Source organism: Pteropus medius, unplaced genomic scaffold (assembly GCF_902729225.1).
Source record: "Pteropus medius unplaced genomic scaffold, Ma_sr-lr_union100, whole genome shotgun sequence".
NCBI lineage: Eukaryota > Metazoa > Chordata > Mammalia > Chiroptera > Pteropodidae > Pteropus > Pteropus medius.
The window spans coordinates 1524232-1663289 of record NW_024342468.1 but is presented as its reverse complement, the minus strand read 5'-3'; the positions used below and the strand labels follow the sequence as shown (position 1 = coordinate 1663289).

The 139058-nt window shown below is 53.3% G+C and overlaps 5 protein-coding genes, 1 non-coding gene and 1 pseudogene across 14 annotated transcripts in view; 2 read left to right on the top strand and 5 right to left on the bottom strand.

Moving 5' to 3' along the window:
• The window catches only part of AK8 (adenylate kinase 8), a 106155-nt gene extending 90318 nt beyond the window's left edge, over positions 1 to 15837 (top strand). For 4 of the 6 annotated variants that reach the window (XM_039862956.1, XM_039862954.1, XM_039862952.1 and 1 more), the window contains 2 exons: positions 13719 to 13799; positions 15499 to 15837. In XM_039862956.1, coding sequence (XP_039718890.1) covers positions 13719 to 13799; positions 15499 to 15736 — 319 coding nt within the window. In that variant the 3' untranslated portion in view covers positions 15737 to 15837. The remainder of the gene's footprint in view (positions 1 to 13718; positions 13800 to 15498) is intronic. The other 2 variants (XM_039862961.1, XM_039862955.1) reach the window with 1 other exon arrangement.
• Positions 15838 to 22613: 6776 nt separating this feature from the next.
• On the bottom strand, positions 22614 to 42563 carry GTF3C4 (general transcription factor IIIC subunit 4). Of its 3 annotated transcripts, none has more exons than XM_039862931.1 (6): positions 42485 to 42563; positions 34270 to 36093; positions 32820 to 32950; positions 30154 to 30242; positions 26850 to 28513; positions 22614 to 25055 (listed from the first exon to the last, which is right to left on the bottom strand). In XM_039862931.1, exons 2-5 carry the CDS (start codon positions 36013 to 36015, stop codon positions 28449 to 28451), a joined length of 2031 nt encoding a protein of 676 aa, XP_039718865.1. In that variant the 5' UTR covers positions 36016 to 36093; positions 42485 to 42563; the 3' UTR covers positions 22614 to 25055; positions 26850 to 28448. The 3 variants fall into 3 exon arrangements, with proteins under 3 accessions (XP_039718865.1, XP_039718863.1, XP_039718864.1); XM_039862929.1 differs by lacking the exon at positions 42485 to 42563 and adding an exon at positions 41334 to 42105; XM_039862930.1 differs by lacking the exons at positions 22614 to 25055; positions 26850 to 28513; positions 30154 to 30242; positions 42485 to 42563 and adding exons at positions 33221 to 33258; positions 41334 to 42105.
• On the bottom strand, positions 29856 to 29974 carry LOC120602767 (5S ribosomal RNA). The gene has a single exon (XR_005652834.1). It is a non-coding gene; the product is annotated as a 5S ribosomal RNA (ribosomal RNA).
• DDX31 (DEAD-box helicase 31) lies at positions 41075 to 108899 on the top strand. 2 transcript variants are annotated; one of them, XM_039862933.1, is made up of 20 exons: positions 41075 to 41137; positions 46947 to 47203; positions 47311 to 47386; positions 48265 to 48308; positions 49285 to 49355; positions 50274 to 50338; positions 55718 to 55762; positions 57066 to 57107; positions 58002 to 58066; positions 59574 to 59693; positions 59823 to 59929; positions 61075 to 61310; positions 62025 to 62201; positions 65445 to 65504; positions 74060 to 74110; positions 75706 to 75845; positions 80331 to 80412; positions 86334 to 86445; positions 91934 to 92102; positions 107345 to 108899. In XM_039862933.1, exons 1-20 carry the CDS (start codon positions 41090 to 41092, stop codon positions 107547 to 107549), a joined length of 2172 nt encoding a protein of 723 aa, XP_039718867.1. In that variant the 5' UTR covers positions 41075 to 41089; the 3' UTR covers positions 107550 to 108899. The 2 variants fall into 2 exon arrangements, with proteins under 2 accessions (XP_039718867.1, XP_039718866.1); XM_039862932.1 differs by lacking the exon at positions 41075 to 41137 and adding an exon at positions 42201 to 42407.
• On the bottom strand, positions 70458 to 70575 carry LOC120602766 (uncharacterized; annotated as a pseudogene).
• A 3011-nt stretch (positions 108900 to 111910) lies between the features above and the next one.
• On the bottom strand, positions 111911 to 119396 carry BARHL1 (BarH like homeobox 1). Its single transcript, XM_039862864.1, has 3 exons — positions 118739 to 119396; positions 114607 to 114829; positions 111911 to 112905 (listed from the first exon to the last, which is right to left on the bottom strand). Exons 1-3 carry the CDS (start codon positions 119202 to 119204, stop codon positions 112611 to 112613), a joined length of 984 nt encoding a protein of 327 aa, XP_039718798.1. The 5' UTR covers positions 119205 to 119396; the 3' UTR covers positions 111911 to 112610.
• Positions 119397 to 128164: 8768 nt separating this feature from the next.
• Positions 128165 to 139058, bottom strand: part of CFAP77 (cilia and flagella associated protein 77) — a 110767-nt gene continuing 99873 nt past the window's right edge. Inside the window, exon 3 of the mRNA XM_039862928.1 lies at positions 128165 to 129017. Coding sequence (XP_039718862.1) covers positions 128895 to 129017 — 123 coding nt within the window. The 3' untranslated portion in view covers positions 128165 to 128894. The remainder of the gene's footprint in view (positions 129018 to 139058) is intronic.

Sequence of the window (139058 nt, the reverse complement as noted above, 5' to 3'; positions counted from 1 at the left end):
CGACTCCAGGACGCTGTCAGGCCAGGCTGGCGCTCGGACGCGTTGGGTCATCGTTCTGTACATGGTGTGGTCTGCGTGAGAACCTGGTCCGATCATGTGCCGTCACCATAATGCCCGTCCTTCCGCCTAAAAGTGACAGTTCTCCTCCTTAAATAACCTTCTTTTCTCATGGTTTTCATCTTTAGTGTTTTTCTTAATTATAGAAATAGTTCGTTCTGATCGTAACGGAAAAATAGCAGACATCTAGGAAGTAAAAGGCTCTTGTTTTATCTCCCCTGATCCCTCCCCCAAAATAATCATTATCGCCAGCTTGATGTACATCCCTCCGGAATTAGTTCTCTTGTGAAACATAAGCGGGCTCGCACGATACATTGTTATATAACTATTTTTTAATTTACGATCGTGTCTTAGACTTCACTCCAGTGTCAACACCCTAATCTACCTTATTTCTTTCTAAAGCTGCAGAATAAGGCTATGCCACAATTTGTTAAGCCTTCCTGTACTTGTGGATATTTACGGCGTGTCCAGCTTTTTTGCTGTTATAGGTGACTCAGCAGTGGGGAACTGTGCCCAGGTATCTCCGCACTTGTACAAGTATCTGCTCAGAAGAAATTCCTGAACCAAGATGCTCCCTCGTCTTGATGTCCCTGTTTAGGCACTGAGAATACTCACGCTGACATTTACCTCGCACGATCCTATAAGGTCATGTTTAGAAAGCATCCGGGGCAGTTAGTTGCACATAGTGAGCCTCTGACAAATGATACTTTGATTTTATTTTAAACTAGAACACGTTAAATCCAGCCAAATCCAGCCGGACTGCTGGTTACATTTAAGCTTGGGACCCAAGGGGATGTTTTAGGCTGAATTACATTACTTTCCATTAAACCACAACCGGCCCCCCTTCCATCCTTGACGTGTGGCCTTTGGGGCGCTGCACTCACCTGAGGTCCTTGGATTCCTACAGCCTTGTCCTCCTGGATCTGGTCAGGGAGATGCCCTCGCTTGTCACAAGAGGTCCTGCTGACTCGGTGGCCTTCTCGTAGATTTCAGTGGCTGCTTCACGTGCAGTTGGGGGGCGGAGGCCAACCCTGCCCATCTGTGCGTTCGCGGAGGAGGCAAACGTGAGCGTGGCCTCCTTAGTGGCACTAATTGAAATCTCTACTATTCCACGATGATAATATCGGCCAGAATAACTTGGGCAATTATTACGTGCCAGACAAAATGCAAAGCACATGGATTCGCTCTTTTAATCTTCACTACCTGTGACCATCCCATCCCCATCCTCATCTTAGAGATGAGAGCCTGAGGCTTGCCCAGGATCACACAGCTCTGGGTAGAAAGTGGGAACAAACCAAATTCTTTCTTGGGCATCCACAGGGGGATTGAAGACGTTCACCACAGGGTCTTTAATTAGTTTACTGACTCTGTGTGTGTGTGGGGGGGGCTGTTGGGCCCAGCAGCTCATCGACGAGGGCTCCAACAACCGACTGGGACCCTCGCAGAGTGTCTGGGCCTGTCGGTCCGAGGTGGCCCCGCCGCATCAGACACCCTGCCGCTCCAGCTGGGAGGTCGGCCGCATCATCGGCGTCCTCTGCCCTTCCGCCCGGCGCCGTGGACGCGTGCCCCTTCCGAGAGCCCGGGCGACCACGGCCCCCCTCCGGGTGGGTTCTTTCGCTCTTCTCTGCGACTTCCTTCCCGCTCACATGTGACAGAACTTCCAGTGTGGGTCCAAGTTCGCCACTCGTAACGTGATGCAGCCCCAGGTGGCCACCTTGTGCGGAGGGACAGAGTCAGAGCTGGAGAAAACCGTTAGCTCTAGGAGCACCCCAGGCGAACTGCCCTTCTGGGGGGACCCGCGGGACCCCTGCACCCTGGGTGCGGTCTTGGTAAGAAACAATACCGGGGGCTTCCCACGCCCTGCTCCCCTACTATGACGGAGGCCAGGCCCCGAGCGCTGCCACCGTCACGGAGCCGCCACCCGGGATTGTCGGAGAAGCAAAAGCCAATCGCACGCTGAGCCCTGTTAATCACCTAATGGCCCGGACACCCGAAGCCCCAGCTCAGGTGTCTCGGCCACGGCCACGGCCCCCGTAACTGCAGCCAGGTTTGGCTTCTCCGCGTTGCAGCCTCGACACGGACGCGCACGATTGAAGGATTTGAGAACAATGAAATATGCATGGCTATCCGTGACAGCGCCATAAAGTGCAGCAATTAGCCGCGTGATCCGAGAGAGGGAGCCGGCCCTCGCAGCCCGTGGCTCCCCATTAGTTAAATGCATTTTGTACGTCCTCATCCCATCAAATCAACTAACACTTCCTTTAATTGGTTCATGAATTATACAGCCGCCGCGCATTATAATTTAATCGCCTGTAAACATTCATAGGGCCCCACTGTAAAGCGTATCGCGCTCATTAATTCGTTAATTTCAGCAGATGGAAGGAGAGACGGGATGAACAGAGCGCCTTGGGCAATGGAAGAAGGAAAAAAAGGTGGGGGGCCATTTAGGTTTTTTAAGGGCTGTCAGAAACTCAATCTGTGAGCTGTCAGCCGCCCGGACCTGTCCCCACCCCCTCCACTCCACCGAGTGCGGGAAGTGACTGGCGGATTCATACGGAGCCTTGTCAACCGTCTTTAAAACATCAAGCCAGCGGGTAAACCGAGCCCAGTGTAAATTAATTCTTGTCTTACGGGCCCCCCTTTCTCTGTCCCCATGAATATTTCATGGCGGGCAGCATAAATATTAATTCTAATAGCTCTGCACAGTGGTTATTATTTCTGTTTTATGACAAATAATCATAAAATATTCAGGACTCGCTTTTAGAACATTTACACAGTTGATTGTGAATTTTCCCAGTTTCCTGGGGACACTGTAAACATATTGGGGTTCTCTTGATGGACTTTTCCCCCTTAATTAATACCACTGGTTATTAATATTTAATTAGATTTAGGTTTTTCGAGAAGTGAAACCTATTAGATCGGAGGGCCGAGGGCACCCCCCCGCCCCCGCTTCAGTCTGTAAAATGGGAGGGGCTGCTCTTCTTGACACGTGGATGATCTGACAAAGGCTAACCTCGCCTTTTTATTTTGAAAACAATATCCATCCCTTCTGTATGTGTCTGTCTCCTCTTCCTTTCTAAGCGAGATCTGGCGGCAGCCCAGCCTGGTGTAGTGGAGCCCTTGGCAGGTGCCGCTGCGGTATTTACGCAAGGATTTAACGTAATTTCGGCGTAATTAAAGTGTGGGTTTAACAAACATGATGGCAGATTCCTTAGGCCGGGCAGCTGCTGCGATCCGAGATGAAGGATCTTTTGGAATCCAGGTGATTTATCTTTAACCCCGAGGGGCAGCTGTGCACGAAGTCCCTGGGGAGGCACACTGAGGAGGGGGTCCCAGCCCAGGGGGAGCCAGGTGTCCCCTAGGTGATGGAGGACACAGATGAGGGGGTGGCTTTGGCCTGCAAGGGTCTGAGGGGGCAGTCAGGCGAGCCTTGTGGTTTGGGGTGCCTACGCAGTGTCAACCCCACCCTCGCCCCACGAGCTCTCCCCCTAAATCGCTTTAGGGTTCACTTTCCATTTGCTGGTCCTCACGGAGGCTTCAGGAATGCTCTGAACTGCAAGGGATGAGCCAAACTTATTTTATGTAGGAAGCGGAAGGCAGCCAGAGAGCACCCAGAGTCCCCGGACCCGGAGCCCAGCCCGGCGCCTTCACCTCGGGGCCCTGAGCTTTTCCATCCTCAAAGTGGGCCTGATCACGGGACCCGGGTCCTGCGCTTCTCGTGAGGGTTAAATGGGACGGCACGCGTGTGTAATACGCGCAGTGCACGCGCCTGGCACGCAGTAGGTGTGCAAAGGTCTGCGGTGACAGTGACGATGGTGGCGTTGCAGTTAATGGGAGGCCAAGGCGTACGTAACGCGCTTTCGCAGAGATTCGTGGAGGAAAACTCCGGCGGTGGACGAGGTTAAGGCAGCGCCCTGTCTGCAGCGCCTTGAACATCTGGAGTGGGAGAGTTCAGCACAGGGACGTGTTAGGTGACTCCAGGGGCAGGTGTTCATGCAGCGCTTGTCCCTGATGGAGGCTGGCCTGGAGGAAGGAAATGTGCAGTGAGTTGGCCTGCAGTGCCCTGGGCGGGGCGGGCGGGAGCAAGGCGCCCGCACCATTTCCTGCCGTGACCCCCCTTCGGCGGGTCGGCTTAGTGGAAAGCGAAGGCGTTGCCTGCAGCTGGCTCGGAACCTGGGACTCTGAGCAGCTGCCCCAAGGAGCTGCCACTGAACCACGCATCCGGGCTGAGTGTTTGGCACTGAGCCGGGGGACGCCAAGAGCGCCTTCCTCGCGCCCCCCGCCCCCCACCACCTCTCCCAGGTTCACAGCCAGCAGCCTGCGTTTGCATCCTGTCTCTGCCCTGTATTATCAGTCAGGCTTCTCCTGGGAAGCACGACCAGCAGGACACGCATTGTATACATAGAAATAGGTAAGGAGTTGGCTCCTGTGCTCATGGAGACTGACAAGCCCCAAGGTCCGTAGAGTGTTTGATCCTTAAAATAACCTCGTGCGGTCCTCCTGTTTTTCCCTTCCTTCTCCTAAATGGAGAGTTGGCGGGCCACGTATGATTCCATTTACATGAAATGTCCAGAACAGGCAGATCCGTAGAGACAGAACATAGATTAGCGGCTGCCAGGGCCTGGGAGCTAGGGCATGGGGAGGGGCTGCTCATACGTTCGGGCTTTCCTTTGGGGGCGACGGAAACTTAGATCGTGTAAGTATACTAAAAATCACTGCACCGTGCACTTTTAAGAGGTGACTTGTATCTCAGTAAATTAAAACAGCAGCAACAGAGGGTTCAAGTCTCTGAAGATAGAGCTGGAGGCTGTCAGGCGATGCTCCTTATCCCTGAGCCCCAAATTCTTCCTTGAGGGAGGACCCCATGGAGCCCCTCGGTGTCCCCACAGCAGGAGGCGCTGACAGTGTGTCCACCAGCCCAGATGCTCCTTTGGGTCTGAACTTTACCGCTGATCTGTGACGATCGGCGTTCCCACTGTCGGGGTGCCTGTGCGGGCAGGTTGGGAGTGTAGCTGTGGTGCTCTGGTAAGTGAGTGTGGCTTCTGGCCAGTGCTCAGAAAAGACAGTGGGATTCTAGGGTGTGCAGGGACTTCGTGTCGTGATCACACAGGAGGGTAGGGAGCCAGGCCCCCTCGAACACAGACGTGAAGCCGAAGGGTGCCCAAGGGCAAAGCGAGTGATGAGGGCAGATGCCGAGTGGGCCCCGAGAGCCACACGGCTCCCCCAAGGCAGGTGCCCTGTGCCGATGGCTGCCTTGCCGAGTGTGCATGGGTGTGACGGGCATCGGGGAGCGGGCCGTGCTGGCGAGAGCCTGGACACAGGGCTTTCCTGGAGCCAGTACTAGATCCCAGCCAGAGCCTTAGAGTGCGCCTGTGTCCCCACACACCCGGGCCGAGAGCCACCGGCGTGGACGGCGCCATGACCTGGCACAGACTAGCCAGGCTTGTGCTGCGGCTCCGACAGCTTCCCGCTGTCTGCCATCACTTTTGCTTCAAACACATTTGCCTTTCTCTTCGGGAAGAGTTTGCAGAACTTTCTGGCTTCCAACAGTTTGCGTTTCTCGCGAGGGAGTGTCTGGGTGGCCGTGTGCAGAGGGACGACTCTCTTTCTTCCCCGTGGTAAAGGAAGCAGAAATTTTAAGACGACTTAAAATTGAAGACTGATTATGCAAGAATGTGATCCCCGGGTCCTCCTTAAACCAGACGGCTCCATTTTGTTGTCACGTGGTGAGTGGCCGGGAGTACTCGCTAATTTACCAATTAGTGACAGTGACGGAGAGTTCTCGCCCCTGGAGAGATGTTAGACACAGCCAGAGTAGATTTGCCGCTATCAATCAGACAAAGTTTTAAGCAAGAACTGGCCAGCGGGACCCCCTTTTTTTAAGGCGTGGGGGGCGGACGTGAGGGAACACAGCGGCTGCTGCCTGAGGGCAGGAGGCACAAGGCTTTAAAATGCGGTTGAGATGTTTGGCCTTTAGTTTGCAAATTGGACTCTTCTTAGAGTAAAAACATATACATAGTAAAAATTTTTTAATTCTGGCCAGGGCCTTGTCCAGACTCCAGGGAGCCCACGGGTCCAAGCTCTCTCCCACGCGGCGACCCCTGTTTACGGTCCTGCGACGGGGGTGTGCGGCCTGCGGGGAGGACCAGGGGCCTCTCTCTGAGATGGAACGAGGCCTCCCGACGGGCCCTGCACGACGCAAGGGGGCCCAGCGCCTGTCCTCGGCCCAGGCCCAGTGGGCTCAGAGGTGCAGATCCTTCTGCGGGCGACTCCGTTTTTACTCTTCATTTGTGATCGTCTCCGCATAATTCACGTGCCCCTTCCATCCCGCCCCGGCTCGTCCTGATGAGCGCGTGTCCTCTGGCAGCTCGCCCCCTCCTCACTGCCATCCCCAAAGGCGTCGTCTCGGACACGGATGCCGCCTCCGTCTTCAGACCAGCCGAGGTCTGGTCCTGGCCAGTCCAGACAACTCCTCTCTGTGCCGCGTGAGCGTCCCGCAGGTCGCCCTTGGACGAGGACGAGTTTGGCAACGGCGTCTACGTCACTTTGCGTCTCCGGTGTGTCGTGGACGCGCGTTTTGGTGAAACGCAAGCAGACCGTTCTAAGTGTTCACGTATGGCGCCATTTTGCGTTTTTCTCGATGGTTCTCCATGCTCTGTGGTTCCCTGTTTTGTGATGGTCACTGCAAAGTCCCCCTTGAGAGAAGACCCCCGGAGAATATGTAAAGCCAGACCCCCTGCAGCCCTCCCGGAAGTGTGCGCTCTGAGCGTGTGTTCCAGCCCCCAATGGGGCTCCGAGTGACAGAAGCCGAGTCTTCGCTGAGAGCTGGAGAAGCACCACTGACTCCCAGCGGACTCGATGCGACCCCCCAGCCTCTGAAGAGACTGGGAAGGAGGAGGCGCTTTGAGCCTTTTTCAGGAAACTGTTTTCCTAGACCAGACTCCCCCTGTCTGAATACTAAGGTAGTAAGGGGTCCACGTGTGTCCCCCAGTGGGCGTGAAGTGGTATCTCACTGTCGTGACCCCACAGTGCTTTGTATAGAGTTTTGCACATAGTGCGTCGTTTCTTGGACATGCAGTTCATACTTCTGGATGTATCTGGATACTGCACATGTTCTGGATAGAAATCCTTTATTAGATAGGTGTTTTGCAAATATCTTCTCCCGGTCTTTGGCAAATCTTTTATTTTCTTAATGCCTTTTGAAGAGCGGAAGATTTTAATTGACTTTTAATGAAATCTAATTTGTCAATTTATTCTTTTACGGTCACGATTTTGGTATTATACCTAGGAAATCTTTAATCCAAAGCCACTCACAGTTTCTTCTAGAAGTTTGATGGTTTTAAGGTTTATACTTAGGTCTACAATCCATTTTGATTTAAATTTTGTATATGGTGTGAGGTATGGGTCAAGATTATCGTCATCGTCATCGTCATCATCATCATTATTTACATTATTACACTATTGGGTGAGAAAAAATGTCCTTTTTCCATTGAATTGCATTGGCAGCTTTGTTGAAAAGTAACGGGCCGCACTTACATGAGTCCATTTCTGCACTCTCTCTTCTGTTCCTTCAGTCTGTGTGTCTATCCTGTGGTACCTTGATGACTGCACCTTTGTAGTAAGCCTTGCTATCAGTTTGTTCTTCTTTTTCCACATTGTTTGCACAATTCCATTTCTCTTCCAGAGGCACCTCCATAGAAATTTTAGAATTAGCTTGTATAGAATCTTCAAAAAGCCTTGTTGGAATTTTGCTTGGGATTGCATCGAATCTATAGATTTGTTAGAGGTGGACCGACATTTTAACGATATTGAGTCTCCGACTCCATGAACATGGTACAGCTCTGCATTCGTTTGTGTTTGATGTCTCATACTGATGCTTTGTGGTTTTCAACATACAGCTCTTGCACATACTGTGTTACCTTTATACCTAGTATTTCATTTTCATGCTATTATAAATGGCACCTTTAAATTTCCAGTTGCTTATTGATGGTATCGAGAAAGTCAGTTTGGTTTTTGTATGTCGATGTATTTTTGAATGCACTAAATTGACTTATTCTAGTGCCTTTTTTGAAGATTCTTTGGGACTTCTATTTAGATGATCATCTCATCTGCAAATAGAGACAGTTTGTTTTTTCCTTTTCAGTTGTATGCATTCTATTTCCTTTTCTTGTCTTATTGCTCTGTCCGGGACTTCTGATATGATGCTGAATGGGAGTGGTGAGGGTAAACATCCTTGCCTTGTTCCCAGTCTTAGGGGGAAAACATACGTTAAATACAATGTTAGCTGTAGTTTTTGGTAAATTCCCTTTACTGTTCTGAGGAAGTGACTTAGTATTTCTAGTTTGCTGAGAGTATTCATCAGGTATTGATGTAAGATTTTTGTCAAATGCTTTTTTTTACATCTATTGACGTATTGGATATCTGTGTATATTAAGAATCTCAATAAATTATAACTTTTTCCAAGGCCTGAGAACCACCCCTTCTCTCCTGCCTTTACCATATGTCTGGTCACTGCATCACAGTGCTTTCTCTGTGTGTGCGCTGACATACACATACCACGGAGTTCTCTGTTTTAACCATTTTTAAGTGTGCAATTCTGTGACGCTTAGCGCGCTCACATTGTTGTGCAGACGCCTCCCCCATCCATCTCCAGAACTTTCTCATCTTCCCATACTGAAATTCTGTCCCCATTACCCACACTCCCCATCCCTCTCCCCCAGCCCCTGGCACCCACCATTCTGCTTCCTGCCTCTATGAACTGGACCACTCTAGATGCCTTATGGGAGTGGAATCGTGCAGCAGTTGCCATTTGGGGCCTGGTTTATTTCGCTTAGCACAGTGTCTTCAAGGTTCATTCGTGTTGTGGCACGTGTCAAGATCTCATTCCTTTCTAAGGATAAACAAAATTTCATTTTATACGCACCCCGTTCCGTTTATCACATTCGGGTCACTTCTGTTTGGGTCGTCGGCTATCGTGACCAATGCTGCAGTGAACGCAGGTGTACAACGAGCCGTCCCAGTCCCTGCGTTCAGCTCTCTTGGGCGCCTACCCAGCAATGGAACCGCCGGGTCACGTGGAAATTCTGTTTTAAGTTTTCGGGGAACCGCCATACCATACTCCACAGCAGCTACGCCGTTTTACGTTCCCAGGGGTTCCTCTTTCTCCACACCTTTGCCAACACTTATTCTTTGCTGGCGTTTTGGTAGTAGCCATCCCAGTGGGCGGGAAGCGATATCTCACGGTCGTGACACCACAGTGCTCTGTATAGAGTTTCGCACATAGTAGAGGCTTATGTCGAGATCAGGAGGCTAACGAGGGCCGGCCCCTGCCTCCGGGCCGGACCGGATGCCGTGCTTAAAGTCACTTCTTGTATGTCATATCTCGTAATTTGTCAAATCTGCCCTTGGGTCCAGAGAACGTTCTATCCCTCACTTTCCAGTGCGTTTATCTCTGGAGCAGGGGCGAGCTTCGAGGTCTTTGGGGAGGAAACCAGTGTGGCCTTCCCAAACAGAGCACCAGGCAGTGTGGCCAGAGGGGCAGATGAGAGTGGGTAGAGAGATCCCAGATGTCACTGGGAATCTGACAGCAATACCCCGAGTGACAGAGTGAGCCCTGGCCGCTCTGGGACTCAGTTTCCCCATCTTGTACACTGAGCAGATTGGATGAGAGCAGTTGTTCTCAACCTTGGCTAGATGCTACAATTGCTCAGGAAACTTAAAGATCTCCATACCCAGGCCTCACCTCGGGCCATTGTATCGGCACCTCTCATGGTGGGGCCTGGGCCTCAGAATTCTCAAGGCTCTCCCAGTGGTTCGAGGATGAGGCCGTGGATTACAGCCATGCTCCTCATACCTGCCCGAGCTGCTGATTTACAAATGAGGGTCTCCCAGCCCCTCTGCTGGAGGTCATGGGGAATCTGCATTTCAGAGAAGCCCTCCAGGTGATTCCCAATATCAGACACGTCCTGGCAGACGAGACCAGAGCGGCACGTCTCCAGCCTTGATGTGCACACACATCACTGCGAGTCTTGTCAAGCGTAGACTCCGATTCAGTGGGTGGGGGCGGTGGGACTCCCAGGCGGTGCCACGCTGCCTGGCTGGGACCCACTCTGAGTGGCGAGGGACCCACCAGCCTGGAACCCTACCGTCCTCGGTGGACCCGCGCCACGCGCGACGCGTACCCCGCAGCGTACCCCGCAGCGTCCCTGCCCAGCGTGCCTGGCTGTGGGGGTCCCTCGCTTGCTTTGCTTTCAGCCCCTCCCTTCCCTGGCCGTGTTACTGTAAATGAGCAGCGATAACGCCGGGCGGCTGGGGGCCGGCTCTGGGCAGCGTGTCCCCACTGCACCGCCACCGGGCTGTCGCTTGCACGCACCGTGGCCCCGGGAGCCTGGCTGATCAGAAGCTTCCGGTGTGAAGGCACAGCTCCTCTCCTGCAAGGCTTTTCCCAGTGACGTGTTTCAAGTACCAGTTTGGGGTCCTCGTGCTTCTGATCTTGCCAGCCTTTCACAAGCCGTTCGCTTGAATGACGACAAGTGGTCTTGATATGCTGGGTTAAAAACCTTTCAGTTGGGGCTTGTTTGTTTACGAAGCAGCCTCCATTATCAGGGGTTTCCTTTCTTCTGGCATCCGGGGTGGCACCGCCAGCTACCAGCCGCGGTGACAGCCACGTTTCGGTGTTGCTGTTGGGCTTCGCAAGTTTCGGGGGGTTGCTGTGGGGGGCCCAGCATGTTCGAAGTGTAAGGGATAAAAGCACGCTGGAACACTTGTGCTCCCCGAGTTCTGACTCCTCGATCTCACACATCTTATTTGGAGGCTGTTACTTGGTGGCACGTTGCGAACTGAAGTCATTATCGAGAACATGTGCAGGGTGAGGTGGGTTCTCGGGGCTCCGGGCCCCCCAGGCTGCTGGGGGACCACTGCACTCACTCTGCAGAGGGGCGGCTGCAGCTTCCATCGGTACCAGCGAGGAGCTTCCAGAGGCTGGGCTCAGCTTCAGGCGCGGCTTGCTCCAGGGCCCCAGTGTGTCTCGGCACCTGTCTGCTCTCTCGGGTTGGGTGATTCTCAGGCAGGCTTTCTCTGGGTGCACCCCCAGCAAAAATGAAGCCCTTTCCTCTCTGGCAAGCCATGGGCAGCCTCTCATCCTCCCTTCCTGGACCCACCAGCATCTGGACCCGATTCCTGCGCGGGAAGAGCTGGCACTCAGATGGCCCCCTGTGGGCCTCTCTCAGGCCCAGCCCTACAGCCCTGGGGTGAGTTAACTCTAGATGGGTCACAGGGATGAGAGGGGATCAGTGGACACCGGGGAACCGAGGGAAGCAGCAGGTGTGAGGACAGCGTGTAGCATCGGGGACAGCCTCGCTGTGCCACCTCCTCACAGTCGGCCGTGGCTGCGTCCTTTGTGTCCCTGTAAAACACGAGGTTTTAACTCAGACCGGGGACTCACAACCATCTTTGAGAGCTGGCACCCTCTGAGGATCTAATGAAAGGCACGGACCCATCTTTCCCCTCTCCTGGAAAACATTTGCAGTCAACAGTTGGTATCTAATTTCCAGGGGTCGCGGGACCCGCAGGGGTGCCCGGTTCAGAGTCCTGGGCCCAGGTGTTCTCCGAGGTGGCAGGTCCCAGTATTAGGGGAACACTGGGCTCCCTCCAGCACCTGCAGAATCAGCATTTCTGGGCAAGGAGTGTCGGCATCCTGTACGGTCACAGGCTCCCCATGGGATTCTGATGCAGGTGGCTCCTGGGAACGAGGGGGGCGTGTGGGTCTCCCCCAGCCCTGGCACGTGGGAAGCATTCTCACTTCCAGCAGCTAGTTTGGCTCTTAGCTAAGATGGATAAAAATCAGGCAGTAGGTGGAGAATTTAAATAGCCCACTAGAACTACGGACTACAGGTTCATTTTTTTCATTTTTCCACAAATGTTACCTGAGTACTTGCTGGGTGTCTGGATACTGGCGGGGATCAGGCCTTACTCTAGCAGGTGGCACCCGGGCCCGAGAGACGACGCAGGGGGCCAGTGTCCCATTGGACCCACTAAAGCTTGGCCTCTCGACAGCCTGCTCGACACTTCCGGCGAATCCCTAGGATGACGGTGGCAGGCTTCTTTGTTCACTGAGTTGGAGGAGGAGCGAACCCACCCTAAAAGGCTCCCATTCTGAGGAAAGTCACGTGTTTGCACATTTATCTTACGCTTAAAGAAGCCTCTGCCGGCGTTTACTCACTTAAAAGTGAAGCAAACACGGCTTCGGGTACACAGGGAGTGTGTGTCGTCACTGATGTCGTTGTCACTGATGTTGTCCCCAGTGGAAGTTGCACACATCAGTCATCCAACCCTGATGCCAGCGATGATGAGTCTATTAATAATGTCGAGTCTGAGCTCCGTGCGAAGGGCTGGTAAACACGGGAGCTCACTACAGTGCCTGGCACGCAGCCGGCACTCAATCAATGTGCGTACGGATTAGATAAAGAATGAATGAGTAAACGGCAATGAGCAGTGGAATATTCCAGAAGTTATTTTAAAAAACAAACGCCAAGATGTTTTACCACTAGAGGACAGGACCTAGGTTGGGTCTGAGCACCCAGGCCCTCGTCTCTCCACCCTGGGGCAGGGCACGCTGGCCTGGCCTGATTGTCTCAAACCCGGCTCTGCTGACAAGAGTCAACGTTAAGGGCCAGAAAATCCTTCGTGGTGGTGGCTGTTCTGTTCACGGTGTGACATTCGGCAGTATCCCCGGCCTCTACCCACCACGTGCCAATAGCACCGCTTTCCTCGTGGTGACGACCAAAAATGTCCCCATATGATGCCAAAATGTCTTCTTGGGGCAAAATTACACCGAAATGAGAGCATCTCGCCTTGGGTTTTGTGTAAAGAAAGCATTTCATTACCAAAAAAGAAGGGGTTAAGACACTTGAACCAGGGCTTCCGGAGATGTGTTCCCAGGCGCTCCCAGGCCGAGCCCCGAGCTGGAAGTGAGGGCTGTGTCTTTCCCGCTGGGCTCTTGACTTTGGACCTCCCATTCCCTTGGGCCTGGGGCTCCGCTGTGAAAGGCTGAGAATGGACCCCCCAGCCCCCCACGGAGGGCTTCAGGCCGGGAGCCGGAAGTCCCGGGGAGGGCATCCTGTGAGAATGGCGATGGTGTCACAGCACGTGGTTGAGCTCCGAGGAAGCATGGACCCTGCTAAGTGGGCGCACACGTCACCCCATTAAACCATCAACACCCGTCAACTGCTACGAGCCCCGTTTCTCAATTGAGGAACTTCGTCTGAGAGGCCGTGTTGGTGGCCCAGGTCACCCCGCAAGTCCGCGGTGGGGGCGAGATTCTAACTCGTCGAATGACCCCAGGAGAGCACTGTCCTCCCAGAGGACTGGTCGTCTGCTCCCCTGCAGCTCACCTGACGATGTCCCCCGGGAACCCCACGCCCAGGAGTGATGGGGGCTGGGAGCCGCCCTGAATCGGGGGTGCGGGAGCTTCCGCAGCAAGGGGCCCCGCCTGCATCCTTCCCAGGTGACCTCTGAGAGCTTGGTCCCCGGAGCCTCTGACAGGTGGCTCCTGAAAGTCCACTCACTTTTTGCGGCTGATGCAGACCTTGGTCTGGGGGATGAGAGTCTGGCGCAGCCGGGGAGTTCTCCGGCTGACCTTGGGGCTTGTTCTTTCTCCTCAGGGTGTTTTTCCTGAATGTGCCGTTAGATTCCATCATCGAGCGGCTGACCCTGAGAAGAATCGACCCTGTCACGGGAGAGAGGTTTGTGCCAGGCTCTGGTGGTTGGCTGTCTGAGGGCTTCTGGGGCCAGGTCCCGCTGGGGAGCTGCCTCTCTCCGTCTGGCCGGCCGACGCCGCAGTGGGATTGCTCCAGGGGTAACACTGGTGACGACTGACGGAAGAGTCTAGAAAGGGGGTCCGTCCAGCTAGCTCCTTTGGGCTACGTCTGTCGACCATCTTCGCCCGGAAGAGTAATCGGAAAATGGACGTGGGAGGTGCCGCAGCGACTGCCGTGGTGGCCTCTCCGACCCCCGCATGGGAAGTGGCTGCAGGGCAGGTGTCGCCTGTGTGAGTCGGGGGGCCTGTGCTCGCACCACGATGCTATACACGTCTCCGTGGGAACCAGTTCGCCTCTGAGCCTTAGTCCCAGGGGATAAAGTCGGTGTTTGAATCTGCACTCTGACCAAGTGCGGTCACGGCGTTCATGCTGAAATGCAATTTCAAGTCCCCGCAATCACACAGGGGTAAAAGCTTCCATCCTCCCTGGTGACCAGGACGTTTCTCGGTAACCAGGGCCACCCCAGGAGTGGAGTGAGGAGGGGCCGGAAGGAAGTACCAGGACTTTTATGGACTATGGCCCTGATCTCCTTACAGCGGCTGCTGGAGATAGGACGGCCTTTTGCTGAGGCACGTCGAGGATGATGGCCTTCATGTGGCCCTGTCCCCAGAGTTCCTCCCAGCAGTGACCGTCATGTCTGTCGTCTCCGCTCACATCTGTTGCCGTAGTGTCCCCTCCCCCATTTCACTGTAAGCACCGCAGACATAGCGTCACCCTCTGTCTTGCTTGCCATCGTGCTGTCAGTAGCAGATGTCACATCAGACCGATAGCAGATGCCTGACGAACGTTGCTTGGAAGGAAGAAGAGAGGAAAGCAATGAAGGAGAGGGACCCGGCACTTGATATATTGTTCTGTTCTGTCTCCTAGTATCACCGCACCCCTCTCCCCTGGCAGGGGCCATGTTTTGTCTCTCTGTAGCTCCCATGCCCAGCCGAGGTCGTACTCACAGCTGGTGCACAGTAAATGTTTGGTGATGGTGGTGATGGCGATGATGGTGGTGATGATGATGATGGCGATGATGGTGGTGGGTGATGATGGCAGATTGATGGTGATGGTGGCGGAATGATGGCATGATGATGATGATGGTAATGATGGTGGTGGTGGTGGCGATGGTGATGATGGTGGATGATGATGGTGATGATGATGGCATGATGGTGATGACGATATTGCGGCGGTGGTGGTGGTAAGATGGTGATGATGGCGATGTGATGATGATGCGGTGGTGGTGGCGATGGGGGATTAGAGATGATGGTGATGTAATGATGGTGGTGGTGGGGTGAGCTGGCAGAGGAGGAGGATGATGATGATGGCGATGATGGTGGTGGTGGATGGTGGTGATGAGGATGATGATGATGATGGATGATGATGGTAACAGATGATGGTGGTGGTGGTGATGCGGTGAGGACGATGGTGTAGATGAGAAGATGGTGGTGGTGATGATGATGGTGATGATGATGATGATGATGATGGTGATGATGATGGTGATGATGATGATGATGGTGATGATGATGGTAGTGGTGATGATGGTGGTGATGCAACTTGGTTAACAGTAGGACTCAGGACTCTTTCTCCCCTGCCCTCTGGGCTGGACTGTGGGTCACTTGCTTCCCCTCCTCTGTCATAGGTACCACCTCATGTACAAGCCACCTCCGACCATGGAAATCCAGGCCCGACTCCTGGAGAACCCAAAAGACACGGAAGAGCAAGTCAAGCTCAAAATGGACCTGTTCTATAGGAATTCGGCCGAGCTGGAGGCGTTCTACAAGCAGGCCATCACTATCAACGGGGACCAGGACCCGTACACGGTCTTCGAGTACATAGAGACTGGGATCATCAATCCCCTTCCCCAGAAAGTCTTCTGATGGGTGCAGAGCAGGGAGCACCCCCAGGGAGACGAAGTTAACCCCCACCCCCACCGTCTGGAACCTTAGCCAAGCCAATAAAGAGTGCTTTGCTGGGTGCAGTGTCGCGTGTCCTGTGGGTGAGGTGTTTTGTCGTCTGGAAGCGCAGGACCGGCGGAGCCCAGGGGGCAGTGAAGCAGAGCTCAGTGGGCGTGTCGGACCTGGGCTGAGCTGCAGCTCTGGCACCAACGTGCCGGGCGCCCCTGGGTAGGTCGCTGAGCCCTCAGAGCCTCTCTCTTCTCGCAACCAAGACGGGGATTAAAGGAGCCGATGCAGGCAGAGCTCTCAGCACGGTGCCTGGTGCACAAGAAGCCTTCGGTGAATGTAGTTAAAACACCATCTCTAGAGTAGTGCCGTTTAGTAGAACTCTCTGGAATGGCAGCACACTCTCTCTCTGTGCTGGCCAAGACGGTAGCCACCAGCTGCAAGCGGCTAATGAGCACTTGGAACGTGGCTAGTGCAGCTGAGGAGGTGGTTTTTGATTTAATTTTCACTAAGTATAAATAGCCACGCATGGCTAGTGGCTGCATGCTGGACAGGGTGGTTCTAGACATGCTCAGCCACTTCTTAAAACTTGCTAGAAGCCCTTAGAAGCTACGCCTTCAGGTCCCACGGAAATAGCCCCTCTGGAGCCTACAGAGCCCACAGCGCCAGGAGTGGCCAGAGGGATAGGACAGTGACACCTTAGGCTGATGGAGCTTGTGACCCCCTTCCGGAAGCCACCCCCATTCCCATTATTACCATTTACCTTGTTAGGAAGGTACTTGGGTGATCCCTCGTCAACAGACGAGGACACTGAAGCCGCAGAGTGTAAGTGACTGGCCTAATGTCACTTAGACGCATGGCTCGACCTGAACCCAGTGCTCTGGTGCATTCTGCCAGTGGGGCCTCAGCACGCCAGGCCAGCCTGGGCCCGAGGCTGAGAAGCTCGGGGACCCCGGGCCTGAAGGCTAAAACCCCTTCTAGCCTGGAGTAGCCCAGAGTCTCCCAGCAGAAGTCTGACCCTGGCACCGGCAATAGTAGCCAGCAGCTGGTGCCCAGCGAGCCGGGCCTCCCGGGTCTGACCCCTGCTCTGCCCCAGTCACAGGCAGGTCGAGCCCCGGGCCTGCTGCAGCCAGGCCTCCAGCGGTGGTGACCTAACCTCTGCCCTTCCTCTCTGCCGGTAGCTCAGGCACTGGGGGCCACCTCCCGAAACTCCATCAGGGGTCTCCCCTGCCCAGGCCCCACTTCTTTCCAACCCCCAGAGGGAAGACGGTGGCTACCTCCTAAGTCCCCTGACAATGGGCTCCTGCTCATTAGGCCTCCTCAGACCCCAGGGGGCCCCAGGAGGGGTCCCAGTTACAGACCGGGTTGCAAATGCTCCATGTTACACACCCAGCATGTACTTTGCCTGCTTGTATCCAGCACCCCCAGATTGGAGGAGAAGTGAACTGGAAAGGTGGCCTGGCTCGGGGACACATCCCTAACCCCGTTCTCCCCTCTGCCTGTCACTTCAGTACTGGAGAACGTGGTCTCACTCCTGGAACTCAGTGAAACACCATTTGGGTGTAAATTCTGAGCCAAAGACATCATAAAACATTCACATATTTAGTTAACATAGCAGTGCTGATGTGAGCCACCGACTCTGCCCCACGTTCACGCCCACACGGTCAGCCTCCTCGTCTCCCCTCACTCCCCCACCTGCTGCACTCCCCCACCTTGCTGCACCCCACCCCTCTGCCTGCTGCAGCCCCTCCTCAGAGCAGTCACGCCCGCTCTGCACCCACTATGAGGCAGGTGACGTCCCCCACAATAGCACGAGCTGTGAAACCGAGCGCCTGGGTCCTCGTGCTGCCATGTGACCTTGGACACGTTACTTAACCCCCTGGGATCCTTGTAAAATGAGGACAAAACAGTCGTTGCCTCCCAGGCAGGACCGAGCAAGTGTCGAGGGATGGAAAGAGTTAATGCATGAGCCGCGCACAGGGCGCAGGGCGCAGGGCGCTCAGTGACCGCGCTATCGTCCACGGCACCTCGTACTCACGACTCCCGCGGGGTCAGTGCTGTTTCACCCCTAAATGCGGAGACTCGGGCTCCGAGTTGCGGAACTTGCTGAAGGCTGCAAGTGGGGAGGGGGCTTGTGGAAGAGGGTCACCCGGGTCACGTCCTGTCCCTCCTCATCCACTCGGGGCGCGGTGGACTCTGCAGGCCCCAGAGGACCAGAAGGTGGGCCTTCTAAGGGGTTCTAGCAAGTCTTAGGAAGCGGCGGAGCGTGTCTAGAACCACCCTGTGCAGCACGGCAGAGCGGTCGGGACCCGGAGCGCCACGCGATGGCGGAGAGGGCCCCCGCTTTCCCGCCCGTTGCTGTCCGGGTCGCAAGAGCATCCCGGCTCGTGGGGACCTTGCCTTCCCCTCAGCCCTGCCTGGGCCCCTGCAGGACGCCGGCACCAGAGGAGCTGGTCACCGCCACCTCTCTTGGCTTCTGGCATCCAGGGTTCCTCGTGCCGGGTGTTGATTGGGCTCGGGCACCACCGTGCCACGGGGACAGCGCAGGCTTCATTGAGATGAGCTGGGAGCGTGGGGCCAGGTGCCGCTCGAGCGTGTGGTGGCCTAGCGCACCGGCAAGCTTGGCCCGACACGCTCCTGCCTGTGCAGTTCGCTGCCTCCACCGGCCCCAATCCCAGCAAGTGGCATCCATCTCCTCCCCGAGACCGGCGGCCCCTCCCCCGGCCTAGCAGCAAAGCTTCCCACGCCTGACGGGGGGCTGTGGGACCACGGGGCTCTTCTAACTGGCGTTTGTTAGCATCCAGTTGGTCTGGGGCCCCAGGTGGGAGCGGCCATTCGGGGGCTGGAGGGCCAGCCTCGTTCATACCCAGATAGCGAAGTTCACCAAGGTCCGATTAACTTGCAAGAGAACAAATCACCGGTCACTGGTCATTGTTGTCATTGTTGTCGTTAAAGTGGCCCCTTGGGGCATTTTCAACCCCTGTTACCATAAGTTGTCACCGCAAACCGTCAGCTGGTCTGCCTCTACCGTGCACTGGTCAGAAGCCCTGGCTCCCGCCACGTCGGGGTCGATGGACCCGCCGGCATAATTTACTTCTCCGCCAGCGGGTCTACCAGTGCGAGGCACCCCAGATCGACGGGCAGCGGTCACAGCTCTTGGGCCGTGGAGCCCTTCCCGTGTTCCCCAGTGGAAAAACATCCCGTCCGGGGACTCAGAACCCCTCATTCCACCAGGCCTGAACTGCAGCAACAGGGGTTCCCTGGGAGTGCGGTGGAGGGACCCACCCTTCCCCCTGCTGGCTTCCAGACTCATGAATTCCACTGCGGGGCACTCAGCACCCTGCAAGGCTATCGTTCACGACGGCTGTTGCATCCTGGATCTCGATGTGACAGGACCCAGCTCTGGCCGTGTGGTCACTTGGCACACGGTCAGGCACTCGAGTGCTGCTTTTCAGACAGAGTGGCATCCAATGGCAGGGCGCAGCCTTACTCCAGGGCCTCGGGGGCCGTGTTGCCACTCTTTAAGGCCTTTTGGTGCCTCCACGTGGCACCCTAACCTACAAGGATGAGCCTTGCTCCACAGGGTCTGCTGGGTCACATGCCCAAGTGGCAGGACAGCTTGTACCACAGCCTGGACCTGCTGTGCAGGCCTCCCTTGCCGTGGACCCCACTGGAAACTGGCAGTCTTTGAGTTTCTCAGTAAATATGCAGAGCTGTATTCCTGGTCAAGGTGGCCTCTGATCTGAAGAGACCCAAGCAAGCCTTTTTCTTTCTCGGTGGCAGGAGGTACGAGGTGCGATGACTTGTTCTTTACCTCAGAGGGACAGTCACAGCATGCCTCGGGCCACTGGATCCATCACCGGCGCTAATAGGGCAGGACCCAGCATCCCTGTGGGAAAATCTTCCTCCTCCTGGCACACACAGGGTCAGGTAGTTGCCACTTCCTGTTTACCAGGCACACAGGGATGCCGTCAACCTTTGTAATGGACCAGAATAACGTTTGTGGATGACAAGACGAACGTCTTTGGACTACAGCGTGATGAAGAGCAGGTGAGTGTTGGGGGAGCAGGGAAGAAACAGAGACGCAAAGTAACACACCGGTTTGTGGATAGCGGATTTAGTTATCGGAAAACAAAATACTTAAACGCACGCGAGTAGCCAGTAGGTGGGTAGAAAGTTGCGGTGGATTTTAGCTCTGTGGACGTGGAATGAGGGCTACAGTTGTCACACGTCAGCCTCGCTTTAATAAACAGCAGATATTTGTGTCAGTAGTTACACTGAGCTTACTTTGATGCCCCGTTTTTTGTAATTTTTTATCAGGCTTACTCTGATACTCTGTTCTTTTATAATTCTTCATGGGGCTTGTGCTGATACTTCGGTGTTCATAATTTTGTATCAGTACCTCCTACGGCTGCCCCCTACAGTGTATCTAATATGTACGATTAGTCACATCCTTTAAAATTCCTCGACATTAAGCTCTGTTTCCCCATACGAGGAAACAGAGTGGCTGTGACCTTCAGCCTTTCCTAGGCGAATGCAAACTGCGGCTGATCCTCGCCTCTGATGGACACCGAAACAAGGCCTTCGCCTCGTCAGTACATCGTCGATCGTCAGAAGCTCTACCTCCCTGTTCTAGCGGGTGTCACAATTGGCTACGACTTGATGACGTTTTGAGCTGCCCGCTATCATCCGTGGTGACCACCTGGCTTTGCAGGGCCAGCCTGGTGCTCTGGACAGAGATGTGATGGAGATCAGCACGCCACAGTATTTGTCTTTGAAGGTGACATTAATCCGTTTTAAGTCCTCGAGTTACAGCACCTGACCTGCTACCTGCACCTGTGGCAGCTGTCTCAGGGGCTTCGCCTGGCCCTTTGTCACAGGTCGGAGAACCGACGTTAGGTACAACCACCCACATACCAACTCCGGGGCTGCGGAAATGACTCCAGTGGGCTTTCAAGCCCACCGGCCCCCATTTGGGTTTAAAACCAAACAGTGCTCTCTCGTCTACCCGTCGACCTCACGCATAAGAACCCCCGTCTACTAGCCACAGCCACAGAGCCCCGTATGGCAAGGCTGGTGTTGCCACTCCAGCCCGCCCGTGGTACTAATTGTACTTCCTGTCCCTTAGCAGCTCAGTACCACCCCTGGGTCTGCGATTCTGGAATCGTGTTCTCGGCGACACTAGGGAGTCCCATTCCTTGGCGGCAACTCTTGCTGTCAATCCTGGCCTGGGGACAGCCACCATCGTGCTCACACTTAGTGCCACCGCTTTACTTCAGCCAAAAGGGAGTCCCCATGATAAGATCAGTGCCATTGTAAGAGACGCCAGGGACCTTGCTCTCTGCACTCAGGCACGAAGAAGAGGTCCCGTGATCACACCGAGCGAGGGCAGCCATCTATCGGCCAAGAGAAGTGGCCTCAGAATGAAACTTACCTTGCTGGCCCCTTGATCTTGGACTTTTCAGCCTCCAGAACTGAGAGAAGTAAATTCCTGTTGTTCAAAAGCCACCTATGGTATTTCGTAATGGTGACCTGAGCTAAGGCAAGTGACTATTTAGAACAAAGCAGCTTATATGTTGAGTTTATAATGTACGTCAAACAAAACTATAAGACAATGATAGCATGCAGCCTGGGGGACATAAATGGACAATCAACTACCTTTGCTTAGATTCACGGAGTTCACTGTAGCATCCTTTAACTCTTCCTGTATCCTTGTATCTTATGGTTCTCACTTATAAGCAACATGGTGTGTTCGAGACCAGCCTGACAATCTTTGCTTTAACGAATCATTTGTCCATTGACATCCAAGGTAATCACATTTTGGGTGTAAAGCCATTATCTTGTTTGCTTTTCATTTTCCCATCCTATTCTGTTCGTTGCTTTTCTCCCTTTCGGGTTATTTTCGAACCATTCCAGGCATACCCCTCTCTCAGCTGAGGAAACCTGCAGTCTCATCCAGACGAGCGGCTTCGCCTGCTCTGCCAACGCAAAGGTTTAAAGGCGCCTGACCCGGGGTCACGCCTCCCTCGCGTCTCTCAGAAGACGCGTGTTTCGGTGTCACAGCGTTTCCCACCGGTTCTGCCTTGTCGATGTTCGCTCCCGCCGCTGCTCCGGACCGCCGTCCCCCCGCCAGGCCCTGCACGTCGGCCTTCAGCGCTGCTCTGCGGGCGACGCCTTACTGTCCGTTTCCGTTGGTCCGAGAATGTCTCTCCTGTCCTTCTTAAAGGACATCTTTTGCCGAGTTCAGGACCCTAGGTTGGCAGTCACTTTCTTTCAACGCTTGGAAGGCGCCTTCCGTGGCCGTCTCGCAATCATCATTCCCAGCCAGGATCCAGCGGAACGGCTTATCCCTGCTCCTTTTAAGGCGATGTGTCTTTTTTCGCTCACGACTTTTTGAGTTTTAGCGGTTTTAGTCTACGTCGAGGCGCGTGTTTCGTGCCGTTTATCGTGTCTGGCGTGTGCCCGGTACTCAGGAGTGTGGTCTGAGTTACGGAGTGGAATCCCTGCCCTCGGTACTTGGTCTGAGGTCTCTGCGGGTCCCATTTACCTGACGCTCGCACGTGCTCTCACACCACCGAAGCTCCGCTGCTCACTCCCCCTTACGATTCTCATACGTTTTCTGGCAAATGATCAAAGACACACGGAACTGATCCCGAGGCAGCTGCTCATGGCCGTTTCTCTCACGCACATGCGCACGCGCGCGCACACACACACACACACACACACACACACACAGCTCCTTCCCGCTCTGCTCACATCTGGGCATTACTCGCCCCTGCAGGTGCTGCTCAGGCCTCAAGGTTTCTAAGCTTCACTACGATCCACGTGAGCCCGATAAAACAAGTACGCCATATACAAATAATTCTGTTGTTTATTTATTTTGAATACAAAAAGTGGCCAAGATAACAATACTAGTGGCTCTGCATACAAAACACGAGATATCCGAGGTTATTTCACATTTACAAAACTGCCATTATGTACAGCACTGGATATTCACAGCAATGTTATTCAACTCTAAGGACGAGACTCATATGAGCAGTTCGGGGGCATTCAAAATGGGAAAAAGCTAAAAACCAATGGTCTTTCATTAACTGGAGAGTCGGCCAACCAGCTGTCTGGTAAAGAAAGAGAGGACCTGGTCCCCTATTCTTTACTGATGACTAAAATAAGGTTGCCCCCCACAGGGCTGAACACTGACAAGCACCCTCCAAAATTCCCATTTCATTTGCTCTTCCCCACTTCAAACTTCCCCAGAAACGTCTGCCCTAATATTAGGTAAAAGCTCAGGACACTGATATATCATCTTCGGGAAAAGAAGGCTAAAGAGTGCTAAGGACATGGCCTGGTCTGGGTCCATCGAAGCTCAGTTCAAACCCAAGAAAGAAATTGACCCCCTCCTGGTCATCGGTTTGGGACTCACGGGGAAAAGTGAGCCATGCTTCACCTAGAAGGTGGCAGGAAGTCACTCACTCGCTGTACACGTCACGAGCACCTACTCTGTGCAAGGCACTTGGCACTAGGTGCTGCAGGAGCCACCAAGACGAAGCGGACAGTCCCTGCCCTCAAGGAGCTTACAATCTAATCGTGAACGCTATGTACATCTATACGACGGGAGAAGCAGCCAGTTTTTCCGGGGCAGGGGTGGGGGTGGGGGTACGCCAAGCAAAATGCGGTGTTATTCTTAAAGTCATTTTATTTAAACGCTAAAAATCTGTAACATGCCACCTAATCAGATGGCAAACATTAAAAACCATCTCCTTTTTATAACCTTAAGTATTTAGACGTCTGTTCTTTTTATTTCCAAAAACGTCATATGTAAACATACACGAATTCGAAGCCGAGCACGAAGATCAGCACAGGCGCGGGTAAACATGAAATATATTCGCTATACACAACACAGACTTATTTTTCTATACAGTCTTATTCCTGTATAAACGAGTTTGATATTCACTGTCCTTTCATACATTAAAGTACACATCTGAGTCGAAGTCTTGAAAAACACAGAATTCATTTTTGCCTTTAATTCGGCATTAGTACCAAAATTAAAACACCCTAAACCCTAGCGGCCTGTTAGCCAAACATAAATGGTAAAGTATGAACCGTCTGAAAGCCATCACAGCCTCTTACGCTGTCCAATATGACCACTTTACAGGATCTTTTTACGAAAGTAACGGGATCCTGTGATGGGAGGTAAGCAAAATCTCACCTTAGAAGTAAACATAACATTTAGAGTTCTGGAATTTAATTCTACCCGACCCATTTACAGCATTTCAACTAGGCAGCCTATACCGGGTGTCGGTATGAGAGTCTCATCATTCCCCCTTTTCAGCTCCTCCCGAGCCTGCAATGAATGAACACAGCACATTGGTAATCCATATACCGTTGCTCCAAATAAACTCGCTAAGACCTGGGATTGTATACTAAGTCTCCCCCTCCCCCCATCCCAGAGCATAGATACGAATGACTCAAAGAAAACGCAAGATAAGAAAAGCTGAATCACCTACCTGGGTAAAGAGGTTGGGGGAGAAATATCCATTACCAAAAGGATTAACTTCTTGACAGGACATCTTTATAAACAACCATTCCCGTGTTAAATGTGTCGATTCCCACACCAAGTTTTCAGAACAGCCCTGTCTTAAAACAAACTCTCTGCATGCACATGAGAGGCTGCAGCCTAGCTCCCAGACTCAGCCTCGCCAACGAGTCCTAATACTGATCTGTGTCTGTGCCCTAGAAACGAGTTCGCAATCTTCTGCAAAATCCTGCTGCGTCACCAGGACTGCGATGCAACAGTGCTTCAGATGTCACGGGGAGCAACTTTCCATTCTGCAAATTTGACTTGATTCACTTTGAGACGGTCAGATTTCACATGCTCTCTAATCAGTTTGAAGAGCAGACATCATGTCAGCAGACGTGAAGATCTTAACTCCAGAAACCTCTTTCGGCTTCAGAAAAGAACATTTAAAAGCTATGTGACTCTGAGGCCTGAGACAGACAGTCTAAAACTCTGCTTGAAGCTGCCAGTTGATACTCAAACTCGTAACTAAAATGAAGCAGCTCTCTCTGGTTGGCTCCTTGGAGGCATTTTAAAACTCCGACAACTTGAAGGGAAAGGTGAGACCCCTGAGACACTCTGCGGACTCACCGCAGGCTAAACGCCACCTACACACGGAGGGCGGGCCGAGAGCATAAAGGTACAGTCGCCAGGAGTCACAAAGCCACGCACGGACTCGAAGCAGTCCACGTGGGCTCACTGTAAAGATTCATTTGTTTTGCTGTTTGTGCTGCCCAATCTCTAAAAAGAAAAACGGGGAGAATATACATTTCCCTTAAAAAATTTAGGACTGCTGACTCTGAATACAATCCAGTCAGCTTAGCTTTGCCCAGAATTTTTGCTTGTCAAGAATAACCCTGGTAGAGGGGCGGGGACAGGGAGCTAGAATCTAGCACACTCCAGCCCAAAGTCCAGGCGAGAGTTATTCCACACTCTGAGAAAATAAAGTCCTGAAGGAAATCAGATAGGACTTATCAAGCTAACAACTAACGCGATCACCTTTAAAAAGAAAAATTACCGTTTAATGGTTTCTTCTAGGAATAGAGACACAACTACGTGATTCGGCTTTTAGAAATTTTATCACCAATCTATTTTTTTTCCAAACACGAACTCTGTTAACTCTGAGTGTGTCTTGAAGCTGAGCAAACAGGAGGAGTGGCTAGCGAGAGGGAGAGGGAGGCGGGAGGCGGGAGGTGTCAGGGGCAGGCGGGAGGCACAGACGCTCGGCATCACCAGTGATGTGACTCCCGGGTCTTGCTGCAGGCACGGCCGGCACCCACTGAGCTCCAGTGCGGTTTAACCGCGGGTGCGCCGTCAACCAGCGCCGACAACCTCCCTCCCGCTTACCAAGCACCGACAAGTGGCAAGTTCTCCACTTCCTACCTGACGCCGTGATGATCACGACAGAAAACGTTTTAATACTGATCACCTTTAACGTTCTTTAAACCTGACTAACCTGTGGAACTCACTCACAGGTCCAATGTACGTGCTTCAACAGCAGCATCCTCAAAACCTTCTTAGGAGGGAGAAGTGGGAAAATGTCACACCGAGCCGCGAGCTTGGCCAGTGGTTCTAACAGCTTCTGACACTGGAAAATAACTGGTAGTTTGGCAGATGGAATAGACAGAGATTGCCTGAGATCTGGGTGGTAGATGCAGGAGGATTTCAGAGTAAATATCGGGCATAACAGGCTATCAATTTCTTATCTGGAACAATAGCAACAAATTAACTCTAGGCAGAGAAAGTGTGATACAGGTGTGGGGTTCTCAGACTCCCCAAATGCAACAGTGTTGCCGCTTAGAAGGACTAATTTGTATAGACTCTGCCCCTGCCCTTACACAGAGCGGGCCTGTCGCGTTCTCCGGCTATTCCTGACCCAGCGATTACAGTGACAGCTGGAACACCCTGACCAGAGCGGGGACGTTCCAGGAAGGTCGAGGGTGCGGCAGGCTTCAAGCAGGAGATGTGGCGCGTCCGAAGACACCTGGTGTCGCTCCCACTTCCCACTGGGCAACGCCCTATCACCAGGGGCGCTGACCCTGAGTGAAAGCGAGAAGCGCACTGTTTGGGATGCTGCCTCTTATTCAAAATCTCTCATTCTCACAGGTCAGTGGCTTAACCTCCGCGAGTGGGGGCGGGCAGGAAGGGGGGGTCCCCCAAATTTCTGGGTGGGCAGAAATTCAGGCTGAGGCAGGTGCTGGCGGGATTTCAGAGTCAAGAACGCCGCTGGGCCCAGCCCCTGCAGACAGAAGCCTCGTTCTAGTAAAGCGGTCACCATGTTTATCCCTACACAGACCCACGGAATAATTCGGCAGATCCTCTTTAGCTAAACTCTAAGAGTTATTAAACTTCCTTCAAAACGCACAAGCGCTTTAAATAAAAACTTAATGTAAGTTTTAGACGGCAGCAGCAACACATCCCCCAATAAGAACAGATCAACCAGTGACTCTGATTAGGGACAAACACATAAGCGAAACTAAGCATTTTGTGATTATTAAAACTGCAATACTTCCTTGACACGACCCCAGTGTTTACTGTAAAGTGAAACAGACACAAGCACAAACTACTGCGACTGCCCGGCCTCCTGACGTGTGTTACTCGGCCGACTGCTTCTTTCCTGTGCGTCACTGAACAGGCCGGATCGGACCCGAGGGTCTGGACAAACGCCACTCTTCAAATTACCACCGAAATGAGAAAGGCGAGCGGAAGACTCCAGCAAATACATAATTACGGATTAGAGGCAAAGCATCGTTCTGAACAGGAAACAAAAGACGTTTTCAAAGCGGACTGCTGGGAGGGCCCCTCAGGGGCGCTGTCCCCACTGCATGCGGGGGAGGGGGAACACGAGCACCGTGTGTTCCCGTCACAATGCCACCCGTTAGCAGCTGTTTCGAGAGCGAGGACAAAATGTCTTTCACTAAGGACACGAAATAAAAGCAGGAACTGTTAGAATAAAGGCATGTAGTATGAGTCAGAATTTCACATTTTGTATTTCCCATCAAATACATGGTCCGGAAGCATGTACCATTTTAAGATGTGTGCATTGCAGCCTTGTTGATTAGCACCAATCCCTGGGATACTTATTTTAAAAATCCCAAAACACTGTAATTCCCAGAATGTCTATTTTTTCCTTTAGGTTTTACAACCGGTCAACATCTAACATCTCTTAACAGCCTGCAGAAAAAGCCTGCGTTACGAACACCAGACTTTCGCACAGAGAGACCCCCGGCCCTGCCAGCCGAGCCGCAGGCACTCACAGCACTGAGCGGTGTCCACACCTCGGGGCTGCCCATCTCCTTCCAGAAGTCTCTAGGTAGACTCTGCACTCCTATACCGGACACAAATGACACGTCTGGGAGCGTTGACATTAAAAATACTACGAGTTTTAATTTAATACTAAAAGAAGAAAATATTTTTTCCTCTTTTGTAGAAACATCTCATGGAGGTTGTCACAGTTACGTCTGAAGCAGGGACGTGACACGGGGGAACTGGAATACTTGACATCCTCAGACACGTTCAGGAGTCGGAGCAGGAAATGGGACGACCTGGGAGATCGTTAAAATAAGTCATAATTATTAACTTATGAGAGTCACCGGACCTTTCGATACATTAAAACCAATTTTAGTCTTGGCTTCAATCTCTCAAAAATAACAGCTTTAGGAAAATGTTGTCAATATGCAGGGGAACTAATCGGCGGGGCACAGATGTGCAGCTGTGTGTTGAGGACGCCGCCGCTGGCCACGCGCTCAGACGCTCAGCTTCTGCTGGTCATTTAAGCTCCCGGAGCCACAGGCAGCGCCAGGCCACGGTCTGGGATTAAAGCCCAATGCGGCCCAGCAAGACCCTTTTCCCCAGGCTCCAGAAGAGGTCGTTCTGTTCCCAGAAACAAGAGGGCATTGCTTCAAGCCGCTTCGGCCAAGGCTCTCGGACAGTAAGCGGTCCTCACTGGGTCCGGAGTGGGGCTGACACTCATCTCCAAACGACTGAAACCTCGGCCTCCGTCATTTTCAAGATATGCTCTAGTCCCTGGAGACAGACGACGCCCTCCGAAGGGGTCCCCGGGGCACCGGGTGCAGTCGCGAAGAGCACCTCCCTTCCGCTCAGGAGTCCGGGCCGCTCCGTCTCCCGCCGCCGTCAGAACACAGGAGAGTCGCAGAAAGGGCAGGGGCTTTGCAGCAGCCTCTTGATCCAGTCAGGATCTGCCGGAGGAAGACAAGTGGGCTGAGTGTCAGCTCAGAGGCCAGGCAGACGGGACGCGGGGCGGATGGCCGCGGTGTCAGGAGGTGGCGCCCGTGGGCCAAGCACCTCACCCCACCACTCCCGAGGAGGCTGAACTAAACCTGTGGCTCCCAGAACTGAGTGGGATGAAATTTCCTTCAGCAACGACACAGGAAAATAAGGGTGCTGGGTGGGTGCTCAGCACGCTAAATTTACGCAGTTTCAAGGACTGCATTTTTTCCTGAGACTGGATCCTACATAAATTGTTAACATCAAAATATCCTTTTATACGATTATAGAAATAGTAATACTAAAAAATGCATTACTTGGAGAAATCGGAGCACGATAATACCGAGGCCACACCTCTTCCCCTTCTAGAAGCCCTGGTCTGGGGCCTGCCCTGTGCCACCGCCCTTCGGCTCCCACGCAGCCCCGGGCTCCCCAAAAAGCGGCACGTGGCTCAACGCAAAGTCAGCTGATGGGTGTGTGTTTTTTAAATCTGTTCCAATCTTTTCCTGATTTTCTGCCCAAATAACATACTAATTTTCATTTGCAGTGGGTGTTTATAAATTCCCCCAAATTTGTTTCAAAATAATCCAGTAAGAGGGGGGAAGAGAGTGGGGACTACAGGTGAAACACAAAAGGCTGTGAGTTGGCAATTTGGGCAGTTGACTGATGAGTGCGTAAGGGTTTATCAGACTCTTTCCTGTACTTTTGTACGTGATTGCATTTTCTAGAATAAAAACTTAGAATACAAGCTGCCAACACACCGACTTCGCAGAACTGGGAAGTGTTAACGTCAGCCAGTTAAGGTAAAAAATAAAGAACCAGGGTGTACTGCACGAAGAACGTTTCCGCTTTACTTCCCTGCAGGCAGAGCCCCCCTCACACGCATGGAAGTGTCCACGCGCGTCTGCGCTCAGCTCGTTCGGTTGGAGTGTGATGTTAATGAACCTTGGGTCACAAATGACGTCATGTGGCATTGACCTCACTAATCCCTCGCCTACATCTTATTTCCAGTGAGTTATCTCAGAAATGTGGGCTTTGTCACCAGGCTGTTGGAAAAGAATAAAGATCAACCAGAAAAAAGCCCCATCGTGGCTCCAGAAGAGTAACTCCAAGTGCGCACCCTGTCACTGGTTTGGCTATGCTGGCCTCGTATACACGACCACCCGCAGAATTTTCATTCAAATGTAATCTGTACGTGCCAAGTAAGACAAGTTCTGACATTTTTTTGAATGAATCATTTGTTTGCAGTGACAGAACAGCAAACTTACTTCCTAAAATGCAATATATACTTTAACGTGACATTGTTTTTTCCCACGCCTACAGCACCTGGTCTTCCTGGGTGGTCTCCCATCTAAGTACTAACCAGGCCCCACCCTGCTTAGCTTCCGAGATCAGACGGGATTGGGCTTGTTCAGGGTGGCATGGCCGTAGACAACATGACCTTTACGAAGTCTGTTTTTAGCGAGTTGCAGCTTCGTGCTAATACCGGGCGCCACAGGACGAGCCTCTCACTGCCCGGTGGCCTCAGACTGAGCGACTAGAAGCCCGACCGGCCACTGGCCGCCGGCCACCATGCGGCTGGCGCTCAGCCTCCCGAGGCGGGGACACTCACCTTCGGGGGCAGGGTGGCGCGCGATGCTGTCGTGGAGCAGACACCTCCGGTAGATCAAGCTCTGGCAGGACTGGTAGGTTAAGAAGCACCTGGGAGACAGACAGACGCGCTCGTCAGCTCTACGGACGCCCGGAGGGAGGGCAGCGTGGCGCCGCGGGTGACTCGCCCAGACCGCTGCCCTCCGCCACACGCTAAGGAAGCGAACGGCAAAACGGTCCACACGCTCGCGCGACAGCGTGTCCCTCTGCACAGCACGGCGGCTAGACCCACGCCACCCATGCTGCGAAGGAGAAGCGCGACATGCAACGTCCTCTCCGACCGGCCCTGCGGCCCCTTTCGGGCCGTCGGCAGCTCTGGGACAATTCTGTCCGCCCGAACCCACCTGACTCTGAGCGTTCGGCACGTGAAAGACATCGACCCATGTTATAGTGACAATTCTTCTTGGCAGTGGTTTGTAGGATCAGGTGTAAGAACCTGAGTCCAGTGGGGAAAGCCACAGGCTACTGATGTAGACGACGAAAGAAGGGACGGGACCAAACGCCCACAGGTTCCACGCCACCCAGTGGCTCGTCCCTGAGCACCCCCAGGACCAGGCCCAGCAGGGACGGTGGAATGCCCCGAGGCGGGGGTGTGCACTGGGTGCTGCGGGGAAGGTTTCTAAGTTCAGCGACCAAGGAGCATAAAAATGCAAAGAGGAGGGAGACACCACGCAGGTTCGCTTTGGGTAAAGACTCGGGTGTCCAGGAGAGACGGGCTCTGATGGGGGCGGGCGGGGCAGTAGGCCCTTCTCACATGGAGAAACAAGGTGCTCTGGCCCCGACTCCAAGCAGCAAAAACGAAAACACCTTGTTACCGCGCTTGTCTGGGAGACGGTAACGCGTGGCGGCTACGCAGGGGCACTCGGGCCCGCGGGCCAGGTTCTGGCTCTGTCACCAACACCTCTGGGACGGAGCAAATTACTTAACCTCCCAGGCGCCTGCTTCCACCTGTAAGTACAGAACTGATGGCGTTAGCGCTCCGGAGAGTCACAAGTCGACTGTCCCTACAAGCGCGGATCCTACTCTCCCCTGGAAACGCCTGAGCGGTCAGATTAGAAACAGCATAGCAACACGATAAAAACTGGAAAATAATCCACGATCCATCCGTAAGGGAGTAAACGATGCAACATCCACACGTGGGAAACCCGACAGCCATTAGGAATGGGACGTGTGAACTGCTGTGGGAAGCTTGACGAGAGAACTGGCGAGTTGTGGGGCAGTGTGTGCGTCGCGATCCTGTTCTGGTTAAAAATAAATTTAAAAATTAACAGTTCCTACTATGTATTAAGCATCGTTCTCGAAATAGTCATGAAAAATACAAACATTTCCTGTCCTCATACAGCCTCCTATTAAACGAGGGAGAAAAACAAGAAGTAAAAAATATATTAAATGGTGATAATTGCTAGATATGAAAAAGCAAGAGCGACCGAGAGGGGACGGGTGTCAGCAGGGTGGGACTTTCGGGTAGCGCAGGCAGAAAGGCTTGACTGACAAAGGGACACTTGAGGGAGCCACGTGGACACCTGCTGGGAGAGCATTCCAGGAAGAGAGACCGGCCAGCGTGGCCCTCCAGAAGTGGGAGGGGTGCCTCGTGTACCTGGGGGACAATGACGCCGGTGCGCCTGGAGTGAAGTGAGCAGGACAGAAAGCTAAGAGATGAAGCCGGGGTGATGGGGGCCGGCTGTGCAGCCTCGGTCACCGAGGAGATTCTACTTTTACTTATCAGAAACGGATAGCCACTGGAAGGTTCTGAGCAGAGGGTGACATGACCTGACAAGGCCTTACCAGGATCATAATCAGGGCGAAACTGAAAACAGGCTGGGGGGGACACAGATGGAAGGCGAAGCCCAGGAAACTGTGATAAACTGGGCAACAGACGATGGCGTGCTGGACCAGGGCTGTGGAGGTGGCGAGCAAGGCTGGTCAGATCTGAAAGGCCTGTGAAACCTCCAAGCTGCCATACTGAGGAGACGGTGAGGTATGTGAGTCTGGACTGCGGGGGAGAAATTCGGGCTAAAGCTCTATGTTTAAGTCACCAGTGTACCGAGGATACGCAACCGCCAAGGCGGTGCCGGCAGAAGAAAAACAGGTCCCAAGGTGGACGTCGGGAGTGAAGCAGAGTCAGCAAAGACAACGAAGAGCGGAGAGTCAGAGGCAGGAAGGGAAGCGGGGGGCCGTGGCCAGGACAGGGGTGAAGTGCTTCGAGGAGCCACTGCGTCCGTAAAAGGAGGACACGCCGCGGTCCCCTCTGAGAGTGGCACTGAGGGCAGACGGGAGGAAGACGTCTACCTTCTATTATGAAGTTAGACAAAGTACATGAGCGCTTTTATGGTCCACTCACTTCAACGGGTATTACTTTTAGAATAATAATTTTTTAGAATTTAATGCTACTTTAAAGGAAAACAGTATGACCACAATCCACGCCTACGTCAATCAAGCAGCAAAAACTGCCGTCAAAGGACGCCTTGCTTTTATCAGACTGGAGAAAAAAGTCAGGGCCAGGGTTAATAACAGCAGCTTTTCACCAGCCTAAGGGCCCAGGCGGCGCACATCTTGGATAAATACAGCGCTTCGTGCCACACAGAACTGCTGAATGAGCAGAAGCAGGATGTGACTTAAACGACTTACCGAAGCCAAATGTGGCCATTGGAACAGACGGCCTGCTTGCGGTCTGTGAACGGCAAGATCTCTTTACACAAACTGCAGTGCTCGGGGAAAGTCTGTTTGTTCATCTTCTTTGAGATGTGTCCAATCAGCACCTGGCGAGACAAAAGCGGCGGCAACGTTTAGCGGGCCGGGCCGGGCCTCCTGCAGAAAGCCCAGTGACGCGCAGGAGGGGGACGATCGGGCAGCCCTGTGCCCGGGACGGGGGCTCTGCGTTTCCGTCACGCTCTCTGAAGTGTAAAGAGGCCTCCGACATGTGTCGGCTGGCTGGGGAAGAGAAAGTCCTTCAGGGGCCCTGTGACGACAGGGTGGGCCGGAAGCACTAAAGGAAAAACTCTTCTGAAAACCAAGATCTCGTTACTTGCCTTGGTTTAGCTGCTTCTGAAACAAGGACTTCAGAGTTCTGTTAGAAGACAAAATATTTAGCTATTACTTACAACGTTTTGGCTTTAAGAAGGAGAAGCATAATGACAGACAAAAGATGACATGAAACGCTAACTTTGTGGGATTGCCCAAATGTCTATTCTTCAAGAAAAGCTTACGAAGTAAAAACATAATTGGGATATAAAAGCACTAGTTTCGCCTCCTGACACCCAGAGACCCCTGACGGACCTGGTCCGAGAGCCCACAGTCCGGGAGCCACCAACCCCACGGCAGGGTCCGCGGCACGAGCGGGGAGGGGTGGGGGAGGGACGAGCTGGCTCCAGGTCTCCAGAATTTTAGCGGCTGTTAGCGCGAAGAAAGGCTCCCCGAGGGCAGAGTCTGGGCAGCGCTGAGCCGCACAGAGTTAAGGAGTGTTTTCTCTCGGGACCCTAGGAGGACAGTGGCCCAGGGAACCTCTCAGAGGGCTGTGGTGGGCGCAGCATCCCCAAGCCTGGAATCCTAGTGCTGTCAGGGAACTTGAATTCTGGGGAATACAGTTTGGGTAACACGGTACGATTGTTCAAGTGCCAAAGGCTACACGTATTTTTTTGTAAAAACAGCGTGAGCGATACATTTACCATATGTGCCCTTCTTGACTAACTCAGAAGTCTCAAGTCCTTTCCAATGGAAACTCTCCCCCCTAAACGAAAAAAAAAAAAACCTTCTACAAACAGCAGCAGGACGGAGCACGGGGCCAGCTGGATGTTCCCAGACACTACTTCCCCTTGCTTTTAGGTCTTTTTGGAGAGCTTGCCTCCCCCGCCTGGAAACCTTGCTTTTCAAACTTGCATGTCATCGCAAGGCCACCGGAGAGGAAGAACAGAAACCCCGCGTGCGACGAACGCGTCCTCCGCACCAGTCCAGGCTCCCTCCCACCTCAGCACCTCCACCCAAGCCACCGAACAACAACACGGCAAAGCAAAAGCTGAGCTTCAGAGCTTCAGGTCGCTTCTTGCCACGGCTTCGGCTTTCTCGTCGGTCAAACACCTACCCGTGCGGTCCGGTCGTCATACTCCTCGTCGGACATGAGGAAGTTGCAGAGGCCCCTGGTGGGGATGCTGGTGTTCTCGGTGATCCAGGTGTGCAGGTACACCTCTCCTAGGACTCGCTTCATGTGCTCCCTGGTCAGGTGCACTTCCACGGCTTCGATTTTCCCTTGGATTTCGAGGAGTTTCTCTTCCATCGGCTCGCGGCCTCCGGCATCTCCGGACTGGGCGAGGGGGTCATCTGTGGGGTCCTCTGGGTCCCCTTCTTTGCTCCTCTCCTGATGGGCCTGCCTAGTCACCTGTTTGGAGGAAGTGCCCTCTTGCTGTTCACCCTCGGCCGTGCCCGGCCCAGGCGAGTCGACCAGTAAGCTTTTTGAGTCCTCGTGGGTGGGCTTCCATAAGGCTTCCGAAGGGGTTTTCTGCATTGACTGGTAGAGAATCCTCAGGAGGAAGAGTTTGAAGCGCCAGAAGTAGGTGGCCCCGCTGCTCTCGATCTTTTTTTCCAGAGCTTCTTGTAAAAACTGAGGGATATGTTTATCTTTTAAGATCTTCCAGCGTACGAGGTCTATTAAATCCACCTGCTTAAAGAGATTTTGAACTGAAGACTCCAGGAGCTGAGCAGCTGCCTCTTCGAAGGTTTTGAGGGTGACGAACTGGACCTGGTAGTTTTTGTTCACGGGATGCAGGCCGTTGACCATGCCCTCCGTGGTGATGACGGCCAGATACGCGCCGCACGGGCTCACCGCTATCCCGTGCGTCCTCACCGAGCCAAACACGTCCGAGAGCTTAATCAACTGGTGTTCGAACTTCAACGCGACGTCTGTGAAAATGGGAATCAGCTGCCTCACCTTCCCGTCGCTGGAACAAGTATACACCGTGCCGTTCTGCTTGTCCGCAGTCATGGAGACGATGGGCAGGGAGTGAAGGCCCGTGACGTGGGAATTGTGAACGTTCAGACCGGCTTTGGAGATGAGCAGGAGACACCAGAACACGTAGGGTCCTCTCGCGGCCACCACTAGGCTGCAGCTGCACTTCTGGTACGGGTGATAGAGCGGGACACACTTTATGCTGTGCACCGGCAGCTGGTCCATCTCCTTCCACAAGACGACGGGCTGCCTCAAAGTGAAGTAGCCTTTCACCGCTTTGAGATTGACAGGGAGAATTTTCACAGGTCCGAAGGCACTCCCCACGATAAGGCCGCTCATTTTCCGATTATTGTGCTCGTATTCCCACCAGAACAAGACACTGGGAGAGCTGATTCCTGACTCGATCGTGTTGCACGAAGAGATGGATTCCTTGCCTACAAACGGCAGCTGGAACTGCCACACGGCAATGTCGCCGTTTTCGAAGAGGACTGCCAGGAGCACACTGCCCACGTCCCGGCACTCGTTATTGTGCTTGACCTGCTGAGTGGTGCAGATGGCCGACCACTCCATCCTGACTGCCGTCTGCATGCTGTGTCTCCTCTGAAACTCGGCAAAATCGCCCAGGTTCCCTTCCGGAGCCTCGCTTTTAGAGAGCCTGTAACGGGTCTCATGAAGACGTTCTCCATACAGCTCAGTCAGGTCGACCAGCTGGACCCACTGCAGCCTGTTGAGGTTAGCCTGGACGGTCAGGCGGTTGTCCATGGTCAGCGCTGCCAAGAGGCACCTGCCGTTAGCATCGCAGCCCATGGGAGACCAGCTTGTGTATTTGAATCCTCTCATCGGTGGCAAAGCCTTCCCCTCGGGGTTGAACACCCGATCCAGCATGAAAGTCTGACTGACCGCGGGGTCTTTAGAGGTGGCGAATTTCTCCTTACACTCGGCGACTTCTGCTTTTGAGCCAACCTGTAAACGAGATGTAAAAACCATCAGATAAATGTTTCTCTCTAGGAATATAGTTACATTATTACTTAGGGTGTATCCACTGATTCACATTAATCTATACGGTAATTTTGTATCAATTCTGTTAATTTTGGTATGACACGCACTTGAAAGATCAAGTATGTGTCTAAAATTAAATGAAAATTTACTCAGAAAATGGTGATATTTTTTAAAGGATCGGAATAAAAGTCCTTATTATTCATAGCCTGGTTCCCACCTTCTTTTTAGAATCGACGTTAGCAACAAGGACAACAGAGGTGTACTTGATTCATAAGAGTCAACAGGGCATTTGGCTGAACTAGTCACAAAAGTAATAAAGGTGTTAAAATCCCTTGCCTGGGATGCTCTTTCTTCCTATCAAATCTCAACCATCCTACAGGCCTCTGAGATCATTCTAGCTTTCCTTCATCTCTCCCTCTTCCAAGTTCGTAACATACATCATCGGTGCTATTTACTTGGTGCCTAGCTGAGCAATGGCGAGTTCTTTAAAGATGGAGGAAGAAATGAATGACTAAAAGAAAGTGGTCCATAAGAAAACAGCCAGGAAGCCTAAAGCCGAAAAAAGAGCAGAGGTCAACTAAGATGTGGTCTCTGCTATGCCAGAAGCAAGAATGCGCGCCAGAGATGGACCGCAGAGAAAGAGGGCAGTCAGCTCCTCTCTGCTTGTCCATTCCCTTTTACGTAGATCTGCCAACCAGAAAGGGTAGAAAACATAGTTAAAAAGGGACTTGAGCCTAAGTCCCTTTTATCATATCACGGATATGATAAAAGTCACTTTAAATGAGTTTGTTTCCTAGCCCAGGGGAATTTCACACACCAGGACACAGAAAGAACTTGGAAGATGTAGGACTCAGAATCCCTAACCACATTCCTTGATAAAGCTTTGGCCAACTGAGAATGTGTTAGAAAACCAGGGCGAAACAAATCGTTTAAAAAATATCCCCCGAATGGGAAATAGATAACAAAAACCACAGACCATTAAGCAGGATAGAAAATGCTTCAGTGTATTCACAAATGAACGGTTGTGTAGACAGCAGTGACCATTAGAAACTAGCACAGGATAACTGGAAAAACCTAATCTTATTCTCCTTTCTGCTGGAGCTGATCAATGACAGAATAAGCAGGTATATAAAATGAAAGTTGTCCAACAAACGAATCAGATAACTAACTTTTCCTAAAGTGTGTCACACAGACAACTACTCTCCTACATTGTCCCTTGAAAAAGAGTTCTGTGACTATATACATCATTGCCCCTGAAGAGTCACAGGAGCGCATTAAATGGCTTTGCCAGGGAGCTACTGTAGAGACTTACATTAACCAGATTACCCAAACGTAAAAAACAAAAACAAAAACAAAAAAAAACACCTTTTTTGCGGGTGCCATCCTAAAGAATACTCCGGAAATGGTGTCTTGGGCAGAAAACCTTGATTTTAGAAAGGCATTTTAGGGTTGTCTCTTGGGGACACTAGGGACATGCTGGAGAAACACAGTCTCGAAATTCCGATGACAGGTGCAGCTGGCTAGCCAGTTAATCAAATAATGCTGATGAAAGCCCGGAGCTTTGTATGCTAGGTAAAATTTAAAAGATGACACAGTCAAGCCCGACATAATGCCTGAAACCTGTGCGCCGCTGCCTGACTGCCTAGGGTCAAATCCTCACTCTCTCACACACGCGCTCTGGGACCCTGCACGAACTGCTTAAACCTCTGCCCCTAATTTTCTCACTTACAAAGAAAAAATAATAATACATATGTCATAGAGTTAGGAAGATTAAACACAATCAATATACGTAAAGCATATATTAATAAGTGCTCAATAAATGTTAGCTATGATGACTACTAATACTCTGAGGATTAAGCAAATGTTAATGAGACCTAGGAAAAGTATGTAAAATGCAGGGTAGATATAAAGGTATCCACCAAATGAAGAGTAGGTACAAAACTGTTCACCAAATCCTGTAATATTGTAGGTAAATAAGAATAAGTGAATTCACTACATATAAAAGCTACCATAGAATTACAAGTACACTTACAGAATTTATAACCCAAAGCAGCACCACAGGATGAAATAAAAGAAGCTCAAGCAATTCCTGGCCCCAATGATGGCAGGAATTCTTGACAGGATGGTGAGCAGAGTGGATCTGGACCAGCAGGGAAATTCCTCATGGTTTTGTGTGAGTAATTTCTAGTATATTAGTTTGAATGAGCCTATTGCACCTCCCTCCAACTCTCCATATCACAAAACTAGTTAACAAATTAAAAAATGTACCCAGATGCCCAAGGAACATATGCTTGAGTCCAGCTCCCAGAAGCCCACCCCTAGCCAATCATTTAATTACATATTATCCCCTTTCTAGTTGGCCACTGTTACTACTAATTGCTACATTCTTTATAAACACCTAACAAAAACTCACTTAAAGCTATTAGACGGCAAGCTTCTTGAAGGCAAGAATATGAGTCCAAAGATAGGCAATAGTTACTAATTTAATGTAGTAGATGGAATTAATACTTGCTAATGCTCCAATGATTGATATACAACAAAAGTACTTACGCATATATTATTAGAATTTGTAACTGTCAACAACTAGGTGATTCACTAATCAGCAGCCCAATGGGAAGAAAACTTGCAACTTATTCTTAAATCATGATTTTATTGCTTTTGAGGTTATACCAAATAACCTCAGTACCCAGGACAGTAACTTGAAAATAGTGGACATGTGAACTATTATATAACTGCATATTTTCCTGAAATTCATAATCTAAATAACAGAATCATAGCAAAAGCTTCAAAAGGGTTTAACAGCTAGCCCTCTAGCAGTGCTACACACTAAAACTGTGATCCCAGTTGCAGAATGTCCATTCTCTGTGTGACAGCAAAGGCAGGCTGGACAGCACTGAGAAGATTTAAATCCCCACGGACTGTCAATGGGTAGAGGTATCAAAGCACTGATGTTGACTTTTTACATCCCTACCGTTTCACCAGTTTTATCCCAGGGGTCTCTTCTAGGATCGCAGAGACGAGTCTGCGTTCATTTACCAGGCGGTCCTAGTCTACTAAGACTGCCAATTGATGGTTCGCGTGATGCATAACCCAAAGAATGGAAGGGGAAGATGCCACTAAGTAACTTCAGGCGAGCTATCTGTCAATGATGAGGGGGCTATATGAATATTTCTTAATAATGTTAGACGGTTGTGGAACCAACGATGGAGTCAAATTTTTATCACAATACAATGGATATCTTCATAGTCACAGCCACAGCGTTAATCTAGACTCTTATTCCTTCATGCTGGTATGACTGTATTTTTTACCTTGAGCATTTACAGTGTCTGTTTATGTATGTACGTGTGTACATGCATAAATATCCACATGTGTACTTTCATCTTCCAAAAGATCTAAACATGATGGGCTTCATTATTCTTTTTTACGGATAGGCCTATCTTGCTATCTTGTGCCAAAGCCCAATCTCTTAACCGCTATTTTATATTGACCCCAACAGTCATCTTCTTGCCTGCAGTTCAGCCAGATTCATACTCCTGAACCAGTTAGGCCAATCCACACTTAAGAAACTTTAACGGCACCTTAGCACTTTCTACATCGAAGCCAGCTTCCTCAGACTGACCTTCGAGGTTCCCGAACTGGCCTCGCCTTACTTTCTCCGACTCTAGGAGAGCTACGTGAACTCACCTGTCGACTCATCATCACTTACACCAAAAATAGTACATTATGTTCAGGACTTAAATATGCATGTATGTGCATGAGACAGAAAGCTCACCTGGATGACCCTTCCTCCCTCCCTCCCTCTCATAACCCAACACTACCTTGTTTCAGGCTGCTGCAGATTTGCCACCAGATAAGCTCCCGTGATAACAGTGCCTCCCCTCACTGTTCCTTCCTTCCTTTCGATTCTCTCTGTGATAGTATTGAACCTCTACTGTATTGACACACAGACTTAAATTTTCTCTAGTTGATGTACATAAACAGTAAGTTCCTTTTCGGCAGAAGATACACCTTGGAACACCCCTTCCTTCGGCCTCCCTTCTTCAGGGCTTCTTAACTTCATAGCATCAACAGCATCTGTTCACCTCATTCGGTTAAACTGGAACCAACCTGATCGTATCTTCTCCGAGAAGATCTTAGAGGATCTAAGAAGATCATACAAGTTTACCAATGATCTAATTGAATACCAAGTTGTCTGTTTAAAACTTAGGATTCACAGAGTAAATTTTTTTTTTAAACTTCACTTTCACATAAGTATGTTCTCTGAAAATAGATACATCACTTCATAGGGTCTGTCACTACCTGATATAACGTTGTTATTTGTTCACGCAGTGGTATTTAAGTATCTATTGAATGAGTGAATATACATTTTTGATAGGTCACACACATGCACACGGATCTTTAAAGGAAATATTTAAAGTTTTTATACTGTACTTCTAAACCACGAAAATGAACGATATGACTTACTAATTTAAACAAATGGACTTGAAAGTGATATTAAAACAGTGAAACTTTGAGAACCCTAATGTTCTGACACCAAACTTAGTGTGTATGAAGCAGAAAGCACTACATCTACAGAGATTTTGGACTTGAAGTTTAAGAACTGCCTTTATTTCCGGAAGCTTTATTTTTCATTCTACATCCCAAATATTTTTACCTATTAAGGAAAAACTGGAGTACAAACTCCGAGATCCAGTATTTGCCCATCTGCCTAAGATGAGAACCATTCCTAATAAAGTCGCTGGAACAGTTAAGACAATGGAAAGGACCAAGTTTTCTTCTCCAAAGCAAAAGAGGAGCAAAAGGAAGGTACATAACGGTGAACAAAGCCAGCCAAGGGCCTCGGGGAGTCAGTCCCAGACAATAGGAGCTCGGGTGGAGGCAGGTCTGGGGCTGGGTCAACAGGGGGTGGAGTCTCAGAAAGCACCGCCACCGAGAGTAATCGGCGCCAGCAGCCTGCCAGATGCGGGGAAAGGAGACTAGGCTACGAGGGGACCTCCCAGTTACACGGGTGTGTCGGGAGGGGGTGCGTGGTCCGGAACACTGGGCACAATAGCTGCAAGGGTTTGTGTTCGTTTTGTCAGCTACCGCAACCCGAGCCGCTTAACCCCTACGTGCTGGGAGCGAGGAGCGGGATCCCGGGACTCCCCAGGGGACGGTGCCGCGGCCGAGGGAGGCGGGCAGGGCTGGGGCCCGGGCTGACTCACTTTGAGAAGGCAGCTGTTGAGAGGGGCGGGCACTGAGGTGCGATGGATGACCAGGTCCTGGCCCGGATTGTGCACGTCGCAGATGAGCTCCAGCACGGCGATGCTGCGGGCCGTGGACACGGACACGCGGTGGTCTTCGGACCAGGCCAGCGGCTCCAGGCCGCTCGCTGCATACTGCAGCTTCACGGCCGGGTCCCGCCGAGTCACCAGGAGGCGGAACGCGGCGCTGGGCCCGGGGATCGCGTCGGCCGCCGGCTCCTTCCCGCCCGCGTCGCCCTCCTCCTCCTCGGCCGGCGCAGGCCCGTCGGCCGCGGGCCCCACCCGGGCCTTGTCGGCCGCGTTCATCTCCAGTCCGATGCAGACGCCGGATCCCCCCGGCGCGCCAATCCCGCGTCGCCGCCACCGGCCCCCCAGCGCCCTCCGCGGCGGTTCTTTTCCCCTCAGGCCCGGAGCGCCGCGGAGCCTGGAAGGACCCCGCCGTTGCTAGGCGACCCAGCCTTGCCAGGTGGCTAAGGCGCTGCCTGTCTAGAAAACGCGAGACCTCTGCGAACCGGACCGAGGCGCCGGGCTCTGTGTCCCGGTGACCAAGCCCCAGACCCTTACGGTGACCTCCCCGAACCGTTGAAGTGCCGGGGAAACAGTAACCCGGCAGCAATCGAAGGAAATGTTGGTTAGATGGCGCACGGCCTCTTGTTCCTCGGAGGAGTCTAACAACTTCACAAGCGTGAACTCAGGGGTTGAGTGTCACTTGGCGTTCCCTGCCCCAGGCCACGCCACGAGGGACGCCGAGCGGGGCCCCGGCCCGCGTGGGGGCGGCGGGACCCGGAAGGGGAGCGGCCGCAGGAGCCGGCGGGGCAGCTACGCGGGGTCCTCGCGCGCTTCCCACGTGGGCTCGGGCGGAGACGCGGTCTCGGCCCGCGCGGTCCAGACGTACTTGGCTCGCCTGCGTGTGGCCGCGGTTCCGCGTCGATCATGGCGGTTACCGACGGATTGCTTCTCCACCTTTCCGAGCCCCCATCCGCCGCCGCCGCCTTCAGGACGTTCTCCAGACCCCGCGTGGCCCAGGCGAGGCGGGTGAGTTCTGACTCGGCCTCGGGTCCGTCTGCACCCACCGGGCCCGGCCCGCGGCGCGCCGCTAGCTGCCGCCTTGCCTCTGAGTCGGCTTTGGAATCATTTTCGGGCTTAAGAGGGGAAAGTCAGACGTCGGGCAGCTTCTGGGAGTCGTTGAGCGACGTGTCCGAGAACAGAAGCCCCTCCCCCTCCTCCCGCCTTCCGCCCCCCCTCCGCCCGCCACGCCCCGGCCCCGCCGAGGTGTCTTTGGAGCAAGCGGAGCGGGTGTCACCGGGACGAGGGCTTGCTCCGGCTGTGGTCGGAGGAGGACTCGAAAGGAAGGAACTGGATAGAGGCCGTCTCCCGGAGAAGTTAGGAACTGACGCTCGGGCGCGAGTCCCTGCCCCGTCACTTGGTAGCCACACCTTTTCTCTCGGCCACCGTTTCCTCGACCGTAAGGGTCGTCTGTTTCAGGAATGAGGACTAGAGACTGGGAATATCTTTTGGGAGCTTTCAGAAATGGCATAGATTTCATCCGTGTGCAGTCGAGGGGGGAAAGAAAATGCAACTCACCAATATAATCCCTCACTAGGAAGGGGAAGGAAGCCTTAAACTTGATCCAAGCCAGAGCTCAGAACGGGTTCCTAGAATGATCGATTTATCTCCTAGAAAAGGGGAGGGCTACAGGGCAGAAAATCTATTGTAAAGTCACGTTACCTCAGAGACCAGGAAGGATGCGGTCTCCTGCCAAGGAAGTTTTGTGCGTCTGTATGTGTGTGTTTTCTTGTAAAAGCAACAGATAGTTCCATGGAAAAGTTAATTGCCAAAGTTCAGTACAGCCAGTGTGTTAAGCCGAAATCCCTTGAGATCATAGATGCTAACACACAGTCTCTGGATTCTCTTTGCTGAATTTTTCAGTGACAAGCTTTAGGATTTAGAAGCTTGGGAGTAAGGAGTTTTCAGCTAGCCAATGGCGTCGCAGCATCTCTGCGGGAGGGGGGAAGGGAAGTCCAGAAGAGCCAGTGGGAGCACGGAATTGGAATAGGACAGACCTAGGATTAGATGGCAGCCCTGCCTCACATTAGCCTTGTGACCTTGAGGAAGTCACTTCACCTCTCTGATCTTCACTTTTCCTAGCCATAAAATAATAATGATAATTTATTTTTACTTCATATAAGGTTCTCTGATCTTCACTTTTCCTAGCCATAAAATAATGCTTGTCATTTATTCATATAAAGTTATTATGAGCATTAAATGAGATAATCGTAAAGATTGCACATTTTCAGACCCATAGAGGCACTTAATGCCAATGATACAAATAAATTCGCATTGGCTTCATTTTGTGTAATAGAATTGCTACATCGGGAGGTCAGTGGAGGTGCTTGTGCCATATACCTGCCTAGTAACTAACATGTAGGAAGTACTTACTGAAATTTTGTTAAATGAATTGAATAAATAAACATAGGGTATCTAGTTTTATGAGCTTGAACTACTGTGTCAAAAGGGTGTTAATTAATGAGGTTACGACAAGTGTCTGCAGTGGCCTTGTCTGCAGTGGCCTTGTCTGCATCTACATTTTCGTTTGTATCTTGAATGAGAACTATGGATATGTTGATCAAATTTGCCAGTAGCCTGAACTTGGGATGGGTAGCTAATATACTGGATTCGGAAAGACTTTGACAGCTTAAATTATGCTATATCTAATACTGCAGAATATTTTTTTTCTAAAAATGTTCTCTGGTTATTAAATTAATACAAATTTATTGTAGGAAATTTGGGGTGTAGATTAAAAAAAAAAAACGCCCGTAACTCCAGTTAACATTTTGGTGTATATCCTTCTGAAAAGCAACTCAAAACAGAATAGGGATCGAACTGTTCATGTTTTCTAACCAAGCAGGATGCTCTTACTAAGTGGGATCACAGCATTATCCTCAGGAACTCAGGCTGTGGAATCAGAGCCTGAGCAGAGCCCGGACCCCTCAGTGACATGGGACAGATCACCTCACAGTGTTGTCATCTTAGAATGGGGTGATACCAGGATCCGTGCTGATAGGTGTCATAATTCACATAAGTGCTTAGCACTACCGCCTTGCATAGTAACCGCTCAGTTTATTAATACCAAAGACGGCGGGTCTAGACTTCGGGGCTGGATGGGCCCCAGCGATCATCCGCCATAATCCCCTCATCGTACAGCGGCAGGAACAGAGACACAGAGAGAAGTGACTTGCTTAATGTCGTGCAGCTACTTTTTAGCAGATCTAGATATGTCCTTGTGCCTCTCTGCCCAAATGTCACCTCATGAAGCGTTCCCGTCTCCTTTCCTCCCCTCGCCATAGGCCATGGTAGTTTTTCTCATAACAGTGTAGGTTTGGATTTGTGGTTTTACACTTTTGTCTCTTCCACTAGTCTGTGACTTACTCGATGGCTCGGCTTATCTGCCAGCTTTGTACCTTTGGGACTAAGCTGCTCGACAGCCGCTAAGTGGTCAGTTTTTTTAACTTATGTGTTGTGGATGCTGGAGACTGGGGCTGGGGGGGGGCAGAGGCTAACAAGTAGTAGAATAGTCCAGATTATGGAAAGGGGTAATTCCATTGTGTCATTTATTCATTTTACAAGTGTTTGTTGAGCACTTACTTTGTGCCAGACACGAGCCAAGGTGGGGATGACTAGGTGGAGAGAGGAGCCGGGAAAGACTGTCCTGAGGACCCTGGGAGCCTCAATCTGCAGCATGAGTATGAGTGTGCCAGCCAAAGGGCAGGCTGGAGACCTAGGTGTGGGAATAACTGTGCAAAGGCCCCGAGGAGGGCAGGAGCATGGAATTGAGGAGGACCAGGACAGCCGAGGGTACAGCTGAGACTGGCGAGATGGGCGGAGGCCAGATCCCAGGGTGCTCTGTAGACCAAATGACAGAACCTCGGTTTCAGCCTGAGAGCAATGGCGTGGCCCTTCTGTTGTGCTGACATCTGAGCACTTAGCTTTGGAGAGACGTTGACATGAGAATACAAGGGGACCAGGATGATAGGGGTCTAAAGTTTGTGTCCTGTTTGGGGTATTTTGTCTACAGAGGCAGGGAAAAAGGAGTCACATGATGTATGAAGGAATGTTAGGTGCAGGGGAGGTAAGCTTGTTCTGTGTTGCTACAGAAAGCAAACCTCAAGACTCATAAGTAGATGTTCAGGATGGCAGACCTTGCCTGAATATCAGAAGCATCTTCTAAACCCCTAGAATTTGGTCGCCTTGAGGGATATAGAGCAGTCAGAGGAGGGGTGTGGACAGAAACAGCAAGGCCACCTGCCAGGGAGCCCGTAACGGGAAGGCCGTGCATGCCGGGAGTGGCCTTTTGGCTCGTTTATGCTCTGAGGGTCTGCAGTTCTGTGAATCAGATAAAATCTGCACATTTTATTTCCCCTTGTGGACGATTCGGCAGACCTGAAATTTGTCTTCATCTCTGTCTTTAATCTGAAAATTCGTGAACTTGGGACTTTGTAAAAATAAATGTGCAAAATGAAGTTAAGTCAGTACTGATTAATATTAAGTGTCTGAAGTTGCATTTATTACTTGGATACAGGAGTCCTCATGGTTGCCAGGGACAAAGAACTGTCGTTATCGTTAGGTTGGTCTGAAGCTGACAGTCACAACAGGCTGAGGCGTGAAAACCATCGTTTCAAGCAAAATAACATATTCCAAGAAAACCCCAAACTCCAGAATAACAAGCACTGGCTACTCACAGGATGTTTTTATATTCATGTGCAAATTGGAAGAGAAGGCCAAAAAAATAGAGGACTTGGATGTTTCTTCTCTTAGGGGGAGTTTGGAGGTCGTGCACTTAACCACATTCAGGTCACGGAAATAAGAAGCAACAGGCAAGGGAATGGCGGGTGGTGAAGCCTGTAATCGGCGTCAGATGGATGGAAAGGCGAGGAGGTTGGAAATGATGGTGATGGAAGTGATGGATGGAGCAGAATCCTCGTTCGGAATGGAGACCGCGAGCAGGAATTGTCTGCGAGCCATCTGAACCTGGGGGAGCAGCGTGAGGGGAGAGCGACAGCCATCCAAGCAGTGAAGGTTCCCGCCTCCCCACTGCTGCCCAGTGTAGTCCCCTGCGGCTCTGTTGGTAGAGAAAAGACCCCTCGCCGCCCCCCACCCTCCCATTCTTCTCGTGTGACTGGATTCCTAGGGCTATAGACTGACTTCATATGCACACTTCACGGGGCGGGTTCTCTCTTCTCTTAAAACAGCTCCATTTGTTAACATTCAGTCTGAAAAATGTTTCTCCCCTCGCGATCCTCACCCTCATCTCGGTCGAGTTGACAGTTAAGATGGATGGTGAGGTCTAGTGGATGAGTGAGCTGAGATTTTGTGGATTTTTTTTTTTTCCCTTTTGGAGAAAAAGGGCCGAGTCAGAGACTCTGATGGCAGGCCCTAAACTGTTGCTTGACATATGGGGCGTAATGATCTCCGCAGGGAGAGACGCAATTCCGTGGGCAGTCAGGCTTCACTCCCAGGTCTGTCTTCATGGGCTGACGCATCTCTGGTTGTTCTTTCCTTTTGGGGACGGCGCAGCAAGCACAGGCCACCAAAAGGAAGTACCAAGCATCCAGCGAGGTTCCCTCAGCGAAACGGAGGAGCAGGGCATCCTCTCTGCCCGCTAAGAAAACCGCCGCGGAAGGAACGCAGAGGGCTCCCGAGGGGAGGGCACAGACGGCGTCTTCCCCGAGGAGGTCTTCGGCCGGCGGCAGGGGTAGGAACCAAGAGCAGAAGCCATGCGTTAAGACCTCATCGTTGTTTAAAAACAACCCCGAGATTCCAGAACTCCACAGGTATGCCTGGGGATGGATGCCCCCTCGGGAACCAGAGGGGCTGGGAGTACTCTGCCTGTGTCTTCGTCATTGGAACTGATGCCTGGATTTCCGTTCCCCATTTGCAGACCCGTCGTACAGAAGGTGCAAGAAAAGGTGTTCTCTTCGGGTGCTTTTCATGACCTGGACCTCCACCCTCATTTGGTAAGTATCTGTCAGTGGTCGGGGCGGTCACCGTTTGCGATGTGTTCATTCATTCAGAATGTCCGTGAAGCAAAACCAAAGAGTGAGCCCAGAGAGCCAGGATACTCTGGGACGGTCATGCGAGCTCACGCTATTGGTCACTGTGGCCTGGCGCCCACACCCGCCTTCTGTTTTAAAAGACCTTAAAACCTCCCTCACCTGATGCGATTTAGGACTGGGACCCACTTATCAGGGTTTTTCTGAGTGGCGGATGTCTCAGTGACCGCGGGAGACAGAGCTGGCAGCATGCTGTTAGGGGAAGTCTGTAATTACGAAGAGCTGAAGGGAGAAGAGGCTCTTTTAACTTGCACTTTGCGCACACAGGCGCTTTTTTTTTTTTTTTAAATACCAGGAATGAGTTTACCAGGCTTATTTATGAATAAGGAGAGAAAAATACATGAACCTTTAGGGAGCTGGGATTTCCTTTGCTCGTGTGGTCACGGCCTACCTCCCCCTTCAGGGGGTGACATCAGCTTGTTTTCCCACCCGCAGGTCTGAGCAGGGTTCCTCAGCCTTGGTACTCTGGACATTTGGGGACGGATAACTGTTTGTTTTGGGGACTGTCCTATGATCACAGGATGTGTAGCAGCATCCCGAGCCGCCTCTCACTGATGCTAGGAGTAATAAAAGCCTGATACCTCTCCAGACGTTGCCACGTGGGAGGTGGGGAGCCGCTCCCAGTTGAGAACCGTGGGTTAGAGGAGCTCAGTTTGACATTGGTGATCAGTTATCCCAATATTTTCTCCAGTTTTGCATCCTTGTTTGCATTAAACGTTCTCGTACCAAAAGTTGACAGTTAAAGAAAAATAACTTGGGTTTTTTGTTTGTTTGTTTTTCAGATTTCCACAATAAACACAGTCTTAAACATGTTCAACATGACCAGGTAAGAGTTCCAGGCCAGTCTTGATTTTCTTAGGACTTTGAAGTGGTTATGACTGTATGAAACTTGATTTGTCTGGGAGGGGACAGAGCCAGTTTGTGTCTTGGCAGTAGAAGACAGTGCCAGGTTCGTGACCGTTGAGGACTTGACAGCGCTTAGCTACGCGGTTTCCACTTGTTAAATGGAGGGGCCGGGTCCCCATCTCGTTCTGCTGTCGGCTCTAAGCTATATATAGGATACTGAAACTTTTTAATGTTTTTGTTAATAACGATGATTCCCAGGAAACAAACCAAGTAGAAGGTGTGGAGCAGAGGTGAAGGTCCTCTCTGAGTGTGTGCGTTTCTTTACATTTTAACAATCTCGTTTTACTTATGAGCAAGAATATTAAATAAAATAAAAAGCCGCCCCTCACCAATTTTTTGGTTCAGTTTTGTCAACCAAATTTAAATGGTCTCTGTACCCTTCGTCGTTAGTTTCTGAGTGCACATGTGGACACGGGCTTAGTGTGTCCATGACGGTCACATCTTGGCTTCCTGGGCCGCGAGCGGCGGCTCCTGGCTGTGCGGGTGGCTCACAGCTCCCTTTCACTCCTCCGTGCGGGAGCCTTTCCGAAAAGTTGCACTGTGTTTCACGTTCTCTGTTACGGCAGGCAAGAGGGTATGCGATGTGCTCTCACGGTCGCTCCAGGTCGCGGTCACGCCTGTCCCCCTTTTGTTTTTAATCGGTACGATAGAGTGGCCAGTCCCTGGCTCGCCTCAGCACTCCCAGCTCAGTCCCAGGCACTGAGCCGAGGTTTTGTTCTGATCATCAGAACTTTATCAGCACCTGCACTCGCACGCGTGGGAAGCTTCTGAGGTGGCAGCCGAAAGGCAAATCTAAGCCTGGGGCGACCACGTTCTGTGTGTCCCGCGTCTCTGCCCATAACGCGAGCGGGGACCGTGTGTGGGTGACCGCATGCTCTTTCCTCTGGCCACCGCAGTGTTCAGATGCACAGCATCCCCGTGCTGCTGGAAGGCAGAGATGCCCTCGTGAGATCGCAGACCGGCTCAGGTCAGTCGTCGTCTAACTCCCGCCCTTCTCCCCGCAGTCCCCAGCCCTGGTCGTGCAGTAGCTGATGTAGTAGGGTGTCTGGTGGTGGCTGCTTTGTTTCGTTTGGGGCAGGGGAGGCCACGCTTGCCTTTGATTGGAGCCCTGAATTAGTTCAGAGTGGAAGGAAGGGGTCGATCGTCGGGGGCACAGTCAGGAACGGTCAGGAAGTAGTCAGGTCCTGCTGTCACTCCTCAGCCTGTCCCCGGGCGTGGCCAGGTCTCTGCTACGGCCAGAGCTGCCCGTCCTCATTCCAGTGGGGGCTGGATATTTTCTGCTGGCGTTAACACGCAGTCTGACGTGAGCACACGCAGGTCAGATGCCGGTCCCTAGCTCAGATGTGGAACGCCGTTTTCGTGTGTTCCAAAACAGCCTGGACTTGCTTTGTGACCCCCTTGTGCCCTTCGTGGCTGGTCAGCTGTCCTCTTCTACCCCCAGGTCAGCCACTGTTCGGGGGTAGAAGGTTTTGTCACCCCATATCCCTCCTTGGTCTTCAGAGGCGGGGGTGGGGTTTGGACTGGCTCCTAACCGTGTCACCACAAAGGACGTTTATTTAGCCACCGAGCTCATTTCACAAGTTGAGATGACTTCAGAGGAGATGCTGTCAATGAGGCAGTCCACAGGTTGACTTGTGTGTCATTTGGAAAAGTGTCACTGTCTCCCCTGTCAGCCGGCTGCAGGTCATTTAGAAGTAGCACTGAATTAGGGGTGTGGCAGACAGGTGGCTTCCGTTTCCACCTCTCCTGGGTGTGTGACGTGCACTCTTCCTGTCCCCAGATTCAGTATGACCCAAAGGTAGCAGAGCTTGTTTCCTTTACTGTCGTGGCTTTCCTCACGTCTGAAGGGTCTCTGATTTTAATTGCTTTTGTATTTTTTAAAAAGGTAAAACTCTTGCCTATTGCATCCCTGTGGTCCAGTCCCTTCAAGCAATGAAAACGAAAATACAGGTGAGTGGAAAGTGCCTTTTCCTTTTATCCATCGAGCTTCAGAAACCATCAGCCTGAACTGCAGCAGTGACTCGGGCTGATAGAGTCGTTTTCACTTAGCGTTGTTTCCTCTCCTCTTTTTAATTCATTTATCACATGACCCCATTGCCTCTAAAGCCTGCGCCCAGAGTAACTGACACATACATTTCACAGTCATCACCGTGAATCTGACAGGGACAGTGTAAGATGCTCCCCGTGTGACGTCGTGCCCGATGCTTTGCCTGTGCGATCCTCTTGAATCTTGAACTGCCTCGGCCACACCGAGTTGTAGGTGTCGCTGTTACCGGAGTTTACAAAAAAAAAGGAGGCTGGGGGAAGTTCAGTAGCTCCCCGAGGCCGAGTGCTGAGTCCCGGGGACTGGGTCTCCACCTCAGTTCTCTGTGGCACCAGAGACAAAGCTCTTCTGACTAAGAAGGGTGAACGTTACCTTTAAAGCAGCGGTTTACCACGAACAGCAGATGCGAAAACAAGCACCCAATTAACTCAGTTTGATGATTGGCCGCCTTGTTTGTAGCATTTCCTGGAATGTGTCTTTAGTTGTGAAACCCATTTATTTATTTATTTTGTTCGTTTGAAACACAGTTAGTTAGTACCTGGGCCGTAGGGGCCACTCCTGCGTTCCTTGGGCTCCCTGGGAGGCCAGTTGACTGCCGCGTTGCGTAGGCGTGGATGTCATCTCAGAACCAGCCCAGAATCCCACCAGCGCAGCCTCGGGCAGCCTCAGTCGAGGGGAACTGGTGAGGTCCGAGATAGGAAGTGCGGTGGATGCGCAGACAGGTGCGGAAAGCTAACGGGTTCCTTTTTTCCTGCGTCTAGGCATGCAGAAGTAGACGCGTATCGAGCCCACCTGATATTTGAGTGACAGGATAAATGATACTGTTGAGTTAGGCTAAAACAAATGTCCACCAGTCCGAACTAGTAGGAAGAAATTATTTAACAAATAAGTAAATGGGCGAAGGGAAGCCTTTCCTTGTGGCAGAATTCCAAAGGGTAAATATAGAAGTGATGGAACTATACCGTCACCGTGTCGCAGCTGCCACAGTCGTGTTTCAGGCAAGAAGCATCGGGGATGCTAAAACGAGTGGGTAAAAGTGATGACAGCGGGGCGTTTACGTAGCCTCACAGCGTCTCCCCGCAAGAGCCTTCTCAGTCACCAAAGGAAAACAGTAACTTTACAGAGGGAAGCCCGGTGTCCTCCGTAAGCAGGTAAGCAGAGCTGGCTGTCACCAGTGCTGCGGCGCGTCGACCTCACGTGTCTCCTGCAAGTTTCATGGAGGACGCAACGTCGCTTCTGGTTGGTTGGTTTTGTTGTTTTTGTTTGGCCAAAGATGCATGACCTGACTTTAATCATAAACAAACATCAGACAAACCCAAATCGAGAAGGGACATTCTACACAGCCATTGGCCAGGACTCTGCCAAAGTATTAAGGCCACAAAAGACAAGTACCAAAGGACTAGCCCCAGATTAAAAGAAACAAAGGGGTCATGACAGCTAAGTGCAATACACGGTCCCGAATTGGATCCTAGTCTGGAAAAAAGATGTGACTAGGTCAGTTAATGCAATTCGAATAAGGCCTGTAGATTAATTAATAGTATCGAATCAGTGTCAGTTTCGTGGTTCTGATCATTGTACTGTGATTTTGAGAATTGATAAGGAATCTGGGAGAGGGGTTTAAGGGAGTTCTTTGTACTATTTGTGCAATTTTTTTGTAAATCTAAAATTATTTCAAAATGAATAAGTTTAAATTTTATTTTAACTTTATTTAAAAATTTTTAAATAGGTAGAATAGGAATTCTACACAATCATCCAAATGATGGAACTTTAGCCATTAAACGTGGTATGTTTTTCAATTAATATTTGTGAGCTTGAGTGTTCTTGCCATGTTAATTGAAAAAAGGCAGGTTACAAATCAGCATGTGTAATTCTGTCGTTTCACAAATGATAATCCGGGTGTATGCCTGCACATAAAAAGATGAGAAAGACACTTACTAAACTTAATATTGGTTTTGCCTGAAATGGATAAGTGAGAATTTTATTTCCTAAAGGTGACCGAGTTTTTCTTTCCACTGGGCACTTGACAGTGAATTCATACAGAGGGCTTACTTAGCAGTGATACTTAGTACACAGAGAAGAAATGTAAGTTATTGCAACAATGTAGTGGCGTCTCATGCATTCGTGTACTCCAGGAGAACTCCCTGCTAGTAGAGCGTTGTATTTCATACGGAATTGTAGGGTTCGAGAATATCTGGGCTATGGTGGGCCCACAGTACTAGCCCACTGTCTCACTTCATAGATCTGTGAACTGAGGACAGCAGAGGTTAGGTCACATTCCCAAGGTGGATGGCGTGTGGGCAGCTCTGTCTCTGTCCTGGGTCTGAGGGTGGCTTCTGACAAACCATTTCAGCCCTGTCCCTCATTGACTTCGCCTGTGGCATGGGGCTAAGAGCGGTGCCTTTCTCCTGGGGTGAGGATTAAGTGAGCTCAATGCACGGGTTTCTGGCACCTGGTACTACAACCTACTCATTCATTGTGTTAGCTGTCATCGTCATCAGCGTGGTCCCGTGGCTGGTTTAGAGGCCCGTGATTCGATTTGCTTATAGTCAGAATCATTAACAAGCCATATAGTTTTTCATTCGCTCAAAAATTTTTTAATATCTGTAACAGCTCATTCTATTCGAGACTGAAATATTCTGTAGAAAGTTTTCCAAGCCCAAATTTAATTCACTTATTTCAAGTAATATTCAGTACAGACCCTTGGAGTTCATCGTAAAATGATTTGACCTGTAAAAAACATATCTGGAGGGAGCAGCAAATTCAAGGCACCTGACAGAGCCTTAAATTACTCAGGCGACGGAATGAGAATGGGCGGCTTTTCTGTGTTTTCGCTCTCAGTCATTTTGGCTCTGATATTTTTTAACATCACATCCCTCCTTCTCCACTCGCTTCTGCCCTGCTAGGAATCGATTTTTCTTTCTTCTTCTCTGTGTCGTTGCACCTTTTGAAACATCAGAATCTCCTACCGTCGCGCTGCGGCACGTCGGGGCCCTTGTCCTAACACGTTTACCGTTCCTGGCCTGGGCGTCGGCAATCTCGCAGAGTCGGTGTCGGGCGCGGATGGCTCTAGTTTGAATTCCACATCCTTTTCTCCTGTGGGTAAAACGTGTCCTCTGCAAAACACGAAAACCATACTTGTGATTAAATTCGCTCTGAAATCTGTGCTCAGCTCCTGCACTTATAGTGTTTTGATTCATTCACTGTCTGCGACCACTTGTGAGGTGCCAGGCACCATTGATTCTGGGGCCTTCACTTCATTAGATTACTTCGTCTTCTATTATTATCATTACTATCATATTTAGATATTCCGTGCACGGTAAAAAAAAAAAAAAAAAAAAAATTTGGAGCACCAAGAAATAGATCGTGTCATTTCAACACCCTATTCTCCCGAGTGGGACAGCGCTCCTATCAGGTGCAGTGGTCTTTGTCACCAGTCTCTTGTATGTTCTCCTAAGGGTATTCTTCGCACATAAAGCCTACACGAGTACGCATAGTTCCTCCGCTCCTTTGATTGGCGTTTTTGTTTGTTTCGTTGGATGCACAAATGGTTGCTTGTTTGCCTGATGTTCTGTGCCTCGCTTTTGTTCACTTAGTGTTTTGGGGAGAGTTTCTTATCAGTAAGTACCTCGTCTAGCTGCCTTGTTTTTTAATAGCTGCCTAATAGTCCGTTGTGTGCGTGTACCATAGATGATCGAATCATCCCTCATTGGTAGAATTTACATTTGGTTCAACATCGTGCTGCAAACAGACTATTAAGGACACTTTCCGGAAAATGCTTTACAACTTCTTTACGCACATGTGTGAGCGTATCTTTTAGAGAAAGTCCTGTACGTGGAATTTGCTTTTTTATTTGATAATGTCAAAATTGACCTTTCAGGGAGTCAGACCAGCGGCACTGTCACAACAGCGTGCGAGCCCTCCTGTTCGCCTGAGCCCTTATCAAAGCTGTCCGCTGTTCCACTTTGCTCCTTTGACGGGGGATTAGTGTAGTATGTTTCAATTTCAGCTTCTCTTAGGAATAAGTTTGAAACCTTTTCACACGTGTAAGAGCCATATTTTGAATTCTTATGTCCATAAATTGGCTGCTTGTGCCCTTGTACATTTTTTCGGGTTGTCGATCCTTTATATTTTTATTTTTAATTGAATTATAGACCTTCCTAATAAGCTAGAGAAATCAGCCCCTTTCCTTAGGTATGGCGTATTTTTTTTCCCCACATTGTTATTCGATTCTTGATTTAGTTTAGGTATTATTTTTTTTATTCTGAAATTTAAAATTTTTCTGGCAAAATTGATCAGTGTTTTAATTTTTGAGTTTTATGTCATCTATAAAAAGGGCAACTTAGTTTCAACTTTGTTTTTCTAACAATTTTTTTCTAAAAGGACTTTCGAATAATCCTTCTTGTCCTTCCTACTACAAAATGCCCCTTATCATATTTCCTACATTTCTGTATGTATTTAACTCTATTCTAGGCTCTATTAGCTATTTTAATCTTTGGTGCTAGTATCAATTTTTTTCAACTACTGTAGCTTTAAATTGTTTTAACATTTGATGTTTTTCAGAAATGTCTTGGTTATTTTTCCATGTGAACTTTGTAATCAGCTTATCTGGATATGTATTATTTCCTATATGCATCTATGTATTTATATACTTACATGCATTTTTGTGGCATTTTCGTGGCATTTTGTGGAAATTGCATTGCACTTACAGATTGATTTAGGGAGAATTAGCTTGTATATAATATTGAGTCTTCTTATTCAAGAACAGGACATATCTTTTCATTTATTCAAATTTTTTATGCTCCTCAGGATTTTAAAATTCTCATCATATAGATTTTGTCCATTTTTTTATTAAGCTTATTCTTGTTATCTTTTTTGTTGCTATTACAAGTGTGATTTTTTTCCCTTTGTATTTTCTCACTTTCCATGTTTAAAGGCAATTGATTTTTATATGTTAATTTTACATTCAGCTAGACGACTGAATTGTCTTTGGTAATAGATTTTCAAGTGGTTTTTTTTAAGATTTTTTTTTAGGATAAAATATCATCCGCTAATGTTGACAGTTTTACCTCCTGCTCTCCAGATTTATACGCGTTTCGTTCTCTTGTCTGATCGTGTGGGCCAGAACCCCTAGAACAAGTTTCCATAACAATAAGCGTAATTGGCATTTGTGTCCCTTTCTTCATCGAGACCAGCTGTGATATTTTGCAAGTGGCCACCGTTAAGTTCCGGTCACCTGGACTCCCGTGACCTTGGTTCATGGCGTTTTTCCCCTTCTCTGTCAACAGCGCAGTGACGGTCCCTATGCTCTGGTGCTGGTGCCCACGAGAGAGGTAAGCAGCCTCCCGTCTGGGAGGAGTCTGGAGCCAGGATTCTCAGTGGTACTGTACTCTGTTGGATTTGTCAGTGGCTCTACCATTTTTCTCTCTGCTGCACAAACGAACGTGCCCTTGCCCGGGAACTGCCCTTCTGGTTCCTGACCGGAAAAATTCAAGTACTCTGAAAATCATAAAGTAGGGAAAAGCATTTCCCTGTTACCTCAAAACTAACACTATACATTTCTGTCTTTTGAAAAGAAATTTAAATGACCAGATTTTTGTACTTTGTCCCCAACTGAATTCAAAAATAAAAGCAGTCAGCACTAACATTGAAAAATCTTTTTAGAAAGCTACTGGGCCAGAAATTTTACTTGTTCCTGAAAGGTAGGCTTCTTGGTATTCTTCTTCTTTTTTGGTAGAAAGTCTTTTTCGTCTGATCCATTTTATTTGTCCACAGAGGCAATTTTAGGCTAGGGCGTCTGCTTTGTGTATCAGACGCTAAACACTCTTCGCAGAGAGCTGGTCCAGGAGATGGAGGTCTCCACTCCGCCTTTTGCGCAGCCTGCAGTGCCCTCTCTCAGCTCCGCCCAGCGAAGGAGCAGACGTGGAGCTGTTTCCGTCTTTAAGGCAGCAGACGACTCCTTCCCTGGAACCCTAAGCCTGTGGGAATCCAGTACGCATCCTGCAGAAAGGGACGTGCGGAGGCTTTTCGATGGTTGTTAATGGTTACAACCCGCCTTCGTTTTCACGTTCCCTGGTTTCCACTGGGCTTTTTCATGTTTCTTTCCTTTAATAAACTTGGGGGGTGGCCCTCCCTCAGTCTTGGGCTGCTGCTCTGCCCTGGCATAGTCTCAGGATATAGTCGTGTCACCCGTAAAATCCCCAAAGGCTGGCCTGTTGCACCCCTGTCCTAGTTTACTCCTTCGTACCTATTACAGTCTTTCTCTGTCTACAGAGAGCTGAATTCAGGTCTCCATTTCGTTTTTTTTTTTTTTTTCCCCCATCTTTGTGCCCAGAGCCTTGTAGTCTCCGTGTGGCGCTCTGGGGATTTGAGCCAGCAGAGGGAGCACAAAACACTATTTTCACATGCATCCAGGAAATAGATGTGATGTTTCTACCCACATTCTACAATCTGACAGGTTTCAGAGTCAATCTAAGGGCAAGGTATATTTTTTGAGTTGATTCCGCAACAGGATTTTTATTTCCTTAAATCTTAACTTGAGGTCCACGTTCGGATCCTAATCGCTGTACGTTGTCTAAATTTTTTTTAAAAAAGAAGGGACATTGCTCATTATCTGTAACTTTTTGATATTTACAGCTGGCTCTACAAAGCTTTGACATCTTCCAGAAACTTCTCAAGGTAAGGCCAGCCATGAGTTCAGTTTTATCTTTTTTTCCTGATCTTTTGAGGAAAGAGAAAAGAGTATTTTCGAAGAGCGAGGCATTGTGCCGATGTCCTCCTGTCCCCCGGCTGTCTGTGCTCTCCCCAGGTGCAGCCTGGTTTTTACTAATCCAAACCTTACTAACCACCTGTTTCCAGCTTAGCAAGATTAGTAGCGTTTCCTGGTGCGTAAAGGTTCATTATAATCTATTCATCTTAGTCACAGGCAAGCCACATCTAGACATTCACAGGGACAGCAACCCTCGGTGGTCAACTGGAGAGCAACTTAAAATGCTGCGAGTAGGGTTTGTCAAAGAAGAAAGGGAAAGCATCAGAGCCCAAGGCGGCCGACCCACCGGATTAGAGCGAGTCAGTGAATTATATAAACGTCGCTTCGTGAATTATATAAACGTCCTAGCGCCATGCTGTACACCTGAAACTAATATAGAATAGAATAACATTGAATGCCAATTCTAATTGAGAAAAAAAGAATCTGTCCTTTCCTTTCATTAGGAGTGTGAGTGGGGAGGGTTGTGCTTGGGTTTTGTTTTAACCAAAAAGAGCAAAAGAAAAGCAGTAGACTTAACCGCAATGCATTTGTAATTCAGGCTCCACCGAGACAGGCAGAGTTGCTACTTGAATCACTTAAAAAGCTCCTGTTTCTCTTAGAGTGTCGGAAGCCTGTTGTTTAGCTCTAATTTGAGTTACTGCTGCTAGTGACCACGGGCATGGCAATACCTAGGAGTCGTGTCTGCGCAGTAACCTTACAGTGAGGAGCCTGAGCCCCCTTCCAGCTCCCGTGAGGAAGGGAGTTTGGAGTCAGTCTCTGTCTGCAGCAAGGGGCTTCGCGTTGACTGGTCTGTCTGTCTGCAGCCGTTCACTTGGATTGTGCCCGGAGTGCTCATGGGAGGCGAGAAGAGAAAATCGGAAAAAGCCAGGTAGGGGACGTTCGTTGTGGTGGATCCCTTCCTGAACCTGTCTGTCCTGCCTTCCTGTTCGGTAAGACTTGGTCCTTCCACACCTGGGGAGAGCCTCGTCCCAGACTCTGCTTCCTGCTCATGCGTAAGGACGGACCGAGTCGACAGGGAGCAGTCGCCTCCAGACGGCTGCTTTTAAAAATAGGGACGAACCTGCATGGGGCTCCTTTCTTACGTGGGCGTCGCCTTCTTAATTAACTCCCCGCCAGTACCTGCAGTTCTCCCCGGTTTAGTGTACAGCCCCCTCGGTGGCTCCCTTGTGGGAGGTTCCTTGGGAGTTTGGGGATTTCTTGTTTTACACAAAAACAAGATCATAAGCTTACATAATTCTTTGCATCTGGCTTTTTACATCTCAAAACATCGATTCCTAATTCTACTTTAAAGCTGGTAACGGGTGTCCGTAGAACATTGTTGCAACAAGTGAATCCCAAATTGTCTGCATTCTTTTTAAACCATTTTTATTGAATTATAGCTTAATGCATAGTAGTAACACCCAACTATGTTTGGTTTGTAACTAAAAAGTAAATATTAAATTCGAAAGATAAAAGTGTTGTTCAGGATTAGATTCAGCGGTAAACAGCAAAGGCGGCAAATAGCAGGAGCACAAACAACATGGAAGGTGTATTTTTCTTCCACATGTGAAAGAAGGCCGAGGTCGCCATCTAGGACTGGCATGGTGCTCCAGTGTCAGGACCCCGGCTCCTCCTGTCCTTATGTGCCACTAAGGGAGGCTTCCATTTACCTCACAGTCTTAGAAGGTTGCTGGAGATCCAGACATTACACCTAGTTTCCTTGCAGCAGGAACAAAGACAATCATACCTCCTCCCCGTGAAGGTGCCCGTGGGATTTGTATATATTCATTAGCCTTTTATCCTAATCCTAGAACGCAGGCCCATGATCATGCTTCACTGCAAGAGAAGCTGAAAAATACACTCAGCTAAAAATGGGAGACTTTTCTTACTATAGAATAATGGCATAAAGGATGTTTGGGTCGTCAGAAATTAGATTTATTCTACCTAGTCTATGAGGCAAAGCTAAGTCCATTATATGGAAGTTACGGTAAGAGCTCAGTATATAGAAAAACATTCTGGGACAACTCAGATAAGAGGATACCTGGCGTAAGAGCTTCCAGGAACAGGAAAGGTGACCACGTAGCTGGAATGTTCTAGAAAGGACCTGTGGGTCAGGTAAAAGGCATCATAAAGGTTTCTTTCAAAGTTAAGGTTTTATGATTTTAAAATACTTTCAAATCTTAACAATTATATTCTAGAGGAGAGAGGAACTTCAGAGAAAAATTAAAACTCACGTATATCTTTGTATCCACTTGTCATTATGTGTCACGATGTCAAGCAGTGGCACATCGATGCTAGACATGAATCTGTCTCCCTGGCCTTTTTCCTATGTTTTCTATTGATACAGCCCAGTTTGATTTCTTTTTTTTTTTTTCCATCAGTGTAATTTCAAACAGACTCCGCAAGGGAATAAATATCCTTATCTCAACTCCGGGGCGACTGGTGGATCACATCAAATCCACAAAGAACATTCATTTTAGCCGAGTACAGTGGCTGATTGTGGACGAAGCCGACAGGTGAGCCTCGTCTAGAAGCACGAAAGGCGGGAGGGGGCGCTGCTTCGCTGTCTTCGCCCAGCTCTGAGGCCCCCTTGGTATCCTATTCATTCTTCATGTCGATTGAAATTCCTTCTCTCCAAACCGCAGAATCTTGGATTTGGGTTTTGAGAAAGATATCACAGTGATACTCAATGCGGTCAATGCCGAGTGTCAGAAGCGACAGAACGTCTTGCTGTCGGCGACACTCACGGAAGGTGGGTTGCAGAGGTGCCCTCTGTTCTGCATTTGGTGGGGGGCAGCTGGACTGGGGATGTGTGCGGTTGTGGTTCTCAGCCCTGGGGACGGGGGCGGGGGATCTCAGAGGACCTCTTCTCAGACCCCGAGTCCTGCACCAGCCTCCCTCTTCCAGCTTCCAACACTCTGTGATCCCAGGGCATGGACAGAGGGGGAGCGGGCGGGTCCCCGATCCCGAGTCACCGTGGGGACGGTGCTGCTGGCGCTCACGTCAGGGCGGAGAGGAAGAGAAAGGCCATGTGGTCTCGGGACGCGCTTATTGTGATCACGGCCCACCTGGGAGCAGGGCTCTTGTGCCGACAATGGTGACCTCTGACCCCAGTGCGCATTTTAGTGTGGTCACCCTGCCTCTCTCCTGAAGAGACAGTGAACCAGAAAATAGGTCGTCTTTAAGCCGTTTGTGTTTACCATCCTCACGAGATAGGAACTTTGCTCTCTCTCATAGATGGGCGCACCGGGGCTTGGGAAAGCCACGTCACTCCCCACGAGTCACCCACACAGTGGTCCTTGTTTGAGCGACAGCACAACTTGCGTGTTCTTCTGTCTGGTTTACTTGTTTTGCCGACCGCCCATGGTGCCCATGTACCAGATACCGTGCGTGTGACTCATCAGCAGTTTGAGTGCGTCCTCAATAATAGTGATGTTACGAGATGATCTGTGGAAAAGGGGTTCTGTGCTCCAGAAGTTTGGGAAACGCCCCACATTACCTCCTCGGAGATTCATGATGTACCCCCACACAGTAAAGGTCCTGAGAAGGCCTGTAAACCCCACGAAGCCTTTTTTTCAGGGTTTCCATAACTTACTTGACCACAGAATCCTCTCTAGGGTTGGGGGGCGGCGGGCAGCCACCTGTTAGTGTCCCTTTCAGTGGTCTGCCACAGGTCCGAGTTTAGAAATGCTGGGCAGATGGGTCATTGGGCCATGGGAAGGAACCAGGGGGGTCCGCCCCACCAGACTGACAGTTGGCAGGTCCGTGCTGGCACTTGGTGGCATCTGTCGGGAGTTTCCCGGTACGCCTGGTATGTGGCGTGTGTGGGAGTGCATACCTGGCCAGGTCCGTGGCACGTGCATGTCATCTATCTGCCTTTTTCACTTTCTATCCAAGGGGTGGCCCAGCTCGCCGATATCAGTTTACTCAACCCAGTCAGTATTTCTGTCCTGGAAGAAGGCTACGGACAGGCTAACCCACAGGGCGGAGGAGCTCTTGAAGTCTCCGCTCCACAAACCAGCGACGAGTTGGACAGCTTCGCGATACCGGAGGGTCTCGATCAGCACGTGACCTTGGTTCCCAGCAAACTGAGGCTGGTCTCCCTGGCGGCCTTCATCCTGCAGAAGTGCGCGGTAGGACTGGGGACTGGACCCGGCTCGATCGAGGGCACAGAGACCTGTTCATGTCGGGCACTGGTAGCTGCATGGAGACACGCACGCGTTTTCTAGCCAGGGCGTGTGCGTGAGTGTGGCCCTTCACACGTGTCAGCCAGTGGTCCAGGACTGTGGGAAAGAATCAGAGATCAGTGAGGGCCAGTGTGTTCAGCTTGAGATTGGCCTTAAGCATCTTGCCTGGGACTGACGCCAGGGCTGGGCGCATCACAGGTGGACACGTGCTGGACGTGGGGCAGCCCTAGGGGTCTGTACTTGGGTTTTTGAAAGATCCGTAGTATTTCTGTAATTGTTTGCCGGGTTCACCTGATAACTTTCTCTGGTCCCTGGGGACGTAGTGGGAAAGCGTGACAATGAAGCGTCAGGGTTTCCTGCGGACGGGTTGTGCGTGGCGAGCCCAGAGTGGGGGGAAGAGCTAGTGCGCAGCGTCACTCTACCGCGTGTCGCTCCCAGGGGTGGGGCCCCGTTTGAGGCCACAGCTCTGTCATTTTCCCGTCCAGCGTTCTTTGTAGCGCGAAACATTGGTGTTGCTGGGGTTTTTTTTTTTTAGTAATTCAAAGTCGTCAGCCCCCTATATTTCCTATGGGGCCGGCGTGACTGCATTTCAGAGAGATGCTCGTCTTGGTGTCGCCTAACCCTAACGTGTGGTTGCTTTCTCCCTCGGTACCGACGCAGTTCGCAGCCGACCAGAAGATGATCGTCTTTTTCCCGAGCTGCGAGCTGGTGGAGTTCCACTACACGCTCTTCGTCCAGACCCTGCTGCCCCGCCCGGGGGCCCCGGCCGCGGCGCCCTTACCATCCGGCTCCACGCAGTTGAAGTTCCTGCGGCTGCACGGGGGCCTGGAGCAGGAGGTGAGCAGCACGCCAGCTTCCCCCCCCCCCCCCCCCCCACGGGCTGAGACCCCGTGAACTTGAACTCGTCCTCCAGGGTCACAGAGCTTCCTTGGCAGGCTCTGCCGGGCTCAGGAAGGATAAGCCTGCCACGGGCGACCCACTGGACCTGGACGCCGGTCCCGCTGCCCTACCAGTGTGGCGGGGGAGCCTATTGTTCCCGTCGGCTCTCGCTCCCCAAGCTGGGGGCTCGCAGGCCCGCTTGGCCCGCGTCTACCTCAGCCAGCTGTTAGGGCAACAGAGTACCACTGAGTAGCTGGCACCAGGGAAGGCTTTTGCCTTTTTAGTACCCAGTGTGTAATTAGGGCTTGATGTCTTCAAATTAAGAGCATTAATGGAGCTAAATTGTGGATCCCATATGGTACCGCTGAGCGTGGCTGCTGTCCCTGTCAACAAGCGCAGCGCTTCCCTCTCCACACTTCTGGTTGCGAGAGGGTCGTGCATGCCGCGGGGCCTCGGTCCGGCCTCGGCTCTGCGCGCCGCTTTTGTTCAGCGGGCAGAGCGTGACGCCGTCCTAATGCTGGGAGCCGGGCTGCGGAGGCTCGGCCCGCTGCTGGTCGGTAGGCTGTCCATTCAGGGAGCCGGGCTGGAGCATGCTGGAGCCGTGGAAGGGAGGACGGCTCGGGCCTGGGGACAAGGGCCCTCTTGTCCTCGCGGAGAGGTTACCAGGCAGCTTAGAAAATTAGAGCGAAAGGAAGCCAGAAATCCGAACGAGAGCGGACAGAACCAGCTTAAAAAATCAAAGTTTTTAGGATTGAAAGGTGCATTAAAAAGGTTATCAAGTCCAATCACACGCTTTGTTTTTGCTTTTCTATTTTAATAATTCAGAAAATGGAGGCTCAGAAAAGTGAATTTGCTGAAAGTCACTCAAGGTCACAGCTGCTTATTTGCTACAAGATTACACAAAGTCAGTTTTTACCTTGTACACCCCTGATTCAATTGAGTTTGTCGATTTGATAATGTGATACCATTTACGATTTTTTTTAACTTAGTTTATTAATCCTCTGGGCTGTTTTCACCAGGGGTGTTCTGCATGGTGAGTCTGAGGGAGGTGGAGGAGCTGGGTATAATCTCAGAGTCTGGGAATTCAAATAGGTCATCCAGAAGATTCTGTCATTAAATGATTTCCAACTCTCATTGTAATAGGATGGTATCTGGCAGAGTGCTTACAGCTGGGGCAGACTGCTTGTGTTCTAGTCGTGGCTCTGCTGTCTACCAGCTGTGTGACCTCACAAAAGCATTTAGCCTCTCTGTGCCTCAGTTTCCATGTCTCTAAAATGGAGCTTATGATAACATGTTGTTTCTAGGGTGGTTGTGATGCTTGATCGAGTCAGTACAGACAAAGCGCTCAGCACAGGGCTTGGCACATAGCAAGTGCTCAGTGAACGTTAAGTGCCACTGTTCATTTAATAATTGTTGGTATTTCGCTTATGTTGTTTTGTTCCTGAAGCCACCTTCACAGTCTCCTCCAGAAACGGGTAGAAGATGGGAAAATTCATTTTGTGAATGCTGAGGTCGAGCGTCTTGTCCCAGAGTAAGCTAAGATAGTCACAGTCACGCTTTCCTGGTGTCTTATGCTGGCCACTGTTCCATGTGACCTGTGGTCTCCCTAAGTGATTGACGTGACCACAGCCAAGTACGTGGGCACCGGAGGAAAGTCACCGTTTGAGGAGGTTGCTACGTGGTTGTTGGGTTGAGGAGCTGGTTAGGTTTTCTCCTCACCCCAAATCTGACTACTTCACGGTCAGTGTTGAAGGCGATTCGGGCTTTCGTGAACTCTTCTGATTTTGACTCTACAATGCAACCATTAAAAACGTCCCTTATAAAGACCAGGTAGCAAGTGACAAATGCGGCAGTCCTTGTGAGGGTCCGAGCACCGACTGTGGAGCACAGCTCCCTGGGTGCAGGTATCTGCCCAGCCCTTGGCCGTGTGCGCGCATCCCTTGGGCAGGTGTGTCAGCCTCTCTGTGCCTCCGCCTCTTTACCTGGAACGGGCGGCGGCAGCACCTGCTCACAGGCCTGTTGCACCCAATGCCCCATTGTAAGCTCTGCCAGGTAGAGCGCGGGCCGGCGGCTGGCATGCAGCAGGCTTCAGTCTGTGTTGGCTTTCTGCCCACTGTCCTGAGTGAGGGGCCAGTCACGTGGAGGCCCGGAGCAAGGTGCACCTCTGTGACCCAGTGGCCGTGCCAGAATGGAGGGACAGACCTCACCTTTTCCTTTTTCCAAATTTGTGGTCATTTTGGTTATATTTCCTTTTTCGTTGCTGACAGATGGACACGGTGGAGTCTCAGCCGCTTGCAGCTCTGTGACTCACACGCACTGGGCGGGTGCCCTTTGCAGGTTCACACCGAGCCGTTTAAGTGGGCGCACCTTTTGGCCCAGCAAGGCTGCCTTTAGGAACTTACCCAGAGAGAACGAGTAAGCGCGTCCACAGCTGCTGATCTGCAGAGATGTCGATCACGGTTGTTTGGAACGGTAAACAGTTGGTGACAACCTCAGGTGCCAGTTATGGGTCATTGGGCACACCCATTCGACTGCGTCCTGTGTAGTCACGAGAGACCATGTGGGTTTGGGGTATTTATCGGCCTGAAAAGACGTTTGCTTTCTGCCAGGAGGTGATGAGAGCGTGTGCACAGCGTGCGTAGCATGGCGCCGATCCGCCTCGCACTCGGTCACGTTGCGCGCAGAAACGGGGCCAGAGGAGCGTGGGGTCACCAGCGCCGGCGTTGCGCTCTGGGAGGCGGAATGCTTGCACTCTTTTCCTTTGACGGACATGTAATTGTCTTACGGTTAAAATACACGGGTTTTGTAATTTTTCACCTTTTAAAAAATAAGTTTTTAAAAAACTTCCCTGTAGAAAAGGTTGGTCGGTCTTCACTCCTCTAGCCCACCTGTAGGAAATCGCGTTTAGCGTAAATTCAGTCACTCGCGTGCCATGGCCTTCCCTGCCCTTACGGTTGGCCATTTCCGAAGGATGTGCCCACGGTGGCATCGTCTTACTGAGGCGTGCGACGTAGCCAAGAAGGCCAGCCCTGTGAGTTCCGGGCCTTGCGAGGAGATGTGAAGAATCCACTTCCTCGGCGGAGCCTCTCTGTGCCTCCTGTGGTGCAGCACACGGAAATGGGGCAAGCCGTGGGAATCCGAGCTGCCTCGCTGGAATCCATCTCGGAGTTGTAAGGCTTTTTTCCCTTTTTTTTTTTGTAGGACAGAATAGCCGTGTTTCAAGAATTCTCCCATTCCAAAACGGGCATCCTCCTTTGCACGGTACGTACCCTTCTCTACTCCACGTGATTGGTGATTGCAACATTTTCTCTCTCGACAATTTGAACTTGCGGCCAGCTCCACAGAGAGCAGGAATACCAGGGGCCTCTTGGTGTGGCTGGTCCCTTTGCACTTCTGGTTTGTCACCTGACTCTGTCACGGATAGCCGGCCGCCACTGTGCAGAAGACTTAGCGATTTGCTCACTAATAGTGACAGCTGTTGGTCTGAAAATGTGTGAATCTTGGTGATTTCTACCCACCAAAAACTTGTAAATTACAGCTATCGGGAGTAATTAGAGCTGAGAAAGTCTTTCCACAACAAAGCGGCTCTGCTCGCGTCGCTCACCTTTTCTTAAAGGAGAGGAGAGCAGATGCGCTTGGGCGGGTCTTATCGGCTGTTGTCTGCAGCTCTCGTCCGGCCTGCCGGTTCTGGGTCTGCGGCCGTGAGGGCTGCCGCCTCCGGCACGGCGCTCGTGCTCTTTCGAGATGGAAAACTCGCACTTCCCACGGCCCCCTTCTCTGGGGATTCGCGTCACTGTAGTTGTCGCTTGCCCCCAGGGTTAAAAGACCTTCCCTGTTTGGGCCATCTCGGATGATGGCACTTAATCCCTAACTGATAATTTGCAGAATCCCTGTATATACGATAATGAAATTACACGATAAGTCGGGTAATTCAGTGAACGGTTGGTTGCTGGATAGAGGAAACAGACATTTAGCCCCTTGAATTCCTGCGCTGTGTTCCGCTTCAGAGGTCGTAGAGATCGTTTTCTTCCTAAAGTTAGCGTGTGGGCGAGCGCTGCTGTGTCTTGTGTGTGGCCGTGTACAAGATGGAGTGCCTGGTCACCTGCTTGTCATAGTGTGCTAGTTCTCACGCGCGTGGCAACCCCTTCCCTTTAGGAAGGGCATCCACAGGTCACATGCTTGTGTTTGCTCTAAAAGCACCCGCAAATACCTAAGTAAGCTACATGGTAAAGAACTTTGCCAAAAATCTCTATGTCCGGTAGTACCTTCTGGAACTGGACCCCTTCCTGTCTCTGTCCCCATTTCTCCTCTTGCTTCTTACCCAGGCCCCCCTTTCAGCTCCTCGAATGTGTCATTCTCGCATTTTGTGGCCATGGGGCCTTGGTACATGTATTTCTTCTGCCTGGGACGCCTGCCCTGACTTCGACTGACCCCTAATTAGGTCTCAGCTTTAAAGTTCATTTTTTCAGAAGGTGGGGCTCCTGGAGCCCCAGTTCTCCGTTTGGCCCTCCTGACCACTCTGCATCTCTTTACGGCACTCATCACACCAGGCCTGGGTGTCCTCCCACCAGACGACAAGCTCGTGAAGGCAGGACGGTGTCGTTTCCAGTTCTGCCCCAGCGTCAGGCACAGAGCAAGTGTGCAGTGGGCCCTCAGTGTTTGTGGATGGCATGTGTGGGTCATCGAGGCCCAAGAAAGTCGATGTTGAGGACCACAGACATGTGCCTTTTCTAAAGATGAGAGGCCAAGATATACTTGCTCGTTGGGCATAAACTCACATTTTCATACGTGGTGTTATCTGAGGAGGGAATGGCACACGTGTATCTTGAGCCAGAAAGCAGTAGGAACCTGTGCGTTGCAGTTGGGGTTAGGATCAGAACACAGTCTTCTATCTTTGGCCCTTAAGATGCTGGAATTGTCCCTGGTGGGAAATTGTCAAGTCTCTTAGTGTACAAGCGCTACGGCGTTATGGATGTGGGTGAGCTCCGAGCGTCAAAACTCTAGGTGTTTGTAGGTCAGTTTGTTCAGGTTGGTTTGGTTTGGTTTTGGTTTTTCTTGCTCTTCATGGAAGAGAAGATCATTCTTTCTGAAATGTAATTCCCAGTGGGGTCAAAACACATGCTGACTTTCCTTGTTCGGCCTGGCTGACACCTGCGGGCAAGGGATGTCAGCTGGACACAGGGCACCAGTGACTTGGCAAAGCACAGCTCTCCCCCCTTTCACGCCTGCCAGTCCTGGTGCCACGGGGAGAGCAGACTCACTTGCCACAATCTGATGTCTCTCAAATCTCTTGGTTCATGTCCCTTTGCTCGTTCAGGTCGCTTCCAGTGCCCGGTCCCCTCCCAGAGTCATCTCGTCCTTACCCTGGGGTGAGGATTACTGCAGAAGCCCTGGGGCGGCGGGGGCGGGAGGGGCATCTCCCTTATTTCTAGGCCGAGATCCGAGCACGGCTTCCTGGGAGCAGAGTTCTCCTCCACTCTGTGGTCCTCCTACGGCTGCCATATTTGTTTGCTTTAGCCGGACGCTTCTGGCGTCTGAGCTGTGGGGCGCATGAGACGCGCTGTAATAGATCATGCCTGGGTTGGGGGGGTATTGTCGCTCGGCGTCCTTTGAAGCAGCCTGTTGCTTGCCAGGTCCTGCGAACGCTCCCCAGGAGCCTCCTTAGTGTTAATGAGGAATGCGGGCCACTTCAGGACACGGCAGATGGAGAACTGGCTTCTTCTGATAGAGAGGAATCGCGTTAGCTGCCGCGTGGGGCTTTCCCCCTTCACACCGTTCCTTTTGCCATTTTGATTTATCATCCCAAGGTCTTTCTAACGGGGCCAGAAGACTGAAAATCTGGGAATTATGGTGTAACTACACAAAAGCCCACAATTACACCATTTCCTTTCCTGCTAGGGAGTCCCCCTGCACCCCATTTTCCTCCCTCTCTATGTCCTGTTATTAGGAACAATTAAGGGTGTGTGTGTGTGTGTGTGTGTTTCTTTCATCTCAATTACAAACATCTAAAAGCAAGGAACTTTTTAATTTCATGCTCTGTAGTCTTTCAGGGCCTGATACAGAGCTTTGTATGCTGTGGGTTCTCAGGCCGCGTGACCATGGTGACATGGAGGCCGAGGTGGAAGCGGGGTCAGGCAGGAGGTACCCATTTGTGAAGGAAAGAGAGTCTTTATACTTTTGAAATGTAATTTTTATGTTCTCTAGAAAATTAGATCTAAGAAGCAGCCAAAGTTAATAAGACAGGAAGGATTAGCAGGAAGGAGTCATCCGAGAGTTCAAAGCCGCTTTCCAGATTGAGCTAAGAAATCTGAGGAATCGGGTCTCAGATATGGGGTTACCTCCAGGACGTTTCCTCCTGTTTATGGTGCAGACCTCACCGTGGCTTTTAATACCATCGTCACGTCGATGAGCTGATAGAGACACGCCACTGGGTGACGGCAAACGGTGTTTCCAGGTGGCCTCTGGTTTTAAGGCTGGTCGTAGGCTTTCTGCTGGTACGCATGGTGCTCTCTGGTTGTCCCTTGGTTGTCCCCAGATGACCAGAGCACGGCCACCTCCCAGCAAGGAGAGGCACTTCCGGCTCCACCCAGGTGTGCTGGCCGCATGCTCGTCGGAATACACCGCACTGTCCCTCTGAAGGTCCCCATCGCCTGTGCTGCTTTCCTCCACTGTCTCACTTTATTTCTTTTTTCACTCAAAATACAGTTTTGTCTGTGCAGTTCTTAATTTTCTCTCCTCCTGGGGCATCTCCATGTGCCAGGGGCCCAGGAGACAAAGGAGTGGGCCCATCAGAGTCACGAGCGTGTCAGTTCACAACCCAGAGTAAATGTACTTTCTCGGTTTTCTCTGGGGCATGTTTTTTAGGTAAAGTTTATCTTTCCACTTTATTTCCTCGTGTTAATGGCAAGATCATTTGGAGATTGCTGGCTGCTGACTCGGTTACGCTAACTCATGTTGCCAGTTTTTTGGCGGCCGCAGCCAAGATCTCTCGCCTCTGACAGCTTCTCCTTCCTCCTCTGATTACGCAGCCCAATCTGTCACCCGGACAACGGGGGCCCGTACCCCGCTGATGGCTTTCCACACACGGCAATAATGACTTTTGGCAGGCCAGAAAGGCGGCAGAGGCGAATTTGCTGCGTCCCTTGCTCAGAGAGCCGGCAGGCCCCCTCTCTCTGTTAGTAAAAGCACTTTGTGAGGTTCTTGGGTAAATAAATGAGTCATTTTAATCCAACTGACAGGCTGGCACCTGAGCAAGCTGCCTTCCATCTGTACTCCTTGGTCTCATGGAGGCAGCCAATTGTCGAGCCCAGGGCCTTCAAGGCCGCACCGTTGAGCGTCTTTCAGAACTGACTTTAGCGATTCTTTTGCCCTAATTAGGTTAAAGGGCTGCAGTGGGGCCGGATCTCAGTTCTGAAGGTGGGCGGAGGACCGGGGCCTTCGCTGAGTCTTAGCGGGTCGCGGTTTCTGTTGCTCTGGTGCTGCTGCCGACGGCATGCCAGGCGGAGGGAGGGCGCCCCCGCCTCTCCCAGGGGCCCGGGGTGCGAGCGGGGGGCGGCGTCTGATTGCTACCATGCCAGTGCTTGCTTTATCGTGAAACGAGTGAAGCACTTGGGTTGATAATGCTTGAAACACGGTTTGCATACACCGTCTCTTCTGGTCTTCACAGTGACCCCATGAGATAAATCGGGTAGGTCTTATAGTCGTTTTATGGGTGGGTAAACTGAGGCTCAGAGAGCTGGGCTGATACGCCCAGGTCACATAGCTGCTGAAGTCATACCGCAGTCCAGTTCTCTCTGTTCCTAGATAGGAAGACTGTTCCTTTCCCCCATTCTCTGTGGTAGCCCAGGCTCAGAGCAGAAGGAAGCACTTAAAAGAACAGCTGGATTAATTCTGAGCAGTGACTGGCTGTCGGTGAGGTCCCCTGCCCCACCACAAGAAGTAGCGGGGCGGGGAAGACTGTGTCTCAGCCGGTGGTTTGAGCTGGATCACCCAAGTGAGAGACCCTGAACAGTCTCAATGACAAGCTGCTGGCATTCTTCCTAAGTCACTGTTTCATCGTGTCCGTACTCAGTGACTTTCATGAACATCATATGTTGTTTTAGTTTTGCCTGTTTTTTTTTCTTTCTTTTTTCTTTTTTAGGCGAGGCAACCCGCAGTTGACCTCACAGATTGCAAGGACCTTATCAGCTCACAATCCCTTATTTTTTATTTTTACGCCTACAGCACCTGGTCTTCTGGGTGGTCTCCCATCCAAGTACTAACCAGGCTTGACCCTGCTTAGCTTCCGAGATCAGACGGCGTCGGGCTTGTTCAGGGTGGCATGGCCGTAGACTTTGCCTGTGTTTCTTGATTGAATCTGCGAAGCCGACACGCATTAAATGTTTCACGAAGCCCACGTGAACCACTGTGGCAGCCCACAGACTGCACGCACCTCACACTGCAGAGCATGGGAACGAGATCCTTTCTCAACGGAGCTGAGCAGATTTAGGGGCCCCCAGTGTTTCTGATGCCAGCTGTGGTTGGCGTGGAAAGCAGCGTCCCTGCCTCTAGGCAGAACACCCCAAACAGTGTTCTCAGAGGCGCCCGCTCCAGAACGTCGGCCTTTGGTTTCAGGGCTGTGGGGACCGTCTGAAAACACCTCGTGGTGGCTGACGCACTTTTAGTGCATTAAGCTCCTGCTTGACCCTTAATAAATGTGGCCTGGCCCCTGATCAGAGGGTGCCAGCCGCCGCAGGTGTGTCAGAGTGCAGGCTGCAGAATCCCGCCCCGCCCCCCGTGGTCCTTCTGGGGAGTTAGATGTTGCTGGGGGTATCTTCCTCGGGTCCTGCCTCTGAGCCTGGGGGATGCAGGGAGCGATCGTTTGAATGTGCTTCTTGCAGAAACTTTGCGTAGTGTTATTTTTCAAAAACTAATTATGCATAAGATTCTTAGCAGTGCCTGCAGTGACGGGAGAGGGAGGAGGGCTGGTCCTCACAGAAGAGCGCCCGCTCTCCCACGGAAGGGAGGGATGGACTTGGGAAGTCATCATTTGGCAGCCATCAGGGTAACAATCGAGCCGGACAAGCAGCACCAACAGATGCTAAACCCTCAGGCAAAGGTTCTGGGAAGCCGTCTGCGGGATTCACTCCTCCGTTCCCTTAATTACAAAGGCGAAAGGCACCTTCACAGTGGAGAGCGCTGGCAGACACCACTGACTCAGGTGGCTGGACGCGGCACCACCAGTGCAGGACAGGCTGCACTAGCGTGCCCCCCATGTGCCGCACTGGGAGGCACACAGCACCCTGACACCGTGTCTCTGCCAAAACGCCTCCCCCGGTCTCACCGTGAGGAAGTAGCGGGACAAACACGGGTCTGGGGTGTTCCTCAAGACGTCTGCGGACTTCAACATCGACGGTTATCAAAACAACACTAAGTGAGTAAAGGACAGGGGCGGCATTCTAGACGAAGGGGTGTGATAACTCTAGAGGGGTGCAACAAAACCTGCACGATCCGTGGTTCAGCCCTGGGTTGGGGAAGAAAAGCAGCTCCGAGAGTCGTCTTCAGTGCAGTTGGACAAGTCTGACTACGGACTGAATATTAGGAAGTAATGTTGTTCAACAGGAGACTCTTTAGGAGTGATGATGGCGTCGTGGCTCCGTAGAAGAATGTCCTTTTACCTGGGAGAAATGTGCCAAAGTGTTTAGGGGTCAAGTGCCGTGGCGTTTCCAGTGTACCTTCGGATGGTTCAGAAAACCGTGCCTGTGGAGAGCAGGAGAGCGCAGACGCGCCAGAAACCGGCCGCTGATGGGTCTCCGTGGCGGTGCGCAGGCGCCACTCGCGTGCCGCTCCTGTCTCCTCTGTAGGTTTAAATGTTTCAAAATAAAAACGTGGGGGAAATACATACTCATTGTTAAAAAACAAAACAGACAACACAGAAAAATGCAAAAAGTGAAAATCACGAGAATCCTTCTGCCTAGAGATGACCACGGTTGACCCTTTGAGAACATCCTTCCAGGTGTTGGTTCTTAGTTTATCTGTGGATCTTCTGTCCGTTTATCCATCTGTTTAATGGATTTTTTGTTTTTGTCTTGCTTTGTTTTTACCCTTCTTTTTTTTCCCTGAAGATTTTGGTGGCAGAAACCAGCCTATTTGTCCTTTAGGCTACTCCACATTTCAGATTTGCCTGACGGCGCCTGGTGGTGATGTTGAACTTGTTCCTGCCGCCCCCAGATTACCTCTAAACTAGCAGCCAGGTCTAGACCCTGGTTGGAGTCAGACTGTCAGGTCTTGCTTCTGTTTTGGCAGCAGTAGGTGATGCTCCGTACTTCCTGTTGCATGACAGCTGGCCATCTTACTTTTTCATTATGTCAGAACGTTCACATGGCCTCAGAGTCAAAGTCACAAAGGGCCGTTAGAGGAATCTGGCTTCCATCTGTTTCCCCTCTGCCCCGTTCTCCTCCTTCTTCTCTGGATAACTGTTTCGATGAGCTGGTGGGTTTTTCCCTCCATTTTTTTTGTTTGTTTTTTTTTTGAAATTTGAGCGAATATATTTTATTTCCCCCATTTCTTACACAAAAGCATACTGCCCACACTTGAAATCGACACACTCAAGATTCTCCATGTCAGTACATAGGAATCTTCATTCCTTCCGTGGCTGTATCATTCTCTGTTGTATGAGGTAGGTATTGCCATGTTTTTTTTCAACCTGTATCCTCCCAGACCTCCAATTACGGATGGTGGTGAAACAGATACCCTCGTACGTATGTCATCTTGTGTTTTTGCTGGCGTCCCTGTGGGTGGATTTCTAGGAGTGAGATTGTTCTGGGTCAGAGGGAGAAAGTGCATATATAATTTTGCTGGATATTAACCAAATTCTCCCGCTTTAAAGGGTTTCTCCCATTTTGCATTCCCACCGCAGCCCATGAAGGTACAGCATCTTTTCTGACGTTGGAACAGTATAATGTAATGTGGCCAAGGAATAATAGTTATTTTGAGGATCAGTCGAGGTAACGCAGGTAAAGTGCTCCACAGTGTCCGGTGTGTAGGGAGCGCCTGGTAAATGTTGGCTGGCGACATCGTTGTTAGGAGTGTTAGCGAGTAGATGAATGCTAAGTGTAAATGATCAGTGAAGACCAGAAGATTCCCATTTTCTAGTCACTCTGCCGGAATGGCCAGAAACCAGAGAGCGGAGAGTCTTTGCTCTTTAGGTAGCGACCAGCTGAAAAGAGAAAATGGCTCTCCATTGCTTAGATGGCCTTCGTCTGCCTGGCTGCCCTTGACCTGCATCTGATGTAGCAGGCCAGAGGGGCAGCCCCTACTCGATGCTTGCTGCTCTCTGAGGCTACGAAGCACAGTCCTCAGAAAACGCTCCGCAGCTCACTTCCACGAGGGACCACCTCGGAGTGATCTTCCAGAAGCCCTGTCGTCGTTAGCATCACCGATAGGGACGGGATGGGTGTAGTCACCTGTGAATGCACTCATCGTAGAGTGGGTTTCAGGTAAAATGTAATAGTGGAGCATGCCAGAAGTTTCCAGAGTTCTTCCACGGCGCAGCTGATAACAGCCTCTTGAAGCTCTCGGGCCGACCCGCAGGTGGTGTCTGGTGACGCAGGTCGTGACGGCCTCACCGGCGGGTTCCGTAGAACTCGCCCCTGAATCAGAATTTTAACCACAAATGGTCTTCAGTGGCTTCCTGGAGTTGTATGCCAACAGCTTTGTGGGGTGCAGGCACATTGGTGGGGGTGAGCCCTCGTGGTGTGCATTAGATTAGAATGGGCCTGTGACCTCCTAATCGTTCAGGAACTCAGTCCTAATCCCTATTCTTTTCTGTTTTGAAGGACGTTGCGGCTCGGGGCTTAGATCTCCCTCAAGTCACGTGGATTGTTCAGGTAATTTTTTTAAGTTGTTAAGGTGTGAGCTTGAGGCAGGAATGTATGATCGTGAGTAAATGCGTTGGCTTTAACTAGAATAATTATTATTACCCTCTTGGGTGTTGCCCTGGTAACCAGGCAGCAACCAGCCTCCTCTGCACAGTCTCCCGACATCTCTCCTTAACCCAGCCCACCTCACCGCTGCAGCAAAACAGCCAGACTGTGCAGTCTCGGGAGGGAGGGGCAGGCTCCCCTGCTCCCAGACTAATGCATGTCACAGTGTCCGCAGTGACGGGAATTACCCAGGCCTCTCGGAGGCCTCACTGTCCGGGAGGAGATGGCCCAGCTGTCCTGAGATCCATGTCCTGTACATTGACCCGCAGGGGGCAATTAAGTCCATGACAGCATCTTATACATACCTCCGGCCTTAGACGCTTTGCCGGAGGGTACAGGTGTTCGCGCTAGTCCAGTGGTTTTAGATTTTACCTTTTTGTTAGCCTGCAGAGTGATGTTTTTAAGCCCTTCTGTGTAGGGACCAGGGGACACGTGCCCTGTTTACGTGAGTCATGGTTTATTCACATTTTAGTGGAATCGCATGCCTGTCACTGGCTAGGAAGTCTGAGCTGCTCACTGCAGATGGTCACTTTGCGACTGGAGGCATTGCGTCGTCTTTCCCGCTGGCCACAGAGCAAATTAAAGACGAGACGAGAATCATTTTAACGTGCGGAAGGCTAGACACATCAAATTGACCATTTAGAGCCTTTTTATAATGTGAATATTGATTAGTTTAATGTGCCTGGCCTCCCATATATCTATCATACTTGTCTTGGTCCTCTGACCTTTGATTTGTGTAGCAGCAAAGGCCAAAAAAGAGGAAGAATGAACATACGGCCAGTAAGTTTTAATGGTGACAGAGTTATTGCCACAGAGAACGTCAGATGCTCTGCATCTTTCATCCTGCTGAGTTCCAGAGTCGGCCCCCTTCCCTGAGTCAGGGATGCTGTGCCTGGGAGCAGCAGCATTTCCCTGTGTGAAGGGAGCTGCCTCTTGACTGCCCTGCAGCTCCGCCCCACTGGGACTGAGTGGAGCCACAGCTTGGTGGCGGGGCCCAGCCCCAGGGTCCCAGCCGCAGAGCCGAATGCTGGGATGGCAGTAACCAGCCCCGTCCTCCTTACCCTGCCCAGCGTCTTCCGTGGCCTCACCCCCACTGCTTTGTCTGCCACGGAAGTAGGCCAAGGTCTTGTGGTCATCTGCGGAAGTTTGCCCCCACCTGCCGACGTTTTCACCTTGCGCAGTCACCTTGGTGAAAAGATGCAAATAGGAAAATGAAGAGACCTGTGGAGAAGTAAAATTAAAAAGGAGATACTGGGACGAGAAGACATCTCGTTTATCTGAAACTTGGCCACCGTTCACGTTTGCGTGTCAGAGCCCTGTTACTCCGGCGAAGCCAGGAGTCTCGGGGTTGACTGACTTCTCCTTGCGACTGTGTTGGGGTAACCGTAGCACCAGGATTTAATCCTTGGGATACCTGGAGGCAGATGAGGGGTATCGCACTTCCAATTAACGGCAGTCCCTTGATCTGTGAACACCTTCATTCCTGTCGCCCTCTTTAGTACAACGCTCCGTCTTCGCCGGCTGAGTACGTCCACCGGGTTGGGAGAACTGCCCGCATTGGCTGCCGGGGGAGCAGCCTGCTCATTTTGGCTCCTTCGGAGGCAGAATATGTCAACTCGTTGGCTTCTCACAAAATCAAGTGAGTCAGAAACCTGAACGGGGTTTCGGCTGATCTCACCTAATTAACTTTCTGTCGCTTTTTATAGTGGATGGGCCTTGTAAGCTGATGAAGCACCATTAACCCTTGTGATCGCTAAAGGAGTCCCAGAATAGCCAGTGGCAAAAACTAACACCCTTAGTGCCATCAGCACGTGACAGTTCTCATCGCGTTGCCAGGCTAGGTCAGCGATCTGCTGCGCTTCATTTTCCTTGTAGGCGGAGGTCCGTGTCTCGTGCCTCTGACTGTGAGATAAGCGTGCGCAGCCATCACAGCCAGCTTCTTGAGGCTCTTTTGTATTCACAATTTTAATTTCTTACAATTAATATTTTGTACCGCTAAAGCGGATTTGTCTTTGGAAAGAATACTTTTAACTCACCACACAACTCCCCTCCCCCCAGGAAAATAAGCCCCGGGGAGGACGGGGGGCGGGGGGCCACTGTCGCTGAGAAGCGGTTGCCACGTGCACCGCACACTCACAGGTGAGACCGGCCGCCGTCTCGTACGTGCCCTGCGGGTGGCGGCGCCTCCCATTCCCTGGCGTGAGGCCCCCAGTTCTCGTCCTGGGTCACAGAGCACAGAGCAGCAGGACTCGGCAGCATGGCAGCCCAGTTAGGGCTCCCATCAAGCCCCGACTTCACCCAGGAAAGACCGGGAAGGCAGGTAGGGGGACAGCCACGCCTCCGCCCAGCCGAGGGTCACTGTGGTGAAGCGCAGAGCATTCCTGGGCCTAGCAGTGACTCAGTTGTCATGTTGTCGTGAAACCTCTGACACCTGAGGGCACGGGACATGCAGCTTTTCACACGGGCCCACTTTCTGGAGTTCCTTCTCAGACGCAGCACAGTGACACCTGAGGTGTTTTGGGGCGGAAAGAGCCGCGTCTGCCCAGGCAGAGGGTCCGGGGGACAGCGGGTCCGTCGGCCATGCAGGTCTCGCTCCCTGGCCAGGCCCGCATGTTAGGTAAAGCACCGAGGCTAGCACAGGACCCCTCCCTGGAGTACAGAGCTGGGACAGTCGCTGCCTTCTGCATCGGGGCCTGATCTGGGGACCACAGGACCCAGCGCAGGCCAGCCACCTGGGGACATGTATGTGGCTGTCCCCATGGCTCCCCGCAGAGCTCTCCCGTCACCCTGGTCCACACTCTTTTCGGGCTGCTGGTGTGAACTTTCACAGACTGCGGCGTGTTCAGAAAACCCACCCACCGCCTTCAGTGTTGGGGGGCGAGGACCCACTCCCCACAAGTCCAGTACCAGTTTCCAGTGGGCTAACGTAGGGGTGGGTGGCAGTTTCTTTAATGTGCCTTCAGTGGAGAGGGTGGCTTTTTTGGTGGGGAGACATGGGCGTTTTATCTCACGGGAGAAATCCCATGTTGATCTCGCAGTCGCTTTTCACCCAGAGCTTCATCCCCAGCCGGATTCGGTTCCCGGGGGCTGGCCGGCTGGGCCTCGTCTTCGCGGCCCTTCCAAGCGTCTGGGCTGGCACCTGACCTGGCAGTGGTTCTCCAGAAGTTCTGGGGCTTAGAACGAGACCCCACTTCCCTTACCCCGTCCTCACCAGCTGCGAGCTCATCACGACACTGCAGCTGCTTTTCTCTGTCACGAGCATTTGCGTAGCTGTGGAAGGTGTTTTCAGATTGTGTGTCCTCATCCCACCACGGGAAGTACAGACCCCCCTCCCTCACGGCTTCCTTCCTCCTTCCGAGCTGCGCCCGCAGACTCACCTCGCCCCGTTCCTCCCGCCCACAGCTTTCCAATGTCACCCGTGCTCGTCCACTGTGACGTGATCTCCTTCTCAGGAAGGCGGGTGGTAACGGCGAGGTGGTCATCGTCCAGCACCGGCGTTACTGGCCTGGGTGCCTCTGCCTCACCCGGCTTCGTAACTTCTCTCTAACAAGTCAGATTCGTTGCTCTGACAGGTTCAGATATAAACCTGAAATTGAAAAGGGAAAACAGTAACTAGGTCATTGCGAAGTATTAGTGAGCCAAGTGTATTTTAAAGATACAGAAAGGACAGACAGCTTCTGTGGTGACCGCATCTGGACGAGGATCGTGCCAGCGGCGCTTGTGGAAAAGTCCACATAACGTCCACGTCCACGTCCACGCGGGCTCAGATCCATGCTGGTGTCTTGCACGCGGGCAGGCGCTGCGTGTCCCTACTTCTGCTGGAGGAAGGGCTGCGGGTTGGGTGTCTCTGTAGAGACTGTCCTTTGACACAGTACACAAATTAAAGCTAGTAAGGGCAGAGTGTGCTGTGGAAAGAAGCCTTTTTGGAACCCAGGAGGTACCCCTGCATATTTTTTTAAAAGGAAAAGGAAACGTGTGTGGGTTCTGTGCTGAAAGCCTACGGGCCAAGCAGCGGGGTGCGGAGGTGGCTGCTGAGTCGCGGGAGACTTGGGAAGGCAGGCCGGGGCTCCGGGCAGCAAGGGCATCACAGCAAATTGCCACCCGCTGCCATACTCCGCGCGGCGGAACTCACCCTGACAATTTAATTTAGCAGACAGGGCAAGAGACGGGTGCCCTGAGCCCTGAGCCCCTGAGCGGGGCACCTCTGTCTAGTGCTCAGAGCTTGTTTCCACATCCTTTTGACATCTTTGTGTTTGCCAACCTCTTAATGGTTCCCACTTCTTATTTAAATGTATTTCTAATGAAAGTCATCATTGGTTTATTAAAATGTAAATGCTTCATCAAAACGTGTGTTTCTTAGATCAGGCTTAAGACAGTTCTCTGAATTTATTTATTTGTCTCTGTCGTTTCATCGTAAGGTGGGATGATTCAGATGTGTTGATAGAACCATAAATAAGCAGACTGGATTTGCTTTGTTCCCCAGAAGCGATGGTTTCTTAGAATAAGAGGAAGACCCTTTTAGACTGTGAATCACCCCAGTTCCCTCTCAAGTCCTGTTTACTTAGGGTGACTGGTCCCCCAGCATCGTCCTGTGGACACACGCAGCACACCAGCTGGGCCCTGGCCAGCATGTGAGCACGCCCGTGCGTTTGAGGAGACTTGGCTTTCTTGGCATATTTTGTTCTTTGTATTCCTGACTGTGAATGACATTATCCGTTTTCTTTTCCCCCAGCTTCAAGATTTGACCCCAAGTTCTTATGTTTCTTTTACTTTTTTTTTGTATTTCTCTTTTATTTTTTTCTCAAGGGAAAAAGTGAGAAATAGAGGCGAGTCAGGTAGACAAAGGAAAAGAAAGGATCGGGCTGCGTTTTCACCTTCCTTCAGATATCCAGGCATAAATAAGAGGCGAATTCAGTGGCCATAACATTCCTCTCTCATGTGAAGAATAGATCTTCCATGAAATACGAGCATCCCCCCAACGCCTACCCTGTCGGTACACGCTCTGCTTCCCGGTTGACTCTTTCTGCTGTAAAAAAGATTTGGCGTCTCCATAGGGCTTCGAGCTGCGGCAGAGGAGGAATGTTGGAGGGGGGCTGGGGGTGTTCCGCGAGGCGGTGACACATTTCAGGTAAATAGCTGTCAGGGACCTGAGATCTCATTCATAGCTTTGTCAGAGTAACCTTCGGGGGAGAGGCAGGGAGTTCTCTTCTCCCACGTGAGAGGTTGCCATTCGTGTTTTAATTTGCTGTTACATTTTGAAAAAAAATAACAACTTACAAGGAAGTCATTTATCTTTTTATGATCTGATTTTCGCCCAGAACCCCTGCTTCTCTTTCCCTTTCTCCCCGGAAGTGTGTTTTCAGCCTGTCCTGTTCCCTTGGTCTCTGACACGTGGTCCTGCGCTTCCACCTTCGCGTGCAGCCGTGAGCTGCCGGCTTCGTGGAGTCCACTGCCGGGCAGGTGGGCGGGTTCCGTGCTGGCTCCTGACGGCTTCTGGTCGTGACTGAAGCCCGAATTCTGCTTTCAGCCGTCGGCACACAGATCTAGGTCCGTCGGAATGCTTCGCCCTCACCGCTTCACGGTGGAGAGGCACGCGCGGGGGAGGCCTTCGGGGTCGGTTGCTACAGAGCTGGCGCACTGCAGGCCGCAGGCGCCAGCCGCGTGGCAGCCGTCACCGGCGTTTGCCCCATCAGTCAGGCATCTTCAGCGCCTTTCTTGTTTTTTTTTAAAAGTATAAACCAGAAGGGACTATCTGAAATGCTTATTTTATCATCTTCTGCTCAAGTCAAGGTAATGTATTCATTACTAGGCTTACTTATTTACTAGCAGAGATTTATTAAGAAATAAGGATGTGGTCCCTATAAAGGAAATTCGGAGTGTAGCCCATTTAAAATGCATCAGGGAGAAAGGAGGTCATCGGGACTCTTACCCCATCTGTCCCTGTAATATCCGAAAGGTCCCCTTCCTTCCACATTGCTAGAGGTTTAGAGAATAGTCCCTCTCCTGTGAAAGTGTAGCTTCTGCTTTAGATCTTGCTTGAGAATAGGCCAGTTTTATGTATCAAGAGCCTGGATATTGTTGAAAAGAATGAAAAGTTGACCTTGCTCTGCGTTTCCTTTTACAGCGTTTCCGAGATTAAGATGGAAGATATTTTGTCTGTTCTGACAAGGGATGATTGTTTTCCGGGGAAGCAGTGGGGAAAGCAGGTGAGTTTGGTTATTCGCTATGCCCGCTGCTGGCAGACACGACCCGCCTCCGGTCTGGGTAGTGGGGGCCCCGTTACAGGGCAGTTGTTTGTCATCAAGTAACACGGGTATCTGAGGACCACGAACGTTAGGCGAGGCCAAATCTGGTTGTGTGTTTTCTTTTCTTCGCTCCTGGGCGTGTTTGCTGGTCTCATTCAGTTAACGGGCTACAGTCCATCCTGGAGGCCTGCCAGGCGGCAGCAGGCTTCCCAGAATGGAGGTCTCATCCAAGGCCAGAATGCATTGGACGCAGTGGTACTGGCTCACCCGTGGTGGTCCCTCTCCAGACGATCACCAAGGACAACCGACTAGACCGTCCACCCAAGAGAGCATGGAAAAATAAGTATCTCTGTGTCTTTTCAGACACGCTTAGCGCACCCATTTTGAATGTGTGCTATACACAGAGGAAGAGTAAAGTCGAGATCATTAAGAAGAATTTTTATTCCCCGTGCGGTTCCTGTGGAGCGCCGGAGCGGTTGCTCACAGCCCCGAGCGCCCTCTCCTGCCTCCTGTCTGAGGCTTTTTCCTGCTTGTGGTCGTTTCCCCACCCAGCCCAACATGCTACTCAGCACGTCACGTGTGCGTGTGCGCGAGCGTGTGTGTGTGTGCGCGCGTGTGTGAGCGATGTCGCTATACGTAATTTTGTCTGTGAAATATTATTTGAATGTTTTACATTTGTTTTTATATGCCTGAGGATAGATTGGAAAATCAGAGCCAAAGAGATCAAGCTTAAGCGTTTCTTTATCCATTAGCACGTGTCTTTGGGTCGACGTTCTCCCTGCGGCAGGGACTCCGTCTGAGGGATCCTGACTTAAGTTCTCTTCCAGAGAGCACGTAAAGAAACCGGTCTGAGAAAAAGAGGAAATGATCGCCTCCGTGTGTGTCCTGGGCCCGGGACTGTGCTGAGCCCTTCACGTGCTCCATCCCATTTAACCTTGCAGCAGCCCTGGAAGGTGGATGTCACTGTCCCACTCTGTAGATGGGGAAACTGAGGCCGCAGAGGTGAAGGAGGGCACCGGGGCACCCTGACCATCCTTCACCCTCCTGGGGTGTGGCAGCAGGCAAGCCGGCCTCAGCGCACGCGCTTCGCTGTACACCCGTGCGCCCGTTAGCGTTAACTAAACCAAGAAAACGGAACTGCGTTGCTTTTTAAATTAGGTAATTTCAGCCGTTTTCATAGAGCTGAATGGTGGTCAATAAATGGTATCACAGCAGAGTTCCCTGTGAGTCAGGAAAGCGATTAAAGGCTTAGTCGATCAACAAGTTATTTTAAGCGATATTTCACGTAAAACATCCCAGCCGTCTCGGACTTTGGGCCGGCCTTGTAAACAGTTTCTTGTCGAGGGAATCGACCAGTAACGAAGCAGACACTCCTTGGTCTTGGCGCACGTCAGTTCATCTTCGTGAGGCGATTGCAAATTCTAGTTGGGGGTTTTTTTAGTGTTCCCACAGGTGCTTCGTTATGGCCCAGGACAGGTGTGTGGGATAGGCAGGAGCCCCTGGGGACCGTGTGAGGGGGCCGTGTAGCAGAGCGGTTAGGAGCGTGGCCTCTGGGTCAGACTCCGAACCTCACTTCCCAGCCGTGGGACTTTGAGCAAGTCCTGGGCCTTCCTCGGCCTCAGTTTCTTCACGTGCAAAATCGAGTCAATAATGATAGCATTCTTCTACGAGGACACTGGAGGGCTGAGTAAGAAAGAACCCGAAAGCCCCAACGCAGGTACCGAAGGGCATTTTGCTGCTGTTGTTGCTAATCATTATTCTCATCAGTTGGTACCAGTTAGAGTCCAGACTCCCCAACGTGAAGCCCAGTGCCTTTTGCTGTGTCACCATAAGTGGGACCTGTCTGGTCTCCAGACGCAAGAGCAAGCCGTAAGGTTACAAAATGAGACAGTAAAGGTTTGATCAAATCAAGCCTGTGCTTGTGCTGCTTCTGGGCCGGCTTCGGAGTCGGCGTTTATCCCGTGAGCGCGGGTCGCGGTGTGCACTGCACAGTCCCGGGGGGTGGCGGGTGTGGAGCGCCCCTGAGGGACGGTGTCCTGGAGAAGGAGCAGAGCAGCTGCAGACTATGTCTCTGCCCGCGGAGGCCTCGCCTTGGCTGGAGGCCAGGCCTGAAGACTCGTTGAGGCTGGAGGGACCATCACAGCTCGTGATGAGGGCCGGGCCTAGGGTCACACAGACTTGGGTTTGAGTCCTTGCTTCACAGCCGGTAGTGCGGGGCCGTGGGCCGATTGTCTTTACCCAGCCTCAGTTTCCCCATCTGTAAATGTGGAGAGCGAGAGTACCCACCTTGTAGGGTTGTGTGAGGTGTAGGTGGAAGGAGGCGTGATGTGCTCTGCACACTTCCGGGCCTCGATGGATGCGGATGAATGGAATGTTTTCATATCTTTAAGGTTTGGTGATCTCTGGTTTTAAAAAAGAAAAAACACTAAGCAAGGGTGGGCTTTCACTGACTCCGAAACATCTGGATAACTTAGAAAGCTAAATTAATCACAGTAGGTTCTACACGTCACAGTGATGAAAACCTGAGTCGGACCAGACTTAACTTTAACTCAAAGGACAAAGAAAACCTAAACTAAATCGACATGTAATTATACAGCCCGGGAAGGCGCTTTCTGTGCGTGCCCCACGTGGATAGTGGAAGGCGTGAAGTAGACACTGGCTACAGCCTTCAGTTCTGTGTCCCACACGGAGTGCAGTGTGATTCGCTGTCCCCAATTTGGGCAGCTCTCTAACGCAGGCACCGAGTGTGGGCGGAGTGGGGAGGCCTTTCACACGTACCGCCAGACAGCTCATTATGCTGTCCCTCCTCAGCCAGCTTGGTGAAAGTCCACCGTAAATGTCCCTTTGGCACATACGTTTTTGGGTTTCTGTGAACAGAAAGCAAGCTAGCGAAGCATCTGTAAAATGTATATTTCATATTTAGGTATATAAAATATACATAGCTACGCCTGGGTGTGTGAATGTTCACCCACCTACAAAGAGAATAAATTTGATCTTTCAACTTTTACTGGAAAGCACTCAGAAGGTTCTAGGGACTGTGGGAGTGAAACTCAGCTTGGCAACAAAGTGATTAAAACGAAATCTTTTCATTTAGTTTTAAAATACCTTAGAAGTTAGCGATACCAAGACACGTGCTTCGTCCCCCGCCTCCAAAAGCCTTTCTCCCCCATCACTGCTACTGCTTAAAACTTGACAACAAAATCCGGGGTAGTTACCTTAAACTCATCTGCTGCTACTTGATAGGTGTGAAATTTTTATCTTCGGGGTACACACACACCCAGACATGTTTTTCCTGTCAATTCTTTTGTCCTTAAAATATGCCAGGAAACTTATCCTAACAAAAAACCGTCACCGGCATTGCGAAACATTAAAATTAAAATGAGATCACTAGCCCCTAGCTTAGTTCTTTGTGATCTAAGATCAGTAGGGTCTTAGAGACAAAGGATGTTGACTGCACAGACTGATGAAATGTATTTTTCTCACTGCCCGTGGCCCTCTGGTTCCAAGCTGGCTTCATTAACCAGTGCTGAATCTCCGTGTCTTTGAGGGGTGCGAGCCAGTCCTGCAGGGGGTTGGCGTGCCCTCCGGGCCTTGACCCCCTCATTATGGGAGCAGTTTACCTGTCGGGCTGAGCTGGTGCCGTGTAACTCTGCCCCCTCTGTCTTCAGTTTAAATTTAGACTGTCCTCCTCAGAAGACAACTGAAAAATTCCTCATTCGCTCTCAAGAGGGGCAATTTTAAAATAAAGAGTTTCGGGAAGCGGGAGTGGGGAGACTAAGACACGCTTTTTCCTATGTTTTCTGTCATTAACTTTTTCTCATATTTTTACTAAAACTGACCTCATCATTGCAGACATGCGAGCCTAGTTTTAACACCTTTTTCTACATATTTCGCTTGTATACACACTCACATTTTATATGTATGTGTGTATATGTAATTTTTTTTTTTTGGCTGGGAAGAAAAGATGCCTCATTTTGAAACCTAAAGGGGGGAATAAGAAAAGCCCTTTGTAATATATTGCCATATTATCACTAAATCCCCTGACAGTTGTGACACAGAAGCAAGTCACCTGTCACTTAAGCTTGAGGTCTCTTTAATTTTCTCCTGGAATTCGCACCAGGCTGTCTTTAATTTGAGGCCTTTATTGGAATTCTGAAACCTCTCTGCCTCCCTGGCTCTCAGATCTATTCTGAGAGCTGTTACAGAATGTATACAATAACCAACAGAGGGATTCGAGAGGGCTGGAGCTCTGTTTATTTAACACTCTAGAGGGATTTTTGTGCTTATTCGGTCCTGGCTGCCCGCTTTCAATATCGCTTTGACAACCATTCTGCCCTTCTCATTAATTTTAAACAGTTAAAACATGGGAAAAAGAGGAAAAAGTTTTCATTATTAAAGTGCTTTACTTTTTAATAACAGAGGATTCTGTCCGCCAGGGGAAAGGGCATCCTCGCTAATTTCACATTCATATTAAAAAAAAAAAAAACCTCCAGGAAAGGTGACAGTTGTGCCGCTGAGGTGGCTTAACGAAAGGAGGGCAGCAAAAAAAAAGTTTGCATTTCGCAGCAGTTAAGAGGCTAAAAAAAATCCTTGTTAATGACAACAGCAAATGTCCACTTTCGTAACTCAGCTCCTGGTGACTTTTCTCTTGACATTTGAGTGGCTCAAACCCTGAGGGGGACTGTGTACTGTGAAATCAGCCAGACTGTCATCAGCCAAGCAGGTAGCAGGAGTGATTTGACTAAACTAAAAACATCCTCAGCCTGTTAAGTCTCTATTAATACAGAGACGAATGTCGACCGTTTGCTTCTCCCCCGCTTTGTCTCTCGGGCAGGTCGACTCCGTGTCTGGGCCGACACGCTCCGCCAGACGCAAGCACGCACCCCGTCCTCTGCGGGGGTGAAAGGCGCATGGACTGGGCCTCACTGTGCTTTTTTTCCCCCCCTGGGGACCTACTTGGGGTTTTGGGGGAGTGGGTGGGCAAAAGCTTCAGAGCACCCATTCAAAGAGTCAACGTATTAGCCAAGTTGGGTTGGAGAATCTGTGTCTTTTGCATGTCAGTTACACATTCAATAGAAAGCAATCACGTTCCATTAAATCCAGGAAACAAAATCACTCGTTTTTAGCGGGATGTAAAGAAAAGAAGTCTCTGAGATGGTTACAGGATGGAAAGGAAGTCATTTTTTATTAACGTTTCCCATCCTCAGGGTCCTTCGCGCATACAGATGTCACTTCTCACAGCGGGACGGTTTGCTGGGGAGGGCCCAGGCAGTCTTCACAAATGTGGATTGCTGGAACAGCCAGCTTCTGCTAGGGCCTTGCGAACTCAGCACAGGGATTCTGGGCCGAGAGGAGGAATCCGAAACTCTGAAAGTCCGAACCTCCCTGGGAATGAGGAAGCATGCTCTGAAGTTCAAGGCTGGGCTGGATTTTAGGCAGGTCACCAGGGGATGCTCTTAAACAGTAACTGCCTGTGTCCCATCGCGAGTGTCAGGGAAGGGAGAAGGTTCCAGGCCTACATAGGAGACACAGGATGCATCTGAACAGTAGGTCCAATAATGTTCTGAACGGACTTGGAAAATTCCTAAGTGTCTCTAATGAACTTTGATTTTGTACGTGAGTGAGAAGAGGCCAGGAGGAAGAGTAAGTAAATAAGCGGATAAACAGACCTGATCTGCTCCCTCACAAAGCCATCCTATCCTCTCCGCTTGGCTCGAGCATCTTTATCGCTCCCTTTTTCCCCGGTAATATTGAAGGGATTACCCTCGCCGGCCCCTGGGTGGTTACTGTGTGGTTTTACTGTTATTAAATCTGTGATAAACTGCTTCATTATTCCTGACTCTGACTCTGTCTCTCCTTTAATCCTTCCGTCACCCTCCCAGAAACCCCGTGCCTTGAGCCCCCAGGGGATCCGAGAGCGAGCCACGGTCTTGCAGACGGTGTTTGAAGATTACGTGCACTCCAGTGAGCAGACGGTCTCCTGGGCAAAGAAAGGTTGGTCAGTTTCTTAGGTGACTGTGGACGGGCGGTCCAGCAGGGCGCGTCATCCCGGCCACCACCCACACACCCCAGACGGGTCGAGAGGCCAACCAGGGGTCTCCACTCACCAGCAAAAGCCTTCGATCTCCCTAAGTCTGCAGGGTTTGGAGGCAGGCGCGGAAGGCTTTAAAGCGATGTTAAATGTTAATTTCATCCTTCCCCGTGTTTTGCACAAATGAGGCTTTATCTGGGCTTAAGTCAGGACTAGGGCTGTGACCCGGCAACATGGAACTTAGGGACCATTTTTCCCTTTTTTCGAAAACTAGATAGAGATGGGCACGTCAGCGGACGTAGTGTAGAGAGAGAATCAGAGATGGGTGAGGGCTGGGGATAATGGACTCGAGCAGGTCTCCTGGCTGACGGCACAGAGGAAAACGAGGAGGAACCGTGCTGAGGCGGGGCGCAGACCCTGCACCCAGGCCCTAGGACCTTTAGGAGAGGCTTAGGTGTCAACTTAGTGTCCAGACCCTTTACAGGGTAAGTCGTCTCCTGGGATGACCAAGCACTAGGTGCAGGGCGTGGAGGGTGGGGCGAGCTTACAGCGGAGCACAGTGTGTCTCCACTGGGCACAGTGTCATGCGTGCTCATGAGACTTCAGACATGTCAGGAGGCCCACAGTCCTTGCTGGGAGTTGCCTGCTGCTCTGAGACGAGTGCCTGGCCAGCTCAGCAACACGGCAGGTCCTCAGAGAGGGTCACTGCGTCCCACATCTCGCAACGTCGAGAAGCCGCAGGAACTTAGCTCTTGTCTGGATCAGGCCGTGCTGAACCTGTTTCCGTTGTGTGTGGCTTTGCTTAAAGTCACAGAACTTCTCCCCAGCGTTAAATGAGGGCGTACTGTGTCTGAACACTAGAGCATCTTTTTTTTACGATTTGAAATTTTTTTTAGATCATTTAACAAATAATGTATTGAATTGGACATTATTCTGGGTGCCTGGGATACATCAGAGGTCAAACAGATAAAAATCTTCACCTTTCTAACATTCTAATTTGGGGGCAGACAGTGAGCATAATAAATGATAAATAAATTGTATATAAATTAGTCTGTTCAAGTGGTCAGAACTAAAAAAATAGAGTGGGGTAGGGAGACGCAGTGAGTGACAGGGAGGAGTGCATTTTATATAGAGGGTCAGGGGGGGCCCTGTTGTGAAGGTGACACTTGAGCTAAAGCCCACAGAGGGATCAGGCACATGGCTGCGGCAGAAGACCCTCCAGGAAGTGGGAACAGGACGCGGAAGGCAGCCTGCGGGAAGCGGGGGCTCGGCAGAGGCGGGTCACGTCGGATGGCCTCGCGGAGGCTGTTGAGACAGGTTACCCTGAGCGAAAGGGGAGCCATGGACGGGCTTGGAGCGGAGACGAGTGGTCTGACAGAGACTTGAAAAGGTCACCAGCTGCTGTATGAGAACGGACACGGGGCAAAGGTGCAGGCCAGGGGGCTGGTGATGGCGACGGGGCCATCGCGGTCATCGGGAACTAGACAGTAAACACGGGTCGTCAGCCAGTATGTCTCCGTGCCTGTCGTACACTGTGGCCCTCTGCGAAGGCAGTCCTTGGTTGTCCCCACACACGGGGACAAGTCGGAAGGAACTGTCCGAGGTGAAAGAGAAGCCCCAGCACTTGCCCCGTAACCGCCGGCGCGTGATGAGCGTGTACCCTTCTGGACAGGGGTCGGCGATAGTCTAAATGAAATCCTAGTGCTTCCCTAAGGTGAACTCAGCAGTTCCTAAGGGTTTTCCTCAGCACCTACCTTTCGAAAGTGCTGGAACACGTCTCCCAAGAGGAATAGAATATTTGTCACAGCACAGCTTTGCAGAGTTCGGTCATTTGTTGAGAGTTAGGCAGACTCAGCTTGCGACGTGGCGCGGTGCGTAACTAGGTGCCGTGCTGCAGGATCGCAGGATTAATAACAAAGTTGCCACGAAAAAAAATAAATCAGAGCCGCGCCATCGTCTTGGCTTCGGTGCAGCAGTATTTCGGACATTCTGGTTGCTGCTGAGAGTAGCTCCTTCGAGGATGTGGTTTGGTGCTTTCTCTCATACTCATCACCGAACTTGGTAATAGAGAAACAAACAGAGGCACTTGTCTTTTTAAAGGTTGGAGCGGGGCCACTCCCGAACAGTCTCACGCCGAGAAGGAAATGATGTACCCTTGTTCTTAACTGCTCGCCAGTGTCCACGCCAGATCGATGGTGGCCGGGGACCAACCGCCCGTGGTGGTTCTCAGCCACCCACTGTAGACGTCAGCTCTTTACTCTTCATTTCTCTCCTGTTTCTTAGGATTGCACGTTCTGGGGGTCTTGGGGGGAACATACACACAGTTGTCACTATAAACAACTTTGGGACAGCGACTCCACCCCATAAGCAGATCGTATCTTTTGCGTTTCAGCTTTTGCATATGCAAATCTTCCACTACTGACTTGCCTCCCTTTTATGCCAGTTCAGAACCCACCTCATGAATAATTAACAGAGCAGCTGGTTTTTGCCTTTATGGCAGAAAACTAGTCGGAAACTGGGCCAAGCGTGCGTTTGTTTTTCTTTAGCGTTTTCTGACCCCGTCGTTGTCGATGACCATCGCTTGATTGTTGTCAGTTTCCAGGAGCTGCTTCTCCTTTCTTATCTCATTTCTTGCATCTTTTTAGCCAGAGATTCAAGTGGTAAAAAATCGTGGTAACACAGCTTTGAACAAAAATTTTAGAAAGTGGGGTCTTTCACCTGCAAAGACCTCTCCTGAGGTTTGCGCCTGTCCACATCACATCCCCCCAAAGAGCCGGGGCTACACGCGTGGGAGGGAGTTATGCCTGGCTTGGAAAGGGTGCTTCTCAGAGTCGAGAAAGCCCAGACCACTGGTGACAAGTCAGCCCTCTGCCCTCAGTGCGACGAAAGACAGGCCGGGCCCTGGGCCCAACGCTTTGTCTCTGAGAGAATGATAACGAGCCACTTCCTGTCCCACTTCCTTCGGGTAGTTGTCACTGTCGAGACGTGTCAGGTTGGAGGACGCATGTCCCTTTACTCTGGACAGACGTGGCTCTTCGGGGGTGAGCGAGGCTGGGACGAGCAGGGGTGTCTGCCCCTTTGCTGCTGGAGTTCTTTCTCCCTCCTCGATCCTAAGCACTGTCCGTAAGGTGCCGCTCTTCCTGCTCAGATGCCCAAGAATAAATTTGACTTTAATTTTAAATCTAATTAAAAATAGATTTCCCTTCATTCATCTACCTTCTGGCTCGGAAATAGACACGAGCGGCTGCGGCGCGCTCCCTCGAACTGGCCGCAGCTCCGCCCGTCGCCCCAAATAAGCGTCCGCTTTCGTTGCTTCTCAGCTTTCCGCTTGTCTTGGCCCCTCGGCCCCTGTTCCTTCTGCACGTTCCTGACACTGCCAGCACGAGCCACTTCCTGCCCCTCGGAAGGTCATGCAGACAGCTGCTGCCTGCATCTGAAATTCCTGCTTCTCTGCATCACCCAAACATGGGTGTCCGTGGGAGGGTACAAGGACGACCAAGGTCGCCATCCCCCGTGACACGGGAGCCTTGAGGACAAGCAGGTTTACTAAAAATACGCAGCGCGAAATGCTGCCCGACCAGTCATCGAGGGAGAAAACACCTCGCCTGTTCTTGGCAAACTCATGATCCCTGTAAAGCCGGGCGCTGGGCAGCTGCGTCCCCAGGGACAGAGGCTCTCCATCCTTGGGTCTTAGGGGCAGTGTGGAGATGAGGCTGAAGCGAGGGGCTGGTCTGCCCCAGCAGAGGAGAGGGGTGAATGAGGAGGCCTGAGCCAGCCTTTGGGTAATAGATTTTAAAAGTGCAAATTCTTTCATTCGTTTGGCTTGGCCTGGCATGGTTTCTGACTGGGGAAGGAAAGGGAGCAGAGGAGGAGAGGCCTGGGTCCCCCGGGCCGTGGTAGGTACGGGGCTTCCCTCCCCGAGGGCTCGACCGTGTGCGGCTGGGTGTCTGGGAGCCTGGCGTCAGGACAGACCACTTGGAGTGCTACAGATTTTCCTTGCAAAAGCAGCTAGTCCCCAGTTATTAAAAAGGAGAGCGAGCACAGATGTAAGGGGGTGTGGGGGAGTTGCCTCGGTTATTATTTCTCATCGATTGGGAAAAGAAGTTCACTTTGCTCAGTAAATAGAGCTTTGATGGATTCCCAGGATCCTTCCAGGATCTGAGCTGCTAAAATGACACTTTTTATTACTGTTCATAAACGCCGATCTCCAGGTGCTGCTGGGGTATTACGTGTAAGCTGTGGGCAAACTTGCCAGTCCAGTGGCTCAACGGGCGAGGGCGAGAGAGGCTGGCATTTAGTGCCTCCTTCCATCAGCCCCTGCGGCGGCAGGAGAGCAGGGCCGGGAAGCGGAGCAGGGCCGGGAAGCGGAGCAGGCCGCGATGGGCGGGGACACTCTTCAGAGCCATCCCTTCCGCCCTGTTCGTGAGGAGAGGGCGGACACTCGTTTTCATGGTCATTGCAAGATATTCACGGGGAGCCGCCCTCGGGAGAATCTTTCCCCGGGGAATGCGAGGGAAGGCAGGCGACAGCCACCCACCTGGCCAGCATCCAGGTCCAGAGCAGGGACCTTTTTCTTAAGTTTAAAATAGACTGGAACTCTCAAGATAGAATGTTCAATAAACGCCTTGAAACTGTTAGCAGTCCTCAAAGGATGAACGGTTTCGTGGACTGTTTTAGAAATTTAATAGTTTTCTTTCTCCTTTCTAAAGTTCTGCTTCATTTCCTCTCACGCATTTTTTTGAATGGGTAGGAAGCACCGTATCCGTCAATCCTGGAGACTTTAGAATGAATTTGGTTTTAAGCTCCCAAGAGTACACGAAGAGCTGGCACAGGTGATTCCTTTGGGCTGGGGCGGGGCTCGTGGCGGAGGCGGCATTTATAAGAATGTCATTCATTCATAACAAACGTGAGGACAGTCACAAAGCCCTTCGAACTCTTTGAATTGGGTAATATTTGCATGCATCAATCATTCAAAAGTAAACTTTAATTAGGAAATTTTTTCCTAATATGAAGGTCTAATGATTTAATTTTTCATACGAAAATGACATCTTACACTGCTCAAGTCTCAGTCTCACTCGCTCGCTCGCTGTCATTCACTTACACAGGGAGCATTTACCAGGTGCCTGCTCGGTGCCCCGTACTGTGCTAGGCCCCAAGGCTAATGAAGAAAACAGAGCCCTGTCCTCTAGGGTTATTACAAGCTACACAGTAAAGTGCGAAATTATATTGTTTATTCAGGTGATAATTGGGGCCTCTGGGGTTTTTGTTTGTTTGTTTTTTGAGGAATTAAAGAAAAGCAAGTATAGATTGAGGTTGTTGCTGAAGGTTGCGCTGCCTGGTCGTGTGCTGTCGTCACCTGGCGGGGTGAGCTGCACAGGACGGGCTCTGGGCCGGGGCGTGTGGGACACTCCCCCGTCCTGACAGCCTCCCACACCCTCGTTTCCCTTTCAGCCCTGCAGTCCTTCATCCGTGCCTACACCACCTACCCCCGAGAGCTGAAGCACATCTTCCACGTTCGGCTGCTCCACCTTGGGCACGTGGCTAAGAGCTTCGGGCTAAGAGATGCGCCCCAGAATCTTAGCGTCTCGGCCGTAAAAAAGAAAAAAGCCGCCCCGAAAAGGTAAGATGAGCTGAATTTGTCCTGTGACAAATGGCCGAAAGTCGGGTGGGGGTGGAAGCTCTGTTCAGATCCGCAGAAGTAGATGATGTGGTTGGCCACGTGCGTTAAGTGTCAACTGCTGTCTTCGATTTTTGTGGCTAATGATCATCAGTGTCTGTCATTCCTTTCAATATAGTAAGAGGAAACGAGAGGGAAAGTACCTGATTGCAGTGTTTATAAGGCTCCGGCAGAAAATCAGTGGTGTCCCCGTCGGGTCCAGGGGTGGTGGGGATCATCGGAGCAGCGAGGCTGTGTTGGGTTGTCTTTACTGCCCACCAGTAGAGTAAACGCTGGACTTGCCACAGGAGGAGCGTCACCCTGGGAAGCTCTGGGACTTGTACAAAGGTTGATGCTGTGTCCCATGAAATTCACGCCGGTGGCATCCTGTTTCCAGATGACATGGGAGGGGCTGTCTGCCGAGCCCCAGCTCAGTCTCCCACAGGCTGGCCCCCGGCCCCGCGCATCACTCTCCCTGGTGCCGACATGCGTCTTCAGTGCTGAGCGCGGTGGGCTCTCCCCTCCCTCCCGGAACCCCTCCAACAGCACGGTCAGATCCGGCCGGGGAGCCCAGCGAGGGGGTCAGCGCGAGGAGCGTCGCCCGCGGGCCGGGCACTGGGCTCCGAGTCCATCTCGCACTTTCTGGGGGTCCCGAGATGATTTCCTCAGCAGAGTGTGTCAGAGCCTTTCTTTATCCGCTCGGAGACAGTGTTCCAGCACCAGGCCCGCCCCTGCCAGGGACCGGGCTAGTGCAGGCCCCGCGAGCAGCTTTCGCGGGGGTCTTGGCGCAACGGCCATTGTCGCTTTCGCAGCACGTGGGCAGGAAGGACGCATCGAGCAAGTGTTTGGGGCACTGAACCCGGAGTGTTCTGCACAGTTAGTGACTTTTCGTTGTACGTCCTCCTTTTCGCACATTAATTCCAGTGCCAGAATCCACGTGTCCTCCTTATCCGTGTGGTGAGTCTGTAGGCGGCGCCACACCTCCGCGCGTCCCAGCACAGTTCTTGTCTCGCTCGTTCACCAAGTGCTGACTACATCGGCCTTGTCAGGGCCCAGGGTCTGGTGTAGAATGAGAGACGGAGAAGGGCCGCCCCGTGTGGGGAGATGACCGTTGGTCTTGCCTTTGGGCCCTTGGACTTCAAAGTCTGATGTGAGCTGTGAATCCTGGAGCCATGTTTTCGCTTCACTTCTCCGATCCTCAGTTTCCTCAGCTGTAAAAGGGAGAAGGAAATTTACGTGTTCAGCAAGTTCAGAAGGTCGTTTTCAGAGTCAGAATTAGCTATTGCAGCTCAGCGCGCCTTTTGAACCTTGAAGATCACTCGGGTGAAGCGCCTTAGGACACAGAGCTGGAAGCCAGGTGCGATGCGGTTCCAGAGCATCCAGCTTGGCTGTCCGGGCGCCTGGCATCTACAGGGCTCTTTGTAATGGATAAAGCCTTGCCTGATTCTGATTCCGATCTTGGAATGTTTACGATTCTCGATCGTTTCCTTACATGAATAGCTCTCACGTGGGGCGGTGCTCCAGTGACTGCAAGGCGGGTGTTCCCACGCGTGCTGCTCGGAGGAGCCCGAGACGCACCAGCCCTGGCTTCTCCCAGGCGGTTCAGAGGTGCAGAGCGCCGCCTGCTGCCACGCTGCCTGTCCTGGGTGGGCTGCAGCCAGACCGCGCCACCCGCCCTCTGCCAGCGCCCCGGACCTGCCCGGGAGCGGTGGCTGTGCCAGGACTGAGGCTGCGGTGCCTGTCCTTGGACTTGGGGGAGCTGGTGTCTGTGCCTGTTAACTCCGGTTTCCAGTATGCGACCAGACCATGAGGCCTCCGGTCAGGCCTGAGAGTGGCCTCCCAGTTATCCAGAAGCCTGGCCATCCCGTCCCCATCTCTTTTGAGAAGATAGGACTCTACCTGCCGGGCAATTACCGGTGAAGAAACATGATTTTTTTATTGCTGTCCCTTCAAACGAGTGCACTCCTAACAGTTTACTGCTTGCAGATGACCTGCCTCATGGCTGGGACTTCATTAGCAAGTGTTACTCCAGATAGCAGCTCCTCAGCCCTTCTCCGGTCCTGGAAAGCAGAGCGGGAGGCGGGGAGGCAGTCAGAGGGCCACTCGCAGCCAGCATTGTCCCTACCTTGAGAAGCCACTAGGGAGAGGGCGAGCCGCCGCCTCCTGCTCTGCTGGCCCTCGCGAGCAGATGGGCACCAGGATGACAGTGCCCGTGCGAGCGGGGACTTAACAGGCTTTATTTGGGGAAGAATGGGCTGATTAGCGGATAAAGAGCATGTAAGATGGCATGGGGCAGCCTTTGATGTCTGGCGGGCGCGGCAGGGAGCCGGCGGTGAGTGACAGCAGTGTGTCACAGGATTACTCCGCCCGGGACAATGCCGCTCACTGTTCTTGCCATGTCGCCACTCTGTTACAGCTACTTTTCCCGTTGTCACGCCCTTCTTCGGAAGGCATGTCTCCCCACACGCCTTCCACCCTCCTGCCCGCCCCCGCCTCGCCAGCGCAGACGGCACCAGGGTACAGTAGCCACCTCCTTTCATTTGAGAAACTCTCGTCACTCCTGGAGGAAGAATGACTTTGCGGCTAATCTGCACAGGGACCGTATAATTGTGGTCAGAGTAGGCGGCAGAGAAGCCGCGACAGATTTTCCACACCTCGGTCGGGGCTGCAGCGAATGCCAGTCGCTGCTTTTCGAGGGCTGGAAAGAAAAGTCGGTTAAACCCGCAAGTGCGGACAGGGCGCCGTGGCCGCCGTGATTGTTCCGAGCCGAGGCACCGCCGAAACCCATCTGTCCAGAAAGAGAATGGGCGCCTTATGTCTTGTATGGGGGGGTGAAATAATAGCACTCGGTTCCCCCAATAATTCTGCATTCCGCTTTATGCCTAGAATAATTCTATGCGATTTAATTTATGCCTAGAATAATTCTACGTGACTTGCCAAACTGTGACGCAGACCAAGTCCGCCAGTCCCTCAGTGAAGGCCCTCCTTACCTGCCGCCCGGCGGACAGGGCGTGCAGCCGGCGCTCGGGTGCAGGGGGGCGGCCGGCTCGGGGGGCTGTCCGGTACTTCCATGCAGTGTAAGGTTTTAGTCGCGTCTCTGTGCTTTTGTGCCTTTACTCGACCACTTTTAAGGAGAGGAAAATATGTAGTTAATGTTTCCCAATGAGATCGTAATCACCAGGCCTCCGCCTTGCCAGCCCTCAGATGTGAAAAGGACACTAAACGCCTTCCCCTGCTCGCAGAAATACAGCCATCGTCACAGAACCTCTTCTGACACCTGTCAAAACAGCCCCCACCCCAAACACTGCACACGCATTTACGCAGGGAGCTGGTGCTGTTGGTAAAATATTGAACGGCCCCTCAGCAACTCCCGTTAGGAACACAGCATTTTCCTCCCGTGAAACGAAGTTCTGATTTTGAAGCTGCGTAGATTCAGCAGACCTGGGGAGCAAAGGTAGATAGATACCTTCCAGAACGTCTGTCTTCCCAGGAGAAGCTGGGACCCAGCAACGTCTGCCACGAGAGGGCAGAGTCGTCTCCTTCGGCAGGGCATGGCATGGCTGGCTGGATGGCTGGCTGGCTGGCTGTCTAGGCCATAACACACATGAGCAGAACACGTCCAGGAGAGCGAGCGGGCACGATCTCCTCTGCGACACTCTGTGGACAATGGTTCAAGAATACAGAAAGAAACCGACGGGCCCGAAGGGCCGGGAGTCACTGTGACAATAATGCAGGAGTGAGTCTGCCGTTCGCCACCCTTGTCTCCTGTGAATCATACGCTGTGACTACAAAACACCATTTCCCCACAGATGGTTTGGTTCGTAGCTGCCTAAGGCTGCTCTTACTCCTAGCTGCTGCCATCTGTGTCCTTCTGATGTCCCCCGTGCCTAGAAATGCCCGGGACATCTCCCTCGTCGGCAGCTCAGTCATTTTTCTCCCCTGTTCTTGGCTCCCTCCTTTTAAAAGTAGTAGAAGAACAAAAATCTGACGTGTCGACCAGCCTTAGATATAGTTTTAGTTGTATAAATTTTCTCAAACCAGCCTGGCTAAAGCGTTTCCTAATGGTTCCTGTCAAACAGGTAAACAGTCTAAGATTAGGGATCTCTTATCCCTCAGTGCTTCCGAGATGCAGGTGTGCCCGGTTAGTGCTCAGCCGTGACCATGGTAGTAAGGGGGTGCCCGGGGCCTGCGCCCCACATCTGATCCCCCACACAGCCGAGCCCCACAGAGCTTCTCCTGAGCCTCTGGTACCCTACAGCTCTAGAGCGTGTTCCCTACAGGCAGTAGACACCCTCACGGGGTCACACTGTCCAGACTCCTCATCCGAATCACAAATGCTTTCTCGCCAAACTTCAAAGTAGAGGTTTTGCAACACTCCGTTTTAGGCCTTTGTCACCTTTGAAGACCTTAGCTGTGTCCGTCTCTGTGATCTGCACCTTCGCTGCTTGGATAACTGAACTAACTAGGAGGAGTTTCTGTGTCGCGTGGTCATTCGCACCCCGGTGGCCCTCTCCCCTGCCCCTAAACGCCGACGATGGGAGTCTGGGTTTGATGCACATATGAGTCTGGGTTAAATCACCTCTTCCTTTTGCCCTTGGACAGGCGACTCCGCCTCTCTGTGCCTCAATCCCCTCACCTCTCAGATGGGGGCGCTGCAGCCTCCCAGTGTGGTCGTGGGGCTCAGACCCAAGCATGTGAAGTCGGGTGTCTGGAACACACATGCATGGAGCACTTGTCAATAAGTGACCACAGTAATGATCATGTTGCTTCTTCCCCCGGCCGCCTGGTGCTCCTAAGTGTCCCTGGAATAGGCAGTGTGTTACCGTCCATCTCTTTGTGCCGTGAACCTCTCTTACCAGGAGGATTCCCGGACGTAGGACCATCCGGCCCGGGGCCGAAGGAGTGCTGACAGCCTCCCGGACATCATTCAGTGAGCTGAAGGCGAACTTGCAGTCCTGCCCACTACGAAGTGTTCTCCATTTCGTGGTGCCAGTTATTCTGTAAAAAGACGGATTGGCCAAACGTGAGATCGAAGGCCCCCTGGGGCCCACCCTGCCGGCCACCCACATGCCCATCAGCTCCCTCCTCGCTCCATCCGCAGCGGAGCTCAGCCCTGTGGGCCCCTCTGGCCTCTGCCGGCTTTTTCCTTGGCTTCGCAAACCTGTCTTCATGACTGGTCGCTTTCGACCCGTCAGTCCTGTGGACTCTGGACCCCTGTGGCCGTGTGCCTCCACCCCTCACTCTTCCTGCCCTTGCCTCGAACCCGAATTTCAGTGATGGCTCATTACCGTGACGATCGAGGCTGGCGACAGTGGCTCGCTCTCCCAAGGCCACGTGGCCCGGCCATGCGGACCTCGCAGCCTCATCCTCCTCAGGGCCTTCGAGCGGCCGTGAGCCCGGGCCTCTCCTCCCGCTCTGCACCTGTGGGCCCTGTCACTTCTGCAAGGACATTGTCTCTGACCCAGGCCGGCGGCCACCAGAGCAGGGTGACATCCTCCGCGATGCTGTGTGTAGCGTGGTTCGTGTCTGTGTCCTCGAACGTAGCTCGGGGCGGACACCGTCTGGTGTTTCTCAGCGCCTCCCCAGCACGAGGTGAGAGATGCTCAGGAAACACCTCTGAACAGATAAGTGACGACCAAAAGCATTCTCTGATTCCGAGAGGAAGAGCGTGAAGGAAGGAAAGCGTAAAGGAATTGTTCTGATGTGAAGAGGAGGTGAACCCCACAAACAAGCCCTGTCGGGTGGGGTCCTTGCCTTTCAGAGGCCCCTGTTCCGCTGACCAGCCAGTCTGCCCTGGACAGTAGGCATGGGACCACCTTCCTGTTGGCATCAAAGCAGAGTCCCCACGTGGGACTGAGCCTCTGCTGTTCCCTGACGTCACCGATGGCGGAGGCCTGGGGATCAGAACTGGAGGTGAACGGTTCGGGGTGGGGTCTCCGCCCCGCCCAGACGAGGCCCGAGCAGGCGTCTGGAGGGAGCGTCAGGTCACGCAGCCTCAGCCTGAAGAGCAGAGGGAAACAGGACCACCAGTCATGGCCGTGCGGACAGATGTGCGCGTTTCATGAGCAGGGGAGTAAAATCTGCTCTCGGAGTCTGCTGGGAGCTGGGTGAGAATCCACTGGCCTGGGCCCTACAGGAGACCTTGGTTCGGGGAAGTCAAACCACAAAGAATGAGATGGATGTGATCGTGAACTTGACTTCCAGGTCTCAAAAACCGAGACCCGGCTTCCAGCCCTGGGAACCTGAAAGAATGTGGCCTTGAGAGCAGCTGATGGGGTGTCGTCCTCGGCCCAGGAGGCGAGGTCAGGCCTAGGGTGTCTGTGGGTTCGAGTGAGTTGGGGGGAACTCGCGATCCGCGAACATGGACCCTGGGCAGGCCACGTGGACTGTCATGAGCATATTCTGCTGGCCTCATGACAGCATGGGAGACCAGACGTCCACCCTGGATCTTCTCCTTGTGGCATTTGTACAAGGAGAAGCGTCCAGACAGACAAGGGACAGGAAGGGAGCTGTGGAGGTGGAGAACTCCCTGCACAGTCGTCACTCGGGGTCCACTGTCAGCGATTCCTTGTCGGTGGTCGAGTTCGCTTGTCGCGCCCACCGGCGGCTCCGCGTGGGCTGGCCGTGTGGGTGCGGGCTGCAGCCCAGGGCTCACCCTCCCCCCACACACACACCAGGTGCGGGTCCGCCGTCGTTCCCGTGCTCCCCCGCCCCCGCAGTCAGGCGCCCTGGGCCCCGCTGCGTGGGCTTCGCCCCCGTCACCCTGTGCTCGCGGCTCTTTCCATTGGCTTCTCGCCAACCCCATGCAAATTACCAGCTTTCTGCCTCTTCATGGAACAGACACAACCTTGAGGCGATTAGGGGGCTCTCACAGCGACCCCGCGCTTCCCGCACACCTGGGTCACCTGCAGACGGCGGGAAGCGCAGGGCGTGCGTTGTCAGGCGGGCGGTCGGGGCTGACAGCAGAGAGCCGGAGCCCGGCCAGCCTCTCCTGGGAGGGCGTCGTGAAGGTCGCGTTCGCGCTGGAGCCCCCCGAGCACAGGAGTGGAAGATGGGCCGGCCCGGGCCCTTGGTTAGTGGGTCCCCGCGTGGAGCCCTCCCAGTTCATGACATTGGAGAACTTGAGAAAGAACGCGATGGTCCCCCAGCTGTCCCCTTGCTACCCACAGTCTAGTTTTAGCCGTCCTCAGCCCTCCCGTCTCAGAGCCAGCTGCTCGTTCTCTCTCTGATCTGCCCCCATGTTCCTTGGGCTCCTTTCTGAGTGGGCTGCCCCAGGCCAGAGCCCTCCCTCTGGTCACCGCTTATGCAGAATGACATCTGCACACGCCATGCTCGTCCCGAGGTCCTGACGGCCGAAATGTAACGTCCTAACTGTCTAACAGTCAGGAAGGAGGGCGCGGTTTGAGGACCAGCGTCGTGGGACTCTGCCTGTTGGTGCTGGTGGCGGCGGCATCTCCCTTGAGGGCTCGTGTGTGCCCTTTGCTGTGCCACGTTCACGTGCATTATGTTGCTGAGACCAAGGAGGACCCCCAGTAAGCAGTGAGGAAGCGGGTGCTGCCCAGCCATGTGGCCCCGAGTCTGAGACCCTGGAGCCCACACTCACGCACTCCCCTGCCCCCTCACATACCCGCTTTGGAAACTTCCGGTTTATAGAATCCACGTCCAACAAAGTACCAAGTATGCGAGCCCTGTGAGGGACGTTTTTCTTCATGGAACCAAAGACGTAGACTTGAATTGGGAGGGAGCGTACCTAGAAGAATCTGATTTGAAACTTCCAGAAGAGCAAACCCCAGAGCAGGCTGTCACAGCTTTGTCCTGAGGCTCCGTCTCGGGACATCTCTGAGAAGGGACGGTTGCAGGCAGGGTCCAGATATGACGTCACATCCAGAGGCAGAGGGTGTGGCGAGGAAGCCCGGGCATGAGCCAGACATCCCCTGGCCTGGCCTCGAGGCTGCGTGGGGAACGGTGAACCCTCAGCACTGGGCGCCACGGTGGTTCAGAAATGCAGTTTCTTCTGCCCATCCTACGTCCTCCCTCTCTCTGATCTAGATAGAAAGCACAAGCTTCCCAGGCTCCTGTGGGATGCCCCCGCCCCGCCTGCCCCTCGGGGTCCTCCATGGGGCCTGGGCTCAGGCCTCCCAGCAGCTTTCAGTGGACCTCGCTCATCACCACTCCTGAAGATGAGCCCAGAGTGGCTGCTTTCACTTTCCACCCTCAGTCTTGTTTTCACTCGTTGGTCTCGGATTCAAATGCTGACTGTGTGCGGTTTGCAGACATAAAAGATGGTGTCATCGTTGCTCACAGCGGTCGCTGGTCCCCATGACAGCGCGCCAGCCGCATGACGACGTGCCTCGCCGCTTCTGCTCGCGTCTTCTGTGCTGTCAACAACAGTCAGCGTTGAACAAGGGCCTTGGCACCAGCACCGTGATAAGCGCTTCTATTCCTTAGTTCATTCAGTCCTTCTGTGAGTGAGCCCGCGGGGACCGACAGAAGTGGGTACGTTGCCCAAAGCGGGAGAGTGAGCTGCACAGCCTCGCTGGACAGCGCCGGCACCTCCGCTCTGAGGGGCCAGCTTTGCCCGGCGCGCCTGTCCCGCTGTCCAGCCCCAGCGCCTCCAGCTACTGCTGGGGCGCAGTCTGTCAAGTGGCTTGTCACTCAGCTCCGTTCTTTTCAAAATCTGGTTCTTGAAACTACTCACGCATAGAGTAGGGGCTGACCAGCACGAAAAGAAGGGTGATCACCTCTGGGTGCGGCCGATGCTGGTGGCGAGGGTCACGGATGCCACAGACGCACACCTGGCCTCCTTGGAGCCCCCCTGTGGTCATCGCCACCCCTCCTCGCGGGCAGGCTGGGATTTGCACCCCAGCCTCCTAGATCCAGATTCACAATCCGAACCGTGGCAGCTTCTCACACCGTTCACCCTGGGTCACCCTATGGCTCAGGTCGACATGCGCCATCTAAAGCCCTGCCCGTGTGCGTGGCCATGCAGCCCGCCCACCTGGGACCCCAGAGCGAGGCCTTGCGCGTGGCCCTGTCCAGTCTCTTCTTTCAGCCGAGTGAGGCCCAGCCCTGTGGCCTGTTGGGTGTTCTGTCATCCAGTGTGTCAGCTGTCCCCGCAGACTTCTTTTCATCTGCAAATGTGATAAATATGCCTCCTGATATCAGCCCAGTCGGCAGTAATCCCGTCAACCAGGACAGGCCCGGGGGCTGAGCTCCGGGGTTCGTTGCTGGAATTCCGCCCGGAGCTTATCCGTCTCAGTCAGTCTTTTCAGGATCTAATCATGCCACTTAACAGAGACGCTTGTTTCCATGTCCACCTCGCGCTCCTCCAGCTTAGCAGAAGTTCACAATATTTTCACAGAGCGTTAGAATCTAGAAACCACTGTCACATGCTCTAGTTCGGTCAGCCTTCACTCTCACCCTGTACCTGTGTGGAGGCCCCGTGACGTGCGAGGGGCCTGCAGTCATCAGCCAGGCGCCCTTGAGTAGAGTTAGAATCTCTAGCAGGCCATCGATTGGGCTGACCCTCACCACACTGCCACCTGGTCTCACGGGCGGTGCCCAGGCTTTCTGCGTCGACGGGGCTTCAATCGCTGCCCAGTGGGACTGACATTTGAAAGTTCCCACTGGCTCAGAGGCGTTTCACTCAGGCAGTGATCAGGGCGAGCGCTTCTGCCCTCTCGCGCTGCCCGAGCAGCAATCGACATGGCAGGTAGACCATCATACCTGCACTGCTTGATGGTGCCCTCCCCTGGAGGAAGGCTCGACCGCCGTGTTTTCACTGGTCTGGTGCCTTGTTCTGGCATGAAGGCGACTAGACTTTCATCTGCCTTGTCCACAGTGGAGGCTCACTGGGAGCCAGACTGGGCCCTGCCTCCCAGTGGGGCTTGGCCTGAGGGGGGGCCTCAGGTTTACGAGAGCTACAGTTGGTTTGATCCTAAGAAATCACAAGAAGGCGCCCCTAAAGCGGCCGCCCGCCAGCCGCATCTCTGCCAAAACAGAATCCAGAATCCGGAGGTTAAAAAAGTCTTGATACGATTGCTTTTCTCCTTCAGTGACCGTAAAAGGTTTGATAGCGGTTCCCTTTCCATAGCTAAATTATCGTCCCAGGAGAGCGGACTCTTTACCTGAACTACTTTGTTGCACCGGAGGGACCGCGTGTCACGCTCTCCCCGGAGCTGTTTGTCACTCTGCCTCTGAGAACCAGCGCAGCCCGCTCAGGCATCGCTGCCTTTCCTTCATCCGCAAGCGCGAGGCATCCTCGAGCCGTCTGAACTCTCTCGTCTCCTGCCGGGATCACTCAGAGCCCGGGCCTTTCTTCTAGTCTGGGGCCTGGCTTTCCCTACAGAGTCCTTCCGGCCTCACCGTGGCTCTGGGTCCTTTGTTTATAAGCAGAATCTTTCAGACCAGAGAAGGAAATACCCTTTACCAGTCCTCTGTCTTAATTACACCACAGAGAAACATCCTTCGCACAATTGAACCAACTGAGAGCAGAGAGGATTTTGACAGGTAAAAATTAAAATACTTTAATATTTCAGCATAAGACAGAATTCTGCCCTTTTTTCCTAACGGGAATGTAGTTTTTATTTCTTATTATAGAAAATACACGTTCAGTTTAAAATTCAGGAAGTAGAAAAGCTTAAAGATCACCCGTAAGCCCACAATCCAAGTTAATCTCAATTCACATTTTTTACGTGCTTCGGACTTTCTCTGCGTGTAGACACATAGGGATGTTTGTGTGTGTAAAAGGAGATTAAACAAATGTGATTTTTTTTTAAGCTTTTTTCACTCGTTACCTCTTACTTTTAAATGCACTTTGTCAGAGATTCCAAGAGTCCCCGGACACGCCACCCGAGCACCCCGGGCCTGCTGCCCTGGCGGGTGGCCGTCCCGTGCCTGCTCCCTCACGTTGTTGAAGTCAGCGAGTCACGGGCCTGTCAAGTGCTTGGAACAGCACCGGCCACACGTTAGGCGCCACGTCACTGTCAGGAACAGAGTCACTCAAGTCTGAATGGTGTCGCTTCCGCCTGTTGTTTCTTTTTATATATATATTGAAATCCGTTGATAACCCGCGTGACTAGTATTTGCTCAAATGCTGTTTTAACGTATTTGGTGGACTCCATTAATGTCGGCCTCCACCATCGTCACCACCCGCTCTTTAAACATAGCCTGCAGGTCAGGTGAAGGAACGTTCTGGACGTGCGTTTCGAGTCCTCGGGGTAAAGAGTTATTGCTTGGTGACCATCTTGGTAACTGGACAGCTCCTTGGAAGAAACAGGTACATTCTCCACATCCTGCCGTACACCAGAATAAAATCTAGATGGGACGAAAGCGACAGCAGACTCCAAAAATCTCCTTGAATATCTTTTAAATGCTAGGATGCAGGAGGCTTTCCTAAGCATGACCTTAAAGCCATGAAATGTAAAGTGTCGATAGACTTGACGATACATAAATAAGACAAAACAAAATTTTCAATTCTGTCCTGAAAAAGAAAGCCGTTAACAGGAGCCCGTGTTAGAATGGCTTTTGCCTGCCTGGGATGCGCCTCTCTGAGTTTAGCGACGAAGCTGGGAGAAGGTCCCGAGGCCTCTTCCTCAGTGGTCCTCCTGGCAGGCATGTAGGCTCACTGGTCAGGCCGCGGTCTCACCCTAATGGCAGTGAGAGCTGCATCTGTGTGTCCTGCTGGGTGGTCCAGCCTGGGAGCAGGGGGACTTAGCCTTCACTGCAGGGAGTTCCGGGGTTTTAGATCAACTGATCTGTTGCTTGCTAACCCCTCGGGTGGACGCCCAGGACACCCGCGGGAGAGGGGCTTGGGTATTCGGAGGCCGAGGAGGCCGAGCCCCTGGGAGAACACTGCTCGGCAGGGGAAGGTTCTCAGCCTGGGCCGAGAACGTTTCACCTTCCATCTGCACGTGGCCTTTTCAGCTCTGGGCCTCAGAACAAAGGAAAAGAGACAGGGAGCTGGCCCAAGGGGAGGTGGGTCCCGACAGCAGGGGAGACTCCTGCCAGGTGGCCCCCGAGGCACCGCGTCCTGAGGCAGCAGTCTGGCCCGGGGCCACCAGGGGTCATGGCTTCGGGCTCGGGTCCCACGTCGGAGCGCTGTGGGCCCCTCGCAGTTCGTACCCGCATTGTTCGTGGCGCAGCTCTGTTTCCCAGCGCAGTGGGGGTTCCTGGTGCAGAGGGCCACCGGGCCTGCGGGTTTTCAGCTGCCCCGGCAGTCAGCGCCCTGACCCCCCACGTTCAAGTGTCAGCTGTCCATCGACCAGTATAAAACAGCTAGGAAGTTTCGAGGTCGTAACCTCAAGGTGAGCAGGACCGTCTCCAAGGCCTGCTTTCTGAGGCATCCGCTGCCTCAGAGTGGCCTGAAGACCCTTAACAGGTGTCCCTGTGTGGTGGCCCAACGCCCCCGTAGCCCGCTGTCCCCGCCTTGGACCCGGCTGTGTCTGTCTGGGAAGGGGCAGGTCCTGTGTCACGCGGGAGTGGGTTGTGCGTGTGTCCACAGCGGTGTGTCTGCCTGCGCATCACACAAAGCGGCATGGTTTCCGGCGGCGTCCCCTGCTCTGTCTAGCAGACGCCAGTCGGAGGCCCAGGCACGCTGCCCGCGAGCGCCTTGGGCTGCAATGTGCCTTCCGTCACCCTTACTGCTCACTCACCCAGATAAGATTCTGGTTATTTATGGGGCGTTAGCTGTGACAGGAGCAGCCGCTGAGGTGTGGAGCTTATGCTGGGGAGGCTGTTTTGACTGAAATTTTGCATATTTTGAAACTCTGGTTGTTACATTTAAAATCACACACATCATGAGTACCCGGCTTCAGACGCAGGGGAAGAAAAAGCAGTTTTCCTGTCAGGACCTTTTCCCTGTCTGTCATGGAACCCAACTGAAAACAAACCCCGGGCGAAGGACTGGCCGTCCTCCCTCAGCGAGTGCAGCGCTCTGGGCCGCAGGCCTGGCCCCTGGCCCCTGCCGCTCCTGCCCCAGAACCGGTCCCTCGAGGCGGGGACCTCCGCCAGGGACACCGGCCACACCGGGACTTGAGTCCCTGTCCTGTGAGAAAGGGCAATCAATCAAGAGAACCCTAGCCCAGCTGTCAAGGGCCTTGGGGTCAGTCTGGGCTCCTGTGTGGCCTTGGGGGGTCGCTTGGCATCTCTGGGCCTCGGTGCCCTCACTTTTAACCGGAGTTGACTGCATCCCACATGCCAGCCACCAGCTAACACCGACACGTCCTGTTTAATCCTCACAAAACACAGGGAGCTTCGTCCTAGCACCCCATTTTTCAGTGGGGGTGCTTGTTTTGCTGTCATTCAGCTAATGAGAACAGAGCCGGTTCCCGTCCAGGCACCTTCTTCACCCTTCGGCCCTCCTCCCCCTCCCCGCCTGCTCTGTGCTCCTCTGCCATCTGCTTTCTGCCCCCATCGTCCCACTGAAACATTCCTACGAGGCCACAAAGGACTCCCTCGTGGCAAATCATTGGCTACCCTCGATCCTGCTGGGCCTTCCTGTCACGCCTGGTCGTTCACCTTGGCCCAGCAGCCTGGTGGGAAGAGCAGGACAGGCTTCGGTCCACCTGCCCCGTGTCTGCGTCTGGGCCTCTGCACGTCCGTGCTAGATGGTCTTGGCAAGTCACTCACCGCCTGAGTCCTTGTTTCTTTGTAAAACAAAGGTGATCCCCTTATCCACCCGCCCGAACAAAGATTGCGTGAGCCAGCACGACCCCAGACGTGCTTCCCGGTGTGTTTCTGACCTCAGTAAGTCGGGCCCGACACACACACGCACCCTCGTCATAAACTAGCCCTTCAGGATCGGATCCTAATTGTTCTCGGTCTTTCCCGCCAGAGGCTGACTTTGCGTCTGGTCCCTGTGTGTCTCCGTGGAGAGCCACCGTCTGACTAACAAGGTTCAGCTGTGCCGCGCGTGAAGCCTGCTGTCTAGAGTGTGGCTTTAGCTCAGCGTGGTTGCTTTGAGCCGGTTATAATGCTGTCACAGCATCCCCAACGTCAGCTTACTAGCACAGTGCTAGCCCTGTTTTAATTTGGGGGCGGGGAGGTTAAAGGAGTTCTGTTATCTTTATTTTGACCACAAGTTTAGTCCAGTTTGTCCTCTGATTATCACCGCAAAGAAAGTGGTGTCGGAGTCAGAAGTCTGCCGTCCGTAAAAACTCCAAGAAACAGGCTCTCCCGAAGACTGCCGTTTTGGTGCTGAGGACCTGCCAACTTGGCGGCTCGGGTCCGGTGCTGATGGTGGCGGTGTGGTTTGCGCTAAACTCCTGTCTCATGAAACATTATTTTACTCTTCAGTTCTCCTGTCGTTTTTCCGGGTACGATCGAACTACAGATTTCCCCCTCTGATCTTTCGATCACATGGCGAGGTCTTTCGAAAGCAGCCGCGGGCAGACCTCGTTTTACTGCTCCCCGCTTAATGGCGCTTCACACACTGAAGGCAGGACCCTCCACCAGCAAAAAGACTCCGACCCCCTGTATTGCCGCGGCCTGGAGCCAAAGCCAGAATCCCTCCGAGGTGTGCCTTCAGTGTCATACTCGACATCTGACCTTGACTTTCAGCCTGTGGCGTTTTCCGTGTGGATGAGGCGGGCAGAGACCTCCCTGTCACCCCAGGTCCGGGGCTGGAGAGCAGGCTGGCCCTGGGGCCACCCCGGGTTTGATGGGGTCGGGAATATTACGAGTCTCCTCAGTCAGTGGACAGGTGTCTGTGACTGAAGCCCCAGCCCTCACCGTGTGGCCCCTGTCTGGCAGGCCACTGCCCAGTCCCCAGGAGGTGGCCCAGTGCTTTGAACTGCAGGGCCTACTGTGCTGATGGGGACCTGCTAAGTGCTTTGCTGCTGGATGTGGAAGGGTTGCAAGGCGGGTTTTTTCCCCAGCCTTTGGCAAACTGCTGTATCATACACCGCGTTTGCCATCAGAGTGTGAGTGTGTATCGTTAGGTTTTTTCCCCATGAAAACAACACAGAACAAAGCCTCTCTTTACAAAATGCCGTGATATTTTGCCACCATTATGAAAATCTGTCAGTGCCGTATCTAATCTTCTGGTGCACAGAACATCAGAACAGGCACTATTGAAGGGACTGTACTTCCGTTAATACAAAGATGTCACTTCTGCAGCCTCGGAACCAGCTGCCATCAGCCGCTTTCCAAATGGGAAAGAAAAAAATAACGAAGTTTCTTTTCTCTCTGCTGTTACTGTTCTTCAGGCCTGACCTTCGGAAGAAGACCCAGAGTAAGCAGCGCCTTGCTGAAATCTTGCGTTCCGAATACTCAAGCGGGATGGAGGCTGGCATCGCCAAGGTCAGAAAGCAAAGCAAACAGGCCAACCAGGCAGCCGGCCGAGCGGCACGTCCGAGACCCGAGCCCGGCCTGGGCCGTGGGAAAAAGCAAAAGAAAAAACGCTCTCCGTGAGGGAGAGAAACCCAGAAAGGCTTACGAGGGACGAGACTCCCCAGAAAGTTGCTCTAAACTCTTCCTCCCCAGGACCGGGCCTGTGGCCCTGGTGGCACTGGATCGATGTCCCGCTCTCTTTTCAGAGGAGCCTTGGGACACGTACCAGTGCCACCTGTCCCTGATGACGGGCGTCCCTGCGACAGAGCGGCCACGGCCCTGTCTCCCACGGGGAGGGGTCAGCGGGGCAGGGAGTCAGTGGTTAGCCTGTGTCTTAAGCAGACACCTCACATCTTGTGTTCATTCTGTCAGCGCCCACACCTGCTTCACCCGTAGATCAGATGGTGCCCCCACGACTTAGTGCCTAAGCCTTGTCCTTACGTCAGCCAGGAGGGCTGCGACCTGCCTGGTGACACGATCTGAAGAAATGTCTGTGTTCCTTTCTCCCGCCCCATCAGCGCCCATATGGGCGTGAATTTTGTAAGATATCAAACTCCGGATTTCAATTTGTCAAAGAAGAAAATATTTATCAGATCACCTTCTCGATGTCTAAAGGCTTGTGAGAGAGGATGGAAGGGGTTCGGGTGTGAGTCCCCGCGGTCAGCCCTCCTGGTTCCCGAACGGGCTGCCCCCACCTCCATACCACATGCGCAGGCATTGCTGGTGCCCCCCACATCCACGGAAAACTGACGCTCAGGACTAATTGACTTGCTGTCGCCGTTTTATCATTCGCGTTTGAAGTCAAAGGCTCCAGTGTCCTGAGCTTTTTCTCTCATGGAATCCGGTCCCCTCCAAGAAAGGCCTGGGGTCTTTGTACTGTGGCCCAGGCCACAGCTGCCCCGCCCCCATTGTGTTTCCTGGGAAGTTTGAAAGGGACCCCCAGGGCGTATTGATTTCCCAATAAATGTAAGATTTGGACAGGGGTGACCGCAGAGGGTGCGGGGAGGTGGAGGGAGGGGGCGGGGAAAGCCGCAGCACCTCTGTCCCGCTGCGGCCTGCCCTCCACTTGCCCCCTGCTCCCAGTGCCCCGTCTTCCTCCTCCGACCCCTGGGTGGGTGTGGAGGCCCCACTTCAGTAGGCTCTCCAGACCCACGTGGGCTAAGTGACCAGGAAGGGATCCTGAGCGCTGCAAGGTGGGCCATTCCGTGGGGACCACGGAGGGGTCAGCATCCTCGCCGCTTTCTCTACCTGGCAAACGCATGTGGGACGCCCACACCAGGAAGGGCTCCTGCGTGAGGGCCAGCGTGAGCGTGCCAACACCTCGCCTCCCAGAGTCGGCTGTCACATGCGAACTACTAGCGATCGTTGGCGAAATTTGTAGTAATAATCATAATAAAACCTGCAGCACATGTCATGCTGATTTGGGGCAAATCTGCCACTTTTCTTTTATTTTGATGTACGGCGGTTCACATGATTTGGATGAGAAAAGGAGGGATCAAACTATATAGACAAAACCCAGCTGTGTGCGAAACAGGATTAATGCCAGCAACCGGATGATCAAAGAGAAACCCTACTTTTTTCCCACGAAAGGGCGAATCTGCAGAGTTCTGCATTCCTGGGGGGAGACGTGCTGGAATTCTGCAAAGTGTAAGTGACTGGGGTTCTGAGATCAAAACTCAACTCAATTTGCTAACACTTGGGTGAAGGTTTCTTGTCATAGTAGAACCAATATATTACCCCCAGTTAATAAAAAACACGGATTTAGCAGATTTAGGGTTAATATTATCTAAATTTAAATAACCTTAAAATAAATCTCTTTCTTATGATGGCTCTTGACAGATTATACATTTCAGGCATCAATTAGGCAAAGCTTTAGCCTAATTCCACTGCACATATTCTAATTTTGTGTGTATTTTCAATCATGCTTTTTTTTTTCCCCCTGATTTCCCAAACTTACCTATTCCCTTCTCCTAAGCCCGATCCCCATAGTTAAAGTCTGAGAATTTGGACATTCCCCGGACTGCTGCAGCCTAAAGTTTTTTCGCGCGTGGGCCTGTAGAGTGCCTTTTCGAATGCCAGACATCTTCCTGTCTGCAAGCCTTGGCGGATGCGCATCTTCAGAGGGGCCCCGGTTCTCATGCACCGAAGGGCTCTGGCAAAGAGCCCTCGGTGGCGGATTAAGTCAGTGTCGATGCAGTGCAAACGGCATCTTCCACGCAGCCGCACAGGGCCGACCGGATCCCAGCGCAAGGCGTCTCACAAAGCCCAGTGGGTCCCTTTGATTCCCCCCCACCCCCCGTGTAGTGAAGGGAGACGAGATTTGGGAAGCGGGGGGCGGTAGATGAGAACCCCTTCAGGCAGGTCCATTCCAAGCCGCTAGTGGCCTTGCTGTTTAGCACTTGGGCCCTTCAACATAAAGTCAGTGGAAGCCATTAAAATCCAGCTGCCGCTTCCAGGGGACAGAAATTGAAGACTTTTTCCACTGGAAAAGTGGCCCTGCTTAAAAAGGGTGCTTCACTGGTCCTGCTCAGTTGCCTGCACGGCCGTTCACACCTCTTCGTGTGCTGCCCACAGGGTGAATTCAGAGCAAAGCCTTTCAGTGCGGGGGCCAGTGGGGCCCCCTTAAAACCAGCTCAACTTCTCAACCCTGCGACAAGGCTCCAAGGGAATGGAAACTTGTCCTCACTGGCCCCCACCCTGTTGAGTCTGCGTTTGTGAGGGGGAGGGGCCCGAGGAGCGGAAGCCGCCTTCCCAGTGCCGCTCCTATTGTTCTGCCTGCTGGGGGGTCTCACGGTTTTTTTTGGGTTTTTTTGTTTTTCTATTTTAAATGAGACTCCAGCCAGCCCCTGGGCTGGGAATCAGGAATCCAATTTAGCCTTCTAAATAGATGAGCACGGAAGCCCACCTCACCGCAAAGGTTGTAAAGTTATTACAGATGGGAAGTGCAGGACAATTTAAAATATTGTAATTAGAAACTTGTCGGGATGCCTTGTTCTTCATTAATGTAAGATATGAAGTCGCCTCTGAGGTACAAGGACAATTACACAGCCGAGAAGGTGTCAGCGGTTTACACTGCCGCTGTGTAAATGTAAGGGTGGTTGCTCTAGTCTGCCTCCTCCTCTGTCACAAAATGAAAAGCACACCAGTGCAAGTTGTCCTTTGATAGATTTTTAATATGATTTTAAAGAGTTTTGTTTGGTCTCATTCTTATTCAATGAGATTAATTTAAAGCACTTATCCCCTGGGTTTAAGTCAATCCATGTAGGATTTGGGCAGGGTTTGTTGCATGGGGGGGTTTTGTTTGCAGGAGGCTCTGAGAGACTCCTTTCCCACTTCATTAACCCTGAGTTGGGGACAGTCCCCCCTCACCCCCACCCCGGCCAGAGCTGGGGATTTACCAACCCCCATTCACATGCAAAAGACCTCGAAAGCCGAGGGGCTCCTTGACTTAATTAGCTGCTGTGCATTTTGCAAAATTAGAATAATACCCTCAGCATCCCCAGAGAGAAAAGGTGAGGTGCGAGGGTGCTGGGGGGGCGGAGTATTGTTCAAACACGGCCCCCCAACTCTCTTCCACCGGGCAGACCTCTCCCAGAGCAATCCTGCCACCAAACCGCGGGGCTCAGTGTGTTGAGCCCCGCCGAACTCCCCCGCCCTGGGCCTGTCTTCTGTCCTTGGGAGTCTGAGCTGCAGGTGGTGTGTGGGAGAGCAGCACCTGCGCCACCTCCCCAGGGAGGGAACAGCCTCAGGAGGTGGTGACTTTGGCCCTTTGAACCTGAACCGGAGGCCCCGGGTCTGGCTGGAGAGTTAAACCCCCTCCCCTGAGACCCCGGAGCCACAGGCCCGGCCTGTGTCTGTACCGTACTCCTGGGATAAAGGGGAAGGGAGACGATGGGGGGAGGGGGAGCGTCCCCGCTGTGGCGTCAGGTTCCCAGCCAAGGTTCATCGGGTCCTCCCAGCGCAGGCCCCGCAGCCGCCTGGGCGCCCGCGAGCGGCCGGAGCCGGAGCGCGGCCGGGGCACAGGGCGGAGGTGCTGTTGTGGGGAGCAGCCTCGGAGCCCATCTGTCGGCCCCGCGCCCGACGAGCCGGTCACCAGCTGCCGGCGCCCTGGTTGCAGCCAGATGAGCCGGCTCAGCGAGGGCACCGCAGCCCGGCGCGCAGCCGAGCGAGCCCGGGTGCTGACCCCAACCCCGGCCCCCGGGACCGGCTGGGAGCAGCAAGGAACCAGATGGAGAGGCAGGGGGAGGCGGGGAGCAGCGCGCTTGCCTCGCCGTAGAGATAGGAAGACTGAGGCCAGGGAGGGGAGACCCCTGCCCAAGGCCCCAAGAGTCCACGACCACGGGGCCAAGGAGGAGAGGGGTACAAATATCTCCTTGAGGATGGAAGGAGGCCGAGTCCCAGGAGGGGAAAATGGGTCTTAAGGAGGGGTGGACAGGCGCCTGGTCATTTGTAAGAAGTTTATTTCGACATTTAAAAAAGAGAGAGAGAGAACCCGAGGGGCCTGGCTGCCTCCGGACAGAGGCTGGAGGTGGGGGCTGGGGGTCGGGGTGGGTGGGCAAGCCCCCTCGGCCCCTCCCTGCCCCGTCTGGGAGGGGGAGGGGCACAGGCCACAGACTCACTGATTCACGGACACGGTCACGGGCTCATGGGTCACAAATAAATAACTTCATATACACTTTGCGCACCGTATGTACAGCTCTGCGCCGGCCCCGGGCGCTCGGAGTGGGGGTCTCCACACTCCCCTCCGCCGGTCAGGGGTGCGGGGAGGGGCTTGGTGTACAGCTGGAGCATGGAGGGGGAGGGGGAGCGAGTGCAGCATGGGGGGCGCCTCGGCCTGCTCCCGGGCGGGGCAAGCGGGCGCCTAGGAGGGCCGGCGGGAGCAGGGGTGCAATGTATGTACATCCGCGGGTGGAAGTGGCCCCCAGATGGAGTGGCCGGGAGAGAGGACGCCGGCGACGGTTAGGGGGACTCGGTCCGGGGTCCGGGCCTCAGTAGACTTGGCATTGGGCCCTTCGGGGGACACTGGCCGAGGGGCCAGGGAGAGCCGGACAGGGGGCCCCCGGGAAAGGGCGTCGAAGCCCCGCGCCCTCCCAGCAGCGGGAGGAAGGGGCAGGCGCGGAGCCCCGGGGAGCGGCGGGCGCTTCACCGAGGCTGCGCGGCGCGCGGGAGGACGCCGGCCAGCGGGGGCAGCGGCGGGGGCGGCTCGCTGGCGCCCTGGAGTCCGTGGATGAGGATGCGGGGCACCAGAGGCCTCTGCAGGGCGGGCGGCGGCGCGCTGGGCCCGCGGTACAGATACAGTGCGGCGCCGGGGTCCAGGTTGGAAACTAGACTCTGCGGGTAGAAGTAAGGCGACGGGAACATCCGCTGGAGAGCCGAGTAATTGCCTGCCTCCGCCAGCAGCTCCAACCCGACGGCCGTCTGTCGCTTCCATTTAGTCCTAGGGACCGAAATAAATACACGCGGCGGGGTCAGGCCTGCGGCGCGCGGAGCCCCCTGCGGCTCGGAGAGCTCGGCCCCGGGCGCGCGCCGCCAGGGCGCCAGGGCGGCGGAGGGGACCACGCTAATGTAATGACGGAGCGCCAGGCGCCGCTCTCACGTGTTACACGCACTGGCTCCTTTAAACGGCCCGCGGCCGTTCATCCCCATTTCACAGATAAGAAAACTGAGGCGCAGGCCGTTTTCCCAGATGGTCTGGAAAGCCATAGAGCCCAGGTTGTAAGCCAGGCCGTCTGGCCCCAAAGCCGGAACCTAACCTCGCTCCCCCTGCGAATCCGCACACCCGGGAGGGCTCAGGAGGGCGAGATCGCCGTGCGGAGGACAGCAGGGGTTGGGGGTCGGTCGGGGTAGCCGTGGACGGGGGCGCGGTTCTTTCTCCCAGTGGCACCAACGGCGGGGCGGAGGCCAGCACCTCCGAGGGAGCCCAGTTGGCACGCATCTGTGGCAGTGCGCAGGCCAGAGATGGCAAACAGGGAAGACACGCGCCCGGCGCACACCGTCTGTGTGGCACCCAGGTCCCAGACCTGGGGCAAGCTCTGCGGCCTGTCTCGCGGAGAATTGGGGAGGCCCGGGGCAGAGCGTGGGGCGGGTTTGGGGAGAGCATGGAAGTCGAAGCCAGCGCATTGCCAGAGCTGCAGCCCTGGCCCCTGAGTGCACCTGGCGGAGGAGGCTGGGCCAGCCCACCGAGGTCCCACAGAGGCCAGCTCAGCCACACCAACTCCTTGTTTCCCTCCCTGAATTATTCATCATCATCATAATTGTGTAATTACTGTAACGGACCTTAATTATTGATGCCCGGAGCAGTAATCGGTATTTATTATTAATGGGGCGATGTGTTCTGAGGCTTGTTTATGGACACCACCATTCTGGCCTCTGCTAAAAGTGTGGGAGCGACTGTGGTGCATGCTTCGTCCGACTGTGTGAGTTGCGTTGACGTGTGTGTGTCGGTGTGTGTGACTGTGGGTCGAGCGTGTGGGTATGTGTGTGTGTTTTGTATATATGTATCTTCGTCCGGCCAATGCGTTAGGGAGGGAGATTAGAAAACACCAGTTTCAAGACCAGTTCCCAAAATCAATTTCCCAGTCACCCAGCGCCCAAGGAGCTGGGGCTGGGCTGCTTCTCTCCTAGGATTGGGGACTGGAAAGGCTGAGGGGGCCCCCCCGGGGAGCTCAGAGCCCTCCCCCCACTCCACCCCCACAGCTGCCTGGGCTGGCCTACATCACCCGGGGCTGCCTACCAGTCCTGCCCAAAAGACATGCTGGACACAGGCCACCACTCTCTCCTGGCCTGTGGTGTCCACTGGGAGAAGTCAGCAGCCCCAAGACTGGGGCTAGGGCTGATCGAGGTGGGGGTGGTAGGACCAGGCTGAGGGGGGCAGGCCTTGGGCTTCCGCTGGCCCATGCATCTGTCCACCTGTCCTGGAGGGGGGTGACCGGGCCCTGGGGACCAGTCTGATCCCGTCTCTCTCATCGTGGATTTGGGGCAAAGCCTTCTGTCCTCGGTGCCTCGGTTTCTCCACTTTTATAGAATAACGAAAGCTCAGGGGTCCTCCCCTTGCATCAGGCAGTTGACTGCCCCATGGAGGGGCAGCTAGGAAAGGAGAAGGGGCCCTTTCTGCCCCCGCCCCGCAGCCGGGCCTCACCTGCGGTTCTGGTACCAGGTCTTGACCTGCGTGTCGGTGAGGTTAAGCGAGGCGGCGAGCTCCATTCGGTCCTGCACGCTCAGGTACTTCTGCCGCTCGAAGCTGCGCTCCAGCTGCGCCAGCTGATGGTCGGTGAAGGCGGTGCGCGCCTTGCGTGGCTTTTTCAGGCGCACCGGGGGACTGTCCCGCGAGCTGGAGATCTCGCGGTCGCCCTCCTCCTTCACTGCGGAGACACAGTGGCGCATCAGGGCCCGGCCTGGCCGCCCTCCCGTCCCAGCGGCCGCTGGCCCGTCGCAGTCGCGTAAACGCGGCTCCGGATGTTGATGGCCCCGTCACCCTCAAGTGTGTGGGAGCCGCAGCAAAGCCGCTGGGAGCCGGGACCTCGGGGCCCCTAGACCCAGGAGGACTGACGCCACCAGGAGAAATAACCCAAAGCCGAAAGCACTCAACCCGCTTTCTCTCCGCCGCGCTCCGGGGAGGGATAAACGAAGCGACCTGGTCTCCGCGCCGGGGAAAGGGCCCCAGGGGTTGCAGAGGGGGGCCGCGCGGGTGCGTGCCCAGGGGTGCGGGGCTGCGCTCCGCATCCGCCTCCGCATTCTCCGGCCGCGCGTCAGGGTCGGGGAGGGAGGAAACTGAGGGCTGGAGTCTGGGGAGAAAAACCCGCGTGGAGGGACTGAAAGCTGTTCACACCAGAGCGAATCGCTGTCCCGAAGGACAAATAATTACAACCACATCCCGCCTGGCCCCTATATGGATGCGAATCTATAATGTCGATTTGCCCGATTCTTAAGCTACAACGGCGCGCGGCGCGGAAAGGCGCGCGCCCGGGGCGAGTCCCCAGCGCCGCCGGATCTCGGAGCGCGAAGCACTTGGAAAAACAAGCGACGCGTTTGCCCCTCGATGCGATGCGCGCATCGCCGAGGTCTATTTCCTTTGTGGGTCCGATGCCCACTGTGGCTCCCACCATCTCCGCGTGGCGGTCGTGTGTTTCCGCCCCTCCTTGGGGACACCCCAGCGGGGGCGGACTGCACAGGCTTTTTCTCCACCGCTTTCGGATCGGGGTTGACTGCCCAGAAGCGCGCGCTTAACGGAACGAGCTCGGTGATCTCCCTCCTTCTTCACGTAAAGCGAAGATATGACCAAAGAGAACCACCCCGCCCCCCAAACTGGCGGCTGGGGCTGGGGCTGGGGCTGGGGCTGGGGCTTCTCCACTCTTATTCTCTATTTTTCCTTTATGGTGAGTTTCATTGTGCCTGGCGTTTGCAGTGACAGGGTTCAGCTGAATGCGAGTTGATTTCTCTCTGTAGGAAACAATAATCCGGTTAATTGAGCCACCAGGGAGTGAGAATTTTCAACCGGAAAGGCAGCGGTTTGAGGCCGGGAGGGCACCGCACCGGCGCGTGGAGGCGGCTGAGCGGGGAGAGGCTGCTGGGGAGAAACCCGCAGACCCCAGGCCGGCAGGCCTCTCTCTGCCCACCTGGGCTCCCCACGTAGGGGCCTGGCCCCCTCGAGAGAGGAGGTGTGTGGGGATGGGGAGGGCGAATTCTGTCTACGCCGGCAGGTAAAGTTTAATTCAGTGCCAGGAAACAGCCACCCGAACCTCAGACTTGATATTGTGGAAACCTTATTTTTTGACCTCATTGCCCAGACTAACTGTGAAAATCCTCACTTCTGGGGACTGAGGTCTGAGGTGGGGAGGGGGATTTGAGCTGTGGTGTCAGGGAGAGGGGGGTGCTTGTCTCTACTCCCTCTTTCACGCAGGCTGGATCCTTCAGAGGCAGCTTTCCAACCACTCGGCCCCAGCTTGCAGAACGGGCTCACTCCGTGGGGCCCCCAACCCTGGTCTGGAGGCCGTACCTCAGCACCCCAGAGTTCCAGTACCACCCGCTCGCCAGCTTGGAGCAAAGAGCCGCCTCGGTTTCTCAGCAGAGGCTGGCTCCAGCAGCTAGCGTGGCGGCAGACCGCCTTACTTCAAAGGCTAGTTTTGCTTCTTTAAATATTATTTTGGTACTAGAAACTCGGGACGGACTGACCATCCCTCTGGACGCCCTCCTTGGGGAAAACACTCCTTAGCGTGGAAGATGGACGGGGCGAAGCCTACCCAGCCTGGCTCAGTGTGTCTGCCTCTCAGCCAGACTTCCAGTGTAACTCGGCCCTCTGAAAGTTGCCTCCATGTTTGAGAAATACTCCAGACACGGACTCGCGGATGTCCCCACTTCCTTTCCCAGCCCGGGGCTTTGCAGGCGCAAAGGCGGCAGCGCCTAGGGGTGGGGGTGGAGACCTTGCACCTCCCTCTGCTATAAACCTATTTAAGCGATATGGGGACAGCCGGCCCTCATTGCCTCCCGGATCAGATATCATCAGGGACAGGAGAAGGAAATTGATATTCCAATTATCTTAAACGAAACCTCTCCTCAAAATCCCACCTAAGGGCAAAGAAATAAAAGCTGACGAGCCAGACTCTCTCACCGGCACCAGCACCAGACGTTAGTTAGCATGCGATGTCGGGGACCACAAAGCCGGGGTGTGTTGTTGTTGAGAATTACAGAAATAAAACGATGTTACAAATATATATTCGTGTTGCTTTCCTCACCCTTGCCCTACGCCTGCCTTTCTCCGGGACAAGTTTCCTTTGCCTCTGTCGACAGCCCCCAGGGGCAGAAGCAGGGGTGGCTGGCCCGCATGCCTCTAGACCTGCTTCCTGGCTGCCTGTGCTCCACCTGCCCATTTTCTTCAGGCACGACTGGCCCAGCAAAGCTGAAGGCGGCTCGGCCGGCCCGTGGGGAAGCAGAGGGCAGTGAAGTGTGGGGCGAGGCCCCAAATGAGTTTCATTTTGAGGTCAGGGCATATCTCAAAACGAATTCTTGGTCAGAAGAAGAGTGTTAAATGAGCCTTGCTAAATTTTTGCGAAGACTTAGTGCAAATAGGGGCCAGGAGGTGCAGGGCCCCAAGTCAATAAAGCAGTCGCCTTTATAGGGAAGTTTTGTCTCATGAAAAGGGTTCCAGAAATTAATTATAAGGCCGAGAGCGAGCTCTGAATGGCCTCTGACAGCCCCTCGTTTCCTGCTGGATGGGTCCACTGGGCTCTCCCCGCAAAGCCCTGACACTGCGTCCCCTGCTGCCTCCGGACTTCTTCGTGCCTCTGGCCCGGCCAAAGAGCTAGCATCGGGAGAAATCGAGGCGGCGGCGGGGGGTGAGAAATAGAACTAGGAAACGCCTTCTTTCCTTCTTCCCTTCTTCCTTCTATCCTCTCTTCCTTCTTTCTTGTCTCCCTTCTCCCTTTCCTCTTAATCCGGATCTCGGTTCCCTGGTTGAGACGGGATAAAAGGGAACAACAGCTATGAAAAGCTTCACAGAGATGAAAAGGGAGCGAAGGGCGGTGACCCCGGCAGAGGGGAGTGGGGGTTGGTTCCTTGGGAACCTCTGGGTCCCACACAACCTGACATCGACTGCTCAGTGCACATAAGAATTAAATTCGGTGAGCACCGCTGGGTGGGTGCAGGTTCCCCCTTTCCGCCAGACCTCTGGACCTGCGTCCAGGCAGCCGCCTGCCTGCCATTTCTACTTTGAAGCAAACCTTTCTTTTCTACGATTCCCAGGGCCCAGATCTCACTGGGCCCAGTGGGAGGGAAAGTCCAGTTTCTCCTCCCTTCTGGAAATTCAGATTAAAGAGCGGAACGTTCTCACTGTTCTCAAGGCTCCAGCTGAAATTTCTTGCTAGTTTTTCACCCTTATAAAAGGGCGTTCAAGCAGAACCCACTGGGGCTTCCGTCGTTTCCACAAAGTCTGTGCTCAGTTAGCCACTGGCCGGATAGGAACTTTCTCCTGCCCGCCAGCACCTCTGGAAGGGTGGCCCCAGGTGAATTTTAGAAAGTTTGCCTTGTGCATTTTGGGGGACTCTGTCCTGGGGCACAGCGTATCCCTCTCCCCACTCTCTCCATTGGACTCTTTGTTGCTGAAGGGCATAGCCACGGGCCGGCTGAAAGGTTCAGACAAGACCGAGTGCTCAGCCTGCGCCCTGGGGGAGCCCCGAGCGAGCATGTGCGTGTCCCCGCATGTGTGCACTCAAGTTTTAATGCCAGTTTTTAGAAATAGAGCATAGCCCCCAAGTTTCCCCCTCCCATTTTCTTACCTTTATACTCGGAGTCTGACGAGGCGTTGCTGCCACTTTTGTCCAGTTTGTCTCTAAAGTCCTCCCCGGCCTTGGCTGCAAGACGGCCCCCTGGCTCAGGGGCGGCCGGCTGCCCGCTGCTAGAATAGGGTGCACAGGCCGCGAGTGGTTTGCAGTCGGCAAGGATGTCCCTGATCAGAAAGGAGGAGGTCACTGTGCGTGACTGGGCTGGGGCTGAGAGCTGCCCAGGCTGCAGGTGAGAGTCCAAACCTGGGCCCGGCGCCCCTCCAGGCCGCGGGGCGCCCGTCTCCAGACAGTCTCTTCCTGGTGAGGCCGGTGAAGAGCAGTCGCTGCTGCTCTCGGACCGCGGACTAAGCTCCAGGGGCGAGCGGCAGTCCCCAAGCAAGGGGTCCCCCTTGGGAAGGGCGGGGCTGCCTGCACGGTGGGAGAGTATGGAGTCGATCCCAAAGCCATTGGAGCCTTCCATAGCCAAGCTGCGACCTGTCCTCCCCAAAAGCTCCCCACCCACCCCCAACCCCAGCCGCCGCTGCCCCTGCCCCTAGCTGCGGGCTGGCATGGGGAAGGCGGGCAGGGAGCCTGCGGGCACCTTGGACGGAGTTCAGCCTCGGGGGAGCCCAGGAGCTCTGGGCCAACCTCCTCTGCGCATTAGATCCAAAAGGGCTCAGCGCGTCTTCTGCAGCATCGCGCGGAGCCGCCGAGCCGAGGGGGGGTGGTGGGAGTGTCAGGGAGGAACGGGAGGGAGGGTGCGCCAAGTTGGGGCGAGCAAAGGGGGAGACGGCCGGCCTGAGAGCTCCTCTGGTACAGAAGAGATGCGAGGATGTTGGGATCTAAATAAAGAACGGCTTTTGAAAAATCCGAGCCGCGCGCTTCCTCCAGGCGAGCGGTGGCGGAACGGAAGGCAGCGGTGTCAGCACCGCGGATAGCAGCGCGCTACCAGCCGGAGGAACGAGGCGCACCTCGCGGCGTCAGTACCGCGGATAGCGGCGGCGGCGGCGGCGGCGGCCCGCGGCGCATGACGCTCCACCTGGCCCGCAGCTCCTCTCTCCGCGCTCCCTCCGCTGCGGGGCCCGTCAGCACCGCGGACAGCGCCTCCCGGCCCCGCGGGTGCAGCTCTCAGCCGGTCCTGCGCGCGCGCCTTCGCCTCCCNATGTTGTGTGTGTGTGTTTTTTTTAAAGAGGACTCGCCCACGTGTCCCCGGAGTGATGAAGCTGATTGGCTCCGGCCGATTTTGGGGGTGATGTCACAGCTCCGCAAGCCGCTGCCCGATTCCCTTTCAGTCTGATTAAAAGAGACACTGAATTAATTACAGCACAGACCCAACTGTTTACTGGCGGTTTCCACACGGTTTGCTTTCGTTAGGCCGGTGATGAGGCTTCTAATGAGGGTGATTAGCTGAGGGGGGCACGGGCCGGCGGGGAGGGGCCCGGAGCCGGCTGCCACTGCCGGTGGGTTGGGATGTGAGGTTTTTTAAGTTTCCCCCGACCCTTTCTCACAATTATTCAAATGATTCGTCCGCGGGGCTGTCATAGACCCTTTTTCTCTCCCTCGTCTTTTCTTCCTCCAGCAACGGAAAGGGGCTAAACCCAGCAGAGAGAGAAGTGTGCGTGCGGAGAAGCCCTGTCCTGCAGCGGGGGAGAGCTTTTGATTTACGTTGCACTGCTTTCGGGCACTTCCACTGGGTTCTAGATGTTTCGAATGTGAGACAATCTGCAGCCCTCTCTCTGCCCTCTTAGGACCCTGCGGCCTGGCAGGGGTGGGGAAAGCCTGGCGTCTGCCCCGAGAAGGGGCGGGAGCGGCGGTTTCCCGGTGGAGGGAGGGTGGAGAACGCGGGAAGATCGTGTCTGGGACGTTGGGGGGACCCCGAGAAATCCGTGAGGGAGGCGACGCAACGCACCAGAAAGGCAGGGACCCGGACCTGGCCGATAGCCCTCCCGTGGCGCGGCCCGCAGGTCGGGCGTTTCTGTACCTCTGAACAGGACCGCGCCAGAGCTTCCGAGGGCGAGTGTAGACATCAGCAAACGGCTTCTTAGTCCACGCAGAGCGGGAGCTCGCCCGCGGGTGTATTCTTAAGGCAGCGCCGGAAACGCGGTCCTTTCATTGTCCCTGGCGCGCCCTCTCGCCCTCCCCACTCCGCCGCGGGCTCGCTCCGCGCCTTTCAGGTCTCGGCCTCTGGCCTCCGGTGCCGGCGCCCAGCGCGGCGCGCAGAGCCAAAGCGCGTCCCAGGCCCGGACCCTCCTGACGCGGCCCCTGGGATCGCGATCCGGGTCCGCGGTCCAAGGGCGGAGGGAGCCCAGCCCGCGGCCTTGCAGCGCGTCCACGCCCGGAGCCCCGGCGTTCCGAGGCGGCCCCGCGCGCTCCTGTCCCCGTCCCTAGGGCCCCTAGAAAACCACCCGCGCCCCGCGTGTCGGGCTCAGAGTCCGAGACCGCAGCGGAAAAGTGAGGCGCCCGTGACCCCCAAACCCGAGACCCGGCCCGGGGAAGCCTCGCGCGGCCGGACGGAACAGAAACTTTCTTGCCCCGAGGGCGAGGTCGGCGGTGGCCTCCAGCCGGCTCCCCGCGCTCTCCCCCTGCGCCCGCCGGCAGATTGGAAGCGGACCCGCCGCCGGCCGGGCTGGGGGCGAGGACGGGCGGCTCCCCGGGGACGGCGGGCCTGGCTCGGCTGCAAGCTGTCGGGGAGGCGGGAGGGCGGGCGCCGAGGGGCCGCGCGAGCCGACAGGCCCCCGCCCTGGCTTGGCGGCCGCTGCAGTGGGCGCCTCCCACGGCCGGGCCGAGCAGGGCCGCTCGTTCGTTTTCGTTTGGCAGAAGCGGAAGGGGCGTAAATCACCAGGACCCTTCCCCGCCAGTCCCCAGATTGAGCCTCCGCCCTGCTCTGAGCGCCTCTGGAGACCCGTGGCCCTCTCCACCCTCCCGGCCCGCCCCGGCTTCTCCCGTCCTGCTTCGGCCTCGCCGCAGGAACCTCATCTCTGGAGCACACGAGGTCCCAACTTGGGTCAACGGGACCCGCCTCCTGGGCCAGTTAGAGGCCGTGACACTCCAGGCCAGGCCGCAAGAAAGTCGGCGTCTTTCTCTGTCTGCCCGAGGGTCCCAAGCGCCCCTGCCCTGGGCGGACATGCATCAGGCATCGAAGAGACCTTTTCTGGCCTGCGGGGTTTTAGGCTTGGGTTTGCATCCCCGACCCAGCGAAGCGAAGCCTGGGCCAGCGCCCGGCTCTGCGCAGCGTTCAGAGCAGAGCCGGCCAACGTGAGTTGCGGGGAGGGGGGTAACCTCTTAGGGTCTAACAGCACAGCGTGAACCCCAACACCTGCAGCCCTAGCGATCTCTTTGGGGTTTCTAGGAGCCCAAGAATATTTAACAGGTTGTTAGCACACCATCATCAGTGTTGAATCATCGCCTCTTTTACAAGATAAAACATTCTATGCGGTTTGTTTTATTTGAAATTTACTGGCGGATCCAGCCCTCGCTAACGTCTCTCATTCCTCTTCGGGGATTTGCAGCTCCGCCACCTGCCTCCTGCGTTCTTTTCTCCATCACCTGGGTAGTTTCTGCATCTCAGCTTGTCCGCAGCCTGACAGGTTTGCGTGTGCTCACCTGGGCTCTTGCTTAGCTGAGAGGAGCCCAGGAATTGGCACTTTAGTAGGCATCCAGGGGGTCCTGGGTGGGTGATCCACCTGTCCCTTTGAGAAAGGAGCCTGGTTGGTCCTGGAGGGGTGAGGGGCTTTGAGGTCCCGCAGAGCTGGGTGTGGACCTCAGCAAGGTACTCAATCCCTCAGAGCTCTCTGTTTACACAGCAGGAGGCAGCCCTTTCTCCCCCTCCCTAGCCACAGCCCCGGTCCTTAGCTGGCGGCCCTTCCCCAGAAAGGAAGCCAGGCCTGGTGGAGGGGCTTGGGGGCCTCAGGGGAAGGAAAGGGAATCAACGTGACACTTTCGGGGCCATCCATTTTGAATGGAGGGCCCAGGACTGCCACCCAGGGCCCAGGCCCCTTTTCAGGACTCCAAACCCTCCTCCCCAGCCTCCCATTTCCCTTTGGTACCTCTAGCTTCACAGTCTAACTCCTGCCCCTCCCGTCCTTTGAAATTGCTCTTTAAGACATCAGCTTCTTGATACACCTAAAGCCCTTGAAAGATCCGCACCCCGCCCCACCCCTCAACACACACACAGAAGGGGCCCTGGCTCTTCTCCGGGGCAGGAAGGTAGCTGCCGGGCCAGCCTGAGCCCTGGGAGGGCCTGGGCTCTGGCCCCGCTCCCACTCCCGACCCGCACATCTCCTCTGCCCAGAACTCAGCCTTTTTTTTTTTTTTTTTTTTTTTTTTTTTTTTAGCACAAAGACGTTAACATCAGAGGTTTATAGTAAGAGAAGGTGGGAGAGGCCCGTGGACTGCAAGGAGGCGGCCTGGCTGTGGAATCTCATCCGTCTGCACCTGGGCTTGGCTTTGGGCCTGAACGGGCCCGGGGGGGCCTGGGCCTCTGGCTGAGCCGCAGTGGCTTCCGTCCTCCCAACCCCGCCTCCCTCCGCTCTGGATGCCACTCAGCCCTGGAGCACGGAGAAGGTGGTTTTGGCCGGTTTCGCTCGCCTGGCTCAGCAGGCAGAGCCACACAGGGAGATGCGTTCCAAGCTCTTTGACAATGATCCGGGGTCTTCTCTCCTTATGAGTGGGTCGTGACTTGAGTGGCATCCTTCGCGGTTCTGAGTCACTGCGGTTGGGGCGGTATAAAGATGGGCCGGGTGGGATGGCTGAGGATGCAGACTCCGGAACTGGCCACACTTGAAGTAGGATCCTGGCCGAGGTTCCAGGCCAGGCGAGTGAGGCGAGTCACACAAGTCTTTATCGAAGCTGTTACTCTTTTGATTTACAAAATACTGCATTACGATATATTGTTTCTCTTAGTTACTGACTTTGGGGGGCAACCTGTAAATATTGTGCCTTAGGCCAGGGCCTTACCTGCCTCACCAGAGGCTCAGCCCTGCTCTGTGACCTTGAGCAAACACTTTCTGAGCCACGGTTTTCCCAGCTGTAAGATGGGGATGATGCTGTCCAGTTCACGTGGTCATTTGCACTCGGCTAGGGTCCTTTCATATGCATTTTATAGTATAACTACTGATAATCATCGCCAGAGCTTTTTCTCTGGCCGGTTAGAGCCCCCAGGCTTCTCTCTCAGGCCCCCATTGGAGAGGTCAGCTGCCCCTTTGCTGAGGGCCTTCTAACCCAAACCAGTTTTTCATGTGAAGTGGGTAAGGGGTGTGGATGATTAGGCCAGTCCTGGGTGCTAATATCTCTCTGCTCTGTAGACAGATGGGTTGGATGAGGATTTGGACAATTCGTGGGCTTCAAGGTCATGCTGTTCTCAACCATCTTTGTTGGTTTGGCTGAAAACCCCATGGAGTTTTGGAACCAGAAAAGGAGCATATTCTTTCTTTTCCTCTCTTCCTCCCTCCATCCCTTCTTCCTACCTCACTCCCTCCATCATCCTTCCTCCTTCTCTCTCTCCTTTTTCCTCTTTCTCTCTTTTCTTTTTCCTCCTTCCCCGCCCCCCCCCCGCTTCCTCTCCTTTTCTCCTCTCCTAAGGTGTGCAGAATGACCATCGCACCACGCACCACTGTGCTAGATGCTGGCAGCATCAAAAAGCGTGTGACAGTGTCCCGTGGTGCCCATCAATCTAAATCTCCCTCGTAGATTATTTTTCATCTGCGGATTTAAGTTGATAATTTACCTGCATTCAATTCTAGGAACCTGTATAAAAAGCCAACCTGTTTGGTTTTTTTTTTTTCTTTTAATAATTTCAAGCATCAAAGGTTTCCCAAGTAAAAAGAGATGCAGCAAAAAGGCCATTTTGGTGCATAAGGATAAATGCAAGAGAAGGCCCGCGGTTGGAGGCACAGCCTGTCTGCTGGCGATGCAGCCTCGCCTTGGCGCCCCCGCTGCTGGTCTGCTTGCTGCCATGGAGATGTACTTTCTCGGAACCCCCGAATCTGTGGTTTCTCAATCAGTACTAGTTGGGGAGCTGGGGTGGGTGAACCAGAGAGCCAGACTATCTCTTTCAGACCTCCCTGGGACTGGGCTTCGATGTGTGGCCACTGAACAGTGTGCTCTCTTCAGGCTCCTAGGAGCCCCTGCCAGGCAGATCGCGGAAACTGCCACTGACTTCCTGCTACACCATCCCCGATAAAAATCCAGCCCGACAGCAGACTCACCCCCCACTCCCTTTTCCTTTTGCCAAGAAAAGTATTAATTATCTGATTCTATGAGAGCGGGAGGAAGGGAGAGAATGAATGAGGTTTGGGCTTTGGTTGAAAACTCTGGAAATAGACTAAAGTCAGTGGGGGTTTAGCATGAAAAAGAAAGCTGGACCGCCCGGCCCAGAGGTCTGCTCCAGGCCCAGCGGGGCTGCTAAGGAAGTCTGCAGCCCTCTGTCAGCTCTGGCAGGACTAGATGTCCCCCAAACCGCCTCCCAGCTTCCCGAGTCCTGTTTCTAAAGGCTCCACAGAGTGTCTTGCACCCCAGGCCTGCTCTCGCCCGCCCTCCTGCCGAATGCACGCCAGCGTGGCTGGCACGGCCTCGGCCTCCCTCCCACCTTAGAGGGGACCCCCAGGAATTCCAGGCCATCCAGGTGAGGCTCCAGACCAGCTGCCCGCCCCGCCCCCTCCCTCCAGACAGCACACAAGGGCCTCTTTGTTTGGTTAAATCTCTGACGGGAGAGGCGAGGGGTGTTGTCAGGAAACCCATCCGGGAGGTAGAATGTTCCCAAATGCCAGCCGGCAGGGAAATGAGCAAAAATGGGGGCACAGGCCACACCTCTGGTGACGGCCATTCCCGCGTGGTGTTCACTGGCGTGTGATTAGCAGGATTCGGGATGGGAAGCGAAGCTCTCCCCATTTCCGCCCATCTTTGAGGAGTTTTGGGGGACAGACCCTGGACCGTGCAGTACATTGGTTACTGGCCTCGGGCAGCTTAGTGGCCTAACTTGTTGAGTGAACTTGGCCTCCTTCAACATCTAATTTGCATATGTAGAGGTGGGGGGTGGAGGGGGTGGAAGGAGGCTGACGGATGAGCCCCAAGGCTCCTCCAGCCTGGAACCTTCGAGACTCTACCCTGCATCATGAAGGGCAGCCAGAGGGGTCCAAGTTGTATGTAGGGGACCCCTCAGCCAAGGTCATCTCGAGCGAGGACAGGCGTTTGTCTGAGGCAGCAGGAGACTTAAGCAGGTGGAATCTGATCGGAACCCGACCTGGGGCTCTGTGCGGGCACAAATAATTAATGAGGACGGAAGAGCCAAGACGGGGGAGGGAGAGAGGAAGGGAAATGGCCAGGAACCTTCTCGGCCTCCGACTGGGACTTGCCAGTGGGTGGCGCTGTAGGACAAGGAGCTGAGGGACTCTCTGAGGACAGCCACTTCCGTCAGGGGCGGGGAGCACCCAGAGGCAGGGCTCTGCAGCAGAGGTTGGAGGGTGCTGTCCCCAGGGCACCAGTCACAGCCCCAGTGAGTCCCACAGCGCCCTGTCTGCCTCCTGGGGCAAGACGTGATGATCAGACATACAAGAGATATCCCACAGCGCTCCCTAGCCGAGTCCACACTGCCTCCTTGGCCCAGGTCCTTGGAAAGGCAGGCCCGGAGCGGCCCCTTACCGGTGGGCATCCTTCCGGTTGTCATAGCAAAGCTTGCCCCACCCTTCGGTGGCTGGAGCCTGACTTCAGGTCCTTCAGGAAACTCCGTGTCCTAATGAGTCCCCTTCCCCTTTGCACAGGGAATTTCAGAGCAAAAAAGTGGGTTCAGTTCAAAATAGCTTTTCCTTCTCAATGCACCTGGACACGCAGGCCTTCTTTCCTTTGAAATCTCACCCTCGCCCCTCATGGCTCACGGGGTCTCGTTGCCCCTTCTCAGGGCCCTCGATTAACAAGAAAATGATAATTCACATTTATCTGTTGCTTAAAAGTGCCAGACCCTGTGCCTATCAGGTTACACACTCTTTAATGTAGTCACAGTCTACAACCGTCCTGTACTGAGTCATGGTTCTGTCTCACCGACAAGCACAGAGAGGTTAGGACATTTGCTCAGCGTCGCAGAAATTGCTAGGTGGAGCTGGGATCCAGGCTCTTGACTGGCAGAACGGCTGCTCAGCTCAGTGGCCAGGCTCCTCGGGCACAATGCCTTCCCACACGGGCCCCCTGTGGGTTAGAAGGCTTCAGGCGGCTTTCGCCGAGATGAGTGGGGATGCCTGCTTCCCTCCGGCTCACGTGCTAAGGGGGGATTTCAGGCCTTTGGGATGGCGTGGGGTCCTGGAAGGCCCTGGCTGAGCCAGATCCCCGAGGGGGTTAGTGTGTGTGGCATTTTCATGGAATCAGCTTCCAATGAGCTGCAGCACTAACGTTGGCGGGGGGAAGGGGCAGCTTAAGAAACTCACTCAGATCTCTGATCACCAGGCCCAGCTATGTCTCCCTGCCAGGCGCCGCCTGTAGGGGGCATGAGTCACAGCAGACTTTCACATGGTGAGTCATCCCACACTTCCCGTGTGCCGGGCCCTGGACCTGAGACCCCTGACCCACACAACGCCCCTTCTGGAGAAGAAGACAGGGGTAAACAATGTGACATTGTTTTGCAGAGAATAAAACAGGTTGGTGAGAATTTAATCAGGGGCCATTTCAGAGAAGGCCTTTTGAGGAGGGGACTTGAATTTCCAGCTAAGATCTGAATGATGGGAAGGGGTGAGCAGGTGACATCCTGGGGCCCAGGTGCCCCAGGGCTGATGGAAAAGCAAGCAGAAAGCCTAAGGCCAGTGAGCACGGTGGCCTGTGGACAGTACCAGAAGGGGCAGGCTGGTGAGAAGCGGGGGACTTACTTCCAGATGGAGAGAGGGGAGCCACCAGAGGCTAAGGGGCTGCTCCTCGGAGACTGCGTTCTTTGGGTGAAGCAGGGAGATGGATAAGGAACCTCCTGTGATGCTCCGGAGAGATGATGGTGCTCAGAGGAAAGTGGATGGATCAGGAGGTGCTGGAAACAATGCCGACAGGCTTATTGATGGATCGTGAAGGAAACAGAGTAATGAAGGTTTGTGGCTTCAACAGCTGGATTAAAGATGGTTTCGTTTATGAGATGGGAAGAACAGACGGAGAAGCAAGTTTGGTAAGAAAAAAAACATCACGCGTTCTGTCTTAGCTGTGTTGGTTTGAGATGACGATCAGACGCGTCAGTGGGGGCTGCAGAAATGAGTCTGGAATTCCAGGCAGGAGTCCTCGGACTAGACATGGGCTTCAGAAACTCGGAAATGGGCCTGACTCAGCACAGGTGCTGTCGGGGGGGCGAGGGGTTCCTGGAGGAGGTAATCTACCGTGGAGGGTCTCCACATGGTGACGGCATCACCTGAAGAGTGTGAGGCTGGTTCTCTCACCAGGTATAGCTTTATTAGTTTTCAAATAAAGACACAAGAGGAGGAGGATCAGTAGCATTTTAATTTAAAATAGAGCCGTATAATTCGTGGGGAGAAGCCAAAGAACATGCAGAGAGACAGAGGTGAGAACTGCCTGGACTTCCTCAGCCTGTGCTCTCTCTTTCCAGGGGTTGACCTTCCAAGGTCAGTCTTGATGGACAAGCCCACCTCGGCCGGCCTGCCTGACAGGGCGGCACACGGAGGAGATGGGGGCAGCCCCCCGGTAACGAGCGTTGGGTCTTCCTGCTGCTCAAGGTCCCAGAGAGATAATACTGCCATGGTGAGACATCGAGCATCCCAAAAAGAGCAATTAAAACTTGTGTTTGGAATAGAAAATGAGGCTTTCAGAGCATGTTACTGTCATGCTTTCTGCAGGAAATACACAAGATGTTCTTAACACTTAATGAGCAGAGTCTTGGAACCAACCCTTGGCCTGGAGTCTCAAATCTGCCTGGTAATTTGGGTTTATCTGATCAGGTCGGGGCTTGAGAAGAGAGGGTGGGTGGCCTGGCAGAGGAAGGGGTGCCCCTGGCTAGGGGGTCGCTGGGGCTAAGGTGAGCTTGCGTCGGCTAATATACGGAGGGGGACATTTAGCAAAAATAGTTAACCTAAGCTTGGATCTGAGGTCCTTGCAAAGCAGAATCCTCATAAAAATAAGGGAGTTCGTTACGTGAGTTGGGGCCAGAAAAGTGAGTCCTTCTGGAACTTTCTGCTGTCAGGAGGGCTCTGAAGCGTTAAGGGTGGGTGTAGTTGCCCGCCCTCAGGGTGCCCTGGCGCACGGCGCACTCTTCCCGGTGGGCTCTGAATGCTCTCTGCCGATCGGCCTCCGTGGGGAAGGTGTCGAGATGGGGACCCACCTGTGGACAGAGGGGAGAGTGGTCAACGGCGTGAGTGGCCTGGGGGCTCGTCCCGGGCGTTCCCCTCCCCCCGCCTCTCCCTTATCCGCCCCCGCGTCCACTCGGAGTGATAATAAAAATGGCTTTGAGGGAGAAAGCAGCGAAGAGTGAGCACCATGAGTGTCCTGGCACCGAGCGGTGACGATCTGTGGGACAGAAGGCGGCCGGAGCGCGGCTCCCGGGTCCCGGCGCATCGGCCTTCTCCCTTCCGTGCAGCTCGTTGCCAGGGAGATGTGTGCCTAATGGATACCGCCTGACGACGAGTGGAGTCGCTGGGCGGTGGGACCTGGTAGCCAGCGTCATCCTTCACATGCTGACTTCCCGCCCTGTAGACCCCCGGACAAGCCTCCTTCTCCGAGGGGACCTCCTGGTGCTGTCACAGTCCTTCACAGGAGGGTGATCTAAGTCCCCTCCTGCCGGTGGGCAGCCCCCCAGGCGTCAGGCCGACACGCAGCACCCCCAGAACCAGGGTTCAGAACCATCGTCACCTCTCCCTTCTCGGGGAGACATGTGACGGATACAGATCCAAGGAGCGGACGCCTTTTCGATTAAAATTTTATACGATCAGCATTTCAGAGCCCTTCCTTCTCAGGAAAGCCTGTCTGCGGGGTCTGTCACCTCCAGGAATGAGAAAAGGCATTTCTCCTCTAGGACAGGCTAAGGGAGGCACCGGTGGAGAGGGCGGAGGCTCGCTTGTTTATTTACTCCTTTCTCCCCGCCGTCCTCCCTCCATTTAACTCACATTTACTGAGCACAACTCTGTGCCAGGCACTGGGGGTACAGCGATAATCAAGGCGGACCCCTCTCCCCTCACGGGGCCGTCGGTCTGGAGGGGCAGTGACGTGGAGGATTAATGCACAACGATTTCGTCACAGTGGGCAGAGCGGCAGGGCGGGGTCGTGCGGTGAGAACAGAGAGCATGAGTTCACCCCTCTCCCCACATCGAGGGGCCTCTCTAGGGAAGAGACACTTTGGGGGAGGCTTGAAGGCTGAGCAGGGGCTAAGGGGACAGCATGGTGCTGGCCCTGGGGCCCCCCGGAGCCCAAGTTCACAAGGCGGCTGAGGCGGAGGGCTAGCAAGTGGATTCCCCGTGGGTTTGCTCTGCCGTCTTCAAGCCGAAGCAAGACTCGTGTCTCAGAATGGCCACAGCCTCTTGTCAAGCATCCGGGCTGGGGGCGGCCCCCCCTGGGGGAATTGAACAGGCCCACAGGGCTGCTGGCAGCTTTCGGTGACAAAGGTAAGAGAAAGGAAGAATGGGAAGAGGGTAAAATATGAAAAGTAAGGAGGAGGAAGACAAGGAGGAACTTGTGGAAGAAGCCTCTGCGCCGCCCACTCCCCCGCCGTGCCCCGGATGCCGGTCCCAGCAGGGAGCACTTTCCCCCAGGGAAAGTCGTGACCCTTAGCCAGAGCCCGTGGCCCAACCGTGGCTTCCTGTGGCAGGGAACTGGGTAATGTCTCTCCTGAGGCCATGTGCAGAGCTAACGTGCCGTCCTGGGTCCTTGAGACCTACACCTGCTGCTTTGCTCCGGGACACCTGAGCCTCCCTCCCCTGTCTCCGGTCCACGGTCTGGGCCACCGCTCAGGGTCAGCGAGACCCATACCTCAGGTCCCGACTTCAGATCCGGGGAGCCATGCTCATCATCAGGGGGAATCAGGCACGTCGGGGTGCACAGGGGCCCAGCAGAACCTGACTTGACCGTTCACCGTTTCACAGACGAAGAGACTGAGGCCCAGAGAAAGTGGGCCCCACAGGTTACCGGTAGCAGAGGAACTGTTTTAGCATCCCCCGCCCCACGCGCAACCTCTAGGCACTAAGTTCTGGAATTTTTCTAGAATATTCTGCTGCAGCTGCCACTTATGCCGACGGGACAGGGGACTGCGGAAGCGTGTTAGAAACCCGTGAAAACCAACTGATGACAAGTAGATTTAGTTAGTTTATTCGGGACATAAAACCACAGTCTTCGTCTCGGGGGGAGGTAGACCTTTCGAGACTCTGCCATGACTCTCTCCTCTGGAAGAATAGAACACAAGTCCTAACGTATGAAGCAGCGCGCGCCCCTCCGCGGACCCTCCCCCGCCGCCTCGGCAGCGGTCCGGGGGGCCAGCCCTGCTCGGCCTTCGGTTTCGGATTTGCTGGGTGACTCGGCGAAGGGCCCTCATCACAGCCTGAGCCCACCTGGACCCAGAGCTCGGGACTTGGTGCTCAGCTCACTCGATCGATCAAACCGTGATCTTGTTCCCTGTTCAATCTCCAGCTTCAGAAAAACTCCCGAGTGGCCTCGCGGAAGTTATGGAAAAAAAATAGCCAGAAAACAAAGGCTTCCAAGGCTCACCTTCGCGTCCCCTCTGGCAGGGGTGGCTTGCTTTTTACACTGTGACATGATTTGCCTGACATGGGAGGTCCCCAGAAGCCAGCTAGGGAGGTTTGGGAAGGCTGGCACGCCGGGTCTCGGGGGGCCCCATGGGCACCCCGCCTGAGCGCTACGCCCAGCCGCCTGGGACTCCAGGTCTCCACAGTCTTCTGTGGCTTTCAGAGTGGCCATAGTTCTGTCCCTGGTGGCTAGTCACCGATGGCTCTTCACAGGGGAGTGTAGCTCTGCGTCCACATCTCTGTCCTATCCACACACCCTGGCCCTTGTCCTGGGCTGAAGGGTGACCCCCGAAAGAGATGGTCATGTCTTAACCCCCAGAGCTGCGGCTGTGACCTTGTTTGGGAAAAAGGGCTTTAAAGACGTAATTAAGGATCTCGAGATGAGAACAGCCTGGGTCATTCAGTGGGCATCCTGACAAGCATCCTTACGAGAGACAAGCATCCTTATCAAAGACTAAAGACAGCACAGAGGGGAAGGTCGTGTGAGGTGAAGCCATGAGTTGGAGTCATGTGGCCACAGCCCAGGAGCACCAGGCGCACCAGGAGCTGGAAGAGGCAAGGCAACAGTGGATGCTGTTGACAGTGGGTGGTGGGGGTGTTGCAGCAGGTGCTGTTGATGTTGGGTGGGGGCTGCTGATGGCGGTTGGTGGGGCTGCTGTTATGGTGGTGGAGGCTGGATTGATGGGCGATGGTTGCTGGATCGGTGGTGCTGGTGGATGACAGGTGCTGTGCGGTGACGGGTGCGGCGAGCGGGTGGTAGGAGCTGCTGACGGGTGGTTGGTGGTGGTGCTGTTGATGATGGGTGGTGGCTGGTGCTGACAGTGGGTGCTGTTGGTGCAGGTGGGTGCTATTAGACGGTGGTTGGTAGTGCTGTTGATTTTATGTGTGTGTTGATGGCGGGTGGTGGCTGGTGGTGATTTGGTGCTGATGGACTTCCCCTAAAAGCTGACTCAAGCAAAAGCTTACTCCCCTCCCCCACGTGGGACAGGTCTTTAGAAGAAGGGAAGTTGGCCCTATTCCGTACCCACAGAACCCCAAATCCCCAAGCAGAGCACAGGAGTTCACAGAGTGGGGACTTCCGGCTCTCAGAATGCCGAGAAGCAGGGTGCCCTTCGGCAAAATCTGTCCTGGAGGCCCATGACTGGAATCTTCCATGACTGGAATCTTCCACAGCGATGTCACGGTACCGGATGCCGTTTGCCGGATGCCGTGCCTTTATTTCACACGAGTCCCAGAACATCCAGACGTCATCTTCATTTTACAGACGGGGAAATGGAGGCCCAGAGAGGTTGGGTCGCTTGCCTTGGTCGCACAGATTACACCCAGAGCCGTGGGACCCGAGGCCCAGACCGTCGTGGCTAAACTGCGCCGTCTCATAATACGTGCTTATGAAACAAGCCGACTGGAAGTCCCTGCCAGGAGCGTAGTGGCCTCCATCCCACACGCTCGCTCATTCTCCCCTCCGAAAATAGCAGCTCAGCCGGAGATGAGGAGCCTAATTACAAGTCAGGCCTCAAGCTGTGTGTGGTCACGACCCTGTGGACCCCCCGAGTCAAAGGATGAGCTGTGGAGCAAGGAATTCCTTCGGAGCTGCTTCTAAATTAAGCCATCTGCAGTCTGTCTCTGCCTGGAGCTAAGAAATTGTAACGGCTTTGGCAGGAGACAGCTTCGCTGAATGGAGCTGAGTCGCTCTAAGGTCAGTGCAGGTAAATAAGAGGCAAGCGCCAGGGCCGCGGGCAGGCCTGGGAGCAGGGCGGGGGCCTCCGCCTGGGCTGGCCAAGGCGCCGGTCCTGTTTGAATGGGGAGAATCCAAACAGCACGGCCCAAATGAGGACCGACCGGCGCCTGCACCACTGGGGCACTTCTTACTGGCGAGCGAGAAGGGCCGAGGCACTTGCCCACAGAGACCCTGCGAGTTGGCACGGGAGGTGGCTGCTAAACATACTCTGCGTGTCATCGTTCCATGACGATTTAATAAGACTGTGGCCTGGGGACCTAACTCCATCTGGGGGCAAGGGGTCTTTCTAGAGACAATGAGGTTGCTAGCCAGGGGAAGAGGGAGGGAAAAGTGTCCTCGATGGCGGGGACCGGCCAAAGCCCCGAGAGGGGGACAGTTGGGGCAAATTAGAGTAGACGCGAGCAAAGCAGTGTGGCTGAGGGACAAGGAGGTGTGGCCGGGGGGTAAGCAGCGTCGGTTCTCATAAGAGACTTACAGCCAACCCGGCTCCAGGAATCATAATGTCTCCCCCCAACCCCGGGAACCGGGTACTGGACTGGGGTTGGGGGACACCCGTCAGCCCGCTGACCCCGCCCCCCGTTCTGTGGGCGAGAAGCAATTCTCTCAGGGTCTCGGGGAGTCTTGGGCAGATCCAAGACCAGCAGCCAGCTCACTGTAGCTTTTGTCCAGCCCCTGCCCACTTGTGGTCCCCACTCTGGCCCTGGGGCCTGGATCCTTGGATTCCGTGTCCCAGTTGATTTGACGGCGTCTGCACTTTTTTGATCCACTTTCGTCTGATCGTTACCCGCACCTGGGCCTTTGACATTTTGTGAGTCTTGCTCTTGACTCCATTTTTCTTTCCTTGCAATCGTTCCTTCCTTTTGTGGCATCTAGAGTTGTCTGCTTAGCTAATTGCCTTTTAATCTTCTTTTTTCCCAATATTAACATTTATGTAACAAGGCGTTCGCAACTATGTTGCCCTGTAAGTTTTCTTTCATCTCGTTTCGAGTGTGTTTATTTTTGTCCAGTTCTCTTTTCATCTCATTTCTATCGAATTTCTGTTCGGATCTCTTCTTTGGTCCTTAAGTTCGTTATGAATATGCTTTGAAATTTCCAGGCGATTTTGTTACATTTATGCCCGACTTCTCATTTAATTTCTTTGGTGCCCGAGTAATCTGGGCGGATCAGATGCTTTCGTTAATATTTGATTTTTTTTGTTTGTTTTTTAGGCTTGTTTAGAAAAGTCTGATCGACTTTCAACAGAAAAGTCCTCTGTGGAATGGACTGGCAGCGTTATAGAGAAGGCGGCCACGTGATCTGGGTTAGGGGGTGAGACATGGCCATTGTCCTTTCGTTCGTGTGTTCACTGTTCCACTTCATGAATATTTATCGAGTGCCACTCTGTGCCAGGTGCTAGATACAGGGAGAACTCAGAAAGCCTCTGCTGTCACCGCGCCAGGAAACGAGTGATAAAAACGCAAATTACATAACTAATTATTCCATGAGAGTCTGGCTGAGTATTAAAAGAAGTACCGGCTTCTGTAAGAGCTTCTGATACCGAGAATAAGGCTCCTGTTTGGGGGCCACAGGAGGCTGCCTGAGGAGTTAACGTACGAGCAGAGACTCAAAAGATAAAGCAGAGGTGGGGTGGTGGTGACCGTGGCCTCGGGGTCCCCCCGGCAATAGAAAATCGGGCGGTTTGAGGAGGGGAGGGCTGTGGGCTGACGAGCACAGGAGGAGACGCCCGGCCTAACAGTGCTGCTCAGGAGACAGAGCACTAAGGCGAGAAAACGGCATTTCACGCCCGTCAGGCGGGTCGCGTTGCTTCTAAGTCTGACATCCGGAACGGGAACCGCATGAATTGGTACAAGCACTTTGTGGGGCGGGAGGTTGCCATCAAGCAGAAAGGTGGACACGTGCGCGGCCTGTGCACCGACCAGTCCTTGTTGAGACATGTGCCCTGGAGAAACTTTCGGGAATATCCGCAGGATCCACGTCCCGGAAACCGCGGCGTGCCCGTCAGCGGAGTCCGGACCGACCAAAGGTGGTAAATTGCACGTCAGTCGCCCTGTGTCAGTTACGGTGAGCACCGACCGCTGGCCGCCGCGGCTGCGTAAATTTCAAGTAACCGAAATTAAATCAAATGAAAAATTTCGCGCTGACCGCATTCCGAATGCCCGAGAACCCCACATGGCCAGCGGCTACTGCGCGGGACGGGGCGATGTGCTCTCCCTCACACGTCCTGCTGGACGGCGCTGCTCGCGGTCTGTGCGATGCGACACGTGGCATGGAGAAAGGCGTCATTTACAGAGGAGGCCCGAGGATGAAGCTGTTTATCGGGAACGTGGGGGGCCTGTGCAACGACGCCCCGCGTCCAAGCTCGCATTGGACGAGGACTGGATGGAAGGACGGGCGGGCGGGCGGGCAGTGCCCGGAGCTTGTGCCGGCATCGTCTCTGGGCGGGCGGGGCCCGATACTGGTACGGCAGTGGCGAGGCCTTCAGTCTCTGGTTTATCTAGAAGGGATTCTGGCCTTTCTGTTTTCGAAAGATGAGAAACTGTGGGGGAGCAGATCCCAAACTGCATTTTGGAGAAGTGACCCCGGGCGGGGGTGGGGTGTGCAGGAAGTCCGCCCACCACACACAGTTTAGGGAGAGTTACTCTGTGAGAGGTTTGTGTGTGAGTCTATTTGAACCACGAGTTCTACCGTCAGAGGACGTTTCACAGACAGCGGCGAGTGACTCCGGCTCATGCTGACGTCCCCAGTGGTTCCTCCTTGTCAGGCTCCCCCTGCTTCGGGGGGCGTGAGTTCATCTCGGTGCCTGAGAAGCATCCAAGACCCGGGAGGGTGAGAGGCTGGCTGTTGCCGTTTGCCCGGTGGCCGTGGCCCTGGGCTGGGAGGACCAGCGCTGGTCCCCGTGCTGGAGTGAGCAGATTCTGCCGCTCCCTCTTTCCTGTCTCCGTGCTGTGTTCTTCTCACGGTGAGGGGGGTCACCGCGGCAGCCTCGGCACCGGGCCCTGCACGTCGCGAGTGCCTTTCCCCGTGACGGGCCTTGCTATGGTTTGGAGAGCCACACCCAGACGCGTGGAGTATGTGTGTGCACGGTCATGCGCACATGTGCGCATGTGTATTTGTGTGTGCATGTGTGCGCACATGCACGCGTATGCATGCGCGCATTTGCACACGTGCACGTGTGCACGTGTGTGCATGTGTGTTTGTGTGTGCATGCACACACGGGCGTGTGCACGTGTGCATGTGTATTTGTGCATGTGCATGTGTATTTGTGCGCGTGCATGCGTGTGTATGTGCGCATGTGTGTTTGCGTGCATGCGCACACACATGGGCGTGTGCACGTGTGTGCGTGTGTGTTTGTGTGCATGCGTGCGCACATATGCACATGTGTATTTGTGCGTGTGCGTGTGTGTCAGTGTGTGCGTGTGTATTTGTGCATGTGCGTGCGCGTGCACATGCGTGCACACCAGCCAGGAAGAATCAGCCCCCCTCCTCACACGTCCACGGGCCGAGCAGTTTCCCCGCGTGCCCAGTGCCCAGACCCCTGACGCAACTACTGAAAGGAGCAGTGGGGCCCTGCCGACTCTCCGGTCTCCTGTCATTAGCCACGTGGCTGCTCCCTGCTTGGACACCCCATCTTCCAGTGCCAGGTCTGGGGGCCGAGAAGACAAAAGGCAGGATTTGAGAAAAAAATAGCCGGATTTAAAAAATAAATAAATAACCCCAAGAGCTAAAAAAAAAAAAATGACAGCTGTAGAGATTTGTTTAGTTTTTTTTTCCCCTAAGTGACAACTGCTCAGGTGACTGGGAGAGAGATTTTGCTTTAAAAGATTGAGAGGCTGTCTCTTCTAATGAGAGTTACTTGGAGATTATGGATCAGTCCCAGGTCAGTAATTTCTGTCAAGTCGGGGGCAGCTGGAGGTCAGAGGCCCCGGCAGGACACGAATCCACACGAGACGTGACGTCACTGGCAAGCAGGCTGGGTCCTAAGCTCTGATGGAGCAGGTTCCTAGTCGGAGTAATTAATGAGGGCGACAGTCTCTCCCGAGACATCTGGTCCCCTACGTTGTTATGCTGCTACCGGCTCTCATTTCTCTACGGCCCAAAAATAGATGAACAAGGACACAGGGCCTGACCTCCCTGCTGACACACGCGGCGTTTTCAAAGACACGTCCAGGCTCGGCTTAGGAAACAAGCTTCCTGCCTCCTCGCAAGGTCTCACGTGAGACTCTGGGGAACTATGCCGGGGGACGCGGGGAGAGCGACAGCCCCTGGGGGTGAGGGGGGACCATCCGTGCCCGACGAGGGAGGGGACCGGAGCTCAGGACGGCTAGGACACTGGCCCGAGGAGACCCAGCTGGACCTGTGGCCCAGGTCTGTGCTCCCCTGACTAGTAGGTCCCTTGAGACTTGCTACGGCAGAAGGACAGACAGTCCCACACGCCCTGGAAGTGAGAATGGGGCTGCTGTTTCCAGAAGCCACATGAGCATCTCTCCATCACTCCCAGGGAGGAGCGGAGGCCGGTCGGCGGCAGTCAAGATCAGAATGGAGCAGTGACTCTGTTGGCCAGACGACGGGAGGTAGCTAGCAGGGTGACACCGAGGTGTGGCGTTTGTCTGAACTTCCTGAAACCCCACCTCTGCGTTTTCAGCTTCTAAGTTTAATAGGCTTCAGGTAAGTAAGAGTCACAGTAGATAATTGGGGGCAGCCGAGGACGCACCAGACCCTCCCTTGCCACCTGAGGCCACTTCGTGATGTCCACCTGTTCCAGGCTCCAAAGACAGAATCTGGGTGACGAGCACTCATCTGACTCAAGTGAACTATTATTTTTTTCAAGCGGCCTGAACCTTTTTTAAAAGCGGCTTTAAATGAGATAGGATTCATAAAATTTACTCATTTAAAGTATACGAATCAATGATTTTTAGTATATTCATAGGGTTGTGCAACCACCACCAAAATCTATGTTTAGGATGTTTTCGTCACCCCAAAAAGAACCCCCGTGTCCACGTGCAGTTACTCCCCATCTTCCTTCCCCAAGGCCCTGGCCACTTACCTACTTCCTGTCTCTAAGGATTTGCCTATTTCGGACACTTCATACACGTGGAATCATACAGTGCACGGTCTTTTGAGACCGGCTTCTTTCACTCGACACGATGTTCTCAGGGTTTGTCCACTTTGTGGTGCGTATCAGCAATTAATTCCTTGTTATCGGTGAATAATACGCCATTGTGCGGATTGTCGTGTTTTCTTTATCCACTCGTCAGGCGATGGACATTTGGGTTGTTGCCATTTGGGGGGCCTTTTATGAATGATGTTACGAGGAGCTTATTCCTGTACAGGGTTTTGTGTGGATGTTTGCTTTCCACTCCTCTCGGGCGTGGAATTGCCAGGTCACTTGGGAACTCGATGTTTAGCCTTTCGGGAACCTGCGACGGTGTTTTCCAAAGGGGCTGCTCCGTTTTTCATCCTCACCAGCAACGTACGAGGGTTCCAGTCCCTCCACGGCCTTGCAAACACTTGTCGTTCTCGGTCTTTTTGATATGGCCGTCCCCGTGGGGGCGGAGTGGTATCTCGCTGTGGTTTTGATTCTCGTTTCCCTGATCGTTAGTGATGTGGAACATCGTTTATGAGCTTATCGGCGATCTGTGTATCTCTTCTGGAGAAATGTCTACTCATCCTCTTTGCCCATTGTAAAATGGGGTCATTTATCTTTTCATTACTGGGTCGTAAGAGTAATATTTACAGCCATAAACAGTCCTTTATCAGCCATATGATCTGCAAATATTTTTTTTTTCTGTTTTGTGGGTTATCTTCTTACTTTCTGGAGAATATCATTCGCACCAAAGTTTTTAATTCCCATGAAGTTCAGTTTATCTAGTTCCCTTTAGTGGGCGATGTTTTA

Bases quoted from the DNA above. Each gene is read 5' to 3' on its own strand.
- GTF3C4 (XM_039862929.1), bottom strand. From the start codon at position 41,678: ATGAACGCGGCCGACAAGGCCCGGGTGGGGCCCGCGGCCGACGGGCCT. The intron at 32,951-34,269 runs GTAGGTGTTTGA...TTGTCTCGCCAG, and splicing joins ATGACGACCGGACCGCACGG to GTGCTGATTGGACACATCTC. The intron at 28,514-30,153 runs GTGAGTGTCCCC...TTCCTCCGGCAG, and splicing joins GCGCCACCCTGCCCCCGAAG to ATCCTGACTGGATCAAGAGG.
- DDX31 (XM_039862932.1), top strand. From the start codon at position 42,306: ATGGCGGTTACCGACGGATTGCTTCTCCACCTTTCCGAGCCCCCATCC. The intron at 59,694-59,822 runs GTGAGCCTCGTC...TCCAAACCGCAG, and splicing joins ATTGTGGACGAAGCCGACAG to AATCTTGGATTTGGGTTTTG. The intron at 62,202-65,444 runs GTGAGCAGCACG...TTTTTTTTGTAG, and splicing joins ACGGGGGCCTGGAGCAGGAG to GACAGAATAGCCGTGTTTCA.
- BARHL1 (XM_039862864.1), bottom strand. From the start codon at position 119,204: ATGGAAGGCTCCAATGGCTTTGGGATCGACTCCATACTCTCCCACCGT. The intron at 114,830-118,738 runs GTAAGAAAATGG...GTGTCTCCGCAG, and splicing joins GTCAGACTCCGAGTATAAAG to TGAAGGAGGAGGGCGACCGC. The intron at 112,906-114,606 runs GTGAGGCCCGGC...TTCGGTCCCTAG, and splicing joins ACCTGGTACCAGAACCGCAG to GACTAAATGGAAGCGACAGA.